Source organism: Pelobates fuscus, chromosome 2, assembly GCF_036172605.1.
Source record: "Pelobates fuscus isolate aPelFus1 chromosome 2, aPelFus1.pri, whole genome shotgun sequence".
NCBI lineage: Eukaryota > Metazoa > Chordata > Amphibia > Anura > Pelobatidae > Pelobates > Pelobates fuscus.
Genome location: NC_086318.1, coordinates 180,862,955 through 181,003,851, shown reverse-complemented (window position 1 = coordinate 181,003,851; position 140,897 = coordinate 180,862,955). Strand labels below are relative to the sequence as shown.

The 140,897-nt window shown below is 45.2% G+C and overlaps 1 protein-coding gene across 1 annotated transcript; it reads right to left on the bottom strand.

Moving 5' to 3' along the window:
* Positions 1-50,853: 50,853 nt before the first annotated feature.
* Positions 50,854-140,060, bottom strand: LOC134586243 (cyclic GMP-AMP synthase-like). The gene is made up of 5 exons (XM_063441736.1): positions 139,398-140,060; positions 73,756-73,975; positions 56,200-56,448; positions 55,199-55,301; positions 50,854-51,309 (listed from the first exon to the last, which is right to left on the bottom strand). Exons 1-5 carry the CDS (start codon positions 140,058-140,060, stop codon positions 50,955-50,957), a joined length of 1,590 nt encoding a protein of 529 aa, XP_063297806.1. The 3' UTR covers positions 50,854-50,954.
* Positions 140,061-140,897: the final 837 nt, after the last annotated feature.

Sequence of the window (140,897 nt, the reverse complement as noted above, 5' to 3'; positions counted from 1 at the left end):
TAAATGATCTAAGTATATTTTATTTGTAACTTTAATTTTTTTTTTTTTTTAACTTTAAGGGGTTGAGAGGGGCAGAGACAGTGTCAGCCAGTGATTTTACATCACTGGCTGACACACAGGATCAGTGATCACAGTGACAGGCTGTCACTGTGATCACCTCCTGCAGATCACGGTAATTGGCCACAGGGGGAGTGCCTGGGTGGCCAGGCATGCCCCCCACCGTGATCTGCAGGGGGATCCTGCCTGAAGTTACTATGGGTCAGCCAATAGGCTGACACATAGTAACTCTGATCGCAGTGACAGGCTGTCACTGCGATCAGATCGCAGGGAGAGGCTGTCTCTGCATTCAGATCGCAGAGACAGCCTCTCCCTGCGATCAGACTCTGCAGATCGCGGTCACTGACCGCAGGGGGACTGCCTGGGGGGCCAGGCATGTCCCCCGACCGCGATCTGCAGATTTAAAATGCGGCCGGCTCCATGTGTCAGCCGATTTTAAAATCGGCTGACACATGGTAAATACCGATCGCAGTGACAGCCTGTCACTGCGATCGGAAGCTGCAGACCGCGGTCCCCAGGCACAGGGGGGCTGCCTGGGGGGCCAGGCATGCCCCCCAACCGCGATCTGCAGCGGCCATGTGCCGCCGGCCACGTGGGGGGTAAGACCGCCCAGGACGTACTATGCCGTCCTGCGGCGTTTAGAGCCGCCCAAATAAGGACGGCATAGTACGTCCTGCGGTCTTAAGGGGTTAAGAAAAGGAAAAGCTTGGTGGCACAAGCGGTTGTTGCTGCAATAGGGGGTTTGGCAAGCATGGTACTCGAATTGCAGCAAGCTAATTTAGTAACCACTAATAAAATGGAAGATGCTCTTGATGAAAGAGATTGTTTTAAAATAGCTGCCCTAAGAACAAACAAAATGATTGAGGGGTTGGAGAAGGAATTAAAGGAAATAGAACAACAGAGAGATGCATATAGTGCTAAGATCACTGAGCTCCAAGACCTAGTCATGGAATATAAAATGAAAATTAAAGAAAACACAAATAAATGGGATAAGGAGATTCCTAGAGTATGCCCAGGCCAGTCTTATTTTATTAAAGAACCAGTAGTGGGAACAAAACACAATGCAAATGTGCCAATTGTGAATTGTGTCCCACAAGCCCCTATAATAATAACTGAACATTTTAATGTAAGAGAAATGCCTACTAGCTTCTCTAGACAGACAAGGACTATGTCAATCACAGACAAAGATAATTTCCAGAAATGGTGGGGAAGTATGCCAACTGACGACTTTAACACCTTTACACATTGGTTTATGAGGGGAGCAAATAGAGCGAAAAAAGGAGGTCTTAACTTAGAAGAATGGACAGAACTGTTAGAATATGCTATGGGTCCTTTGGCTAGCAGACTATTTGGATTTAATAACAGTATGTCTGATCAGGCAGGAAGAATTGCTGCAACAAATTTCTATTTACTCAGCATTGAGAAAGAAATAGCTAATATTAAGATGAGGTCAGCAGATGGTCCTAGAGAGGTAGCTCAAAGGATATTGTTCTGGTATACGCTACGCCAACCTCAACAGCCTCTGGTCTTGGGCTCACCAGAACACATTGCTAAAGTAATGGAAGCCCTTCCCTGGGAGTGTCAAGAATTTGTCAGGCTTTTTGATCCAACATTAGCAGACTTAGAAATGGTACTAACTAGAGCTGACAATTGGTGGATCAAGCATCCTTCCTCAGAACAGGCCTTCTCTATTTCAGCCATAAGAACATTCAAGGTTGACTCTGGTAGAGATATAAATGGTAAATGGAGAAGCCAGAGGTGGGATGTACCCCAGAACAAGAGGGATAATGAGAACTGGAGACCAAAACAGGACTTTGACAAAAGATGGAGAGATCCACAGAGGGACCATAGGAATAGGGACAGTGCTAAAGGAAGTAATGTAATGGGAGAGAATTGGAGAAATAGATGGGAGGGGCCTAAGGTAATCAATAATAATTGGAATAATAAACATACCTGGGAGAGGCTAAAAAGGACAGATAATCACAATTGGGGAGAAAAAAGGAGAAACAACAGGAACAGTTATTGGGAGAATAATTGGAGAAGGAACCATAGATGGGATGAGCATCAGACCAATAGACGGGACTGGGATAATTGGAGGAATAAAGAAGGGAATAGAGACTACTGGGACCTAAAGAGACAGACTGAAAGATTGGAGGCAGATGTGAAAGCACTGAGGGAACAGATGAGAGAGGAGGAAAAGATTGATCAATTGGGGGGTCCCAGCAATCAATAACTCTCATAATTTTTGTATCTCTCTACATCTGTATGCATGTATGTTTGTTTTTCTTTTGTTTTGATTCTTTCTCTGAGTTTTCCAGTCTCCCATATAGCTATACATTTCTTATGATGAGATCTAGTGTTCCCACAGAGCAAGGCAAAGCTGCATTAGGATGATGATGTGTGTCAACAGAAGATTGTGGTGGATCCTTGTTACAGGATGGATAAGTATAGGCTGTATCACAGTAGGGATGGGACACAGGCAATGTGGGCAGAAGATACTCCAAATAAGGGAGTCAGTTTAAAAAGATTAGTCTACATTTTAATAATCCTTCTATTCTTCCAAGGTGTCCGGAACAACGGCGGCAGTGGTTTAGGCAAAGCAGGAAAAACTGGACATATTTGCAGCCCTTCTGGGAGGAGTCGGAACTGGATTAAGAATATGGAATTCCGCAAATATCACATCCAGTCCTACACACTCTACAAACTCTGCCACTAGTACATTGCACATACATACATATTTAACACACACACACACATTCACCTACATTTCTGTTGTTTTTTTTTGTGTGACAAACTTGTATAAAATGTGAATTGACAGCCATAGGAAAGTACAGGAGAACTTATGTCGCTGAGGGAACTATTCCGGAGGGACGGTGGGTTGAATTTCTCCTGTATATCAGGTTTTTGCTCCCACTAGGTTCTCTTGTACTAGAGGGATAACTAGATAACGGAGCAACATAGATGAAGAAAATCAAAAAGAGGATCCTCAGATGTCAAAGGTAGCTGGACAGAAGAAAGAATTCAACTTCCAACACACATTTAACTAGAGGTGTGCCCATATAGGGAGGTATATAGCTCAATAGTCATGATTATACCGTATGGAGAAATAAAATAAAAAAACCTTTATTAAAGAAATACGTAAAAATCTACAGAAAAAACAGGGACAGACAGTGCTACCCTCAGAGGGTCTAGGTCGTAGCTAGAGTCTAATTATTGCAAGTATAAAATTAAGGTCAAATGTCTAATGACAGATAGGTATCGCGATAGGTATAGTATAGACAGTACACAATGTCTATGTATGAGAGGTTTACATCTGTTATACCCAGGTACTACTAGTAGTAGGAGCAACCCTGAAGGTATACATAGTTAGCAATGTACATCCCTCTCAATATGAAGGTAATCGTAAGCCTATAAACTAAGCTGTTTGCTTGTAAGCAATAGTCTGTATGGTAGAATCAGGTAAAGGAGACAACCCCAGATCAATAAGTATGTTGATGAATGAATTAAATCTTAAAAGCCTGAAGTGTCACATATCTTATACCTGAGGTACATGTATCTGTGGCCACCATAACAGTGGGTCTAAAGACACTAAGAAAACTATGTTTAGTTTATAGACTTTAGACCATATGCTGGACTCAGGTAAAGGAGGCAACTCCAGGTGAATATGATATTAGTAGAGGAATTGACTCACAATTTAGAAGTGCCAAATATCTTATACCTGAGACAAAGATAAAGGTTCTATATACTAACCACAGTAACAAACTAAATTGCAGCTTAGGAGAACCTAATAACGGTGGTTGTAGGCAAGTAGACTTATTAAACAGTCCCTAGATCACCTGTCTCATAAACATTGTAAAGTACTGTTAGGGCAATAGACCACCCTAAAGTCCTAAATCACCTATCTAGCGAACCAAAAAAAAATTGCTGAGCGTTACTAAATGCCGGTTTCCCAACATGAGAGCTAATCAGATAGTCCAGCACGACCCACAACCCGTGAGACCAAACCCATAGTGATTAAAAAAGCTAACTAGGAGCTCAAAACAGGCATGGTAGTCGCCTATAAGCCTAGCTAAAGCGTCCTTGCTGACGTGCGTTTCGGCGCTATGTGGCGCCTTTATCAGAAGCCAGGGGGGGAATGTGGGGTGATGCAACCCCTATTTGACTGTTTTCTTTTACCTTACTCATCTCACTCACACTAATTCCTGTGCTCCCCTTTCCTACTTCAGATCTCATAGTTTACATAGATAAGAGGGATATATTATTATTTTTAAATGTGCTCAACATAAGAGAAGAAAAAGTGAGGGAATGTGGTGACATTCTGTCATCAAACTAGCATGGTGACCAGGGGTCATGTGATCAAGTTCATGTAGATCTTTCTTACAGGGGGATAAGCTTTACTTTGATATGGTAATTGATATGGTAATTTACAAGTCAGGAAAGAGATAGCCACTCCCCCCTCTATCCTCATTCCTCTCTGTTCCTTCTTGGCTGTGCTACTAAGCAGATGTGCAGACGCCATGTGCTATCTTGATGAACCATGTTATATTCTGTTGCTTCCTTTTCTTCCTTGGTGGATGTGATGTTGGACTTGCAGCAGTGAGCCATTACTAGATGTGAAGGCCTAACCGTGGGTGAGATCAAACGTGTGGGGAAGGGGATTACTATATAGATAGATAGATTTAAAAGGGTTGTTGCTCCGTGGGTCTGGGCTGTGTGTTTGTGATATATTTATAGTATTGTGTTGTTGCCTTCTAATGTAGACGAACCTTGTTTAATATTTATATTAATTTGGTGATACACCACACCTGCAACCCCAGAAAAGGGAGGAGAATGAGGGACCAGTCGCACAAACATTACATGGATGGAAATCACTGAGGGAAAAGTCGTACATCTCACCCACACCTAGCACAATGCTCCCGATTACGCACAATAGTAAAATAGGTGAGGGCTTGCCAGCCAGAGCCTGTAGCTTCCTGGGAGAAGGGGAATATATCCCCATAAGCAGAGCTCTATGAGCTGGTGGAATGCGAGACTTAGAATTGCTACTGGAGGGTAGACCAAAGACCATCATGACTACCCTCAGATATATACAATTGAAACAATATTTTACCACGCTCGCACATAAGGAGCGCCTACACAGGGAATTAACATGGTTTGAGGGACTATGTGAACAAGTAACCAGACTGAACCATACGGTTTCAACGCTATACCAACATCCATGGAGAAAGAGTCAAACCATGGATCTTGCATGTGTGGACTGTGGCTCTGCCAAGAGCTGCACATTGCTTAGTTCACTAAACTAAATGTGTGTACTGATAGCAGCCTCAGTATGGTATGGTACCACCTTCCGGAGACAATGGGAGGAATCCCTGGGTAAGACATTTCCTACGCCACAATGGGATAAAGCTCTGATTTGGCAACACAAAAGTTCCATGAGCTCCTACTACCAGGAGTTAAATTACAAGCTGCTATCCCTCTAGTATAGAACACCGACCGTAATACATCGGATTTTCCCGGCAGTGCCACCAACGTGTTGGAGATGCCAGGAGGACAGAGGCACACTACTACATATATGGTGGAAATGTCGCGACATACTCCCATATTGGGACATGGTAAAAACTGAGGTGACTCGAGTGCTGGGGGATGTCCCAGACTGGTCTGCAGAACTGGCCCTCCTACATATCTCTCTCGAGCTATAAAAAAATCAATACTTCGACACCTCTTGAATGCGGCTAAAGTGTCAATACCGGCCTACTGGAAAACAACCAACATCCCAACGAAAAAGGAATGGATCCAGCGAGTTGAAGACATACAGAGCACGGAGGCACTTCATGCCTCCCTAACAGGCAGAGAAACGAAACACGTGGAAATGTGGTAACTGTGGTTTGTATATATCTCCCGACACTAACAGGGCGGGGATGCTCGCGGCACCGGGCTGGATGTGCGGACGGGCCCGGGTCCCCCGTAACACGGAACTCTCACAACCAACCCCCCCTACCTATCCTTTCCTTCCCCCCCCTAACACAACCATTAATCAGGAGCAGAGAGAGTACACCACAATGGAAAATAGACAACACTTTGTCAACACTCAACCATCACAATGCTCACAAGAGAAAAAGGAGATACAACCAAGGACACCTGCCCACTCAACAAGCTCATTGGCACCCCACAAGACATGCAATACACATGGCTGTACTCCATAACACATTGAACACGGAAGTGATAATGATCATAAACACAGCCACAACACTACTGATCACACACAACACCACTCACACACCACTTCACCTCACCTTACCTAAAATGAAGACGACAATCATACCCCAACCAGAGCCAACGGTCGGACACAACCGACAAGACAGAATAGGATCACACCTTAACGGGGTTGACGCAGCTCCAAATATATATGTGAGAGGCCTTAGGCACAAAACATGGGCAACTACATAAAATCAGTCCAGTGAAAAGGTGACAAACTGCATAACACCTACGGGAATGGAAAGAGGTGATGTGGGAATCTACATGCAGAGACCTCAGGCTAAAACATTCAGAGAGATACACAAATGTAATGCTCATGATCTTGCTATGATGGTGACCTGCGTGTCCCACCTGATATACCCTACTGTTATATGTTTCTATTGTCAAAATCTTCAATAAAAACTGATTTACAAAAAAAAAGGAGAGAATAAATCTGAAAAAGAGGGGGTAGACCATTAGTTTAAAAAAAATTAATTGAATAGATTAAAAAAAAAATCAAAATACAATTAATTTTAAATAACAATTTTTTTTTGGTTTAAGGGAGATTTTTATTTACAATGTAGAAGCACAGCTATGGGGACCAGGTTCGCTCCCAGTTATGCTAATTGATGTATGGCCCACTGGGAAGACAAGTTCATCTTTTCCCAGCATGACTGGGTGGCCATAGGCATGTGCATGTAGAAAACTTTCGGTTCGGTTCGGCATTTCGAAATTCGGGACTTTTGCAATTCGGGACTTCCGCAATTCGGCACTTTAACACTTTGGAAATTCGGCAACTTCGGAACTCCGACACTTCGGAAATTCGGCAACTTCGGCACTTCGACAGTTCGGAATTTCGGGACTTCGGCACCTCTTTTGCAGCCGCTTAGTAGATAACTCCCTAATTCCCACGGTATTAGGGAGTTATCTACCAAAAGGCTGAAAGACCTAAATTGGTCTTTCAGCCAAATTTACTAATACTAAGTAAAAATTACTTATTATTAGTAAATTTTGCCACTACTCGCTATACCGCGAGTAGGGGCATGTTTAGTAAACAGTGAGCAGCCGTCTTGGTGTTCCCAAGCCAGCACGGGCTGACATGAACACAGGGTTAGGGGTAAAGGGATCTGTAGCTATCTAACCAGTGTTAGAACCTGACTGGAGTCTAGTGCTCAAGAGTAGAATCTTTTTTTCTTCCACAGCAACAACGGTCTCCCTCCTCATTCAAGGGGAAAGTATTCCTGCATCATCTGAGATTAGAGATTTGCAAGCACTGCACAACCAGCAGGATTTTTACAGACTAGATCCAGCGGTTCATTTTGCAACTCATTATCTAGTTGAAGTGTATGGGATACTTTGATCTCCCCTGTTTGCATTTTCAGGGGGGGTGCTACTTTTGTTGCCACATAGAATCATTTTCTATCACTTGTTGCCTTGGGTGGATCCTGCAACTATCACAGTGAGCCTTTAGATTTAGGACAATCACTGTTTCCAGTTAGCAGGTCCATTTTCCCCCTGGCACCACTAGCACTAAGTCCACTCCAGTCCCTAGCCTAAGTCCTCGGACTTTCACGATCCCTACCCAGGGCCGTTTGAAGGAATTTGGGGGCCCCAAGCAAAACAGACATGGAGGCCCCCCCAAACTCCAACCCTACCCCCCACATGCACGCTCAAGGTCTGGGCCCCCCGGCGCCTGCACCCGGGTCCTCCCCCCCCCCCGAGTCCGCCCACAGGGATGCAGTGTCTGCAGGGCCAGTGCAAGGATTTTTGCCGCCCTAGGCAAAAGTAAAGTTTGCCGCCCCCCATGTGACATCACAGTGCCCCACCCATATGATCTGCCATGTTAACTAACACAGTGCTGCAGTGCCGCCGTGTTTACAATAAAAGGCCTGCAGGGACAGGCTATAGACACCAGAACCACTACATTAAGCTGCAGTGGTTCTGGGGACTATAGTGTCCCTTTAATGTGAGGTAAATTAGAGATTAGTGCCACGAATAATATACTAGATTGCCTACTTACAACCAGATGAGGATGATGATGGGCTTCAGCTGCCGTCTGGCTCCACTGGTCTGGTGTAGAACAGGCTCTCTGGAGGCGGTTTGTAACTGTGGTCACAAAAATCAATGTTCTGGGAGAACGGGAAGCAGCTCCATTTTTTGAGGGCCATTTACACAGCTCAAGGTCTGGGTCCCAGGGTCCACCTTCATGTTCCACCAATGAGTTTGTTCACAGGGGTGTGTGTGTGTGGGGGGGGGGGGGATGTCCTGATGTGTGTAAGGAATGCATTGTGTGAATCTGTGTTTGTATGTGTAAGGGCTGCAAGGTGAGTTTGTGTATGTATGGGATGCAGTGTGTGTGTCTGTAAGGCAGTGTTTCCCAACCCAGTCCTCAAGGCACACCTACCAGTCCAGGATTTAAGGATTACCCAGTTTTGTCTAAGGTGTTTTTAGAAAAAAAAGAAAAAAACACCTTAGACACAACTGGGTCACCCCTAAATCCTGGACTGGTAGGCGTGCCTTGAGGACTGGGTTGGGAAACACTGCTGTAAGGGATGCACTGAGTGTGTGGAAGGGGTGCATTGTGTGTTGCTGTGTGTAAGGGATGCATTGCTTGTGTATGTGTGTCTGTGTGTAATGCATTGTGTGTTTTTCTGTGTGCAAGGGGTGCATTGTGTGTGTGTGATGGATGTCAATCTCTCCCCCTACCCCCGTCAATTTTCTTCTTCTCCCCCCCTCTCCAATTTCCTTCTTCTCCCCCTCCCTCTCATTGCCTTCTCCCCCCTCCAATTTCCTTCTTCTCCCCCCCCTCTCATTTCCTTCCTTCTCCCCCCTCCAATTTCCTTCCTCCCCCTCCAATTTCCTTCCTCTCCCCCCTCAAATTTCCCCCCTTCCTCTCCCCCCTCAAATTTCTCCCCTTCCTCTCCCCCCTCCCTCAAATGTCCTCCCTTCCTCTCCCCCCTCCCTCCCTCAAATTTCCTCACTTCCTCTCCCCCCTCAAATTCCTACCTCTCCCTCCCCTCCCTCAAATTTCCTTCCTCTCGCCCTTCAAATTCTTTCCCTTCCTCCCCCCCCAAATTTCCTTCCTCTCCCCCCTTCAAATTTCCTTCCTCTCCCCCCTTCAAATTTCCTCCCTTCCTCTCCCCCCCAAATTTCCTCCCTCCCTCTCCCCCCCACTCCCTCAAATTTCCTCCCTCCCTCCCTCTCCCCCCACGCCCTCAAATTTCCTCCCTCCCTCTCCCCCCCACCCACTCAAATTTCCTCCCTCCCCCCCACTTCTCAAATTTCCTCCTTCCCTCCCTCTCCCCCCCACCCACTCAAATTTCCTCCCTCTCCCCCCCCCACCCACTCAAATTTCCTCCCTCTCCAATGTCCTCCCTCTCCCCCCACTCACTCAAATTTTCTCCCTCCCCCCACCCACTCAAATTTTCTCCCTCCCCCCACCCACTCACTCAAATTTTCTCCCTCCCTTCCCCCCACCCCCACTCACTTAAATTTTCTCCCTCCCTCCCCCGCACCCCCACTCACTTAAATTTTCTCCCTCCCTCCACCCACCCCCACTCACTTAAATGTTCTCCCTCCCTCCCCCCACCCCCACTCACTTAAATTTTCTCCCTCCCTCCCTCCCCCCCACCCCCACTCACTTAAATTTTCTCCCTCCCCCCACCCCCACTCACTTAAATTTTCTCCCTCCCTCCCCCCCACCCCCACTCACTTAAATTTTCTCCCTCCCCCCCACCCCCACTCACTTAAATTTTCTCCCTCCCTCCACCTCACTTAAATGTTCTTCCTCCCTCCCCCCACCCCCACTCACTTAAATTTTCTCTCTGTCCCTGGACCCTGACACCCGGCGGGCGCGCGAGGGAGCACTCTCTCTGGCTGAGTGCTTCCTCTTCAGCTCTCTCGCGCGCCGCGTACTGATGCCGGAGCCGGAAGATGACGTCATCTTCCGGCTCCGGCATCAGTACGGTGCGCGAGGGAGCTGAAGAGGAAGCACTCAGAGGAGAGTGCTCCCTCGCGCGCCCGCCGGGTGTCAGCAGGGCCAGCCTCTGGGGGGCCCTGAAGTGACCGGCTGCTGGGCCCTCCAGGAGAAGAGGCTGGCCCAGTGGGTACAAACCGGGGTCGCAGGGCCCCCTGCGACCCGGTATGTACCCACTGAATGTGGGGCCCGGACGACCTGAGCAGTCCGGGCCCCCCAGGACCGCATGCCCTGATGGCGGCTCTGCTTGGGGCCCCGGGCCAGCTCGGGGCCCCAAGCAGTTGCTTGGTTTGCCTGTCGGGTAGCGACGGGCCTGTCCCTACCCCACCCCCCTCCCCCACTGCTCACTGTGGTGACGGGGTATATTATTTTTATTTATTTTTCATCCATATATTCTTTCTTTTTTAGGGATCTTATATTTTTCCATGATGCCCGTAATAAAGTTATTTTAGTTTGTTTTTTCAAGTAGAACTATACCTGCAGAACTACCCTCCAGTGCTCCTGAAGCCGTCTAAGCTTGGGATCACACCTTTTCAATTCGCGGTGGGTGGGGGCCCTAAATACTAATAGGGTGGGGAACCTAAGGTCCTCCCCCCTGGCACCCACCCCTGAGCAGAGGGTGGGGGCCCTAAAAAAATTACCTCCCCCCAGGTGACTAGGGGTCCCCAAGCCCCTAGTCACCCCCTCCCCTCATAAAAATAATATCCCCCTACCTACCCCACTCACCCTAAAAATGAGGGGGGACCTTTAACTAAGTACCTGTAAAAAAAAAAACTTACCATTCAATGTTTTATTTTTTCTAAAATCTTCTTTTTTCAGCCCCAAAAAAGGCCAAATAAAAATCCATAAGAACCGACGCAATTAAAAAAAAAAAAAAGAGTGCAAAATAAAAAAATCCATCTTCACCCATGGAGGGCTCCGCGCAGACTGAGCTCTGCAGGGCGGGGGAAGGCTTATAAAGCCTTCCCCCGCCCTGCAATTAGGCTCAGAGCACTCTGATTGGTGGGTTTAAGCCATCCAATCGGAGTGCTCTGACAGGTAAATGAAGAGACTGACAGGTAAGTCTCTACATTTACCTGTCACAGCACTCTGATTGGTTGGTTTGAAATACACCAATCAGAATGCTCTGTGTCATTTTACACAGTGTGGGAAAGTTCTTTGGAATTTTCCCACGCTGTGTAATTTCACTCATAACTCTCTGATTGGTGGATTAAGTAACCAATCAGAGAGTTATGAGTCAAATTACACAGACTTACCTGTCAGTCTCTTCATTTACCTGTCAGAGCACTCTGATTGGATGGCTTAAACCCACCAATCAGAGTGCTCTGAGCCTAATTTCAGGGCGAGGCAAGGCTTTATAAGCCTTCCCCGCCCTGCAGAGCTCAGTCTGCGCAGAGCCCTCCATGGGTGAAGATGGATTATTATTTTTTTGCGCTTGTTTTTTTTTTTTTATTGCATCGGTTCTTATGGATTTTTATTTGGCCTTTTTTGGGCCTGAAAAAATAAGATTTTAGAAGAAAGAAAACATTGAATGGTAAGTTTTATTTTTTTTACAGGTACTTAGTTAAAGGTCCCCCCCCTCATTATTTTTAGGGTGAGGGGGGTAAGTAGGTGGATATTTTTTTTTACGGGGGGAGGGGGTGACTAGGGGTTTGGGGACCCTTAGTCACCTGGGGGGAGGTCATTTTTTTTAGGGCCCCCACCCGCCGCTCAGGGGTGGGAGCCAGGGGGAGGACCTTAAATCCCCCTATTAGTATTTAGGGCCCCCACCCACCGCTCAGGGGCGGGGGCCAGGGGGGAGGACATTAGGTCCCCCCCCTTATTAGTATTTAGGGCCCCCACCCACCGCTCAGGGGTGGGGGCCAGAGGGGAGGACGTTAGGGAACCCCTTTTTACTGTAGGGCCCCCACCCACCGCTCAGGGGTGGGGGTCAGGGGGAGGACATTAGCTCCCCCCTTATTATAATTTAGGGCCCCCACCCACCGCTCAGGGGTGGGTGCCAGGGGGGAGGACATTAGGTCCCCCCCTATATTTGTATTTAGGGCCCCCACCCACCGTTCAGGGGTGGGGGCCAGGGGGGAGGACATTAGTTCCCCCCTTATTATAATTTAGGGCCCCCACCCACCGCTCAAGGGTGGGGGCCAGGGGGAGGACACTAGGTCCCCCCCTTATTTTACTGTAGGGCCCCCACCCGTTGCTCAGGGTTGGGGGCAGGGGGGGCAATAGGTGGGGGCTCGGGAGGGGGACCTTTTTTTACTTAGTATTAGTAAATTTGGCTGAAAGACCAATTCAGGTCTTTCAGTCTTTTAGTAGATAGCTCCCTAATACCGTGGGAATTAGTGAGTTATCTACTTATTCATCCCTGTCATTACATTAACAGGCTCAGTAACTTACATTTTATATGAATGTGTGTTACTTGATTGTTGTAAGTGTTGCAAATACTTACAGCTGAATGCTGGCTATGTTTGTATACTTTTTATTTAAAATTGTATACAATGTAACATTCTTCTTCTTTCGCTGGGTAAGTATATTAGTACTTAGGCAATACTGTGCTTCGGAACTTCGGCACTTTGACACTTCGGCACTTCAGCACTTCGGAACTTCGGCACTTCGAGACTTCGGAAATTTGGTCATTTCGGAACTTCGGGACCTCGGCAACTTCGGCACTTTGGCAATTCGGACATCGGAAGTACCCGAATGTCCGAATTGCCTAAAATTCGTCCGAATTCATATTCGGACCGAAACGAATTGCACATGTCTAGGTGGCGAGCCTGGTCCTCTATAGAAGATATATTGATGACATTTTTTTTTATCTAGAGAGGGAGTGAAGCATCAGTTTTAGATATTTTAATTTATCTCAATGCCAACCAGTGGAAAATTAAACTCACTCATGAAATAAATAGCGAGAACATTTTTTAGATCTTAATATTTATATTAAGGATGATAGGATAGAGACATGTACGTTTTTTAAAAAAAGTTGATGTGAATAGTTTTATTGAAAAAGAAAGTTGTCACTTTCATCCCTGGTTAGATAATATTCCAAGAGGACAGTTCCTAAGACTTAGGAGGAACTGTTCAGAAATGGATAAATACAGCTTTCAGGCTACCTCACTCAAGAAACAATTTCTAGAAAAGGGTTATGAGGAGCAGGCCTTAAATAGTAATATTGAGGAAGTTGGAGAAATAAATAGAGGGGAATTACTAAAATATCAACAAAAGAAAGGAGAAAAGGATGGAGACACGATTCCATTAATTTTTAACTTTAATAAGAATCACTCCCAATTGAGACGTGTATTTAATAAAGATTGGCACTTACTGAAACAGGATGAAGATATTGCACCTTATATAGGAGATAACCCTAAGATTATATTCAGGGGAGCCCAAAACCTTAAACAAATTTTAACATCCAGTTTTATTGAAAAAACAGATACAATTTTTATAACTAGCCAAAAAAGTATATTTAAAGGTTTTAACTATTGTGGAAATTGCATGGGATGCAAAACCTCACAAATAAAAGAAAAAAGGATTCTGTCCTTTCATTCTAATTCCAACTTAAAATAATATAAAATAGATAAATTAATTACCTGTAAGACTAAGAATGTTGTGTATGTGCTCAAGTGCCCTTGTGGCCTACAATATGTGGGCAAAACAACTAGATGTGTGGCCACGAGGGTATGAGAGCATATATACAATATTAGGAGAGGTTTTAAAAATCATAGTGTCTCTCTACATTTTTTAGAACAACATAATAAAGATCCCAGTGGAATTACATTTTATGGGATCCAGGCTGTAACTAGGCATTGGAGAGGCGGGGACATCAATTCAACCCTGAGCAAATGTGAAATGGGCTGGATTTTTGATATAGATACACTATCCCCCAATGGACTCAATATGGAATTTGAGATGAGTGTATTAATTTAACCAAGTGGTCTAATATGGTTTTAATCATTTTTAATTTTAATAAAATGTATTAGTAGTTTTTACATGGTAGTGCTTTTTTAAACTAATGGTCTCACCCTCTTTTTCAGATTTATTCTCTCCTTTTTTAAACAATTTTAGGTACATCTATATGGGAGGTATTGTGTACTTTTTATTTTATTTTGTTATTAGACAAATGCTGGGTAATATAGAAAATAATGAAATCTGTAGTGATTATAATATGGTAATTATGGTTGTTAAGCTGTTATGTATACATGTATTTTATATTACAAATAATGTGGAATGAGTTTCTAATGAGATTGCCAGGACCTTTTAAATGTTATATTAAGTCTGGGACTTCCAATATGGCGACCTTGACCTCACAAGGACCGCTTACATTACTTCCGGTACCGGAGGAAGACGTCTGACGTCAGACGCAACGTGACGCAAAAGTAGGCGGAGACAAGGAAGTACGTCCGGCGGGAATAGGAAGTAGCAGGACGGCAACAAAATGAAGAAAAAAAGGCGCCAATTTGAAACGAGGGATGGGTATTTAAGTTGGACAGATAATTTATGCACTTTGAGAAAGACTGTCATAGTCGAAACGCGTCAGTGCTGCTATTGTTTATTTTTCAATCTAATTTACTTTTTATCCCTGTTTTTATATTTCTTATGTCATTAAATTTAATTATTTGACTCATAACTCTCTGATTGGTGGATTAAGTAACCAATCAGAAAGTTATGAGTCAAATTACACAGCGTGGGAAAATTCCAAAGAACTTTCCCACGCTGTGTAAAATGACACAGAGCTCTCTGATAGGTGAATTTCAAAACAACCAATCAGAGTGCTGTGACAGGTAACTGTAGAGACTTACCTGTCAGTCTCTCTTAATTTACCTGTCAGATCACTCTGATTGGATAGCTTAAACCCACCAATCAGAGTTCTCTGAGCCTAATTGCAGGGCGGGGCAAGGCTTTATAAGCCTTCCCCCTCCATGCAGAGCTCAGTCTGCGCGGAGCCCTGCATGGGTTCAGATGGATTTTTTTTTTGTGCTCGTTTTTTTTTTTTTTTGTGCGTCGGTTATTATGGATTTTTTTATTTTGCCTTTTTTGGGGCTGAAAAAGAAGAAAGAAAACATTGAATTGTAAGTTTTATTTTTTTTACAGGTACTTAGTTAAAGGTCCCCCCTCATTATTTTTAGGGTGAGGGTGGTAGGTAGGGGTTAATTTGTTTTTTGGGGGGTGATTAGGGGTTTGGGGACCCCTAGTCAACTGGGGGGGGTGACATTTTTATTTAGGGCCACCACCCGCTGCTCAGGGGTGGGGGCCAGGGGGGAGGACATTAGGTGCCCCCCCTTTTTTCAATTTAGGGCCCCCACCCACCGCTCAGGAGTGGGGGCCAGTGGGGAGGACATTAGGTCCCCCCTTATTAGTATTTAGGGAACTCACCCGCTGCTCAGGGGTGGGGACCAAGGGGGAGGACATTAGGTCCTCCCCCCTTATTCCAATTTAGGGCCCCCACCCACCGCTCAGGGGTGGGGGCCAGGGGGAAGGACATTAGGTCTCCCCCTTATTAGTATTTGGGGGCCCCACCCGCCATTCAGGGGTGGGGGCCAGGTGGGTGGACATTAGGTCCCCCCCTTATTCCAATTTAGGGCCCCCACCCGCCGCTCATGGGTGGGGGCCAGGGGGAGGACATTAGGTCCCCCCTTATTCCAACTTAGGGCCCCCACCCAATGCACAGGGGTGGGGTTCAGGGGGAGGACATTAGGTCCCCCCCCTTATTAGTATTTAGGGCCCCCACCTGCCACTCAGGGGTGGGGACCAGGGGGAGGACATTAGGCCCCCCCGTTATTAGTATTTAGGGCCCCCACACACCGCCCAGGGGTGGGGGCCAGGGGGAGGACATTAGGTCCCCCCCTTTTTTTCCTGTAGGGCCCCCACCCACCAATCAGGGGTGGGGGCCAGGGGAGAGGACATTAGGTCCTGCCTTATTAGTATTTAGGGCCCCCACCCGCCGCTCAGGGGTGGGGGCCAGGGGGGAGGATATTAGGTCCCCCCCTTATTAGTATTTAGTGCCTCCACCCAGCACTCAGGGGTGGGGGCCGGGGGCAGGACAATAGTTCCCCCCCATCATTTTACTTTAGGGCCCCCACCCGCCACTCAGGGGTGGGGGGGCAATAGGGGGGACCCTATTTTTATTTTATTTATTTTTTAACAGTGAGCAGCCACAAGCTGCTCATGTTTAAAAGACATGCCCCTACTTGCAGTATAGCGAGTAGGGGCAAAATCTACTAAAACTAAGTAATTTTTACTTAGTATTAGTAAATTTGTCTGAAAGACCAATTTAGTTCTTTCAGCCTTTTGGTAGATAACTCCCTAATACCGTGGGAATTAGGGAGTTATCTACTAAGCGGCTGCAAGAGAAGTGACGAATTGACGAAATCCCGAATTGCGGAAGTCCCGAATTTCGGAATGCCGAACCGAACCGAAAATTGTCCCCATGCACATGCCTATTAAAATTCAGTCTGATGCATCCAAGTTTTAATTTAAAAGAGCCCTATTAGGCATTTATTTTTTTCCTTAAAGTATTAGGGGGGGTGGGGGAGAGTCTGTTTTTAACCCCTTAGTGACAGACTTCTCTGAAACATATCAGACTGGTCCCACCCATACCTGCCTAGGGAGATATCAGCTATGCCTCACTGATGATGCCTAACAAGGCTGAAACGATCGTCTGGGGTTGCTGTGTCTCTCGTGCAGAGGGAACTTGCTGGCATTTCGGATCTGGACTGCCCGTATGGGTGGGACCAGTCTGATATGTTTCAGAGAAGTTCTCTCTGTAATGGCACAACATGAGCAAAAAACAGCTCGAGAACTGAGCGGGGACCGACCGAAGGGCAGGCTATTTCAGCTGCTGCCCGTTCTCAGTATTCTCTTGCGACCCATTTTTTACTCTCCACAAGTTTAAAGGGATAATCCAGACGTGGACCCCTTGCTCACGGTGCCTAGGGAGATATCAGCTATGCCTCACTGATGAAACATATCAGACTGGTCCCACCCATACCTGCCTAGGGAGATATCAGCTATGCCTCACTGATGATGCCTAACAAGGCTGAAACGATCGTCTGGGGTTGCTGTGTCTCTCGTGCAGAGGGAACTTGCTGGCATTTCGGATCTGGACTGCCCGTATGGGTGGGACCAGTCTGATATGTTTCAGAGAAGTTCTCTCTGTAATGGCACAACATGAGCAAAAAACAGCTCGAGAACTGAGCGGGGACCGACCGAAGGGCAGGCTATTTCAGCTGCTGCCCGTTCTCAGTATTCTCTTGCGACCCATTTTTTACTCTCCACAAGTTTAAAGGGATAATCCAGACGTGGACCCCTTGCTCACGGTGCCTAGGGAGATATCAGCTATGCCTCACTGATGATGCCTAACAAGGCTGAAACGATCATCTGGGGTTGCTGTGTCTCTCGTGCAGAGGGAACTTGCTGGCATTTCGGATCTGGACTGCCCGTATGGGTGGGACCAGGCTGATATGTTTCAGAGAAGTTCTCTCTGTAATGGCACAAGATGAGCAAAAAACAGCTTGAGAACTGAGCGGGGACCGACCGAAGGGCAGGCTTTTTCAGCTGCTGCCCGTTCTCAGTATTCTTTTGCGACCCATTTTTTACTCTCCACAAGTTTAAAGGGATAATCCAGACGTGGACCCCTTGCTCACGGTGCCTAGGGAGATATCAGCTATGCCTCACTGATGATGCCTAACAAGGCTGAAACGATCGTCTGGGGTTGCTGTGTCTCTCGTGCAAAGGGAACTTGCTGGCATTTCGGATCTGGACTGCCCGTATGGGTGGGACCAGTCTGATATGTTTCAGAGAAGTTCTCTCTGTAATGGCACAAGATGAGCAAAAAACAGCTTGAGAACTGAGCGGGGACCGACCGAAGGGCAGGCTATTTCAGCTGCTGCCCGTTTTCAGTATTCTCTTGTGACCCATTTTTTACTCTCCACAAGTTTAAAGGGATAATCCAGACGTGGACCCCTTGCTCACGGTGCCTAGGGAGATATCAGCTATGCCTCACTGATGATGCCTAACAAGGCTGAAACGATCGTCTGGGGTTGCTGTGTCTCTCGTGCAGAGGGAACTTGCTGGCATTTCGGATCTGGACTGCCCGTATGGGTGGGACCAGTCTGATATGTTTCAGAGAAGTTCTCTCTGTAATGGCACAAGATGAGCAAAAAACAGCTTGAGAACTGAGCGGGGACCGACCGAAGGGCAGGCTATTTCAGCTGCTGCCCGTTCTCAGTATTCTCTTGCGACCCATTTTTTACTATATATATATATATACACACACACACACTTTTATTTCCTATATATGTATAATATATTATAATTAAAGCTTTTTATAATATATTATACATATATAATGCATATATATGAATTCATTATAAGTGTATTTTGAGATATATGTGTATATATCTCAAAGTACACTTATATTGAAATCATATATATGCATTATATATGTATAATATATTATAAAATGCTTTCATTATTTTATAATGTATTATACATATATAATACAGACACTTCCGTTTCCCCGAACATGGATATGCGCACCAGAGCAGGGAATCCCCACGACGGCTCACACTTATGCCTGGTCGTAAGTGCGAGATGTTGTAAAACAGGTAGGTCGCTAAATTAGACCACCTGTATATGTATAATATATATATATATATATATATACACACTGTTCCAAATTATTGTGCAAATTCTATTTAAGTGTCACAAAGATTAAATATTTTGTTCTTCAGTTTAACTCATGGATGGCATTGTGTCTCAGGGCTCTTTTAATCACTGAAAACAATCTCGGACACCTGTGTAAATTAGATTGCCAGGTGAGCCCAATTTAACCATTTAAGGACCAAACTTCTGGAACAAAAGGGAATCATGACATGTCACACATGTCATGTGTCCTTAAGGGGTTAAGGAAAAACTACTAAAGGAGGGTGTTCCACATTATTAAGCAGAGCACCATTTTCATGCAATATGGGGAAGAAAAAGGATCTCTCTGCTGCCGAAAACAGTGAAATAGTTCAATGCCTTGGACGAGGTATGAAAACATTAAATATTTCACTAAAACTTAAGCGTGATCCATAGGCGTGCGCATGGGGTGTGCCGGGTGTGCCTGGGCACACCCTAATCCCCGCGGCACGCCTATGGATTGAGTCCTGCAGGAACGGAGTTGCTGCACTTTTTTTGTGCAGGAACGCCGTTCCTGCAGGCACTCAGCGCCCTCCAATGCCCCCTTTCCTCCCCCCATTTCCCCCCTGTCATGGATGGGAGGGGGGGGGCAAGAGGGGATGGACCCCCGGTCCCCCGGTCGGGCGGCTCTCTCCATATCAGTCGCGGCGAGGGAGCTGTGTGCTGTCTGCTCCCTCTCGCCGCGCGCCGCTTGCTGATGCTGGGAGCCGGAATATGACGTCATATTCCGGCTCCCAGCTACAGCAGACAGCCCGCGCGGCGAGAGGGAGCAGACAGCACACAGCTCCCTCGCCGCGGCTGATATGGAGAGAGCCGCCCGACCCACTGGACCCCAGGGACAAGTCCACGCCAGCACTCCAGGTAGGGAGGCTGGGTGGACATTTTTTTAATTAAAAAAATTATAATTTGTGTGTGTGTGAATGTGTGTGTCTGTGACTGTGTGTGTCTGTGACTGTGTGTGTGTGTATGTGAATGTGTGTATGTGAATATGTGTGTGTCTGAATGTGTGTGTGTGTGTCTATGAATGTGTGTGTGTGAGTGTGTCTGTGAATGTGTATGTGTGTCAGTGTATGTGAATATGTGTGTCTGGGAATGTATGAGTGTGTCTGTGAATGTGTGTGTCTATGAATGTATGAGTGTGTGTGTGTGTGTGTGTGTGTGTATATATATATATATATATATACACACACACACACACACACACACATTGGAGTGTATATTATTTTTTTGGGGGGGTGGGAATCTTGGTTCCCACACTTTATTCCCCACGACTTTATTCTCCCCTGTCGGCTCACGCAGAACCGGCGCTGAGTGTCGGCTCTGCTCTAAGCCTCCATGGGCCGGCGGGGAGATCAAAGATCTACCTCACCGGCCCACAGCAGCATGAAGGGAGGCAGGAGAGGACCCGGGGAGCTCTAGACAGCAGCTCCGCCAGGTTCCTCTCGCGAGATCTGAGCGTTGCCGCGGCAACGCTCAGATCTCACGAGAGCTAACTCTAGCCCCGCAGGCTAGAGTTCACTCTCCACTGGACCACCAGGGATGGCACATGGCAGCAAGGATCCCCCCTCCCTACATAAGGTAAGAAGGGAGGGGGGATATTTACTAATCTGCCCCCACCTCCACAATCTGTCCAAACATACAGCACACACACACACATACAGCACCCACACACAAAAAGCACCTACAGACATACAGCACTCTCACACAAACAGCACACACACAGCACCCTCACACACACAGCACCCAAACAGCACCCACACACATACAGTACACATACAGCACCCTCACACACACAGTACACTAACCGCACCCTCACAAACACACACAGCACCTTTACAAACACACAACACCCTCACACACAGCACACTAACAACACCCTCGCAAACACACACACACAAACAGCACCCTCAGAAATACACGACACCCACACACATCACACAAACAGCACCCTCACACACACAGCACCATCACACACACATCACACAAACAGCACCCTCACACAGCACACTAACAGGACCCTAACACACACACACACACACAAACACCCTCACACACAAACAGCACCCTCACACACACAATCAGCCTCACCCACATAGCACACTACCAGCACCCTCACACATACACACATACAGCAGCACCCTTACACACACCACCCTCACACAGCACACTAACAGCACACACACACACACACACACAGCAGTGTATGTATATGTGTGTGTGTGTGTGTATATATATATATATATACATATACATGCGGCGTGTGTTTGTGCTTTAGGGTGCACACCCTAATGCAATAGGCTGCGCACGCCTATGGCGTGATCATCGCACTATTAAGTGATTTGTAGCTGATTAAGAGCACAGACGGGTTTGTGACGATAAAGGCACATTGAGGAAGATTTCTGCCAGATCCATGCATCAGATCAAGAGAGCAGCTGCTAAAATACCATTACATAGCAGCAAACAGATATTTGAAGCTGCTGGTGCCTCTGGAGTCCCACGGACATCAAGGTGTAGAGTCCTCCAGAGTCTTGCAACTGTGCATACACATTCTATTCGGCCACCACTAACCAATGCTCACAAGCAGAATTGGCTGCATTGGGCAGAAAAATACATGAAAACTAATTTTCAAACAGTCCTGTTCACTGATGAGTGCCGTGCAACCCTGGATAGTCCATGTGGCATAACCAGCCTCGCCACTGGGCATTGGAGAAGACTGATTGCCAGCCTCCTGCCCTGTGACTATGGCCCCATGTTGAAATGCTTGATTTTCCCCTGCAAAGACCCGAAACCCGGTCATTCTATACTTTCCCTATGTGAGCAGTGTTACCCCAGATAGCTATGCCATGGAGCCTATTTGTATAACGAAAGACTATGTGAAAGACTTTGGCTCCATGGCAATTGAACTGTATGTACGTGATCTGAGCACCATTCAGTCATAATGTGCGCTCAGATCTAAGCTATCTGGGGATATGTTGAATATACCTTGTAATGGCACCCCAGACATAAAAGGGTTGAACCGCCATTTAGTAGATCTTCCCTTCCAGAGACACAGGCACAGCTACTGTAGACACCAATACACCGAACCGGAGAAGCAAATGAATGCTCTCAAACATCCGAATGCTGTAAACAGCCAAATAGGAAAAACCATACGAAAGGTTTACACTCCTACCAGTCGAACTGGAACAGCATACAATAAATCCCCCCAAGAACAAGACAAGGCTCTGTGTTGAGGGTTAAAACAGGGACAGACAGAGCTGTGGGTTTATTGTTCTTATATAGACATTAGTACCAATAAACAACCAATAAACACGTACAATACACTCAGACACTCCCACACAAAATACTCCCCTCTGCCTGTGATACAATTACCTTACACACTGGGTAATGTAATTATCACAGGCAGAGAAATACATTGTTTCCACATTATTCATAACTTTAAAAGTATGCATCACATTAACATAAAACTTACATTTTCAGAATCAACATACTCCAAATACAAACATACGTCAAAAGCATACAAATTGGTCCAGTGGTTCAAAAGATAGATCGTAGTCCTTTGTGACCAAATGAAGCATGGCTTTTCTGCCCAAAATCAGTTCCACTGAGTATTTTATCCTGGAGATAATTGGGAAGTAATCCAATTATCTCCAAGGACAGATGCAAAACTCCATTGAACACATGGCAGCAAAAGACAAGAAAAAATACATAAAAATATATAACTGTGCAGCCATTGCATAAAACAGGTACATTTAACATATCCCCAGATAGCTCAGATCTGAGCGCACATTATTACTGAATGGCGCTCAGATCACACACATACAGTTCAATTGACATGGAGCCAAAGTCTTTCCCATAGTCTTTCATTATATGAATGGGCTCCATGGCATAGCTATCTGGGGTATCACCGCTCAAACAGGGCAAGCACTGAATGACCCGGCTTTCGTGTCTTTGCAGGGAAAATCAGGCGGTTCATAGTCCATAGTCTAAAGGCAGCAGGCTGGCAACCAGGCTCCTCCAATGCACAGTGGCGAGATTGGTCTCGTCGCATACCTGTTTTATGCAATAGCTGCACAGTTATATATTTTTATGTATTTTATTGTATTTTGCTACTATGTGGCTAATGGAGTTTTGCCTCTGTCATTGGAGATAATTGGATTACTTCCCAATTATCTCCAGGATAGAAGACTCTGTGGAACTGGTTTTGGGCAGAAAAGCCATGCTTCATTTGGTCAAATAGGACTTTCCCTTAACTTTTTAACCCCTGAACCGATTGCCCTGATTTTTGAGTATGTGTATATTTCAAGCATGCTAATTCTGAAAATGTATGTTTTATGTGAATGTAATGTATATTTTGGAAGTTATAAATATTTTGTAAAAACTGTATGTCTCTGCCTGTGATAATTATATTACCCATTGTGTTCAGTAATCATATCACAGGCAGAGGGGAGGATTTTGAGTGTCTGTGTGTATTGTATGGATTGATTGGTTGTATTTCAAAACCCTGTGGGCAGTACTATGTTTGTGGATTGTGAATAAAAGAGGCTGTATGTGCCAGTACAGTCAGTTCTGCTTGACCTCAAAATGAAGTGTCGTCTCGTTATTGGGGGAATTGGATTGTATGCTGATTGCCAGGAGTGTAAGCTGATTGTATGCTTTTCCTGTTTAGCTGTTTACAGCATTCAAATGCTTGAGAGCATTCATATGCTTCTCCGGTTCGGTGGTTGTGGTGTCTGCTGCAGTGCTTGGAGTCCTCAGGAAGCGCTAGGAGCATCCTTCAATGGAGGTACCCAGTCTGGGTGCCCGTCAATCCGTTACAGTCCAGATGGATGGAGTAGTGGATAGTTGGTGGACGGCCACCCTGTTCCAACATGGCTGCGACATCAGCAAGGTGGTGGTGGAGTCATGTTTTGGGCCGGAATCATGGGAAGAGAGCTGGTCGGCCCCTTTAGGGTCCCTGAAGGTGTAAAGATGACCTCTGCAAAGTATGTGAAGTTTCTAACTGACCACTTTCCTCCCAGGTACAGAAGGAAGAACTATGCTTTCCGTAAAAAAATCATTTTCATGCTGCAAAGAATACCTCTGCATCAATGGCTGCTATGGGGATAAAAGTACATAAAGTCATAGTGTGGCCTCCATCCTCCCCTGACCTCAATCCTATTGAGAAACTTTGGAGCATTCTCAAGCAAAATATCTATGAGGGTGGGAGGCAGTTTACATCCAAACAGCAGCTCAGGGAGGCTATTCTGACATCTTGCAAACAAATTCAAGCAGAAACTGTCCAAAAACTCACAAGTTCAATAGATGCAAGATGCTATCAAATAAGTGGTCTGTGGCAAAACTAACCTCGCCACTGGGCACTGGAGAAGACTAATTGCTGGCCTCTTGCCATGTGACTATGGCCCCTGGGAGACTTTGCCAGTTAAAAACACTATTTGGACTTATTTGTGTTTAAAAGACTGTTCTGGCCCTTTAATTGGAACTGGCACAATTATGCACCTTTGATTCCATGGAAGAATGGGCCTTCTCCTGTCCCATTGTTCTCCAGCAGGGCGTTGTCACAGGGACACTGCCAGACCAGTTTTACTGGCTGCTTAGTCCCTCCTCAATCTCTATATCAGCCCTTGCTAAACTTAAACCCCATGGCGATTTGACTGTGTTCGTGGGATCTGAGCGCTGTTCGGATATATTGAGCGCTCAGATCCAAGCTATCTGGGGATAGGATAGAATGTGGGGGTTCTGTTCAGTATGATAGGAATTATGTATGTTTGTGTATTTTTGCTGTTGTTGTGAATAGAGATATTTTCTGTACCTGGAGATAATTGGTTTACCACACCCAAGCCATGCTTGCAGTCGGTCAAAAAGGACTTCCAGATAACTTTTTAACCACTGAAGGGAATTGTATGATTTTTGAGTATGTTTGTATTTGGAGTATGCTGATTCTGAAAATGTAAGTTATGTGAATGTGATGTATACTTTTTGAGTTATGAATATTGAGTAAAACTGTGTATTTTCCTGGCTGTGATAATTACTTTAGCCCATTGTGTTCAGTAATTATATCACAGGCAGAGGGAAGGATTTTGCTGTAATGAATGGGAGTGTCAGACATTGTTGTATCGTTTTGATTGGTTTGTGTCCTTTGTATGCCTGTGTACCATCATATGCCTCTGGCCTGGGGAATTGTATAAATTGTGAGTGCTTGCTTCCTTAAAACTGATTCCTGATTGACCCTCAATACGGAGCCTCGTCTCGTACTTGGGGGGATTATTCGTATGGCTGTTTGGAGTGTAAACCTTTCGTATAGTTTTTCCTGTTCGGCAGTTTGGAGTGTAAACCTTTCGTATGAATTTTCCTGTTCGGTGGGTTGGTGTATTAGGTAGCTGCCTTTGTATCTGGAAAGGGAATATCTCCTAAACGGCTTTAACCCCTTTTATGCCCGGGGTGCCGTTACAATTGGTGACAAGCGGCAGGATGATTCCCACAGTCCAGAAGGACAGCTACAAGGCAACACCATTTCCTGGATTTATAAATTGAGGGCAACGCTTGTCTCAGTACAGCGACCCTGGCTGCAGCAAGGATGGAACCAGCGTATACCCAGACAGCGGTTCTATACGAGTAGGGTGACATGGATGATCGGGATGCAATCCGTAAAGGCATTTGGTACAATGCACTTTGGGAGGTACAACACCAGCAGGGCGAGGGACTCCCGAGCGAGGAGCAGCGACAGCAGATGCGACTGGCACTGCGGATGCCCCTCCTGGGAGAGCAGCCCCTGGAGGAGTGGGTAAAGGACCTGGCAGTCAGCCCAGATTCCCAGTGGCAGTGTGAATTGCAGGACATGGAGAGCATCGTCTCCCTTCCCCAGCGGCAGTGTGAATTGCAGGGAGAGGATAGCATCGTCTCCCTTCCCCAGTGGCAGTATCCCTTGCAGGGAACTGAGAGCATTGTCTCCCTTCCCCAGCGGCAGTATCCCTTGCAGGGAACTGAGAGCATCGTCTCCCTTCCCCAGCGGCAGTATCCCTTGCAGGGAACAGAGAGCATCGTCAGCCTTCCCCAGCGGCAGAGTGAATTGCAGGGAGTGGAGAACATCGTCCCCCCTCCCCAGCAGCAGTGTGTCCTACAGGGAGCAGAGACAATCGGTCTCCCTCCCCAGCGGCAGGGTGAGTTGAAGGGAGAGCAGCATCCTTCCTCCCCAGCGGCAGCTTATTCAGCAAAGGGGAGACCTTATTCTCCCAGATGGGGTAGATGGGACCGCGGTCTCTGCACCCGGTCTACAGGGATGCAGGTCAGCCTGTCCAGATGCCCAGCAGCAGGACCGGTTATTGAAAGGGGAGACATTCGGGCTCCCCCTCCAGCAGCAGCATCGGTTCCAGGGAGAGGAGCCTACTACCCCCTCTTCCCAGTTAAGCTCCAAGCAGGCTACTCCAGCTGAAGCGCTCTTCGGCAGTTTGGAGTGTAAACCTTTCGTATGGTTTTTCCTGTTCGGCGGATTGGTGTATTTGGTAGCTGCCTTTGTATCTGGAAAGGGAATATCTCCTAAACGGCTTTAACCCCTTTTATGCTCGGGGTGCCGTTACAGGGTCCTATGTTAAAATGTAACGTGACCTGTTAAAATGTTTAAAAAGTTAAAGTGTTATTATAAGTTTGATTGAAATAGCTTTTGATTTTAGTAAATATGCTGCAAACACAACAAATGACAATTTTCAGTTCTTTACAACCTATAAAGTGTTTTAAAACTTACTGTGCATTATAATTTGGAACAGTGCATTGTAAGTTTTTAATGTTTAAAAAAATACTGTTATCATAGGTGGTTTGTTCAATGAAATTTGAATTGTACTCTTAATAGTTGATAACATGAGAATTATGCTGACTGTTATTTACATCAATTATTTAGGTAAATTAGAAAAATATCATTTGCATAATAATTTGGAACAGGGTGTATGAACAGAAAGTGGGATGTAGCATACGTTGGGAAAACTCCTGCACCGAAGAACCTTAAGGAGACAGGTCTTAGGTGTGATGGATACGTTCTCTGGGAATAACAAAAATAGGTTACTCCTCGATATTATGATCAAATGTAACAAGAACGTTTCATGCAAGGCCCCGATGGACTGGTGCAGCAGGAAATTTCATTGATGTTAATTTTGTAAAAAAAAATGCTATACCTATCAAGGAGAGACTATCACCTCTGGCCATTGAGGCTATTGATGGGAGACCACTCACTCAACCCGTAACTACGCACGAATCCTTGCCTATTAACATTTCCATTGGTGCCTTACATAAGGAAGACCTAACATTCCAAGTTATTGCGTCTCCTTCTTGCCCAATCATATTAGGCTTTTCTTGGCTAAGTAAGCACAATCCTCATATTGACTGTGCTAATGGGAAAATATTGGAATGGGGTAAGGATTGTACTGAGAGGTCTATGTTACACATTACCAAGAGAGTGGGCACAATTACATTACCCACTACTACGCCTCAAACCCCCGAAGTTCCTATACATTACTGGAAGGTTAAGGAGGTATTCAGAAAAAACAAAATTCTACCTCCCCACAGACCATATGACTGTTCCATAAACCTACTATCCGGCGCTATGCCACCTAAGGGAGCAGTATATGCTTTATCTCCACAGGAGAGTAAAATAATGGAGGAGTATATCAAAGACTCCCTAAGTAAGGGCCCTATACGTAAATCATCCTCGCCTGCTGATGCAGGGTTCTTTTTTATGTCTACGTCTGTGTTAGATGCAAAAGGGTAATAAGCGCTCTCTTCTCAAGGGTGAGCAGCAGTTCACCAACAAGGTGTTCCCTCTACCTTGTGATAAATGGACAGATAAAATAGAAAGGTGAACAGCGCTAAAGATCAGAAATTGTACATACGTTTAGTAGAAATACTGGCCGGCGGAGTAACTTAAAAAAAAGGAGAAACAAAGATACAAATAATGGTACAGTATGTATGAACGATATAATTCCACAAGAACAAAGGTGTTATATTCACACTCACACTTTGAGGAGCTATATCAGCTCGGTGTTAAGAGCTTGGACGGAATAATCCCCGTCTATGGATTTCTCGAGGTTCCAGATCGTTGGTGAGTTTATAGGTGTAAGTATTCGTTATATGAAAAACAACAGTAAAATACGCCACATGGTCTAGTACGTAAATATAAAGTATTGTAGTAAGAGTAGATGATCCTACTTACAAATACTAGAGCAACGACCTGCTCTAGTTTGGAGAATTTCAGGTGGAATAATCCCCACCTCGGGATATAGTGGACCCAGGTATAGCAGCAAAGCAGTATTAAATAGGAAGGAGGACAAAAAAAAAATGACTGGATGGTTTAAAAATTATATATACTTTAATACAATATATAAAAAGTGAATAATACACTATAAAACCAGTCCTGTATAAAAGTCCAAAATTCTTCCTCACTTGACGCGTTTCGCCGAAGCTTTAAGCTTCGGCGAAACTCGTCAAGTGAGGAAGAATTTTGGACTTTTATACAGGACTGGTTTTATAGTGTATTATTCACTTTTTAGCTTTAAGCTTCGGCGAAACGCGTCAAGTGAGGAAGAATTTTGGACTTTTATACAGGACTGCTTTTATAGTGTATTATTCACTTTTTATATATTGTATTAAAGTATATATAATTTTTAAACCATCCAGTCATTTTTTTTTTGTCCTCCTTCCTATTTAATACTGCTTTGCTGCTATACCTGGGTCCACTATATCCCGAGGTGGGGATTATTCCACCTGAAATTCTCCAAACTAGAGCAGGTCGTTGCTCTAGTATTTGTAAGTAGGATCATCTACTCTTACTACAATACTTTATATTTACGCACTAGACCATGTGGCGTATTTTACTCTTGTTTTTCATATAACGAATACTTAAACCTAAACTCACCAACGATCTGGAACCTCGAGAAATCCATAGACGGGGATTATTCCGTCCAAGCTCTTAACACCGAGCTGATATAGCTCCTCAAAGTGTGAGTGTGAATATAACACCTTTGTTCTTGTGGAATTATATCGTTCATACATACTGTACCATTATTTGTATCTTTGTTTCTCCTTTTTTTTAAGTTACTCCGCTGGCCAGTATTTCTACTAAACGTATGTACAATTTCTGATCTTTAGCGCTGTTCACCTTTCTATTTTATACGTCTGTGTTAGGTCTGTGCATTGACTACAGGGCATTGAACAAAATCACCATTACAAACGCCTACCCCATTCCCCTCATTTCCGAATTGTTTGACAGACTCCAGGGTGCTAAAGTCTTTACTAAACTTGACCTTAGGAGTGCGTTCAATTTAGTGAGGATTAAGGAAAACCAGGAGTGGAAAACGGCATTTAATACCATAAGTGGGCACTATGAGTACCTTGTGATGCCCTTCGGGCTGTGTAATCCTGTTTTCCAGGAGTTTATTAATTACGTACTCAGGGATTATATTTATTAATTTGTCCTAGTCTATCCGGATGATTTCCCTTTATATTCCCCTGAACTTCAGACTCACCACGAACATGTTAAACAATTATTGCAAACCTTACTGAAAAATCAACTCTATTGTAAACTGGAAAAGTACATCTTTTATCAGACAGAAGTACAGTTTTTGGGATATAACATTTCTGCCTCTGGGTTTCAGATGGATCCTTATAAACTAGACTCTGTTCTACATTGTCCATTACCCAATGGATTAAAAGCCATTCAAAGGTTTATTGTGTTTGTCAATACTACAGGAGATTTATCAAAGGGTTTTCTTCTGTGATAGCCCACATCAGCAATATGACACGCAAGGGGGCTAACAGTACGATATGGTCTAAGGAGGAAAGAGAAGCTTTTGATCTTCTCAAACAAAGGTTTGCCTCTGCCATCATATTGATAGATCTCGAAACCAGCAAACCCTTCATACTGGAGGTTGATGCTTCTGAGACTGGGGTGGGGGCTGTTCTCTCCCATCCATGTGTTTACTTCTCTAGAAAGTTGTCCCCTGCTGAGCGCAATTATGATTGGCAATAGAGAATTGTTGGCCATTATACTAGCACTCAGAGTGGCGACATCATTTAGAGGGTTTCAAGGACCCCCTTTTGAACATTACTGACCATAAAAACTTGGCTTATATAGGGGATGCTAACAGTAGTGTCTCTAGGATTCATTTTTAGGGGGGTGTTAAGAAACTCCCAGCATAAAAGAGTGAAACCGCCGTTTAGTTGATCTTCCCCCATTTGAGACACAGGCGCTGTTGCTGTAGACCGCCAAACTCCTGAACAGAATATAAGGGAAAGCTCCAAACTCCCGAACGGAGAATCAGCCGAAATCCTTCTTTCCTGGAACAGGCAAAAGAATACTCCAAAGTAGCAATCCCTCCAAACACGAGACTAAGCTCCGTCTTGAGGTTAAACAGGATTCTGGTTTATTGAGGGCTACCTGCCCGGTATTTATACAGGTCTCCCACCTGGTGGACACTCCCCTAGGGGACCAGATGGAAGACTGGGACACATAACGTACAGTAGCCAATCACAGTGGCTCAGGTGTAAACACTCCCCTTGGTACAAGTAAACCCCTCCTCCCTATCCTGGAGATAATTGGGAAGAAATCCAATTATCTCCAGGGATAGAGGCAAATCGCCATTTTACATGGTACATTAAAAATACATATAAATCTATAAAGGCGAGGTCCCGCTGTCCATTGACCAACCTAAAAACATGTCCGCCATCAGGGGTTCACAACCAAAGTACCGAACAAGACTTTCTATAGCTGAAACCTCCCGTTCTGTTCGTGTGATCGAGGCGCAATTCGTACACTTGGTGTACCCCGATCTGAACTACCGAATGAATAGCGGGATGAACTATATTGTATACAAAATGCCAAAGTTATATAGTTTTTATGCTGTTTTCTAGGGCACAATAAAGCATGGTCTTTTAGGCGATTGGAGATAATTAGATTGTATAACCGTTGACCTCATTATCTCCAAGATGGGCGGGTACTAGTTTGATACAGTGTATTATGATTATGATGATATGGTTGAATCACTGTACTGTACCTGTATCCTATCAGGTCCACAGGGGGCTGTCCCTGAACCTGGGGACTTGCATAAATTGCCATGCTTGTGTGCCATTAAAGCCAGTTCGTTTTACCCTCAACTCGCAGCCTCGACTCATGTTGTAGGGATCCGGGCGTCCTAGCTTTACTATGGCTAGTGGGATATTCTACACTTGCAGGTTTCTACCGAATGGAACATCGTTCGACTCTCTGACTTCAGGAACCAGGACATCCAAGCGACCCAACCTCCTGCTAGACCGGAGGGAAAACTTAACAATTGGTGGCAGAAGTGGGATTATCCTGGGATCCCTAAGAGAGGTACAGCATGGATGGAGAGCAACTACGATAAGTTAAAGCGCACCACACTAAAGGATTTACTCGAAAGCCGAGGTGGGAACGCGAGCAACCGGTGAAGGAGAGAGTTGATTGCTGACCTAACTGAGCTGGATCAGAGTTTCACCATGGCAGAACGCACGGTAATACCCAGCGACGAGAAGACAAGAATTGTCAGAGAAAGGCTTCCCCTATACAGGCTGAACCCTTCCGTAGAATTGGTGCAACAATTGATGGCGGAAGCAGAGGCGGATATCCAAAGAACCAGAGCTCACGAGCTTAGCATGTAGATCGCAGCCCATCCACACAGCAGCTCCACGGAACTTGTGGAGCAACCGAAAATCCAGTTTGCGGCATTCAAGCCATTCGTGGAGAAATCCTGGCAGGGAAATTAGCCGGGCGAGCGATGGAGGCATTCAGGACTCTCAGCACTGAAGAGGTGGTCCAATACCCAATTGTAAAGGCACGCTGTTGAAACGGTATGCGGTGACTCCTGACACTTACCACAGGCAGTTCCGCGACACCAAAAAGAAAACGAATGATACCCATGCCGAGTGGGCGCACTGAATGCGGAGGGCTGCTACCCATTGGATTAACGGGTGCCAGGCAGTCACTGCAGCAGAAATCCTAGAATGATTTTTGTTGGAGCATTTTTATGAGGGACTAGAACAAAAAGACAGAGAGTGGTTGAAAGACCGACGACCCAGCGACCTCAACGAAGCAACGAGACTGGCTGATGAACACCGAGACGCTCAGGTTCAGGAATCCAACAACTCCCGAACGGTAACCCATACCGAACCTAGAGACACGTACCGAACCAGCCCATGAACAGAGTTCCGTACGCCCGTGCCGACATACTCGGTACACCGGACCACCCAGCCACTACAACCAAGAAAGCTCCCGCCCCACCTGCTTCAAATGCAAGCAGCCGGGACATCTTATTGCTAACTGACCCCTCAACAACAACTACCCCTCACGGAATTACAATTAATTCCCTTCGGGAAATACCCGCCCAGCTCGCGCTTTCTGTATTGAAAGGGAAAGCCCCCTGGAAGAATATCTGGGTCCCCTACATGAAGCCAACCCCATATATGCTGCGAACGACAACTGACAGCACCACAGACAATGTTCTCCCAAGAACCAGGGTACACCAACTTAGCCATTCACCAAGTAGACACCCCAGGGCAGCAACCCTTAAGACAGGCCCCCTACCGGATCCTTGAGGCGGTTCGGGCGGGGATAAAGAAAGAGATAAATGAGATGCTCAGGCTAGGGGTTATTGAATCTTCCGATAGTCCCTGGGCGTCCCCGGTGGTACTGGTACCCAAGAAAGATGGTACCACCAGATTCTGTGTGGACTATCGGAAACTCAATGATAACTGTAACCGACGCCTACCCAATGCCCAGGGTAGATGAGCTGCTGGACCGCATAGCCCGGGGAAACTACCTAACTACCATTGACCTCTGTAAAGGTTATTGATAAATTCCCCTGGCCAGGGAAGCTATCCCCAAGTCGGCATTCGTCACCCTGTCCGGCTTATACCGCTTTAAGGTTATGCCATTCGGGATGAAGAATGCCCCCGCCACATTCCAGCGCTTGGTGGATAGACTCCTCGATGGCTTCCAGGATTTTGCCTGCACATACCTGGATGACATAGTGATCCATAGTGAGTCCTGGGAGGAACACTTAGCCCATGTAGGAATGGTCCTGGATCAGATTCGGGCCGCCGACCTGACCCTGAAGCCAGAAAAATGTCAATTTGGAATGGCTGAGGTACAGTACCTGGGCCACCGAGTGGGGTGTGGGAAGCAGCGACCGGAGCAAGCTAAGGTAGAGGCGGTCGCAAATTGGCCCACACCTCACACTAAGACCCAGGCACTAGCCTGTCAGGATCGGGACAGGGATCCAACACGCAGAGTACAAAGTGTAGTAGGTACGTATACCGGACCTTAGAATGGCCGGACTTAACGTAAGGAGTAAGTAGAGAATGGTCAGAGACAAGCCGAGGTCGAGGGAACGAGAAGACAGGTAAGCGAGAGACAAGCCGGGTCAAAGGATAACAGAGATAAGCAGAGTAATACAAACAAGCCGGGTCAGAACCAAAGAGACAATAGACATACAAGAGCACTGAGAGACTAGACTGGCTAGAACCACGACAGGGCAATGAGCAAATGCGGGAAGCTCTATTAAATACCCCGGTTCTAGGAGGTAATCACACCCCCGACGAGTCCTGGTTCGTGTTCAGGGTTTGAGTGACAGGTCGAGCAGGCTTGGCGTCATAACGTCGGCTACTGAGCGTCACGTCATAAAAGGGCGTGGATCCCTCGCGGCCGGCGTGTAACCGACCGGAGGAACCGCGAGGAACCGCGAGGAACGGAGGAAACAGCCCTTCTGAACGGGAAAACGTCTAAGTCTCTCCTCTTATCAGAGGTAGAGACTACAGGTACCCTGACAGTACCCCCCCTCTCAGAAACGCCCACCGGGCGGAAGCAACCGGGACGAGATGGAAAGTGGGAGTGAAAAGCCCTGCGGAGGCGAGGAGCATGTACATCCTCCTGAGGTACCCAAGTCCTCTCCTCAGGACCATATCCCTTCCAGTCGACAAGATACTGTAACCTCCCTCGAGAAATTCGAGAATCGATGATGGAGTTGATCTCGTATTCCTCCTGACCCTCAACCTGAACAGAGCGAGGGGAGGAAACAGTGGAGGAAAATCTGTTGCAAATTAACGGTTTCAGCAAGGAAACATGAAAAGAATTAGGGATGCGTAAGGCAGATGGAAGTACTAGGCGATACGCAATCGGGTTAATACGAGTCAGGACCCTGTAAGGACCAATGTAACGAGGAGCGAATTTCATAGAAGGAACCTTTAAACGAATGTTTTTTGTACTCAACCATACCCTATCACCAGGAACAAAAACAGGAGCCGCCCTTCTGCGTTTATCAGCGTGTTTCTTGAACAACATGGAATTATGTAGGAGAATTTGTCGAATCTGATCCCACAACTTCCTCAGATTGGCAACATGAACATCAACCGACGGTACCCCTTGGGAAGGAGAGACCGAGGGAAGAATGGAAGGATGAAAGCCATAATTCATGAAAAAGGGGCTAGAGCGAGTGGAATCACAAACAAGATTATTGTGTGCGAACTCTGCCCAAGGAATCAAACCGACCCAATCGTCCTGATGTTCGGAAACAAAACAACGCAAATATTGTTAAATTTTTTGATTGGTACGTTCAGCAGCTCCGTTAGACTGAGGGTGATAAGCAGAAGAAAAATTCAATTTGATGCCTAATTGAGAACAGAAGGATCTCCAGAAACGTGAAACAAATTGGGAACCTCTATCGGAAATAATTTCGGAAGGTATCCCATGTAAACAAAAAATTTCTTTAGCGAATATTTCCGCCAATTCAGGAGAAGTCGGAAGTTTAGGTAAAGGCACAAAATGAGCCATCTTAGTAAACCTATCGACTACAGTGAGAATAACAGTCTGTCTTTTAGAAATAGGCAAATCAACAATAAAGTCCATGGCCAAACAGGACCATGGTCTCTCTGGAATGCCCAAGGGCTGTAATAGACCACATGGAAGAGTATGAGGTTGCTTAGTTTTAGTACAGATCTCACACACTGCAATGAAATCCTTAATATCCTTTCGTAAAGAAGGCCACCAGAAATCTTTAGAGATTAAGGAATATGTCTTGCGAATGCCAGGATGCCCCGCCACCTTACTCTCGTGAAAACACTGTAAGAGCTCCCGTTGGAGTTCAGGAGGAACGAAGTGTCTTGCCACAGGAGTCTGCCCAGGTGCCAGATGTTGCAACTTCATGATTTGGTCAAGCAGTGGAGAATGAATTTTAAGACTTCTGTTGGCGATAATATTGCACTTGGGAACTATAGAGGATAACACTGGCTCAGATACAGTAGAAGGTTCATATTGGCGAGACAAAGCATCGGCTTTAGAATTCTTAGAACCAGGTCTATAAGTGAGTACGTAATTGAAATGGGTGAGAAATAAAGACCAACGAGCTTGCCTGGAGGACAATCGCTTGGCCTCCCCAATATAGGACAAGTTCTTGTGGTCCGTCAAAATAGTAACAGGATGCAAGGTCCCCTCCAACAAATGTCTCCACTCCTTTAAAGCCATGATAACTGCCAGCAGTTCCCTGTCGCCAATGTCATATCTGCTCTCCGGGCCAGATAGCTTCTTGGAAAAAAAAACACATGGATGTAATGGTTTATCCACACCTAACCTTTGGGACAGGATAGCGCCTACACCCGTCTCTGAGGCGTCTACTTCGAGTAGGAAAGGCAGAGTAGTATCAGGGTGAACTAAAATTGGTGCGGAAGCAAAAAGTTCTTTGAGAGTTTTGAAAGCAAGAAGTGCTTCAGTAGACCAATTCTTAGTGTCAGCCCCCTGTCTGGTCATATTGGTGATAGGAGCAATAATTGACGAGTAACCCTTAATGAAGCGCCTATAATAATTGGAGAATCCAATAAACCTCTGAATGGCCTTGAGACCCTTAGGTAAGGGCCAGTCTAAAATGGACTGGAGTTTATCCGGATCCATCTTAAACCCTTCCCCAGAAATCACATAACCAAGAAAGTTTGTCTGAGACTGATCAAAACTACATTTCTCCAGTTTGCAGTACAAGCCATGTTGAAGATGTTTGCGCAAAACCCTTCTGACTTGTCTGTGGTGAGTCTCAATGTCCCTAGAATGTATAAGTATATCATCCAGGTATACAATAACACAGTCATGTTGAAATTCCCTAAGAACTTCATTGATCAAGTCCTGAAATACTGCCGGCGCATTGCAGAGACCAAAAGGCATTACGGTATACTCGTAGTGCCCATATCGAGTGTTGAACGCCGTCATCCACTCGTGACCCTGCTGAATCCTCACCAAGTTATATGCCCCTCTGAGATCTAACTTGGTGAAAATCTTGGAACCCTTTAAACGATCAAAGAGCTCGGTAATCAAAGGAATCGGGTAGGCATTTCTAACGGTTATTTTGTTCAAACCTCGGTAGTCTATGCAAGGTCTCAGCGTACCAGCCTTCTTTTTAACAAAAAAAAACCCAGCCCCGGCAGGGGAGGAAGATCTCCTAATGAATCCTTTGTCTAGATTTTCACGAATATACTCCTCTAGGACTAAGTTCTCTTTAGTAGACAAAGGGTATACATTGCCCCTGGGAGGCATAGTACCAGGGAGTAGATTAATCTTACAATCAAAGGTCCTGTGTGGAGGTAAAGTATCGGCCTTCTTTTTTCAAATACCGCCTTTAAGTCCAGGTACAGTGGCGGTATTTGTACTTCTGTAAAGTCGGTATACTGAGTGGATGTATTAACTATGCAAAGCGGTGAGACTTTCTGTAAACACTTCTCCTGACAATTCTGACCCCATGAGATTATCTCCCCTAATTCCCAATCAATAATAGGGTTATGTCTCTTTAACCAAGAATACCCCAGGACTATGGGAACAGAAGGAGATGAAATGAGTAACAGAGATATGTCTTCCTCGTGTAAAATACCAACAGTTAAGTTAACGGGTATGGTTTCACGAAAAATCACAGGCTCAACTAAAGGTCTACCATCTATGGCCTCAACGGCCAAGGGCGTCTCCCTTAACTGAGATGGAATAGTGTGTTTAGTGACAAAAACTTGGTCGATAAAGCTCTCAGCAGCTCCGGAATCTATCAATGCCACAGTCTCTACTACTCCCCTCTCCCAAGTTAAGGAAACGGGTAGCAGAAGCCTATGATCTTTATAATTATGAGTAGAGGACAAAATAGAAACACCCAAGGCCTGTCCTCTAGAGAAACTTAGGTGCGAGCGTTTCCCGATCGATTAGGGGGTTCTGTCCAGTAAGTGACCTCTGACTACACAGTACATACACAGCCCCTCCCTTCTCCTGTACTGTCTCTCCTCTTCTGAGAGATGAGTATTGCCTATCTGCATAGGTTCTGGAAAAGGTAAGGTTTTGGTCTCAGGACTTAGAAATGAGGGAGCTAGTTTGAAGGAAGGTCTACAGGTTCTATCTCGAGTGTTCTGCCTCTCTCTTAAGCGTTCATCAATGCGAGAGATAAAAGAAATTAAATCCTCCAAATTCTCAGGAAGCTCTCTAGTAGCAACCTCATCAAGTATTACATCTGATAATCCGTTTAAAAATACGTCTATATAAGCCTGTTCATTCCACTTAACTTCTGCCGCCAAGGATCTGAACTCTAGTGCATAATCCACAAGTGTTCGGTTATCTTGTCTAAGGCGCAACAGTAATCTGGCTGCATTGACCTTTCTACCAGGGGGGTCAAAAGTTCTTCTAAAAGCAGCTACAAAGGCATTATAATTATATACTAACGGGTTATCGTTTTCCCACAACGGATTGGCCCATCTCAGAGCTCTCTCAACGAGTAAGGTGATAATAAATCCGACCTTCGCCCTATCTGTAGGATAGGAACGGGGTTGTAATTCGAAGTGGATACTGATTTGGTTTAAAAAACCTCGACACTTCTCAGGAGAACCACCATAACGTACAGGTGGGGTAATACGGGAGGAGGCACCTACAGTGGCTACCTCTAAACCTGAACTTACAGGAGAGATAGAATTATTACGCATCTCTTCTGGTGGATTATTAGGACGAGATAATAACGCCTGTAGCGCTAAGGCCATCTGATCCATTCTATGTTCCATGGCGTCAAACCTAGGATCGGAAGGACCAAGCTGACTTCTTGTACCTGCAGGATCCATTGGCCCTGTCGTAATGTCAGGATCGGGACAGGGATCCAACACGCAGAGTACAAAGTGTAGTAGGTACGTATACCGGACCTTAGAATGGCCGGACTTAACGTAAGGAGTAAGTAGAGAATGGTCAGAGACAAGCCGAGGTCGAGGGAACGAGAAGACAGGTAAGCGAGAGACAAGCCGGGTCAAAGGATAACAGAGATAAGCAGAGTAATACAAACAAGCCGGGTCAGAACCAAAGAGACAATAGACATACAAGAGCACTGAGAGACTAGACTGGCTAGAACCACGATAGGGCAATGAGCAAATGCGGGAAGCTCTATTAAATACCCCGGTTCTAGGAGGTAATCACACCCCCGACGAGTCCTGGTTCGTGTTCAGGGTTTGAGTGACAGGTCGAGCAGGCTTGGCGTCATGACGTCGGCTACTGAGCGTCACGTCATAAAAGGGCGTGGATCCCTCGCGGCCGGCGTGTAACCGACCGGAGGAACCGCGAGGAACGGAGGAAACAGCCCTTCTGAACGGGAAAACGTCTAAGTCTCTCCTCTTATCAGAGGTAGAGACTACAGGTACCCTGACATAGCCTTCCTGGGCACAGCTTGGTACTACAGACGGTTCGTACCAGATTATAGTGCTATTGCTAAACCCCTGACTGACTTGACGAAGAAAAACCTTCCCCGACAGGTCCTGTGGTCTCCCCACTGTGAAACAGCTTTTCAGACACTCAAAAATGCTTTAAGTAATGCTCCTGTCTTGGCTGACCCAACCCCTAATCGGCGTTTTATCGTTCATACAGACGCTTCCATGTTTGGGCTGGGAGCTCTCCTCAGCCAAGTAGGAGATGATGGAAAAGAGCACCCGATTGCCTACATCAGTCGAAAGCTACTGCCACGCGAAGTTAGCTATGCCGAAGTGGAAAAGGAGTGTTTGGCTCTGGTGTGGGCACTAAAGAAATTGACTCCCTACTTGTATGGACAAGAGTTCACTCTGGTTACAGACCATAACCCATTGGTAAGGCTCAACCGGGTCGCTGGGGATAATCGCCGACTTTTATGCTGGACCTTATCGTTACAACCGTTTAATTTTACTATCACCTACCGACCCGGGAAAGAAAATGGCAATGCCGACGGGTTATCATGCCAAACCGACCTCAGTCCAGCATAATGCCTCAGTCTGGACAGCCTTAGTCTGCCCCGAAAAGGAGTCAGACAGTGTCTGCCAGAGTGTTCCACAAGGAGGGAGCATTGTTACAAGAACTCTAGATATTGTTGCAACCTAACCTCTTCCATTTAAAAACCCTATTCTACCAGTATTCAGACCATACGAATACATTGCATGAACAATTATAAAGACACATTTGTCTGTACGAACGAGGGACCACCCAGCCTTTCGCATGTGCCGCCACTTAACCCCGTCAACTCTAAAAGTACCGAATGACCGACCACCCTACGAGCGGAGTGTGCCGCTCATTAACCACCCAAGGCGCTGCGGTCTTCGGTTAACCACCAACTAATTGACGGTCCCAGGGAACCCACATTCGTATACGATTTCCAGAAGGTAATCTGCCAAAAGACCTCACAAATGGAGACCACCTACGTTCCGGCGTGTGGCAGCAATTAGAATGTTGCTCTTGCGGTAAACCGCAGGTCAAGTACCCCCTTCCAGGCGGTCTCCGTTCGTGTCCCGAACGGTCGGGACAACCAAGCTGATAACGGGCATTCGTGTAAATGTGTATCCGATTACACAACCAAAGTGCCGAACAAGACTTTCTATAGCTGGAACCTCCCGTTCTGTATGTGGGATCGAGGCGCAATTCGTACACTTGGTGTACCCCGATCTGAGCTACCGAATGAATAAGGGGATGAACTATATTGTATACAAAATGCCAAAGTTATATATTTGCATGCTGTTTTCCAGGGCACAATAAAGCGTGGTCTTTTAGGCGCTTGGAGATAATTAGATTGTATAACCGTTGGCCTCATTATCTCCAAGCTGGGCGGGTACTAGTTTGAATGATACATTGTATATGATTGGTTGAATCACTGTACTGTACCTGTATCCCATCAGGTCCATAGGGGGCTGTCCCTGGACCTGGGGACTTGCATAAATTGCCATGCTTGTGTGCCATTAAAGCCAGTTTGTTTTACCCTCAACTCGAAGCCTCTACTCGTGTTGTAGGGATCCGGGAGTCCTAGCTTTACTATAGCTAGTGGGATATTCTACACTTGCAGGTTTCTACCGAATGGAACATCGTTCGACTCTCTGACTTCGGGAACCAGGACATCCAACGATCCAACCTCCTGCTAGACCAGAGGCAATCGCAACAACTTCTTTAGTGCCCAGACCAGGGATAAGCACCCCTTCTCCACTGCCGCATAACTCACTTCCCGAGGTAGTAACTTTCTGCTGAGATATGCGACAGGGTGCTCTCCTCCATCTTCCCCGACCTGGCTCAGCACAGCCCCCAGTCCATACATGGAAGCATCTGTGTGAACGAGAAAGAGTTTGTTAGGGACTGGGGCAGCCAAGACAGGGGCATTCACAAGAGCGTGCTTCAGGGCTTGAAACACGGCTTCACAAGCTGGAGACCACAGGACCTGCTTAGGTAAATTCTTCTTCGTCAGGTCAGTCAGGGACTTGGCGATAGTACTGTAGTCGGGGACGAAACGTTGGTAGTACCCTGCCGTCCCCAAGAAGGCTAACACCTGGGTCTTAGTGATAGGTGTGGGCCAGTTAGCCACGGCCTCTACCTTGGCTGGCTCTGGTCTCTGGCTCCCACACCCCACTCTGTGACCCAGGTACTGTACTTCAGCCATCCCTAGATGGCACTTGTCTGGTTTCAAGGTCAGGCCAGCGGCCCGAATCTTGTCCAGAACTACCCCTACATGGACCAGGTGTTCCTCCTATGACTCACTGTAAACCGCAATGTTGTCCAGGTATGCACAAGCAAATTCCTGGAAGCCATCAAGGAGTCTATCCACCATACGCTGGAAGGTAGCTGGAGCATTCTTCATCCCGAATGGCATGACCTTAAACTGATCCAGGCCAAATGGGGTGATGAATGCCGACTTGGGGATAGCATCCTCGGCCAGGGGGATCTGCCAATAGCCCTTACACAGGTCTGTGGTGGTCAGATAGCATCCCCTGGCAATACGGTCTAATAATTCTAATAAGCGTCAGTGGTGGTCCTCACGTTGAGCCGCCTGTAGTCCACACAGAACCGGTTGGTCCGATCTTTCTTAGGCACCAGGACGACAGGCGCAGCCCAAGGGCTATCGGAGTGTTCGATGACTCCAAGCCGAGTCATCTCCCGTATGTCCTTCCTCATTCCTTTTCGGACTGCTTCAGGGATACGGTAGGGGGGCTGTCGCAGGGGGTTCTGTCCAGTGCTCTCTACCTTATGTACAGCTAGGGTTGTGTAGCCGGGCTTTTGGGAGAACGTTGCCTGCTTCTCCCACAGAAGCTGCTTTGCCTGTACCTTCTCTGTGGGGCTCAACCGGTCCCCTAGCTGCACAAGACTAGTGAGGTCAGTCTGTGGGTCCCTCTCTAATAAATCGGGCAAGGGTAAAATCTCCGGGTCGTCTGATGCAGGGGCACACACTGCAGCGATATCCTCTGGTCTCTCCTGATACTCCTTCAGCATGTTCACATGGAAGGATCATTGAATCCTCCCATCTGCACAGCTGGCTATAAGGTAGGTAGTATCACACACCTGAGCTAATACCTTATATGGGCCCTGCCAAGATGCTTGCATCTTGTTTGTTTTCACAGGTTTGAGCACCAACACTTTCTGCTCAACCTGGAAGACCCGCTGCTGGGCACCCCGATCGTACCACCTCTTCTGTCTCCCCTGGGCCGCCTGGAGATTCTCCCTTACCATCAGGGACAGCTTCTCCATGCGGTCCCAGAGTTCCAGGACATATGGCACTATGGGGGTCCCCTACTGCTCTGTCTCTCCCTCCCAGTGTCCTCTAATGAGATCCAGGGGTCCTCCATAGAGTAACTCAAAGGGAGAGAACCCAGCAGATTCCCGGGGCACCTCTCTGTACGCAAATAGCAGCTGAGGCAGGAATCGCTCCCAGTCTCTGCAAGTGTCAGTAAAGGTCCTCAGCATCTGCTTGAGGGTGCCATTAAAGCACTCGTAGAGACCATTAGTCTGTGGGTGATAAGGTGAACTAAGCAGCGGTTTAATGCCGCACACCTTCCACAGCTGCTGAGTGAGCACAGCGGTAAACTGGGTTCCCTGGTCGGAGAGAATCTCCTTAGGGATCCCTACCCTAGCAAAAATCTTAGCCAGGGCATCAGCTACTGTCTCTGCCTCTATATTAGACAGCACTACTGCCTCTGGATAACGCGTGGCATAGTCCACCACGGTGAGAATATACTTCTTACCTGATGGACTAGCCCTGGCCAGTGGACCCACAATGTCAACGGCTATGCGGGAAAAGGTTTCCCCAATGATAAGCATAGATATAAGCTTAGCTTTTGGGTGGTCCCCCCGCTTACCTACCCGTTGACAGGTGTCACAAGTACTACAATATACCCGCACATCTCGGTTAAAATTGGCCAGAAGAAATTTTGGGTGATCCTATGAGCTGTGCGGCGGGACCCTAGATGTCCAGCTAATGGCACATCATGCCCAATCCGCAGAATCTCTTGCTGGTATTTCGCAGGCACCAACAGCTGCCTATTCTGCGAAGAGGTAGCCCTTTTCTGGGAAGGTTTAGGGATCCTATACCCACTCATAATGTTCCCCATCTACCCCCTCTTCCCCAGCATCTGCCCTAGCCCTATACTTCTGAAGGGTCGGATCCTCCTGGGTTTCCCTCCCATACGCCTCTGGGGTATCCCAGCCTAAGGGGCCCTGATTTAGGGTACAAGTCGGGGAGAGCGCCTTACCTGGGTCTCAGCAGCAGACGAGCCGGTCTCGGCGGCACAGGTCTGGGTATGGGTCATCACAGCGTTAACCTCAACGGGACCCATCAGAGCGTATGCAGAAACAAGGGAGACCAAATAATTTCCAAGGAGAACGTCAGCTGGCAAATCCCTCATGACCCCCACATTCACATGCCTAGCGCCCACTCCCCAATCCAAATGTACCCGGGCAACAGGCAGACGGAACACAGCGCCCCCTGCTACTCTCACAGCCACAGTGTATCCAGTGTGCTGGTTCTCGGACACCAAGTTCTTTTGGAGTAAGGTCATGGTTGCACCGGTATCTCGCAGACCACTGACCTCCTTGCCATTCACTTTAACCAGTTGCCGGTGCTTCTGTCTATTGTCCCGGTGGGCAGCTTGCACGGGGTCTGCTTCGTGCAGGATGCCCCAACATGCCTCCTCCTCTATGCAGTGGGCAGCAGGCTAAGGGTTGCACTGGTTTCCGCCGGTGGGCCTCCTCCAGGACTGGGCTTGGTTGGCGGTATTTAGTGGACACTCTGGCCTTTTGTGTCCTAGCTGCTTGCATCCGAAACACCGGATGGGCTGGGAGTGGTCCCGTGAGTTAAACCGGGGTGGCTGAGGGTAGTTAGTAGCTGGAGGTGGTGCTGGAGTGCGGTGTGCTGGGGTTTGGTAGGCGGTAGCAGCTGGGGTTGCTGCTGGTCAGTACTCCACTCTGGCAGGAGTCTTGGTGGTAACATTGTCCAGTTTACGGGCATCCGTATACTCATCTGCCAGGCGGGCTGCTTCATGCAGGGTGGAGGGTTTACGGTCCCAGACCCACTTTCTGACTCCTGTGGATAATTTATAAAAGCAATGTTCCAGCAGGAACATCTGTAGCACCTCTTCCCCGGATACGGCTTGGCACCCCGCCATCCAGTGACCTGCTGTGCGGTGTACCCTAAATGCCCATTCGACATAGGAATCCCCGGCTAGTTTAGCAGTGTCTCTGAACCGCCTCCGGTATGCCTCCGGTGTAACGGCATACCTGGAGAGCAGAGCTTCTTTCACGGCATTATAATCCCCGATTTCCTCATCAGGAATGGCCCGAAAAGCCTCACTGACCCGGCCGCATAACTTTCCGGACAATATAGTGACCCAGTCTTCTGCGGGTACCTTGTGTAGAGCACATTGCCGCTCGAAATCAGCAAGGTACCCATCAATCTCCCCTTCTGTTTCAATGAAAGGTTTAAATGCTGCAAACTGTTCCTTTTTCTTTTCCACCGGGGCTACTGTGACTTGGGCTGCTGCAGCTCCGCTTTGGCGAAGTAGGTTGGCCTCCGCAGCTGCTATGACCCGGTCAATAATTTCTATAGTCGGGTTGGGATCATAATGTGCCAGTCTGATTTTAACCGCCCGGTCAAAGCTTGCCTCTTCCGGGGTTCTATCTGATATGATGGGCCCATTTACTCCTTCAGCCCCTGATACTCCATCCATTTCGGTCAGTGTGGCATTAATCTCCCTCTTCCTGAGGTTACTGGCTTGTCGGCCTCGTTGTTCTAGCAGGTCTTTAAGGGTAGCTCTTTTCAGCCTTTCATACGGTACTTCCATTAGTTCCGATTGTGTAGTTGTCTCTCTGGGCGATTAGGATCATCCCGTCGCTTGCCACCAGTTGTTAAGACACTCCCGGCATAAATGAGTGAAACTGCCGTTTAGTAGATCTTCCCCCTTTTAGAGAAACAGGCACCATTGCTGTAGACCGCCAAACTCCCGAACGGAATACAAGGGAATGCTCCAAACTCCCGTACGGAATATAAGGGAATGCTCCAAACTCCCGAACAGAGAATAATACGAACTCCTCCTCTCCTGGAACAGGCGAAAGAATACTCCAAAGTAGCAATCCCCCCAAACACGAGACCAAACTCCGTCTTGGGTAAAACAGGAATCTGATTTATTGAGGGCTACCTGCCTGGTATTTATGCAGGTCTCCCACCTGGTGGACACTCCCCTAGGGGACCAGATGGAAGACTGGGACAAGTATGACACATTAGCCAATCACAGTGGCTAAGGCATAAACCCTCACCTTGGTACAAGCAAACCTCTCCTCTCTATCCTGGAGATAATTGGGAAGAAATCCAATTATCTCAATGGATAGAGGCAAAACGCCATTTTAAATGATACAGTAAAAATACATAAAATTCCATAACTGTAAAATTACTGAATGTATTCAGTACATATAACGTACCCCAGATAGCCTAGATCTGAGCGCACATTATTACCAAATGGCACTTAGATCCAATACACACAGTTCAATCGCCATGGAGCCAAAGTCTTTCACACTGTTCTTTCAGTATACGAAGGGCTCCATGGGATGGCTATCTGGGTTAAGTCCATTTGTGAAATAAAAGTCCCGAATGGACCAGTGTTCGTATGCCGGATGACAAAGAATGGATTTAGGCAGTTTCAACGGTGTTCGGGAGAAAAAGTGTCCGTTTTGAGTTCCATAAGTTTGTCGACGAACACCGCTGTGTATTCGTGCATCTAAGATGGCCGCCGCCTCGTGGTCAGCATACGAACGATGACCACCCAGCATACGGTTTCAATTAAGAGGTGTCAGCGGTTAACCACAACGTTCGAATTGGGGCCAATAGGTTAACCAGCAGCACACTCCTCTTCTGGGTGGCCGGCCGTTCGGCAGTTTTTTTCGGTAGATTAACAAATAAACGAATGGGGAAGTACGGACAGGCAATTACACAAATCCACCGGGAAAGCACTACAGTTCCAAGACAGAGGGATCTGTCACATATGTATATACAAAGCCAGGAGTCCTTGCACTCAGGCTAAACCAAGTATTCTCTTTAAATTGCTGGGTGCCTGACCTTTGGGATTCTTTTGTCCAAGAAAAATAAAAAACAAAAAGGTCCTAGAGAGGACTGAAACGTTGATCTATGGATTTTATGCATTTTGAATACAGGTACGAAATTGATAAAAGACCTTGAGTGCAGCCCAACTTCTGTTTTACGCGCATATATATATATAAATATATATATATATAACTATTGGTGGAACTACCGCATATTAAGGTAGACCATCGGATGGCCTATGCACTTAGTGCCACCCAGTAGGCATGTGTCAGCAGGGGCTGGTCTTTAACAGCGCTCCTGGGCCCTTTGCTTATCGGCAGCCTGGGAGGAAGGGACAGCCTTTCACTTCCTCCCAGAGGAAATGGAGTCCAGCACCCAAAAGGTAGGAAACTGCAGACAAAGATGCAACCCCCCCCAAAAAAACACCTTGTGTTTCTTACCACCCCTTTGTGTATCTTTTATTTCCTCCCAACCTCTATGTGTGTCTCTTTTTTACCCTTCTCGAGCCCCTCGGTATGTCTGTTCCCCCCCCGCCCCTTTTGTGTGTCTTTTAGTCTGAGCCCCTTTGTCTTTTCTCCCCTTCCCCAGCTATCTGTGTGTCACGAGTGGCTGTCTGAAGACCGGGACCCCAGTGTGCCTGATGTGGATGATAGGAGTCTCAGTGTGGACATGGACAATCAGGGTCTGGTGCGGGGTAACCACACACCCCCTGGTGTTGAGCACCAGGGTGTGTGCGATCACATGCCAGAGCCCTGATGCAGCTTGGCGGATGCCAGGAGCTGATATTAAACAGATATGTATCCAGTACTAGAAACAAGGTAAGACTAGAATAGGCACCAAACAAGATAAGACAAGACTAAAAGAACCCAGAACCGGAGCAGGACAGAAAGCAGAACCCAGAACATGTACACAATTCAGGAGGGAAACATTAACAGGACAGGACAGGACTGTACATGAACTAGGAATACAAGACAAAATAAAACGAGACAAGAGATACAAGGCAAAACAAGAGGAGACATAACTAAGTACTATATATGTAATAAACATTGAAGATTTCGACATTCATAAATGGGCAAGATGTATGCAGCCCACCACTGCGCCAAAGTACTCCGATTACAGTTGTGACAAGACCAATCTCACCACGGTACATTGGAGGAGCAGGGTTGCCTGCCTGCTCCCTTGTGACTATGGACCGGCAGTTAAACAAGTTAAACAATTTTACTGTGCAGGAAGGTCTATTCATGCCTTTCTGCACAGCCGTTCGGTAGATTTAGTCTACCGCACAAACAGCCTTCTATCAGCCTCCCCAGAGCCACGGGGAGCCGGCAGGTGCTGTTAATTGGCCGCCCAGAAGCTGGCGTGCGCCGCCAATTAACCTCTCAGAAGCCGCGGTTAATTGCAGCTTAACGAGCGTGTGCAGTCAATTTACCACCCAGTAGCTGCGGTTAACCGCAGCTTAATTGACTATTACTGGGTGGCCTCGGTTACACTTAGCGGCCACTAGGTGGAGGTGTTATGTAACTCCCCGGATGGCCAGCAGTGCTCAGCCTGGAATCAGTGCACTAAAAGCGGACACTTTTACATGCAGGCACCGCTGAGCCTCCAGCCTTCCCTGCTTCTATTCGTGGCTATTTAACCGAACACCTGATCATTAGGGACTTTGTTTTATGTGAATGCTTTCACCCAGACAGCACAGCCATGGAGCCTATTCGTGTAATTAAAGACTTTGGCTCCATGGCAATTGAACTGTGTGTATAGGATCTGAGCGCTATTCGGTACAATTGTGCGCTCAGATCACAGCTATCTGGGGATGGGTTACATGTATATATTTTATGTGATAAATGTAACATTATGTATTTTATTGTATTTCAGTGTTTTATTGTAACCATGTGTGTAATGGCGATTTGCCTCTGTCCTGGGAGATAATTGGATTACTTCCCAATTATCTCCAGGATAGAGGGTAGGGAATTAGGATGCATTGTGGGGATGTTTTACTTCTGTGTGTCTGTCATTGGTGCATGTCTGTCCCTTGTCACAGTCTCCCATTTGGTCCCCTACGGGAGTGTCCACAAGGTGGGAGACCTGAATAAATACTGGGCAGGTAGCCCTAAATAAACCTGATCACTGCTTGACCCCCAACACGGAGCCTTGTCTCGTTTTTGGGTGGGATTTACTGTATGCTGTTAGAGACTGATTGCCAGGAGTGTAAGACGCTTGGGTGCTTTTCCTGTTCGTCTGCTAGCAGCTATTCGTATGGTTCCCATTCTGGAGTTTGGTGCATTCCCTTGTATCCAATTCGGGTGTTTGGTGTTCTACAGTAGCTGTGCCTGTGTCTCTGGAAGGGAAGATCTACTAAACGGCTTTTAACCCCTTTTATGCCTGGGGGTGCTGTTACAACGGTGGGTCCTAACTGCCTAGATATCCACACTAAAAACAACAATAAAACACACATTTATCTGCAAAGAAAGATGCAGAGGAAATTAGACTACTGCAAGCAGGAACAGACTGAAACAAAAAGGATTAATGGCAAAGGAATGGGTGTGGCAACAAAAAACAAACATTTAAAGAAATCCAGGAAACTGGGAATTCCAGGAACGTAATAAAGTAATGGAAACCCAGCAAAAAGAAAACCAGAAAATCCAAGAAAAACTAAACAAAAATTGTAAAAGAATACTGGATACCAGAAGCCAAGTCCAGACATCTGTGCAGAATGGAACAGGATGTGACACTGTGTTTCTCTTTTCCCTCTTCCCCAGTCCTTCTGTGTGCCTCTTTCTTCCACCTCAGCATCACATCTCTGTGTGTCTCTTTCCCCACAGAACCTCTTTGTGTCTCATTATCCCCTTCCCCAGCCCCTCTGTGGGTCTCTTGTTACCCTTCCCCAGCCCTTCTGTGTGTCTTGTTTCCCTTTTGCAGCCCCTGTGTGTGTTCTTTTCTCCCCACAGCCCCTCTGTGTCACTCTTTCTCTGCCAGTGCATTCTTATGGTTTCACCATCCCTGAAGATATGCAGGCCCACCGATAAATTTCACGGTATCCCGGTGGGCAAGTCCAGCCCTGGTTGTAGATTATGTTCTTGAAATTAGGTACTGTTTTGGGAGATAGCTAACAATTCTTGTCTCCCCAGCAACAATCAAAACTGTCTAAAATGAAGTATTCATTTTAATCTTTGGTGTTTTGGTAGTGGACACTGGTGTAGAGCCACTGTAAGTGAAGATTTAAGAACTTGTGCACTAGTACAACTATTCTATCAAGGTTATTGTTATTAATTCAACTAATTGACTACTAGACCAATATTCTGTAATTAATTTAAGCTGAATTAACCAATTCCTCAATTGGAAAATTAGTTAATTGACTCATTATTCAGAAAACAAGTTGACCATAATTCCCAGTGTCAAAGCTTTTTTTAGAATTTTTATTACAAATTGTAACAATTTTTACTACAGTAAACAACATATGAATATCAGGTCTCTGTCATGACCACTGAGCACTGACTTTAAAAAGGACATGGGGCTCCTATACTGATCATTGGTTCCTGTGAATGCTCTCCAGCTTATTATTTTCTATCCTGACATATACTCAAACATTTATCAAGCTGATTTTGATTCACCGCTTTCACGGCAACCAGACATGGATCACAGTGTACTCTGAGTTAGCCAGCTCGATATTCTTCCTAACGCTAGACAGGTGCCCTCGAAGGCACAGATTAGGGACTTACTAGCTGGCATCTCAGCCAATATTCTGCACGGTTAGTCCCAGCATTACAATATATAGACAGCTTAGATTTATCTTGCTTTGGACAGGTGCCCTTGAAGGCACAGAATAGCTGTCAGGATTCTTTTGACTTCCGTGTGTTTTTAATTCACTTGTTATTCTCTACATCAGCACTTCTCCTATTTGCCCTCCGTCCTGTCAAGCCTCATATATACTGTGTGTTTTTTTTTTTTTTTTTTTTTATACCATACATTTGAAGGTATCCCACTCCACAGTTAGATTTTACCATTTGGTTAGGACGTCCTATTTAATATCGGACTTGACAGATACGGGTGTTAATTTAACCCATACTGGAGTATATGGCATGGAGTTTCAGCAACCATGTCTCTGTGACCCAGGGTTATTAACCTAAGAACATCCATTGGGGAATTGAGTACTGCTTGATGTTTTCTGGGTGTTGACTTGCTCTTATAGCTGCTATACTGTCTGCTCTCTAGTTTCAGTTTATACTACTATCGTACCGAGAGCAGCTATCAGGCATTCAAGGTGCCAAGCTATTACATTTTTTTTCTTAGATACTAGATATTGTAACAATGTGGAATTACATAGCATCACCGCATTTAATGGACACATATTAGGGTGTTAACCATTGTATCATTGTGGTATTGATTTTGCTACTAATCACATTCCTGGTGTCAACATATCTAGCTTTCTTCAGCTATTCCACTGGGGTGTATTTATAGACCCCAGAGCTTTTGTCTCTCAACCAGTATTTTATATTTTTGTCTTATTTGTCTTTCTTTTTGCACATTACCTTTACCCATGTCCAGTAGTATACTAGAGTATTTTTGCCACATTATACCTTTGTATGTGGTATACTGTAGTATTTATACTGACATATATGTTTGTTCTGTGTAGTTTAGTATTTGTTTAATAAAGTATATTTTATTTATTTTTTTGATCTTTACATTTCATTGGGACAGATTCTCTCTCCTGTTTCTATTATCCACTTAGGGTTATCCCCTCATCTGTGCCCATTTCATTATAATTGCATTATTGTGGGACCACCCTTCTTCAATCTGACTAAAAAAGCACATGAAATGCCATAGTTGAAAAAAGCTAATACCCATATTTAATTTAATAGCAGATCGCATGATTAAACCAGATAAATGTACAAAAATGTAGTTTTAACATATACTATTCAGCACTCCAGACAATCATGTAAAATTTCTATTTAAATATAATTTTATATTTCTGCAATTACTCTAAAAGACAATGTAAACAGTAGATGCTTCCTATGGCTCTTTGATACGCGATCATTTGTTTGTGTAAACAATCAGGATATTTATTTAAAAAACAAAAACATTTGCATAGGTGAGCTGGGCAAAGAGTTAATCATGGGGAAAATACGTCAGTTATTAAAATCATAAATCACTTTGAAATTGTTTAATCAATTAAGAACATTTTCATAAAAGATTGGATATCCTTGATTTTTCTCACGTTCTATTTCATTATGAAGAAGAGTAAAGCATGTTTTTTTAATTCCGCTGTCAAACAGATTGTGACGAGGTATAAAAAAGTTAGGGAGTCTCACATCTTTAAGGCATGTTAGAAAGTATCCAACAAAATCATCAAAACATTTTTGCAGATCTTCTGTTAACCATTGTGTATCTAATGGGTTCATTGCACAGTAATGTAAGAAGGCAGTCTTAGCGTGGTATGAACAGAACACATCCAGGTTCTTTTTATTGGAATTATTTTTTATGAGTTCCAAAAGGCATTTCAAAAGTTTAAGGCATGCTTTCCTGTTAAGAAGAAAAAAAATATGTAAACAGAAAAAACATGTGTTTTGTTAATTTCTATGTATATGTAAATCCTTATCGAAAACATGCAAGGCTAAAACACTTTATTTACTGATCAGTAATTGAAAATAAGATTTCACAGTACTGTCTGACCATCCAAATATTAGATGCATTAATGCTGAGCTGAGAGCATTAGGACCATCTTCTGGACGGGCCCATTCATTGCAGGTATCAATATGGGCATCATTAGGGTTGCAAGTTGTGTCCTTGGTGACGCCTCCTGAAGGACCCACATACATTCAATTGTTGGGAGGTATTACCCTGTCAGTCAGTCACTCACAAGCAGGCAGCAGATAAAGTACAGCTCAGGACATAGAAGTTCCACAAAATACTATTCAAAGCAATTCCTCCAGAAGCAAAGAGATAAACCTCAATCGCCAGTTCCACAGTTGTACAGGTAAAAATTCCGCCTTCTTCATCAACAGAACACAAGTAGCATGAAATGGGACGGCTCCCAGATCACCTCTAACCCCTTTGTGTATTAGCTGAATCAAGCTTTGCTCCAAATTAGGAAATCGCCATTCAAGCTCTTTATTCTAACTGTATTTTTATATTAATATATATATATATATATATATATATATATATATATATATATATATATATATATATATATCAAAAAACACTTAGAATGAATTTATTTATATATCCATGGATATATAAATAAAAATAATATGAAATATACATATGTCCATATACATACTTACATAAATAATTTCATAAATATACACCTGGACTTTAAATATATAGATATGTGCATATTTATGTAATATGTTTACATAATTAAGACATTTTATTGATTGCAATTTGGGGGACCTGCCTGACAACACAGGCCAAAAGTCCAGAGAATTTAATTTGCTAGCACTATATTTGACCCTGTAACTTTCCAAGATACCCTAAAACCTGTACATGGGGGGTACTGTTTTACTCTGGAAACTTCGCTGAAAACAAATATTAGTGTTTCAAAACAGTAAAACATATCACAGTATTGATATTGTCAGTGAAAGTGAAGTTTTATGCATTTTTCACACACAAATGGCAATTTCATTGATAACATCATTGTTGTGGTACGTTTTACTGTTTTGAAACACTAATATTTGTGTTCAGCGAAGTCTCCTGGGTATAACAATACCCCCCATGTACAGGTTTTAGAGTGTTTTTTAAAGTTACAAGGTCGAATATAAGGCCGTTTTTTCACATTGAAATTTTTCAGATTGGTTAGGTTGCCTTTGAGAGCGTATTGTAGCCCAGGAATAAGAATTACCCCCATGATGGCATACCATTTGCAAAAAGAAGACAACCCAAGGTATTGCAAATGGGGTATGTTCAATCTTTTTAGTAGCTACTTAGTCACAAACACTGGCCAAAGTTAGCGTTCATAATAGTTTTGGGCATTTTTAACAAACAAACAAATATAAATGCTAACTTTGGCCAGTGTTTGTGACGAAATGGCTACTAAAAAGACTGGACATATCCATATTGAATACCCTGGGTTGCCTACTTTAAAAAAAATATGTACATGTGAGGTGTGATTCAGAGATTTAAGACAGATAACAGTGTTACAATGTCACTATTGATACATTTTTTTTAATCTATATAGTTTGAAACCGCAATGTCCTACTTGTACTTATGGCCCTATAACTTAAAAAAAAAAAAGCTTAGAACATGTTAACATTAAGTATTTCGAAACTCAGGACAAAATGAAGAAACTATTTAGCATGGGTGTTTTTTGGCGGTTGTAGATGCGTAACAGATTTTGGGGGTCAAAGTTTGAAAAAGTGTGTTTTAAAAAAAAAAAAATCATATTTTATACATTTTTTTATAGTAAATGATGCAATGATGAAAATAATGGTATCTTTAGAAAGACCATTTAATGGCAAGAAAAACGGCATATAATATGTGTGGGTACAGTAAATGAGTAAGAGAAAAATTACAGTTAAACACAAACACTGCAGAAATGTAAAAACAGCCCTGGTCCCAAACGGTAAGAAAATTGAAAAGCAGTCAGGTCACTAAGGGGTTAAATTGCAATACTCTTTTTTTTGGATTTAAATGACTACAAACATTGTTTTTATTTTTATCTAATTCTCAAGATCCTGAACTGCTCAAACATATCTATTGTTCTGTAGGATCTTGGATAAAAAATAGATTTTTTTTTTTCATTTAAGTATATTTACATACGTTTTCATTTTCTAAATTATTGTCTACTTACGCCATTTCTATCAAAAAACTATATTTAAAGTTCCTGTTCTCGAAAATTTTAAAACATACACTGAGAAAGAATTAGACATCCTGATGGGATGAATTTAAGACCTTTGTTTAAAATACTAATAATAATCTGTTAATTTATAGTTCCAAAACATTAATGAGTGCATATGGTGGAAAATATTGTCATTATTATGATCATCATGTTAATTAGCCAAAGCCTCAAAGTGATTGGTTAGCGAAATCCCTCAATCCTTCTGTGCATGACAAAGACTGCAATTTCTTTTCATTCTCCCATTGTCATGCCCAGATGGCGTTCTCATTTTTGTCCACCCGGCATGATATCCACTTTCAGGGGATTTTAAATTTCCTTCTGCATTTTCACTATACTTTATCACCTTACTTTTTATTTTTTTCTTATTATCATTACTCTGGTTATGCTGTTGTTACTCCGAGCATAAAATCCAGACTTTCTTCGACAATTGTGTGAGCGAGTGCATTATAAGGGCAGTATGTGAGTCAATATGCATTGGGATCTAAAGAAGCTGATCCCACAACACGTCATCGAGTAGGAAATCAGTGTCCTGTCTCTCGGAAAGTGGTTCAAGGTGTTTGCTGTAAACAAGACATTTGGCATTCAAACTCTTCAAAGATAGATTCAGCTTATATATGGTGCTCATCCTTTGGGAGGATGTATGAAGTTATTTGGGGGATGTCCTATTGCATGTTATTTGTAACCACTAACCACTGCATACCATGAACACCCTATGAGAAATGCCATTTTGGAAATGCTCTGGCCCAGTCGTCTAGCCATCACTATTTGTCAAATTCACTCAGATCTTTTCACTTGTCAATTTTTCCTGCTTCCAGCTCATGAAATTCAAGAACTGAATGATCACTTGCTGCCTAAGATATCCCACCCATTGACAGGTGCCATTGTAACAATATAGTCAATGTTATTCACTTCACCTGTCAGTGGTTTTAATGCTGTGATTGATCAGTGTATAAGCAATTTGGATTGTTCCTGCACCAAAATATCTGACTTTCTACTTTCATGGGATGAATATTCCACATCTATTATGTAAAACATGCTTCTTAATCTTGTTCATGATCTGATCTCATACATTGCCATGCTGCCAACTTATTTTAAGAGAGTTTAGAGTAAAGGGTCCTCCTTAATAGAAATAAAACATACAATACATACAGTCTTGCTCTGCACAATACTTCTGAGTAGCTGTAGCATGGGATATTTAGCAGTGGCAATCCAAATATAATTCAGGAAAGTTCAATTATGGAAACTCATGCATCAGGTTAAAGGGACACTGTAGGGATCACTTCAGCTCATTGAGGGAGGGAGGCAGAGGGAGCTATAGTGCCAGGAATACAGTTTTGTATTCGTGGCGCTATAGTATCCCTTTAAACTTGCAAAACAAAAATGTGTTAAACAACTGCAAAGTTATACACTAAAGTGAGATTTGTGGCGAATGGAAGGTGAATTTAAAACAGATTTCACATTTAGGGCCAAAGTGGAAAAAATTACTGTAGCACGCACCAGTGGTTATGGTGTTTGGAGTGTTCCTTTAATGAATAGCTTTATTACAATACAGGAACTTCAAATTACACTCACCTGCAGCATGTTTGTCCTTCACGTTCACAACAAGTTTTTGCATTACCATGGTTCTTAATTATTTCCTTTTCGATGTGTGAAAATGAAAGGCGCCAGGCTTCCACTAAATATGTAAACAATGGAAACAAAACATAAACTCTTGACAAACAAATATAAACTCTACTCATACATTTTATTAAAGGGAGAGTATTCCTTAGATAACGGCAGACATATTTTTTTTCTTTGAGCCCTGCCGGGTGCATGCAGCAGCACTGATGAAGGGTCAGGGCAAGGAATTCATTGTCTCTTTGTGTTCTGACATTCGCTAATTACCACAATAAGAAGGAGACAAGTAAGGAGAGATGAGAGAAAGGCACAGAGTGGAACAGGATGAAATAAAAAATAAAATTGTTTTACACATGCCATACACTGTGTGTGTGAGAGTGAGTATGGGCTTGTGTGTGTCAATAGTACAGTGTGGCATACAGCGTGTCGTTTAGGGAGGAGCTTGAGTGAACATATGTGAGAGGAGCCATACATTTTATCCTTTGGCTAAAAAAGAAAAAAAAAACATTCTAAGCTTCAGAGTGAGGTAAACCGATTTGATTGTTAGTGTCTCACCAACTGCCTAATAATGAGGGTTAAAGGGTGACCATTTGGCACCACCAGACTTTCACAGACAAGTTTACAACTGAACTGCAACTCCACTAAGCACATACATGCCTATAACCTCCATGGTCCTATAACAATTTATGGGAGCAATAGAATAGTTTGAACCACTATGTGGTCTGGTGAGTGCTCACCGTGGAAGCTGCATAAAGTTTACATTTAATACCTTTCACTATAATACTATAAAATGTGGCAGTTAACTCAAGTTAGGGTTGTTTAATTAGCACGGAGCATGTTTTTTAAACAGCATTCTCCATACAAAATGTAAGCAGTTCACATCCACATTACCTGCATTGCATATCCTTTAGCACAAACATTGCATGCAGACTAAACAGACAATTAATCAAGTTTACCTTTGTCTTTACTTTTATCAGGTTGCTTGGCTACCAAGCAGACGTGCTCGTACTTGTACCCCCTTTTCTTTTTTTTCCCTAACCAACGATCAATATTCATTCCACCTCTAGTTGCTAAAGGCCAGCTCCCTGTTACTTCCAAAGCAAGAACAAGGTCCACTGATATCTTCTCAGGTGTGTTTTTAATCTTAATCTCAATAGTAATAGCAGGACAGTTGGGAGTTTTCCTTGTAAGAGTAATTGTTTCATCTATGGAGAAGATATATTTAATGTTATTGCTAAATATGACATAAAAAACACTAAATAGTAAAAACATGTGTAGAACAGTTTTGACAATACCTGTGACGGAGCTCCAGTACTCCGACTGAGTACTTCCGTCAAGTCTGCTTCCTCGTAGCTATCAGGGACCCTGGAGCACTACAGACCCAGTCGCCAAGGCTTGACTGGGATCACTGAGGGCCTTTTCCACCCTGAACCAGGCTACTGTGTATATAGCCCTGGACACATTTTCCATCAGCAAATTTCCCTAAACACCAGACACCCCTTGGTGAAGGTAAAAATAGCAACTAATTTACTAGACATAGCACACATATTTTAAGCCCCAACAGCCTCATTTACATACAATAGGGTGCATAGAGTACTATAGTACAAGGAAGGGTGGGGTCACACAATAGCAAGGGCTGATGGGAGATTGGGGAGGGACAAAGCAGCTAGTTTAAACTGGTCTGGCAGTGTTCCTGGAACAACACCCTGCTGGGAAAACAATGGGACAGGAAAAGGGGGGAGAGGCACAGACAAGCAATGCATTAAGCCCTTTCCGACCGCGGACGTACCAGGTACGTCCGACAAAAAAACAGCCCTTAAGGACCTCGGATGTACCTGGTACATCCGCGGCTATTTTGAGCGCTGGAAGCGATTGTGATCGTTTCCAAACGCTCTTAGGGTATTGCACAATGCCTCGATATCGAGGCATCGTGTAATACCCCCCTACACTGCCGGGGACCCGTGTGATCGCCCCCCCGGAGCCATCACTTCAGGGTTTGCCGCATGTGGCGGCCGGAAGTGTAGGGAGAGCATCTGAGCCATTCGCAGGCTTCAGATGCTCTAACGTTTACTGAGTGCCTCGAGGGGTTGAGGCACTCAGTAACAGTTGTAAAAATTAAAGGGAAACTCCAGTGCCAGGAAAACAATCAGTTTTCCTGGCACTGCAGGTTCCCTCTCCCTCCCAATCCCCGGTTGCTGAAGGGGTGAAAACCCCTTCAGGTAACTTACCTGAGACCCGGCCGATGTCCCTCGGCGGTGGTTTCTTCTCGCTGCCGCTCCTCCCAGTCTTTACGTCGGCCGGTGGGCGAGACTGATCCCGCCCACCGGCCGGGGAGACCTAATGCGCATGCGCATTAGAGCTCCCCATAGGAAAGCATTGAAAATGCTTTTCAATGCTTTCATATGGGGAATTGATGGACACTGGAGGTCTTCACACAGCGTGAGGACATCCAGCGACGCTCTAGCACAGGTTTTCTGTGCTATAGAGCAGGAAGTGCCCTCTAGTGGCTGTCTAGTAGACAGCCACTAGAGGTGGAGTTAACCCTGCAAGGTAATTATTGCAGTTTATAAAAACCTGCAATAATTACACTTGCAGGATTAAGGGTAGTGGGAGTTGGCACCCAGACCACTCCATTGGGCAGAAGTGGTCTGGGTGCCTGGAGTGTCCCTTTAAGAAATAAAAAAAAAATGTAATAAAAAAAAAATTAACCCCTACCCTCCCCCATGTACTTACCGATCGCCGCGTTCCCCCGCCGGCGATCGGTCTTCTTCTCTTATGGGGACTGTCTGGACCGAGCCCAGAGAGTCCCCCCCTCTCCAATTTAGGACCTCCAGGGGCCATGTGACCGCTCAGAATGGTCACATGGCCCCCATAGGTGTCCACAGTACTGCCAGCAGGGGGACTGCCTGAATTGACAGGCAGTTACCCTGCTGGTGGAAAAGTTAAAATTAAGTTAATAAAAGTTAAAAAAAATGTGTATATATATATATAAAAAAATAGTGATTTAGGCACTCACCCCTGAATGAACTCGGATATATCCTGCCTTTGGTGCATCTGCCGTCCAAATATCAAGCGATAAACTGGAGCACTCAAAAGGACTTTTCTATAGTGGGTTTATTTGTACAAAAAAAGCTTACATCGAAGTGTAAATCATCTGTATCGACGTTTCGACCCCTCAGGGTCTTTTTCAAGATCCTGAAAAAGACCCTGAGGGGTCGAAACTTCGATACAGATGATTTACACTTCGATGTAAGCTTTTTTTGTACAAATAAACCCACTATAGAAAAGTCCTTTTGAGTATATATATATATCTTATATATAACGTCATAACACGTAAAATTACACACGTGTGTATATATATATAATATATAATTTTATATATTGTGTATAGTGTTGTCGCGAACCCGAAATTTTTGGTTCGCGAACGGCGAACGCAAACTTCCACACATGTTCGCGAACCGGCGAACCGCGCGAACCGCCATTGACTTCAATGGGCAGGCGAATTTTAAAACCAACAGGGACTCTTTCTGGCCACAAAAGTGATGGAAAAGTTGTTTCAAGGGGACTAACACCTGGACTGTGGCATGCCGGAGGGGGATCCATGGCAAAACTCCCATGGAAAATTGCACAGTTGATGCAGAGTCTGCTTTTAATCCATAAAGGGCAGAAATCACCTAACATTGACACCTGTCCTCAAAGCCCCTGATACACACTGACACAGAGCAGAATAGAGACTGTTCCCCGTCCTCAGAGACCATGATACACACTGACACATAGCAGAATAGAGACTGTTCCCTGTCCACAGAGTCCATGATACACACTGACACAGAGCAGAATAGAGACTGTTCCCTGTCCACAGAGTCCATGATACACACTGACACAGAGCAGAATAGAGACTGTTCCCTGTCCACAGAGTCCATGATACACACTGACACAGAGCAGAATAGAGACTGTTCCCCGTCCACAGAGACCATGATACACACTGACACAGAGCAGAATAGAGACTGTTCACCGTCCACAGAGACCATGATACACACTGACACAGAGCAGAATAGAGACTGTTCCCCGTCCACAGAGACCATGATACACACTGACACAGAGCAGAATAGGGACTGTTACCCCTACATAGGGTCACTTGGCAGGTATGGATTGACACCTGTCCTCAAAGCCCATGATACACACTGGGGGGAGCTACTATCCTCCCCAACCCCTGCGCGGTGGGTGGGGGCCATAAATCACAATGGGGGGACCTACTGTCCTCCCCCCCTCGGCCACCACCCCTTCGCGGTGGGTGGGGGCCATAAATCACAATGGGGGGGCCTACTTTCTTCCCCCCTGGCCCCCATCCCTGCGCGGTGGGTGGGGGGCATAAATCACAATGGGACGGACCTACTGATAGGAGTGGAGTATTGTTCATATCAGTTTAATACCTTCCGCGTCTCCTATCAGTGGACGTGTATATGGCAGCCATTTTAGGAACCGCACACCTGGGACCCGAGCAAGGTCACCTCTTTCAACAGGCGACATGATTTGAGCCGCTTGAAGGACACTGACTGGCTGCTATTAGCTTACACTAGAAACCTTTTTTCTTTGTAAAAGCAAGCTATAGAGACACCAGATATGATTGGCAACTGTCAAAGCACGCTGGCACAGGTCTGCAGAGCACACGCTGAAGGAAGGACTGACAGAGCCGCTTGAAGGACACTGACTGGCTGCTATTAGCTTACACTAGAAACCTTTTTTCTTTGTAAAAGCACGCTATAGAGACACCAGATATGATTGGCAATGTGCACTTGAACAGTTCTGCAGAGCACACACTGTAGGCCTGACACACCCGCTTGAAGACAAGTAACTGCTATTCAATCTATAACAATGAAAAAAAAAATTCGTTTTTAAAAGCACGCTATAGAGACACCAGATATGATTGGCAATGTGCACTGGCACAGGTCTGCAGAGCACACGCTGAAGGAAGGACACCAGATATGAGTGGCAACTGTCAAAGTACGCTGGCAGGGTTGTGCAGGGCACACGCTGAAGGAAGGCCTGACAGAGCCGCTTGAAGGACACTGAGTGGCTGCTATTAGCTTACACTGGAAACCTTTTTTCTTTGTAAAAGCACGCTAAAGAGACACCAGATATGATTGGCAACTGTCAAAGCACGCTGGCACAGGTCTGCAGAGCACACGTTGAAGTAGGCCTGACACCCAGACGCTTGCAGACAACTAACTGCTCTTCTATTACAGTGAAAAAAAAATATTTCTTTTAAATGTAAAGCTTAACCTATTGTTAAAACAGATATGAGTGGTGGCACTGACTGTGCAAATGGGCAAGGCATCCAACCTGACACAAAAGCTGGCAGGCAGGCAACTGCTCTTCTATTACAGTGGAAAAAAAATATTTCTTTTAAATGTAAAGCTTAACCTATTGTTAAAACAGATATGAGCGGTGGCACTGACTGTGCAAATGGGCAAGGCATCCAACCTGACACAGAAGCTGGCAGGCAGGCAACTGCTCTTCTATTACAGTGAAAAAAAATTATTTATTTTAAATGTAAAGCTTAACCTATTGTAAAAACAGATATGAGTGGTGGCACTGGGCAAGTAGGCACAGTATCCAATGTGAACCTCACACAGAAGCTGACAGGCAGGCACCTGCAATTACATTACACAGGGAAAAAAAAAAAAAAGCAGCCTGATGTTCTAGCCCTAAAAAGGGCTTTTTGGGGTGCTGTCCTTACAGCAGAGATCAGATGAGTCCTTCAGGATTGTAGTGGACACTGAATACCCTAGCCTAGCTATCAATTTCCCTATCTAATCAGCAGCAGCTAAACTTTCCCTCCTCTCACTAAGCATGCAGCTTCAGAATGAATCGAAAATGGATGCTGGGAGGGAGGTTGGAGGGTGTGGAAGGGAGGGAGTGCTGCTGATTGGCTGGAATGTGTCTGCTGACCGAGAGGCACAGGGTCAAAGTTTGCCCAATGATGACGAATAGGGGGCGCATCGAACTGCGCATGTGTCCGCCCGCCGCGGCAAACGCGAACACGCTAAGTTCGCCGGGAACTGTTCGCCGGCGGACAGTTCGGTACATCACTAATTGTGTGTTTATTTTATGACAAATAAATATTTTTTTTAAAAAATACGGTGACATTTTTTTTAATTATGTATATAAATATGTCATTTTATACTTACTGTATTTTGATATGAATATATATATATAGAAAACAGAGAAAATTCTAAGACCATGGGTGTATACCCGTACAGACTACCCCAAAAAATGGGATAGTGACGTGTACACCCCACTGACTTATGTACCGCGGAGAGACTCCAGGTATCTCAAAGGGGCTTAACCCCAGAAATAGACCAAAGCCAAAACACAAAGAAACAATGTAACTAGTCTCAGTGTGTAAACAATCCTGAGACCAGCTACATCACCTGGAAATATGTATAGCAATGTAGTGGTGATGATAAACTGGCTAAAACATATATGATAAAGACTAATAGAGACCAAATATAGAACTAATAATAATAATCAAACAAAAGTATATACAGGCATACTCCTATGCCAACCACAGAGATAAGTAAGTTAGGGATATAGTCCAAAATTCATGTGGATATAATCTATACCCAAGCCTAGATTACAGCTTTATTGAAAATTACTAAATAGGCTAATTGGAATTCCTTTTTTAAGTGAAGGGGGGTGGTAACTTGTCCAGTTCAACAGGTTATTAGTCGCAGTAGGTTTGCGAAAGAGTGTAGATGTAAGATCTCCTTCGTCTGTCAGTGTTATGGTGATGTCTAGAAAATTGATTTTCTTCCCACCAATTTCGCTAGCCAGTCTCTGTCACAGTGATTATAAATATATCTATGTGTATATAGTTATGCATGTATCCATGTCTATAACAATCAGTAGACCCCCATATTGTGTATTCATATCAAGTTGGATTTAGAGATATAAAGAAAAATATATAAAAAATTCTAATACAAGATAATAACTAATAAACAAACAACTACAAATACTATATTACAAAATTTACAAGTGTATCAGGCATATTAAACAGATTTACAAGATATATACATATACACATGATGTGTATAGTGTATTGAGATGCTTGGATTGTGGTTATTATAGCCAGACTACAGTCATACTGTGATACATTAATCTGATATAAAGGGTGTATATGAGAAACCCTCATTGATACCTAGAGGTGAGAGAGTTTTGAGCTTATAAATCCCAAAACTCTCCCTCTGTAGCAGTCTTTTGTCTAGATCACCACCCCTTGGTCCCAGTGTAACTTTTTCAATGCCACAGAATCTGATCCCTTCTGATGAACCCCCATGATGTATTTTTAAGTGTTTAGAAACTGGGGTGTCTATCAGTCTTTTGGGATTAACTGAGTTAACATGTTCCCCTATTCTCAATTTAAACTTGCGAGAAGTTTTTCCCACATAGAGTTTATTACATTAACATGTAAGTAGATATACAAGGCCTTTGGATTGACAATTAAAAAAGTTTTTAACCTTAAAATCCTGAGTCCCTGACGAGTCTGGGAACGTTTTAGATGGTCGGCGTATAAATTTACACGCCTTACACTTTTTTCAGCCATGTTGTTTTCTGAGGTACATTTTTAAGGTGGCTAGGGACCAAAATATCCTTGATATTGCGTCCCCTTCTTGCTGTCACCGATGCCCTGGGAGTAATCACCCTATGTAGATGTGGGTCTTGGTGTACAAGGGGCCAAAATCTATCCAAGATCTTCATAATTTGATGCCAGCCGGCATCGAAATTCCCTATACACCTGATAATCTCTTGTGATGATTTTGAATTGGTCTCTTCAACTAAAAGGTCTTTGCGGTCTACAAGTAGTGCACGTTTATATGCACTTTTTAGGCATCTATTCGGATATCCCTTTTGTTTAAACTGATGCTGTAGGACCTTGGCCTTAAGTTTAAAGTCATCTAGAGTAGAGCAATTGCATCGAAGACGCAAGTACTGACCAATTGGAATTCCTTTTTTAAGTGAAGAGGGGTGGTAACTTGGCCAGTTCAACAGGTTATTAGTCGCTGTAGGTTTGCGAAAGAGTGTAGATGTAAGATCTCCTTCGTCTGTCAGTGTTATGGTGATGTCTAGAAAATTGTTTTTCTTTCCACCAATTTCGCTAGTCAGTCTCAAATTGATGTCATTGAGATTTAAGAGACTAACAAATTCTAGGAAGAGATCAGAGGTATCCGTCCAGATAATCAATACATCATCGATGTATCTTTTCCATAATTTAATGTGTCTTGTGTACTTCTCCATGTTATCATTAAACAACATGGTACTTTCCCACCAACCCAGGTGGAGGTTAGCATATGAGGGGGCACACGCCGTCCCCATAGCTGTCCCTCTCACATGGTGGTTGTATTTTTCTTGGAAAATAAAATGATTATGTGTCAAGATAAACTGCATTAAGTCTTGAACAAATTCATTGTGTCTTATCGAAACAACCGGGTTTCTATCCAGGAGTGCTCTAAGGTGTTGCAATCCCACCTTGTGTGGTATTGAGCTATAAAGGCTCTCGACATCAAGACTACATAGAATGGCATCACCGTTAATTTTAATTCCTTCTATGATATTCAGTGTATGCTTAGTATCTTTTAAGTATGAAGGAAGCTCAAAAAACAATTTCCTCAGGATCTGGTCTACATACAGGCTAGCATTTTGAGTCAAATTGCCTCTGCCAGAAACAATAGGCCTTCCACTTAGTATTGGTTGCTGTTTATGCACTTTTGGAAGAGCATAGAATGTGGCAGTGACAGGATTTTTTACGAATATAAAGTTATATTCCTCCTTTGAGATAAAAAAATAGGGACAGCGCGGTGTCTAGAATTATTTTTAATTCTGCTAGATATTTCTTGGTAGGATCGCCCTTAAGTACTTCATATGTATCGCTATCCTCAATTAGTCTGTGCACCATCGAAACATAGTCTGGTTTGTTTAAGATGACAGTGTTATCCCCTTTATCAGAAGGTTTAAATATCACCTCGTTCATTTCTTTAAGATGTTTAAGGGATGTATTTTCCTGTGGGGAGATGTTGCTATTGGGCTGAATCAAGAGATCTTTATGGTTAATTTTGTCAATTTCATTGCATGTTAACTCCACAAATAGGTCTATATATTTAAACTTAACCAAGTGTGGAGTGAACAGACTTTTTTTCTTCAAATTTGTAAACGGTGGTTGTAATTTTATAGAGCTATCGCTACAGATGAGTAGATCCACTAAAGTGTCTAATGCGCCGATGTCTGAGGCTTGTAGACCTAGGTTCTTTGCTCTTTTTTCATCTCTAAAGCGGTGAAATTTGTGCAGAGGCAATTTTCTTGTCCAGCTAAACTTATCAAAGTTAGAAACTGGAACAAAGGACATATCTCGTTGTAGGAGTTGTAGTTCTGTTTGAGTGGGGGCATATGAAGATAGATTGATGATTTGATTAGGGTCAGGGGCCTTATCTAATATATTTTCCTTCTGCACTGTTGGGGAGGTCTGCCTCTGTTCCGTGTCCGTGGAACTAGATTTTCTTCCATACTCGGTTGTCCTAAAAAAGACAGCCCTGTTTTTAATATACTTCTAGTATTTCGTTCAAAAAAATGCCTAAAAAGTGCATTTGATTAGGGTCAGGGGCCTTATCTAATATCTCCATTTGAACGAAATACTAGAAGTATATTAAAAAGAGGGGTGTCTTTTTTAGGACAACCGAGTATGGAAGAAAATCTAGTTCCGCGGACATGGAACAGAGGCAGACCTCCCCAACAGTTCAGAAGGAAAACATATTAGATAAGGCCCCTGACCCTAATCAAATGCACTTTTTAGGCATCTTTTTGAACGAAATACTAGAAGTATATTAAAAAGAGGGGTGTCTTTACAAGACACATTAAATTATGGAAAAGATACATCGATGATGTATTGATTATCTGGACGGATACCTCTGATCTCTTCCTAGAATTTGTTAGTCTCTTAAATCTCAATGACATCATTTTGAGACTATTGGTGGGAAGAAAATCAATTTTCTAGACATCACCATAACACTGACAGACGAAGGAGATCTTACATCTACACTCTTTCGCAAACCTACAGCGACTAATACCTCTTGAACTGGACAAGTTACCACCCCCCTTCACTTAAAAAAGGAATTCCAATTGGTCATTACTTGCGTCTTTGACGCAATTGCTCTACTCTAGATGACTTTAAACTTAAGGTCAAGGTCCTACAGCATCAGTTTAAACAAAAGGGATATCCGAATAGATGCCTAAAAAGTGCATATAAACGTGCACTACTTGTAGACCGCAAAGACCTTTTAGTTGAAGAGATCAATTCAAAATCATCACAAGAGATTATCAGGTGTATAGGGAATTTCGATGCCGGCTGGCATCAAATTATGAAGATCCTGGATAGATTTTGGCCCCTTCTACACCAAGACCCACATCTACATAGGTTGATTACACCCAGGGCATCGGTGACAGCAAGAAGGGGACGCAATATCAAGGATATTTTGGTCCCTAGCCACCTTAAAAATGTACCTCAGAAAACAACATGGCTGAAAAAAGTGTAAGGCGTGTAAATTTATACGCCGACCATCTAAAACGTTCCCAGACTCGTCAGGGACTCAGGATTTTAAGGTTAAAAACTTTTTTAATTGTCAATCCAAAGGCCTTGTATATCTACTTACATGTTCATGTAATAAACTCTATGTGGGAAAAACTTCTCGCAAGTTTAAATTGAGAATAGGGGAACATGTTAACTCAGTTAATCCCAAAAGACTGATAGACACCCCAGTTTCTAAACACTTAAAAATACATCATGGGGGTTCATCAGAAGGGATCAGATTCTGTGGCATTGAAAAAGTTACACTGGGACCAAGGGGTGGTGATCTAGACAAAAGACTGCTACAGAGGGAGAGTTTTGGGATTTATAAGCTCAAAACTCTCTCACCTCTAGGTATCAATGAGGGTTTCTCATATACACCCTTTATATCAGATTAATGTATCACAGAATGACTTTAGTCTGGCTATAATAACCACAATCCAAGCATCTCAATACACTATACACATCATGTGTGTATATATATATATATATGTATATATCTTGTAAATCTGTTTAATATGCCTGATACACTTGTAAATTTTGTAATATAGTATTTGTAGTTGTTTGTTTATTAGTTATTATCTTGTATTAGTATTTTTTTTTATATATTTTTCTTTATATCTCTAAATCCATCTTGACATGAATACACAATATGGGGGTCTACTGATGGTTATAGACATGGATACATGCATAACTATATACACATAAATATATTTATAATCACTGTGACAGAGTCCTCTGCAGTAAATTCTGCCTATATTTATAGATCCTATTACTAATGCAGAGTGGATCTATATATATTATCTGTACATATATATAAAAAATAATAAAAACATGAGTTTCACTCAGTTAAGTGATCATATAGTCTTTTTCATTTTATATATACAGTGGAATCTGTTCATAGATCTTGCATAACTACATATAGCCACTTTTTGGTGGCATAGATTTATCACACAGATATTTATGAGGACATCTATTTATCTATTCATAGATCCAGTCCGGAATCCAAAACTGTCAGTCCGATACGTTTTTTCGGACCCGCCCACATGAGTTTGATTGGCGGGTGAATATGTAGATTACGTAGACAAGCCCTTGTCTTCCTGGCTCCGCCTACTCTAAGCTTATTGGCAGTGAGCAGCCGGGACATCCACCCACCCTGCAATACTCTGTACGTTGGAATATTCATTACGTCATGTGGCCCCTCCTCCACGTATAACACATGGACTGGGCCCATACACGATACATTGATTCACCGATCGCAATCAGGCACACATGTGGGACACTCCCCCAGACCCCATTGGATACAGGTATGCGTGTCTTCTGGCACATAAAGTATTTAAGAGACTCCTTTTCAGTCTTATGTTGTACCCTGACGAAGGTGCATCTCCTAAGGCACCGAAACGCGCGTTGGGCGTTTTTCTCATATTATATGAGCACTGGGCACTGGTGGTTTTTAGCACCATGATCTGCACTTAAATTATGGAATTTTTGCTTTTTTGATTTTCACTTACTTACTTTCTACTTCTATGCCTGTCTAGCTAGTTTACCAGGGAGATAGGCTCTATAATTTAACATTGTCAGTCTGCTATAGACTGACTCTCTCATTTTATTTTATACTCCATTTCTCTCTGGTGTTCCTTTTAGGAACATTTTCCTGTTTGTTATCTATCTCTTTCAAGATGCTGATTGCTTGGATCTGTGCCCAACTTAAAGTACACCCTAAATCATGTTCCACCAATGAGTTTGTTCACAGGGGGTGGAGTGTGTAGGGGATGTCCTGATATGTGTGTAAGGAATGCATTGTGTGAATCTGTGTTTGTATGTGTAAGGGCTGCAAGGTGTGATTCTGTGTATGTACGGGATGCAGTGTGTGTACGGGGTGCATTGAGTGTGTGTAAGGAATGCATTGTGTGTTGCTGTGTGTGTAAGGGTTGCATGATTGTGTGATTGCGTGTGTGTGTGTGCACGGGGTGCATTGAGTGTGTGTAAGGATGAATTGTGTGTTTCTGTGTGTGTAAGGGTGGCATGATTGTGTGATTGTGTGTGTGTGTGGTGGATGTCAATCTCTCTCCCTCCCTTGTCACTCTCTTTCTCCCCCTCCCTCCCTCCCTCCCTCCCTTGTCACTCTCTTTCTCCCCCTCCCTCCCTTGTCACTCTCTTTCTCCCCCTCTGTCCCCCCCCTTGTCACTCACTTTCTCCATCCCTTGTCACTCTCTTTCTCCCCCTCCCTCCCTTGTCACTCTCTTTCTCCCTCCCTTGTCACGCTCTTTCTCCCCCTCTCTCCCTCGTCACTCTTTCTCCCCCTCCCTCCCTCCCTTGTCACTCTCTTTCTCCCCCTCTCCCCCTCTCTCCCTCGTCACTCTTTCTCCCCCTCCCTCCCTTGTCACTCTTTCTCCCCCTCCCTCCCTTCCTCCCTCCTCACTCTCTTTTTTCTCCCCCTCCCTCCCTTGCCATTCTTTCCCCCCGTCAGTTTCTTTCTTCCCCTCCCTCCCCTGTCAGTTTCTTTCTCCCCCTCCCTGTTTCTTTCCTCCCCCTCCCTGTTTCTTTCCTCCCCCCTCCCTGTTTCTTTCTCCCCCCTCCCTCCCTGTTTCTTTCTCCCCCTCCCTCCCTGTTTCTTTCTCCCCCCCGTTTCTTTCTCCCCCCTCCCTGTTTATTTCTCCCCCTCGCTATTTATTTCTCCCCCCTCCCTGTTTATTTCTCCCCCCCCTCCCTCCCTGTATCTTTCTACCCCTCCCTCCCTCCCTGTATCTTTCTACCCCTCCCTCCCTCCATGTTTCTTTCTCCCTCCCCTCCCTCCCTCCCTGTTTCTTTCTTTCCCCTCCCTCTCTGTTTCTTTCTTCCCCCCTCCCTCCCTGTTTCTTTCTTTCCCCTCCCTCTCTGTTTCTTTCTTCCCCCCTCCCTCCCTGTTTCTTTCTTCCCCCCCCTCCCTCCCTCCCTGTTTCTTTCTTTCCCCTCCCTCCCTCCCTCCCTCCCTCAGTTTCTTTTTTTCTCCCCCCCTCCCCTACCTGTGTTGTAGCGTGGCCGAGTCCTGTATGGTCCGCGGTACAGGGAGCTTTTGTTTCCTGTACCCGGCGGACTAACAGGAAGTGCACAGATGCTCCCTGTACCGGCGGACTATATACAGGGCTCGGCCACACTACAGTGAGGGAGTGACAGGAGGGAGCGCTGAGCGCTTCCCTCCTGTCAGCCCCTCTCCTCATGCTGCGCCCGGGCGGTGCGCCCTCATGGACGCACTAGCCCGGGCAAAGCAGCAGCCGCCTGAGGCTCTCTGCAGAGCACTTGGGCGGCTGCAGCATCAGGGGGGCCGGCGGAGCTGGGGGGGATTTCCCCATACCTGTCCCCCCCGCATGATTTGCTGGGGGGGATGCGTCCCCCCCATCCCCCCCCGGTTCCTACGCCCATGCCCTAAATATATACAGAGGGGGTTTTATTTTCTGCATATAAGCGCAGTCCCTACTCTTTTGATTAAGAAACAGGAATTGGTAGACACTTCCCAGAGATAACCTAGTATTAAGGTATTAGTATCATGATGGACCCACTCCTATTTATTAATTTTCAATAAAGCTGTAATCTAGGCTTGGGTATAGATTATATCCACATGAATTTTGGACTATATCCCTAACTTACTTATCTCTGTGGTTGGCATAGGAGTATTAGTACCACCTGTATATACTTTTGTTTTATTATTATTAGTTCTATATGTGGTCTCTATTAGTCTTTATCATATATGTTTTAGCCAGTTTATTATCATCACTACATTGCTATACATATTTCCATGTGATGTAGCTGGTCTCAGGATTGTTTACACACTGAGACTAGTTACATCTTTTCTTTGTTTTTTGCTATATATATATATACTGAAAAAAGGCTTGCACTCACGGTCTGTTTCTTTCATAAAAGTTTTCTTCTTTATTCCAAAGCTTGTTAAAACATAATCTTAGTCATCAACGTTTCAGACATCTCTTGTGGCTTTCATCAGGATCAGTTCAGCACACTCAAAGGAATATATATATATATATATATATATATATATATATCAAAATACACTTAGAATTAAATTTTATATACATATATATCTATGTATAATTTCCCATTGACCACCGTGAACAAACTAGGTACGTCCAACAAAACACGGTCGTTCAGGACGTCCGTGACAGGACCTCGATCACGGTCGGGGAGGACTGTCAGAGACCCCAGCAGTTCCCCTACAGCAGCTCCGGCCACCCCGGCCCTCCATGGCTATGTGATCACCATGATCACATCACCACAATAGGACTTTAGGAGCTGCCAGCAGGGGGACTTTCTGAGCTGTCAGGCAGTCCCCCAGGCTGCTAAAAAAAATAATAAAATAAATATATTATACATATACAGGTGGCCATCATTTAGCGACCTACCTGTTTTACCATGGCTCGCACTTACGACCAGGCGTTTGTGCAAGCCGTCATGGGGATTCTCTGCTCTGGTGTGTATGTATATGTTCGGAAAGACTTCCCCGAACATAGACGAACGCACCAGAGCAGGGAATCCCTCAAATCTATTTTGGGGAAATTTACCGACTGATCTGTTCCACGACCAGGTCATAGGAAGGGAACCCGGTCGATAAGTGAGGAGTGTCTATATTATATATGTGTAATATATTAAAAAATAATTAAATCATTTTATAATATATTATACATATATAATGCAGAGGAGCTTCTGTATCCTCTACCCGGTCTGACAGGAAGTGCTCACTGAGAGCAAAAAACTCTTTCCTGTCATACCGATTATGGGGGAGGGGTCATAAGAAGGGCACACGAAGGAAGGGGGGGATAAAAGAAGGGCACTGGAGGGGTGGGGGGGACAAAGACAGGACGCAGGAGGGGAGGGGGACAAAGACACAGGGGGTGTGGGGCATAAAGAGACACACAGAGGGGCTGAGAGGGGACAAAGAGACAAACAGAGCGGCTGGGGGAATCAATGAGACATAGAGGGGCTAGGAGACACAAAGAAGGGCTGGGGGCCCAAAGAGAGACACAGAGGGGCTGGGAAGCAGAGTGTCAGGGTACCTGTAGTCTCTACCCCTGAGACGGGTAGAGACTTAGACGTTTTTCCATCCAGACGGCATGATTCTCCCGTTCCTCGCGGTCCCCTCGCGCATGTAAACGCCGGCCGCGAGAGAACTATGCCTTTTTGTAACGTGACGCTCAATAGTCGACGTCATGACGCTATTCTAGCCCGACCTGTCAGTCAAATCCCGGACACGAATCAGGTCTCGGCGGAGGCGTGATTTGTCTCTAGAACCAGGGTATTTAAGGGAGCTCTCAGCATTTGCTCATTGCCCTGTCGTGGTTCTAGCCTGCCTAGTCACACAGTGCTCTTGTATTCTCTTGTCTTTTGGTTCTGACCCGGCTTTGTTATTACTTACCTGTCTTCTCTGTTATCCTTGACCCGGCTTGTCTCTCGCTTACCTGTCTTCTCGTTCCCTCGACCTCGGCTTGTCCCTGACCATTCTATACGTAGTTTTACGTTAAGTCCGGCCATTCTAAGGTCCGGTATACGTATCTGCTACTCTTTGTACTCTGCGTGTTGGATCCCTGTCCCGATCCTGACACAGAGGAGGCAAACAGTGCGGCTTGGGGGAACAACGAGACAAACAGAAAGGCTGGGAGGCACAAAGAGACATACTGAGAGGCACAAAGAGATGCAAATAGAGGCTTCAGAGACAAAAGAAGGTCACAGGAGAGGGGACAAAGAAAGGACACAGGAGGGGGGCAAAAGAAGGACACAAGAGGGGATGTTGACAAACAGACACACAGAAGGGCTCAGTGGACAAATTCACACAGAGGGGTTGGAGGCTCAATGAGACCCACAAATGGCTGGGAGATACAAAGAGGTACACAGAGAGGTTAAGGGGGACAAGGAGACCCACAGAAGGGCTGTGGGGACAAAGAGACACACAAAGGGGCAAAGGGGAAAACATTTGCACAACAGGGCTGAGAGAAGAAAGAGACAATGGGGCTGGGGGGGTCAAAGAGGCACAAAGAAAGGCTTGGGGGGAGAGACACACGAAGGGGAAGGGGGAAAAGATACACACAAAGGGGGAGAAACAGATGCATAAAGTGGCTGGGAGAAGAAGAAGGTCTGCCAACCAGTTATAGCACCCAGCAACAGTAATTAAGGTGAGAACAGAACACTTTGGCTGGGTATCAGAGAGCTATGTTATATTACTATATTGCGAATAGGGACCAGAATGTTAGAGAGATATCTTTCCAGTGCCCATTAGACTCTATTGTAGTCTATACAGGGGCCTTGAGGGGACTATTTCGAACATGCAGCTTACAAATTTGTGCAATATATATTCTTGAAAACATTAAAAAGGATTGGGGGGTGAGGTGCCAAATACAAGATCTGCTCGTTTGCCAAATGCTCTAGGTACGCCCCAGGTATAAAAAGAAATGTGATTTAGGCACTCAAGGTACATACGTTGCAGATTTAGTTGGAGAACCAGAACATAAACAGCAACGTTTGACATTTAGTTAGGTCTTTAGCAAACTTGAAAGAAAAATCTGAAAGTCTGACCTATCCAATGGAATTTTAAGTGATTTGATGGTTGCTTGGTGAGAATTCATTAAGTGTCTTATAATATGTATTTGCTGAAAATATAGTAATTATGCTTACACCATGGTGGATGGGAAGTGCTAATATGATCATCTCCAGTCAAACGCAATATGAAGATTTATGATAAGTACAGAAGGATAGAAAAAACAGGAGAAATCTCCCCTAGGGGAGATCTGCTGCTGGCAAGTTAACGAATTAAAAAACTTGTATAGAAACTACCCACCAGTCCTAGAACGTGTGGCAAATATAGAGGAGGGAGAAAATAATAAGAAGCAGGAGTGTATGCTTCCTATTAGCTTAGCAAGTGTCCTTTGTAAAAAAAAAAAAAATATATATATATATATATATCTTTATTAAGTCCTTTTAAAATAAAACAGACAAAGGAACACTATCTTGGATCTCCCCCAATTATGGCTACTGATATGAAAAAAATGATGATGCTTCACCTATTGTATTTTAGAGCCAGGGGCAGAGAAACATCCCTCTAAATCTATAGGTTTAGGCAGGGCTTCAGCTCGCTCTCTCTTCACGTATTTCTTCACCAAGGGATACCTTTATTTCACTATGGGAATTTAGACCCACTTTCAATCTTACACTGTGTGCTCGTTCCTAGATAGCACGGCAATGGGGGCTTAGGCAGTGGATTTAACCGCACAAGTTAGGCTTAGCACAGAACACCCTCGAAGGTGTTACAGGAGAACCAGGGATTAGTTCAGAGGATTTCTTTTCAAGAACCGTTTCTCTGTCCCGTTCCTTTTACGCTATTATAGCTCACCTCTCCTGGTTAGAAGCCAATACTCAAGGGTAGATGCTGATGTATGTGATACATATTCCTATATCATTATCTGATTCATGTGAAACATATCTTTATATCTATATATTAGATTCAACTACAACATCACTCTATCCTGTGCAGTTTCTTGCCTAGTATTGCTAAGCTAATAGGAAGCATACACTCCTGCTTCTTATTATTTTCTCCCTCCTCTATATTTGCCACACGTTCTAGGACTGGTAGGTAGTTTCTATACAAGTTGTTTAATTCGTTAACTTGCCAGCAGCAGATCTCCCCTAGGGGAGATTTCTCCTGTTTTTTCTATAATTCATTAGTGGGTACAAGCCCCTGGTGGAGCTGGCACCACCATCTGACCATACTTTCCTTGCCTCCACCTCCCACACCCTTCTTTCTACTTCTTTGAAGGGTGATAGGCGAGACAGGAAAAATAACTGTTTACTTATAAGTACAGAAGGATATTTAAAGAAGAGATCAGTTGTATCCAAAAAGAAAAAATTAATATCTTACCTGACTTTATAATTGTTTTAATAATATTTCGTAATTCAGTCATTATTTCGTTAGGAGAAATAAACCCTGATTCCTCATCTGCATACCTGTTCCACGGATTATTTTTTGGTAGTCTTTTAAATATAAATTTATAAAAAGCACCACTTTCATTTTCGTTTTTCAAATGAACTCGTTCCACTGGTATCTTCAGCATGATGTCAAATTCATTTGCTTTTGAAATCTAAAAAATACAGAACAATACCATTATCAAAGGAACACTCTAAGCACCATAACCTTTAAAGTGTTTTGTGGGATTATGGTTCCAGGCATTCCCTGATTATCCCTAATGTAAGCAGTCAACCTTTGCTTAATTACTTTTTTTTTAATACAAAACAGTACAGGCATAGAATACAAATATGACATTGCGTTTTTAAACATACAAGGGTATCACGTGGTATTGCATAAGTTACATTTGCAACATGAGTGGAGACAGCCATCATATCCGCATGACATCATCCAATCAATCTAGTATAATACGATAGTGTCACTCGACAGCCCCTACAGCTACATCTGTTACCAGGCATTTTGCATCAACACATGTACATGTACAATTTAACATACTGAAGGAAGAAAGAAACAAAAAATGAACAAAAGAAAATGAAGTGAGAAATAAAAGAAGAGCCGACAAGGTTCTCCATATACATCACTGTTCAGTTTCTACACTGCAACTTACAAGGGCAAGCGTACAGCTAGGCGCTGGCGCATCCCTTCAAGGCCCCCCAGCTTATTCAAGTGAATTCTGTTCAAACACTCATCCACCCCACTCTGTCTCAAATCTGGAACTGAGCCCTGCAAGCCTGTAGGACAAGCATTGTAAACTTAAAAGGCTAACACGAGCCAAATATTTAAGGTCTAAGTTCATGGTGGCTGCAAGAAACCAAAAACTTAAGTTTTCATAGAAAGGTAGGTTTATTTCGAAAAGTACAGTGTAACAAAAGTTGCCTAACTGACACTGGACGTCCTCACGCTCGTAGTGTTTCAAAGTAAACAAAAAAGTACATTTATTTTAAGGAGACATGCATTTGCATATAACCAATGTTTCAGTCAAACTACCTGACTTATTTAGAAAAGTTTGGTAATGGAACTGAAATTGTGACTGTATGCTGTTACACAGCTGTAAAAAAACAAACAAGTTATGTTATCTTGTTGATTTTGAAGTCCTATGAGTGTGTTCTTCACTTTGGTTAAAAACATCAAACGTGATGATCTCAGCCAATTCAAATTTTTGCCATAGGAAAGCCTTGGGAGGCTACTGTGCATGTGTGACAAAAAGCTGCGCAGACAGGCGGCATCTCCATGGGGAGCGTTCAAAGCCTCTATGCATACCCAATTTAATACACGGTCCCCTCCCCCCATTCTAGTACACTGCCCCATCTAATACACTGCTCCCAAATCCAATACACTGCCCACAAATCCAATATACTGCCCCCAAATCTAATACACTGCCCATCCTCTCTTATATTCTGCCCCGCACCCCCACTCTAAAACACTGTCCTTCCATCCAATACACTGCCCCCCTCTAATACACAGCCACCCCAATCTAATCCCCCTCCATCAGCTCTAATACACTGACCCCTCCCCCAATCTAATACACTGACCCCACTCCCAACACTCTAATTTAATACACTGCCCTCCCTCCCCTAATTTAACACACTACTCCCCCTCCCACCACTCTAATACACTGCCCCTTCCCCTCCCCTCCCAATTTAATACACTGCCCCCATCCCTCCTGCAATTTAATACCCTCCCCTCCTCCACAATTTAAAATACTACACAGAAAGATCCCCCAAGCCCCTCTTCCCCTACCTTAAGATGAGCCACCTGTCCTCCAGTTCCAGCCCTGCCCTTCTCTGCTCAAACACGTTATACACTCCTCTGGCACTGCAAGCAGGAGGGAAGGAGGAGTGGCTGGCCTGCTCTGCAGACAGAAAGCCACTCTGCTCACTGCAGCTGCCAGATATGACTTCACACACTGTATGTGTATATCTGGTGGCCGGCGTGGACTAAGGCTCAGCGCTCTTGCGGTCGCCGGAGCATGCGATCGACCGTGGCTGTGCAGACAGGAAAGATATTTCCTGTCTTGCAGCTGGTCACAGCCACAGCACAAAGTTGCTCCAGGGCAGGCACGCAGCAAAGATAGTTATTGTGGGCAGCATGCGGCCAGTGGGCCGCAAGTTTGACATGCTTGCTGTAGGACATTTCCTTGTAGAATTTCATGTTAGATACCATTTGTTCTCCATCTACCGTGGGCGTCTGTGCACTCTTCCAGAGGGTAGTTATCATGTTTTTTTCTGCTAAAAGAATATAGGTAATTAGTATTGATTCTTGTGTTTTTTTTTAGGGATACACCCATCACCTCTTGTATCAGTAAATAAATTTGAGCCCAGAAGTCATCGAGGCCTTTATATTGCCAGAAAATATGACTCAGGGACCCCCTGTATTTTTTGCACCTCCAGCATGTTGGCGACGTGCCCGGGTATATATGTGCCAGTTTTACCGGGTTCAGGAACCACCTGAGCCAAATTTTATGAATTGCTTCTATATGGGATATGCAGTGCATTGAACGTTTTAACGTATGCATTGCCTTGTGCCATTGTGGCACCTCTAATGTACAATTTAATTCCTCTTCCCATTGGCGCATATATGATAATGTATCTGGTAGGGAAACGCACATCAGCTTCTTTCAACAGACTGAAAGGGTTTTACCTCTCCCTGGTTTACCTATACACAGCTTCTCAAAGTCCTGTAGCTGGGTCATTTGTAATGTTGTTGGCTTAAAAGGAGACACAATATGCCTCATATATATGTACTTGAAAAAGGTCATTGCCAGGGAGTGCAAACCTAGTCTGTAACTCTGGCAAGTAGCACATTCTCCCCCACAATCAAAACATGCTGAACTCTAAGTATCCCTGCACTGTGTCTAATGCTAAGTTTTCTGTGTGGAAACCCCAGGTGTCAAAAGGTCCTCCATGTTTGCAGTGAAAGACATTTGGTAGATAGAGGGTTGATGCTGCATGGCTATTCGCCATTGTGTACCCATATAAGGTCCAACATAGATAATAGCTAAATAGTGGCAGGGTGGATGTTCCACTCAGTGCTGCAGTTTGGGCTAGTATTGCAGCTATCTATTTGTATATGTTGGGCACCCCAGCCCTCCCTCAATCATTGCACAACTCATAACTTGGAGCGACACCCTTGGTGGTCTGCATCTCCAAATGTGAGCATTAAATAATTTTGAACATTTACCAGTATTGTTTTTGGAATCCCTATTGGAAGTGTTCTAAAAAAGTATATAATATCAGTGGCAGTATATACATTTTAACCAAGGAGTGGATCCGTCCAACCCAAGAGGTAAAGGTCCCCTCCCATTTTTCCAGTTTGGATCATATTGTTTGTATCAGCTTACAAAGGGAATTAGGTTTTTAAACTTGTTAAATGACACGTTCATGTCACAACATGTACAAGCACCAACTAGAATGGACGCTTGTCTGGACCTGGTTTTAACAAACAACGTTGATCTTTTGACCAACATTCAAGTAGGTGAGCACTTGGGAAATAGTGATCACAATATAGTGTCCTTTGAAATAAACTCAAAAAAACTAAAGCACATGGGTATACTAAAACATATAATTTTAAAAAGGCCAATTTCAATAAGTTAAGGGCCGCTTTACAATATATTGACTGGCATAAACACTTTAGTGAAAAGAACACTGAGATAAATGGATCATCTTACAACAAATATTAGAAAGGTACATTTCTCAGTATGTACCATTGGGAAATAAATATAAAAGAAACAAATTAAAACCAATGTGGCTTAGTAGAGAAGTAAAACAAGAGATTAAAAATAAGAAAAGGGCATTTAAAGCATTTAAATCGGACAAACCAGATGCATCTTATAAAAGATATAAGGAAGCAAATAATGTGTGCAAAAAGGCAATTAGACTTGCTAAACTTCAAAATGAAAAAATGATAGCTAAAGAGAGAAAAAACAACCTCAAAGCATTTTTTAAGTACGTAAATTCTAAAAAAAACAAAAATGAAAGTGTAGGTACACTAAAAACTGAAACGGGGATGTTAATTAATGACTAGGAAAAGGCAGGAATTTTAAATAACTATTTATCCTCCGTATATATTGAGGAAGAACCCCTGGCAATAGATGTGCAAATGATTGCTACTAAAAACTTGCAGAATAATTGTAATTGGTTAACTCAAGACAAGGTGCTGCAGCAACTAAAGAAAGTTAATATAAACAAAGCTCCAGGGCCTGACGGTATTCATCCACGTGTACTTAAGGAACTAAGTATAGAAATAAGTGAACCTCTGTTTTTAATCTTTCAAGATTCTTTTCTTTCAGGAAGTGTTCCGGAGGATTGGAGGAAGGCAGATATGGTTCCTATATTCAAAAGGGGTTCAAAATCCTTGCCTGGAAATTATAGACCTGTGAGCTTAACTTCTGTGGCTGGGAAAATATTTGAAAGGTTATTAAGGGATAATATTCCTTGAGAAGAACATGGTTATCAGCAAAAAATCAGCACTGTTTTATGAAGCACAGGTCATGTCAAACTAACTTGATTCTGTTCTACGAAGAAGTAAGTAGAAGTATAGATCAGGGTGTTGCAGTGGATGTGATCTATTTGGATTTTGCCAAGGCATTTGATCCAGTTCCACACAATAGATTAGTGTTCAAACTCAAGGAAATCGGTCTAGATGAAAATGCTTGTTCTTGGGTAGAACATTGGCTTAAAAACAGAGTACCAAGAGTTGTCATTAATGGTAAATTTTCAAGCTGGACAGAGGTGGCAAGTGGTGTCCCTCAGGGGTCTGTTCTGGGACCCCTTCTATTTAACATGTTTATAAATGATCTTGAAGACAGCTTTGAAAGTCATGTTTCAGTGTTTGCAGATGACACAAACCTTTGTAAAATAATACAATGTGAGCAAGATATTACTTTGCTGCAGAGGGATTTAGATAGACTGGGGGGCTGGGCACTCAAATGGCAGATGAAATTTAATGTTGAAAAATGCAAAATTATGCACTTCGGCGTAAAGAATACACAAGCAACGTATACCCTTCATGGAAGCGAATTAGGGATAACAACACACGAAAAGGACTTGGGAATTGTTATAGACAACAAACTATGCAACAATGTGCAATGTCAATCAGCAGTGGCCAAGGCCAGTAAGGTATTGTCATGCATGAAAAAGGGCATTCATTCTCGGGACGAGAATATCATTTTGCCTCTTTATAAATCACTGGTAAGACCACATATTGAATATGCTGTGCAATTTTGGGCACCTGTTCTAAAGAAGAATATTATGGCACTAGAAAAAGTGCAGAGGCAGGCTACAAAATTAATAAAAGGAATGGAACATATCAGCTATGAAGAAAGGTTAACAAATTTAAACCTATTTAGTTTAGAAAAATGTCGCCTGAGAGGGGATATGATAACATTATACAAATATATTCGGGGCCAATACAAACCATTGTGTGGAAACCTATTCACAAACCGGACTTTACATAGGACATAAGGCCATGCGTTTAGACTGGAAGAAAGAAGATTTCGTCTAAGGCAAAGGAAAGGTTTTTTTACTGTAAAAACAATTGTAACGGACCGTTTCAGCAGACAAGGGGTTTTAAAGCGTTTAGGCGATAATCCCCTTTTCAAAGACAGGCACAGCTACTGTAGAATCACCAAAACTCACGAATTGGATATAAGTGAATGCACCAAACTCCCTAACTGCATACAAGAGAATAAGGTAGCACTCCAAACTCCCGAACTGGAACCTCACGAATAGCTGCTAGCAGACGAACAGGAAAAGCTCCCAAGCAGCTTACACTCCTGGCAGTCAGTCCCTATCAGCATACAGTGAATCCCCCCAAGAATCCCCCCAAGGCTCCGTGTTGAGGGTCAAGCAGTGGTCTGTTTATTGAGGGCTACCTGCCCCTGTATTTATGCAGGTCTCCCACCTGGTGGACACTCCCCTAGGGGACCAGATGGAAGACTGTAACAAAAGACAGACAAGTACCAATTACAGACATACAGAAGTAAAACATCCCCACAATGCATCCTGGCTTCCTCCCCTCTGCCCTGGAGAAGTAATTCAATTATCTCCCAGGACAAAGGCAAAACTCCATTACACACGTGGGGAGACAAAGACAGACTATCACTTTAAAATACATAATGGGACAAATGGTACAGTAAATATATACATGTAACATATCCCCAGATAGCTCAGGTCAGAGTGCACATTATAAGGTGAATGGCACTCAGACCACACGAATACAGTTTAATTGCCATGGAGCCAAAGTCTTTAATTACACTAATATGCTCCATGGCATGGCTATCTGGGTTAAAACATTCCTCCAACATAAAATACCGAATTTACATGCATTTGTTAAATCCGTACGAATTAGAACCAGGGGCTGGAGGTTCAGCGGTGTCTGCACGTAAAAGTGTCCGGGTTTGGTGCAGGAAAGCCGGGCAGAAAAGCGCTGGCTGCCCGGGGAGCTCCAGTACACCGCCATCGTGTGGCGGCTAAGTGTAACCGCGACCACCCAGTAACAATCAATTAAGCTGCGGTTAGCCGCAGCTACTGGGTGGTCAATTGCCGGCACACGCTCGTTAAGCCGCGGTTAACCGCGGCTTCAGGGAGGTAAATGGAGGGCGCACTCCAGCTTCTGGGTGGCCAATTAAGGTCGCCGGCCGGCTTCCCACGGCTCTGGGGAGGCTGAAAAGAAGCTGTTTGTTCGGTAGATAGAATCTACCGAACAGCTGTGCAGAAAGGGAGAAATAAATCCTTCTGCACAGTAAAATTAACCCTTTAGCTGCCGGTCCATAATCCAAAGGCAACAGGCGGGCAACCAGGCTCCTCCAATGCAATGTGGCGAGATTGGTCTTGTCACAACAATCAGGATGTGGAACAATCTGCCTGAAGAAGTGGTTTTATCAGAGTCCATACAGATGTTCAAACAGCTACTAGATGCATACTTGCAAAAACAGAATATTCAAGGATATAATCTTTCAATGTAGGGTAATAACTGCTTGGATAAATCTGACTGCCATTCTGCGGTCAAGAAGGATTTTTTTTCCTAGCTTGTTGCAAAATTGTGCTTCAAACTGTTTTTTTTTTTGCCTTCTTTTGGATCAACAGCAAAAAACAAATGTGAGGAAGGCTGAACTTGATGGACACAAGTCATCACTCTATTCAGCTATGTAACTATGTAACAATGGTTATCTTTTAATAAAATCTGTTTAGAGGCGGCTATCTGCATACCCAAGTATGTTATTAACTCCTTTCTCCACTCGAAGGGATACTTGTGTTGCAAAAAATCTATAGTAGCTCTGTTTAAGTTTATTGGTAATACCTGTGTATTTGCAATGTTATCTTTATAAAACTGTACTTTGCCATACTTGGACAAATGAATCAGAAGGGGTTCTAACAATGCATGTGGCTGAGTGAGCAGCAAAAGGACACTCTCTGCAAAGTAGGCCAACTTCAGAGTCCCCACCTGCATGGTCAGTCTAGTTATGTCTGGGTACCTTTTGATTTTATGCACCAGGAGTTACAGTGCCAATATAAAAATTAAATGGGACAACCCTGATTAGTTCCATTGGCTATACTATAGGTCCGAGAGAAAAAAAACTAAATTCACGATCCTAGCTGTAGGTGTAGTGCATAGGGTAAGGATACTACACAAACATTTTTAAGGAAAGCCGAATCTCTTCAGCACAGTTGGCATGTATCCCCAACGTAGGGAATCAAAGGCATTTTCCACGTCTAATGCTACTACTAGGCTTTCCTCCCCTTTTCTGCTCAGTAGTTCTAGGAAGTCAAGGAACTGTCAGGTATTGTCACCCACCTGCCTCCCAGCCTGTTTAGCTGCAATTAAGTTTGGAAAAGTGTTTCAATTGGTGCGCAATCGCATTTGCAAATATTTGAGTGTCTGCATTCAACTGGGAAATGGGCCTGCGATTTGCACTTCTGTTTCATGGGTTTTGGGAAGGTGATAATTTTTGCCTCTAACATAGCTGGGTGCAGGGGCGGGCTGGGCCGGGGGGCAGGGGGGCAATTGCCCCCCAGGCCGCCCGAAATTATTTTAGGACCGGCCGCGGCGGGCCGGCCCTTTAAATGCTGCAGCCGCCGAGCGCTCTGTAAAGAGCGCTCAGACGGCTGCAGCTGCTTTTCCCTCCCTCCCCTCCCCTGTAGGTGGCCGAGCTGCACTCCGGTCCGCGGTCCCGGCTGGAGTGATGGGAAGGTGCACACTGAGTGTGCACTTCCTGTCAGTCCGGCCGGGTACAGGAAACCGAAACTCCTGTTCCGCGCGGAACAGGAGTTTCTGTTTCCTGTACCCGGCCGGACTGACAGGAAGTGCACACTGAGCACCTTCCTATCACTCCGGCCGGGACCGCGGACCGGAGTGCAGCTCGGCCACCTACAGGGGAGGGGGTAAGAAGGAGGGGAGGGGGTAAGAAGAAGGGGAGGGGAGGGGGTAAGAAGAAGGGGGGGAGGGGGTAAGAAGAAGGGGGGGGAGGGGGTAAGAAGAAGGGGGGAGGGGGTAAGAAGAAGGGGGCAGGGGGTAAGAAGAAGGGGGGGGAGGGGGTAAGAAGAAGGTGGGGAGGGGGTAAGAAGAAGGGGGGGAGGGGGTAAGAAGGGGGGAGGGGGTAAGAAGAAGGGGGGGGGAGGGGGTAAGAAGAAGGGGGGGAGGGGGTAAGAAGAAGGGGGGGTAAGAAGAAGTGGGGGTAAGAAGAAGGGGGGGAGTAAGAAGAAGGGGGGGAAGTAAGAAGGGGGGGAAGTAAGAAGAAGGGGGGGAAGTAAGAAGAAGGGGGGGAGTAAGAAGAAGGGGGGGAAGTAAGAAGAAGGGGGGGGAGTAAGAAGAGGGGAGGGGGGAGAGTAAAAAGAGGGGAGGGGGGAGAGTAAGAAGAGGGGAGGGAGGGGAGGGGGGGAGTGAGAAGAGGGGAGGGGGGGAGAGTAAGAAGAGGGGAGGGGGGAGAGTAAGAAGAGGGGAGGGGGGAGTAAAAATAGGGGAGGGGGGAGTAAAAAGAGGTGAGGGGGGGAGTAAAAAGAGGGGAGAGGGGGAGAGTAAGAAGAGGGGAGGGGGGAGTAAGAAGAGGGGAGGGGGGGAGAAGAAGGGGGGGAGGGGGTAAGAAGAAGGGGGGGAGGGGGTAAGAAGAAGGGGGGGAGGGGGTAAGAAGAAGGGGGGAGGGGGTAAGAAGAAGGGGGGGAGGGGGTAAGAAGAAGGTGGGGAGGGGGTAAGAAGAAGGGGGGGAGGGGGTAAGAAGGGGGGAGGGGGTAAGAAGAAGGGGGGAGGGGGTAAGAAGAAGGGGGGGAGGGGGTAAGAAGAAGGGGGAGGGGGTAAGAAGAAGGGGGAGGGGGTAAGAAGAAGGGGGGTAAGAAGAAGGGGGGGTAAGAAGAAGGGGGGAGTAAGAAGAAGGGGGGGTAGTAAGAAGGGGGGAAGTAAGAAGGGGGGGAAGTAAGAAGAAGGGGGGGAAGTAAGAAGAAGGGGGGGAGTAAGAAGAAGGGGGGAAGTAAGAAGAAGGGGGGGGAGTAAGAAGAGGGGAGGGGGGGAGTAAGAAGAGGGGAGGGGGGGAGTAAAAAGAGGGGAGGGGGAGAGTAAGAAGAGGGGAGGGAGGGGAGGGGGGGAGTAAGAAGAGGGGAGGGGGGGAGAGTAAGAAGAGGGGAGGGGGGAGAGTAAGAAGAGGGGAGGGGGGGGAGTAAAAATAGGGGAGGGGGGAGTAAAAAGAGGGGGGGAGTAAAAAGAGGTGAGGGGGGGAGTAAAAAGAGGGGAGAGGGGGAGAGTAAGAAGAGGGGAGGGAGGGGAGGGGGGAGTAAGAAGAGGGGAGGGGGGGAGAGTAAGAAGAGGGGAGGGGGGGAGAGTAAGAAGAGGGGAGGGGGGAGAGTAAGAAGAGGGGAGGGGGGGTAAAAAGAGGGGAGGGGGGAGTAAAAAGAGGGGAGGGGGGAGTAAGAAGAGGGGAGGGGGGAGAGTAAGAAGAAGGGGAGGGGGGAGTAAGAAGAAGGGGAGGGGGGAGTAAGAAGAGGGGAGGGGGGAGTAAGAAGAGGGGGGAGTAAGAAGAGGGAAGAGAGGGAGTAAGAAGAGGGGAGGGGGGATAATAAGAGGGGGGAGTAAGAAGAAGGGGGAAGTAAGAAGGAGGGGAGATAAGAAAAAGAGGGGGGTACGAAGAAGAAGGGGGGAGTAAGAACAAGAGTGGGGAGTAATTAGAAGAAGGGGGGTAAGAAGAAGAGGGGGTAAGAAGAAGGGGAGGAAGAAGAGGGGGGAGTAAGAAGAAAAAGGGGGAGTAAGAAGAAAAAGGGGGTAAGAAGAAGAAGGAAGGGGTAAGAAGAAGAAGGAAGGGGTAAGAAGAAGAAGGAGGGGGTAAGAAGAAGAAGAGGGGGTAAGAAGAAGTAGGAGGGTTAAGAAGAAGAAGGGGGTAAGAAGAAGGGGGGAGTAATACGAAGAAGGGGAAAGAAGAACAAGGGGGGGAGTAAGAAGAACACAGGGAGGAGGGGGGTAAGAAGAACACAGGGGGGGTGAGAACACACAGAGGGAGGAGTGAGAAGAACACAGGGAGGGTGGAGGGGGGTGAGAAGAGCACAGGGAGGGTGGGTGAGTGTGAGAAGAGACCGCTAGGGGAGGGTGGGGGAGAGGAGAGACCACTAAGGGGCAGGGGAGAGCTCTAAGGGACAGAAGGGACAGCTCTATAGGACAGGGGGCAAGACAGGGAGCTCTTTAACACTACGCGCACACACACACACAATGCATCCCTATACATACACAGAAACACACAATGCACCCCTATACATACACAGAAACACACAATGCACCCCTATACATACACAGAAACACACAATGCATCCCTATACATACACAGAAACAGAACATGCTTCCCTTACACACAGAGAAACACACGATGCATCCATTACACACACACACAATGCAACCCTTACACACAAAGACAATGCATCATTTGCACACATACACAGAAACATACAATGCAAACCCTTACACACACATGCAAACACACACACTGTTTTTCTTACATACACACAGAAACACAATGCATCTCTTACACTCAATGCACACACATACAGACACACACCTTGCATCCCTTATGCATACAAACACAGATTCACACAATGCATCCCTCACACACAACCAGAAACACATAATACATCCCTTATACACAAATACACACTGCTTCCACTACACACAAACACACTGCATCACCTGCACAAACTGGTATCCCTATACACTACATACCATAACCACACATATTAGATAACACATAACACATCCCCTACACACTCCACTCCCTGTGAGCGAGCTCATGGGTGGGTGGAACATATAAGTGGACTTATGAGTGGGCCTTATGGGCATACCCACCGTCAGGCCCTGGGGCCCAGACCTTGAGCTGTGTAAGAGGCCCCCAAAAAATGGAGCTGCTTCCAATTCTCCCAGAACGTTGAATTTTGTGACCACAGTTGCAAACAGCCTCCAGAGGTCCTGTTCTACACCAGACCAGTGGAGCCAAACTGCAGCCCATCATCATCCTCATCTAATTGTAAGTAAGCAATCTAGTATATTATTAGTGACACTAATCTATAATTTACCTCACATTAAAGGGACACTATAGCTTAATGAAGTGGTTCTGGTGTCTATAGCTGGTCCCTGCAGGCTTTTTAATGTAAACACACACTGTGTGCAGCACTGGCGTTAGTTCATATGGCAGATCATATGGGTGGGGCATTGTGATGTCACATGGGGGGGGGATTTATATTTTGTCTAGGGCGGCAAAAATCCTTGCACCGGCTCTGATCCTGGGCAGGTGCACCAGTCTACTGGTGACCCACAGGAGGGGAGTGCACTGATTGCACTGCACTCTCCTCCTGCCCAGACCCGTCTTGACCGCAGTGCAAGTGCCCTCTGCCCCTAATTTACAGTGGCTCACACTCACAACAAGCAGTGCCTGGAGCCCTTTGCAGAGACGGAAACAAAGAGGTTCTGCGGCAGCTGGCCGTCCTGCAAGCATTACATTAAACAGCTGTTCCCCATGCAGCCACAGGTGGCGTTGTGCTGGGAGACTGTGATTACTCTTCACTTCCTCCCAGCCTACAGAGCAGCGCATGGGGGAGAGAGGAGGAGGCATGATTTAATCTTGAATAAATCCTCTAAGCAAACCTTTATAAATTTGGGGGGATCAGCTCTGTTTCCACAGTTTATTGGTGTTTACTCTCATCTCTGTATTAATATTGAGGGATGTCTAAGTAGTAACATCAGTGTGTGTCAGCAGGGCCAGCCGTTGGGGTGGGCAAGCTGTGCGGTCACGCAGGGTGCCATGACAACAGAGGCGCCCGGCGGCCAACACAGCTCACAAGTTGGGTACACCAGCATATTTAATTTAAAAGATTCGCTGGTGGTCCACTGGTGCGCACCAGCAGTAGGTGCAGTCAGATCATATCCTCTCCCCTCCTGTTTCCGGCGCTCAGTTAGTGAGTCAGCATAGGCTCAGAGATTCTCAGCCTGTGCTCTGACAACATTGAAAGTCAGAGCCGTGAAGGAGCTACTGATTAGCATAACATCAATATCCGTTATAAAACCAGGAAAAGGTGGGCATGGATGGTGAACTGATTTGGTGGCGCAATGGGCCACTTGACTGGTTTTGCCCCCCAGGCCTAAGGCTGCCAGCCCTCCCCTGGCTGGGTGTATAGTGCCTGCAAAGCACCCTAAATCTAGTTGCCGGCTGCGGCACGGCTCGCAGATCCCACTGGACCTACACCCCACACTGAATGGAGTCTCGACATCTGAGGTGACCACCCCAGGCCTGCCTTACTCCTATGACATTGCCACATGTCCACACTCAGGTGGGCTATTAGACCTGATTCGGGACACTCATTACTAGACTTTGTGTTGCCTCAGCGGGGCTTTGTCTGAAATTAACTCATGCAGTTGTCGTCTCCGGCATAGTATTTAGTTACCACTACATCTCTTATCATTTTTCAGCCCTGTGGTTTTCCATATCGTTTCTCCTTTTGAGTCACTGTGGTTCTCGCAACTAGCTGGCCTGGGGGCCTCTGGAGGTTTTCTTTCCTTTACAGCCACTCTTGCAAAAAGCCCACACTTTTGCAAAACTAACATGCTGTCTAACCTGCACCATGTTTATCTTGTTTGTATTTATTACATTTAAAATGTGTGCTGATTTCTCAATACACTATATCTAGTGAGACGTGACCTAATATTGCTGTTCTAACAGTGTATACTGTGTAATCTCTTGATAGTCTATGTCTCTATGCTTTGACTAGCTTGTTTCATATTGCCCCCAACCAGTAACTACAGCTGCGACCAGGCCCGTCACTCCAGGGGGCCCTGCTGCCACTGCGACCGTGGGCCGCCAGCAGAACAAAACTATTTAAGTAGTCTCTAAGTACATAGTTTATGAGATCTTGGAAGACGGCCAGAGCATTACATAAGCCAAAAGGCATGACGGTATATTCATAATGCCCGCTTCTGATGTTAAAGGCCATCTTCCATTCATCACCATGGCGGATTCTGACCAGATTATAAGCCCCCCTGAGATCCAGTTTGGTGAATACAGTAGAACCCTGTACTTTGTCAAACAGCTCAGTAACCAGAGGAATCGGATATGCATTTTTAACTGTTATACGCTTTAACCCTTGCTAGTTGATACAAGGTCTAAGGTCCCCCTCTTTTTTAGAGACAAAAAAGAAACCTGATCCAGCAGGAGAGGATGACCTTCATGCAAAACCTTTGGCCAGAGAGAATTGGGTTCCTCATTTTCTTGAGGAGATAGAGTATAGATCTAGGTGGCATATAACCTGGAAGGAGCTTAATGGTACAATCATATGACCTGTAAGAGGCAGCTTCTCAACTTCCTTCTTGTTAAATACCTCTTTAAGGTCTGCATATTGATCTGGTACACTGGTAGATAAAGGTTGAGCTGTGGGCACGTTAAGGGTATGAACAGGTAAGATGTCCTGAAGGCAAAGGTTCCTGCATGTAGAGCCACAAGAAATAATATCCCTTCTCTGCCAATCAATGGTAGGGTTATGTGTGTACAACCATGAAAATCCTAACACTATAGAAGCAGAAGGTGAAGTAATGACCTGTAACACTATTATCTAGTGGTGTAAGAGTCCAACTGTCAGAGATGAGATCTCTGTCTCATAAGTGATTGTAAGCTCTAGAATTGGGCTACTTACCTTCTATGGCCTCAACGGCCAAGGGTGTGTCTCTTTCTTTAAGGGGTAAGTTTAGCTTGGTGGCGAAAGCTAAATTAATGAAACTCTCAGCAGCACCAGAGTCTAATAATGCCTGTGTCTGAGTAGTGTAAGAACCCAATTTTTAAGGTTATAGGTAGAAGGAAGCAAGTATGAGGTGTTATTGGGGACAAAGTGTTAACACCCAAGGCCAGTCCCCTACTAGGACTTGGGTGTGCAAGTTTTGCGGCCTAGAAGGGCAAACTTTTCAAAGGTGTCTTTTTTTTCCCCAGTAAAGACATAACCACTCTCTATGTCGATATGATTTTTACTCCTCTGATAACCTAGCAGAACCTAATTACATAGGTTCTGGTGTATGTACCACAGGGTTTATAAATGTAGGTGCTAGTCTGGTAGCGTTCCTAGTTTGTCTCCTCTCCCTGCTTCTCCTGTCTATATGAGGTGTGTAAGAAACCAACTCCTCTGACTGATCAAGTAGATCCCTAGCTGCTAACTCATGCAGCAAGGTATCAAACAGACCCTCTGTAAAGGCAGTAACGAGTGAGTTGTTATTCCACGATACCTCCGAAGATAACATACGGAATTCAATAGCATAATCAGTGACTGACCTATTACCCTGCTTAATTGTCATGAGAGCTATCCCGGATCTTATTTCTCTCCCTATATATATATATTCGGAATAGTTAAATACCAAGGGGTCATCATTTTTTCTACAAAGGGTTAATCCAAGCAAGTGCCTTATCGGTCAGAAGGTTCATGATGAATGCAATCTTAGCCCTGTCTGAAGAAAACATTCTGGGCAACAATTTGAAATTAGCCCCTACCTGAGTAGGAATCTCTGCAATGTGCTGGATCACCCCCATATCTAGGTGGAGGTGTGAGAAATATAGAAGGGCCAGGTCCTGCTGCATGAGCAGATTCTGGAGAAGTTTGGTTACTTGCGGAACCGGTTTGTGGATCCTGCTGGAGAAATGCTGTTCTAGTCAGTATGGGTTGCAACGCTTGTGCAAATTGGTTCATCCTATGATCCATTTGTTCCATACGTGCTTCATTATTGGTTAGCTGCTGTCCTAACCCTGTAGGGTCCATGGCCCTGTCGTAATGTCAGGATTGGGATAACCCTTACATACAGGGAGAAGGATATTTTGCCAAAATAGAAGGAAGAACAGGATTCTATACCAGACCTTAGACTGGCCGGACTTAACGTATGCCTAAAAAGGTGTGAAATCGTAGTAAGAAAGGTATAGCTCAAAGAATACAGAGGTACACAAGAATGAGAAAACAGGCCAAGGTCAAAAGGATACAGATAGTCAGAATAGTCAGAATAGTAAAAATATGAAACCGGGTCAGCAACAGGAAAAACAGAATAATATAATGAAGTGATATAGTGATATTGAAGAGATAAGGGGTAAGGAAAAGGGATATGCTGTATTGGGACATTTCTCATTATTGCTGCACAGAGATACAATTTGTCTGTGGGGATATTTACTCCAAAATTAAGCTTTGAATATTTTGTGAGGACATTGTGAGAGGGTAAGCAATTACATTCAGTGATATTAGCTGCTACTTCATAGAATATCCTAAAACATCTGCCCTTCATGTTTAGAATCAAACTTATGTGATGTATTTTATTGTTAAAGCTATATAATGTATCTGAATTTCTAACACTTATGGTATAAATCAGAAGTTGGGAAACCAATTAAATAACTGATTTTAGCTGCCATCTCAATGTTGTTCCATAAATTCAGCTCTCTATGGTGTGTACTGGATCTATCTGACATACTTTACTGTTAAAACAACAGAGTGAATCTGAATTTCTAACGCTATATGGTTTAAACTAGAAGTTATTTGTACGTTCTATATAAGCAAGAAGGAACTTTAAAGAACAGTATAAGTAGTGTGCTATTTCAGAAACTACTATTGTACAATTTCAACAGCAACGGAAATTAGCTGGTGTTTATTTTTATTTTTTTTGTGTGTGAATGCCACTACAGGAGTCATACTCATAGCTGAATGACACATACATCAGAAGAAACCAGCATTTGAAGAATGGCTTCAAAGACGCAATAAAAAACTACCTCTAAAGCTGATAAAGGAACCACAATTTTTTCCCCCAGTTAATAAGCCTCAAAAAGAAAAAAAAATGGAGGAATCTTCATTGTCGTTGTCCTGCTTAGAAGATTCACCAATTAACACACATTACCACTGACTTCCTGAAAAACTGCTTGGAAGAACAATTAAAGGCTAAAACTAACCAAAAAAAAAATAAAAACATAAAAGAAACAAAGCATCAGATTAGTTGTCTGTCAGAAGGAGTCAAGTCAATGGAAGAAAGACTAGTGAATCTAGAATTCCGTCTGGTGAGCAAAATTTCTCAAAGGGATCAGGCTACGCATAAAAGTCTATAACATTAGTTTCAACCACGGTGATAACTACAAAAGGTAGGATAGACATTTTGATTAATATCAGGAACGTATGAAGGTTAATGATTAGTAAGTATAATGTGCCTAAGCAAATTACTGTATATAGATAGTCGACAGATAGTGTTTGCAACAAAACCCCTGTATGGATCTTTAAAAACATTAGTTGGTCTTATGGACTTTTATTTGGACTAGTGCTGGCCCTTTAAAAACAGTGTATGGACATATTGAAACTTTTGAGACACTTTTTCTGCCCCTTTGAATTCATGGGAAGGTGTGCCTCTTCCCCTCCCCCTGTTCTATTGTTCTCCAGCAGGGCGTTGTCCCAGGGACACTGCCAAACCAGTTGGAACTGGCTGCTTTGTTCCTCCTCGGTCAAAATATGACTTCCACCTATCTCTTGAACCACTTAACCGGTCAAGTGAATTTTGGATATGTTTGTCCCCATATTATGCTGGTTATAAAAATATAAGTTTTATTGATATTGTAAACTCACAATGTTACAAAAATGGCATAAAAGTATGTTTTTTAGTTTGGAGATAATTGAGTTGATACAGTAATTAACTCAATTATCTCCCAAGCAGAGGGGAGGATTCTCATTGTAAAAAGTGGGTGTGCTTATCCATGTGCCTTTATTTTATTGGTTGTTAAATTTATAGTTCCAGTGCCCCACAAGGTCCACGTGGGTGGTAACCTTGCTGGGAAAGTTGTATATAAGCAGGAATAAACGCTCATTGGAGTCAGTTCTTCTTCACCCTCAATCTAGAGTTGTGTTTCTTATTGGGGGTAACCAGCTATACAGCTAATCACACTAGCTCTTTTAAGAGCTCTCTCACCTGGAAGACTACTGGATGCTGAGAATACCCCCTTACCCATCGGGAGAAGGACACCCTCCGGCGGTTAGAACCCCTCTACTCTCCGGGGTAACCGCTACAATTGTTTGGCAGCGGCGGGATGGTCCTATCTTCCTAGAGGAGGTATTACATCCATGGAGAATCAATATGAGAAACTGAAAAGGCTAACTTTGAAGGATCTACTGGAGAGCCGTGGACGTCCAGCTAGTAACAAACCACGATGGGAACTGATAGCCGAACTGGTTGAATTGGATCAGAGCAACACAATGGCCAACTCCACCCCACCAAACAGAGAAGAAGACGAAATCCAGAGAGTGGTGCAAGGGAGGCTGGCCCTCTATGGACCAAACCCACCTGTGGAACTGGTAACACAGCTTCTCAACGCAGCTATGGAGGAGGCGAGGGAGAAAAGAGCCCATCACCTAAAGGTACTAGCCGCACAAAGACCGGAAAGCAAAACGGTACTACCGAATGTAAACACCAGCGAGCCGAAAAAGATACCATTCGCAGTGTTTAAAGCGTACCAGGGGACAGATGGAGAGATCGATGGATATTTGGCCGATTTTGAACGGCAATGTGCACTGCATCAAGTAACTCCCGAGGAATGGGTTACAATTTTGTCCGGCAAATTGTCGGGAAAAGCCAATTAAGCTTTTCATGCCATCCCAACCGAGGATATTGCAAATTATGCCACTGTCAAGGAAGCTTTACTGTTCCGGTATGCAGTAACACCCGAAGCATACTGGTGACGGTTTAGGGAATCCAAGTGGAAAAATGGGGATTCCTACTCGGAATGGGCCTGTACACTACATCGTACCGCGTCCCATTGGATACAAGGATGTCAAGCCAAGACAGGCGAGGAAGTCCTGCAACTATTTTTGCTGGAACATTTCATAGGAGCTGTAACGGCACCCCAGGCATAAAAGTGTTAAACCGCCATTTAGTAGATCTTCCCCTTCCAGAGACAAAGGCACAGCTACTGTAGACACCAATGCACCGTACCGGAGAAGAATACAAATGCTCTAAAACATATGAATGCTGTAAACAGTCGAATAGGAAAAAACATACAAAAGGTTTACACTCCTAGCAGTCGAACTGGAACAGCATACAATAAATCCCCCCAAGAATGAGACAAGGCTCCGTGTTGAGGATCAAAACAGGAACAGACAGAGCTGTGGGTTTATTGTTTTTATATACACATTCTTACACATTAGTACCACCCACAGGGTTTTGTAAAACAACCAATAAACACGAACAATACACTCAGACACTCCCACACAAAATCCTCCCCTCTGCCTGTGATACAATTACCTTACACAATGGGTTAGTGTAATTATCACAGGCAGAGAAATACAGATTTTCCACATTATTCATTATTCAACTTTAAAAGTATGCATCACATTCACATAAAACTTACATTTTCAGAATCAGCATACTCCAAATACAAACATATGTCATACAAATTGGTCCAGTGGGTCAAAAGTTAGATCAAAGTCCTTTGTGACCAAATGAAGCATGGCTTTTCTGCCCAAAACCAGTTCCACAGAGTCTTCTATCCTGGAGATAATTGAGAAGTAATCCAATTATCTCCAAGGACAAAGGCAAAACTCCATTAGCCACATGGAAGCAAAAGACAGTAAAATACAATAAAATACACAAGGTTATATTTATTACATAAAATACAGACATGCAACATATCCCCAGATAGCTTAGGTCTGAGCGCACATTATTACTGAATGGCGCTCAGACCACACACATACAGTTCAATTGCCATGGAGCCAAAGTCTTTTATTACACGAATAGGCTCCATGGCATAGCTATCTGGGTTAAATGAGTTAATTCAGTAAATCCGAGAATCTACTGAACACCAGGGCAGAAATACATGAATAGACCTTTCTGCATAGGAAAATAAAGTATTTAAATGCCGGTTCATAGTCAAAAGGCAGCAGGCAGGCAACCAGGCTCCTCCAATGCACAGTGGCAAGATTGGTCTCGTCACAGGAGCATTGCAACCGGGCCTGAAGGAATGGGTCCAGGACCGGCGACCACTCACGTTACAGGACGCAGCACACCTGGCGGATGAATACACCGATTCCCGACGCCCAGAACCAACCACTGTATGTCCTCGCCCCGAGCCGGTCGCTGCTAAACCACCTCAGAGGGCAGAGTTCCGGGCTCCGGTTCCCCCAGCTCCTGCTCGTTATTCTGGACCCCCGAGGTCACAACAGAATTTGGTCAAGGTACGGTGCCATGGGTGCCAACAGATGGGGCACCTCTGAATCAACTGCCCCCTGGAACAATCCAGGTCCGCCTGGGGAAGACCCTCCAACCGACCTCAACCTACACCAGTTGCCCACTGCTTGGAAGCTGAACCCGAGGCGGAGGAATATCTGGGGGTATTGTATGAGGTGGATCCCATTCAAGCCGCCACTCAGGATAATCGTCAACAACATCGCCAGGAGGTACTCGTCAATGGTCAATCAGCGCAGGGCCTACAAGACACCGGGGCCAAATTAACTCTTGTCCAGCGACACCTGGTCCGCAACAATGATCGTACTGGAAAGACTGTCGCTGTTCGCGTTGCCGGAGGAGCTATTTATCGCCTTCCCACTGCCCGAGTTCATCTCAACTGGGGAGCCGGATCGGGTACAGTTCAAGTGGGAATTAGGGACAACCTTCCAGCTGAAGTATTGCTGGGCAATGACCTTGGGCCCCTCACTTCAGCCTATGCGCCTACCGCAGCTGCTCATCTGGTCTCCCGTGCCCAAACACGCAACGCTGAGAACAATCCACCGGTCGGGGAGACCCAGGTAAGACATACTGACCCCTTGACAAAAACCCTAGCCATGACGACCCTAGCCTGGGATACGCCAAAGGAATTTGGTAGAGAGACTAGGACTGACCCCTCCCTCAATAAGTATCGTCTTTTGGCAGAGACAGGTCAGCCAGGCTCAGAAGGGGAAGCTTTGTATGGAAACAGGACAGGCTATACCGAGTGTCCGACTCGTCACCCGGGAGTCCGCCCTTTGCAGAAGCGCCAGTTGGTAGTTCCAAGAAAATACAGACGGAAGCTTCTCCGAATTGGGCATGACATCCCATTAGCAGGACATTTGGGGATGACTCGCACATCTGCCCGAGTAACCCAGCACTTCTTTTGGCTGAGGGTCCCTACGGATGTGCCACATTATTGCCAGACCTGTGATGTTTGCCAGTGCGTTGGGAAGCGAGGAGATCATCCCAAGGCAAAGCTACTGCCCATGCCCATTATAGAGGAATCTTTCAGCCGGATAGCGGTAGACTTAATAGGTCCCCTCAAACGGCCTAGTCCATCCAGTAAACAATTCATCCTTACGGTGGTGGACTATGCCACTCACTATCCCGAAGCTGTTGCCCTGTCCAATATACAGGCAGACACTGTTGCCAATGCCTTGGTTGGAATATTCGACCGGGGTGGGCTTCCCTAAAGAAATTCTCTCCGACCAAGGGACTCAGTTCATTGCTGAACTGACTCACCAATTATGGAAGGTCTGCCAGATTAAATCCCTCCTCAGTTCCCCGTACCACCCCCAGACAAACGGCCTCTGTGAACGTTTCAACGACACCCTCAAACAAATATTGAAGACGTTCACAGACGAATACCGGGACTGGGAACGGTTCCTGCCTCACCTCCTGTTTGCATACAGAGAGGTGCCCCAGGAATCCACAGGGTTTTCCCCCTTCGAGCTTGTATATGGGCGAAGGGTGCGAGGCCCCCTAGACCTCATTAGGGAGCACTGGGAGGGGAGCACCGAACAAGAGGGAGCCCCCGTCGTATCATACGTAGTACTGCTCTGGAACTGCATGGAACTGTTGGCTATGATGGTTAAGGAAAACCTCCAGGCGGCCCAGGGATGACAGAAAGTGTGGTACGACCAGGGTGCTCACCAGCGTACGTTCCAGGTAGGACAGAAAGTCCTAGTGTTAACACCCACGAAGCACGACAAGTTGCAAGCAGACCAACTTTCCACGTTAACATGCTCAAAGAATATCAGGAAAGACCAGAGGACATAGCTGCCGTCTGCTCCCCAGCCACTGACGATCCAGACAGCCTACCTTTACCTGACCTTTTGAGCAGACAGCCCCAAAGCAATCCCCTCAGTCAGAGAAAGTAAGGGGACCGACTGAGAGGAAGCAGATGACCTGCTTATTAGCTAGTAGGAGCCAAACCTTCTCCCAAGAGCCAGGGTTCACCATGTTAGCCACCCATAGGGTGGAAACCCCAGGACAGGCTCCGATTAGAAAACCCCCATACCGGATACCTGATGCCGTCAGGGCCGGTATGAGGGAAGAGATACAGGAGATATTGAGGTTAGGGGTCATTGAGCCCCTGGGCATCCCCAGTAGTCCTGGTGCCAAAGAAGGATGGGACTACCCGGTTCTGCGTGGACTATCGGCGGCTAAATGACAAAACCGTGACGGATGCCTACCCCATGCCCTGTGTGGACGAGTTATTGGATCGCATTGCCAGGGGACGCTATCTGACCACTATTGGCTTCTGTAAGGGGTACTGGCTGATTCCCCTGGCCGAGGAGGCTATCCCCAAGTCAGCCTTTGTCACCCCGTTTGGCCTGTACCAATTTAAGGTCATGCCATTTGGGATGAAAAATGCCCCACATTCCAACGCTTGGTGGATAGACTCCTTGATGGCTTCCAGGATTTCGCCAGTGCGTACCTGGACAACAATGCAATCTATAGCGCGTCCTGGGAAGAACATCTGAGGCATGTGGGGATAGTGCTAGATCAAAAGACTTTAGAACCAGACAAATGTAATATCGGCATGGCGGAAGTCCAGTATCTGGGAAACCGGGTCGGGTGTGGGCGGCAGCGACCAGAGCCTGCCAATATAGAAGCTGTCACTAACTGGCCCGCACTCCGGACCAAGACCCCTTCCTGGGGACAGTGGGGTATTATAGATGCTTTGTACCCGACTACAGCACCATAGCTAAGCCCCTGACTGAACTCCCGAAAAAGAACCTTCCCCGAAAGGTCCTGTGGTCTCCCGCCTGTGAAACCACTTTTCAAACCCTAAAAGATGCTCTTGTAAATGCTCCTGTGTTGGCTGCCCCAGTCCCTAACAAACGCTTTATAGTCCACACAGACGCTTCCTTGTTCGGACTGGGGGCAGTTTTAAGCTTAGTGGGAGAAGACGGAGGAGAACACCCGGTCGCTTACATCAGCCGCACACTATTGCCATGGGAAGTGAGTTACGCCGCCGTTGAAAAAGAGTGCTTGGCTTTGGTGTGGGCACTGAAGAAGCTCACCCCTTCTTGTATGGACGGAAATTCACATTGGTGAACAGGGTGGCTGAACAGGGTGGCCGGGGACAACGGACGCTTATTAAGATGGAGCTCAGCGCTACAGCCCTACAATTTTAACATACAATACCGCCCTGGTAAACAAAATGTCAACGCCGATGGGCTATTCCGCCAGACCGAACTCAGCCCATAACCTGATGACCAGACATCCTCCAGTGGACCCGAAAAGGATCCAACCGAGTCTGCTGGAGTGTTCCACAAAGGGGGAGCAATGTAACAAAACCCCTGTATGGATCTTTAAAAACATTAGTTGGTGGGGACTTTTATTTGGACTAGTGCTGGCCCTTTAAAAACAGTGTATGGACATATTGAAACTTTTGAGACACTTTTTCTGCCCCTTTGAATTCATGGGAAGGTGTGCCTCTTCCCCTCCCCCTGTTCCATTGTTCTCCAGCAGGGCGTTGTCCCAGGGACACTGCCAAACCAGTTGGAACTGGCTGCTTTGTTCCTCCTCGGTCAAAATATGACTTCCACCTATCTCTTGAACCACTTAACCGATTCAAGTGAATTTTGGATATGTTTCTCCCCAACTTATGCTGGTTATAAAAATATATAAATATAAGTTTTATTGATATTGCATGTAAAAATCACAATGATACAAAAAAGGCATAAAAGTATGTTTTTTTAGCTTGGGAGATAATTGAGTTTATACAGTAATTAACTCAATTATCTCCCAAGCAGAGGGGAGGATTCTCATTGTAAAAAGTGGGTGTGCTTATCCATGTTCCTTTATTTTATTGGTTGTTACATTTACAGTTCCAGTGCCCCACAAGGTCCATGTGGGTGGTAACCTTGCTGGGAAAGTTGTATATAAGAAGGAATAAACGCTCATTGGAGTCAGATCTTCTTCACCCTCAATCTAGAGTTTTGTCTCTTATTGGGGGTAACCAGCTATACAGCTAATCACACTAGCTCTTTTAAGAGCTCTCTTTTAAGAGCACCCATCGGGAGAAGGACACCCTCCGGCGGTTGAAACCCCTCTACTCTCCGGGGTAACCGCTACAGTGTTACTAAGACACAGATATTCTTAAGGTTAAAGATAGAGACAGGCATATATCAACATGAATTTTTAACAGGAAATTTTCCCAGGGAGGCCCCCGACTGGTTGCATGTGGTAAAGAGTGTGACAGGGGCGATACCAGAGATTAGGGAAAGGATGCTGGAGATTAGTGTCACAAGAGTTTTGTGGCGAAACCAACTTCGCCACTGTGAACTGGAGAAGCCTGGTTGCTAGCCTCCTGCCCTGCGACTATGGCCCCTGGACATATTGCACTGTAAAAACTATATTTGGGCATGTAATAGTTTATATTACTGCTACCGGGCCTTTAAGGGCCATCCGTGGACATATTGGGACTTTTGGGACTACTGTCCCTTTAAGACTGTGGAGCATATTCCAGTATACTGCCTTTAATATTACATATGTATTTATGTGTTGAGTTTAACCTGGGATATGTATGCAGCATTCACCTGATTGTTCGGTAGAATCACTCCCTTCAGTATATTGAGTGAAACTACCGAACAACCAGACCACCCAGGAATAAGTGTGCCTCCAATTACCGGTTGCAACAATGTTGCAAACGGGTAATTGGCAATCAGTGTAATATATTCTTTGTCCTCTGGGTGGCCGCCATTCGGGAAAATAACACGTGGCGGCGGCCATCTTAAACTACCGAACAGCGGTGTTTTGCCGTCGAGTGTCTGGAACTAAAATCGGACACTCGACTAGGCAAACACTGCTGAGACCTCCATACTTCCAGAAATTCGTATAGAAACTACCGAATGGCCCGCCGTTCGGTAGAAAGAACCCCACAAACAAGGGAATTCATTCAAACCCTCTCCAGGCTCTATAACACAGGCAATTTGCCTGTTTCTATTCCCTTGTTTGTGACCGACCGCAGGGCCAAAATGCATGGAACTGTTTTCGGATACTTTACCCATGAGGTCGGTCAATACTTTAAAGTCCCATAACTCCCGAACCGTTTATCCGAATGGGCTGATTTTAACGTATGTTGTTCCTCCAGACTAGGGCTATCTGGAGATATTGGATTTGTGGATGTACCCCAAGTATTTAGGGTACATCCAAAACTTGGGTAAAACTATGTCCCTGTTAATTGTGTTAACCATTGTCTCTGGGATAGACTCGGTTTTATCTGCACTCTCTCAATATATCGATCATCATCTACAACCTTTGGTCAAGAAGACTCCAGCATTTTTACAAGACTCTATGAGTCTATTGAATATCCTAAAAAATTTTAGTTGGCAAGAAGACTATTTACTCGCAACTTGCGATGTATCTAGCCTCTATACCATCATCCAACATGATATAGGGTGCAAAGCCGTCGAATTTTATCTCGAGGCCACTGAGGCATATGGAGACCCCCAAAAGTCGTTTATTCTGGAGGGAATTCGCATGATCCTACAGAACAACTATTTTTGGTTTGAGGAGGAGTTCTTTATGCAAATTAAAGGTACGGCTATGGGGACCAAGTTTGCGCCAAGTTATGCGAATTTATTCAAGTCTTTTTGGGAACGTTCTTTCGTCTTTGGGGGACATGGCTTTGGCGCAAACTTGGTCCTCTACAAGAGATATATTGATGATATTTTTATTATTTGGAAGGGGCCGGAGAAGACTCTTTTAGAATTTTTTACTCACCTTAACGATAATGAGTGGGGAATCTCCCTCACACAAAATGTGAGCAATAATAATGTTGATTTTCTGGATCTGAATGTTTTTATCCAGGACCAAGTTTTAATGACTAAAACTTTTTTTAAAAAGGTAGATGTTAACAGCTTCATCGAATTGGATAGCTGCCACCATCGTCCTTGGCTAAACAACATACCCAAAGGACAGTTCCTGCGGATACGAAGGAACTGTACCAAAAAAGAGGACTATACTAGTCAGGCTATGTCCCTTAAAAATCAGCTTATACAAAAAGGGTATGAGAGTGACGACTTACAGGAAAAAATAGATCAAGTCGGGGACATGGACAGATCTCCCCTGTTACAATATAAAAGTAAAAAAGATTTAGGCGAACAAAAACAGATCCCCTTTATTTTTAATTTTTCTAGCAATATAGGTGCCATCAAGAAAATTATTAATAAAAATTGGCACATTTTACAACACGAGGAGGACATTAAACAATTTGTAGGAAAAAAGCCCAAATTTATATTCAGGGGTGCAAGAAACCTTAAACAGATGGTAACTTCCAGTTTTATTAAAACCGAAGTACCAAGAAACTTTTTGAGTGACTGGACACAAGAACAGAAAGGTTTTTTCTACTGTGGGTCGTGCAGAGCCTGCTGCAATACCCTAAAACGGAATAATAAGAAGGTAGAGAAGTTCCATTCTACAGTGACTAAAAAAGAATATCATATTAAAACTTTAATCACTTGTCACTCTACTTATGTCATCTATCTTTTACAATGTAGTTGCGGATATCAATATGTGGGGAAAACGTCTCGCCAACTCAAAATTAGGCTTGGTGAACATCTGAGAAATATCCAAAAAGGGTTTCCGAACCACAGTGTATCGAGACACTTTTTACAACATCATGGCTCGGACCCTAAGTTCCTTAGCTTTTTTGCTATTGAAAAAGTAGTGGGACACTGGAGAGGCGGAGATATATCGAAAGCCCTGAGTTTAAAAGAATCCAAGTGGATTTTCGAATTACGCTCCCTGGCCCCAAAAGGTCTCAACATTGATTTTGAGATCAATAAATTGTTATAATTGATGGTATCTGAGGACTCACTTACGAGGATTTTTTTAGTATACATTTTTTCTATTTTTTGGTCCTTTTTAGGATTTTTTATTTAAATTTTACTATTTATAAACATTTTATCTTTTAACTCTTTTCTGGTCTAGTTGGTTGAGATCGGGTTATTCTTGGACAGCTATTTTTTATATTTTAGTTCTCTTTGTATAGGATTTTTTATATAAGGTTTATCTAATATTGTTAGATTAATGCACCCTTATAAATGCAGTATATCTATTATCTGTATCTATGAGTTATAGAAAGGGTTGCATTTATATTTGTATAGTGGTTGTTGTTATTAATTATGTATATTTTGTGTTTTCTTTTACTTATATGCAATATGTGCCTTACGTATGGAAACACTCATAAGAGGACTGATTGCCCACTCTTAAGATGGCCACCTTGCCCTCAATTTCAAACGGACACTCCTATACTCTCAGGAGAACGAAGAGAGAGGTCCTGCCCCCTCATTATGTAACCGGAAGTAATATCGATGGTTTTGGAGGATATACACGTCACCGGAAGTGACGCGACGGGCGGACTCCATTTTCGGACATGTGACCGGAAATGACGAAACGGAATACCGAGAGGACCTTGGATATACCTATTTTCACAGTCACACATGATTTTGTTGTACCATGGTGGTTGACTGTGATGGGGATAGGAGATATTGATTGCTTATACTGCTCATTTTCTGTATATTGTATATTGATTTATTTATATGCCCTTCCGAACCGGATGTGTAGCCATATTGGAGGTGGCAGACGACATCCGGTCCGGACCATATTAGGCTAATTACATATACAAGTGTTGTGAATTGTTTAATTAAGTAGGTAATGATCCCCCTATAAAAACTGTGGTATATCCATTGTAATTTAGAAGAGCACCTGAGGAAGACCATATTCAGTTGGTTGAAACGCGTTGTGTGTGCAATATTGCTTTTTGTATCTTATCTTTTAACTATTTGTTAAAATAAACTACTATCCTGATACTCCTGGCTCCTGGCTCCTGGCTCCTGACTCCTGACTCCAAACTTGATGATCATAGAGACCTAAGGGGAACTGGCCTGAGGATCCAAACAAATGTGCATGTCCCATTTAAGTGACATGAAAGCTGTATAAGTCCTGAGCCTACTTTGAAACGGCTCAAAAAAGTGTGAGTGATTCCATCTCAAATCTTTACTTTAAAGTATATATATTATACAGGTTGCACTATGTTCTTCTCTGTATTTATATTTTTTATATAGGGATTTTTCCATTTGTCAAATCCTATCATTGTGTACTAAGAAGGAGATACCTATATTGCTATACCCCAGGTAACCACTCCTGTTTGGTGTGTGTGTGCGCTTAAACTTTTTTGGTTGTACATGTTTCTATAAGTATATATAGTGGTGATATACTTGGTTTCGGCTGCACCACCCATCGATTTGACCCTTTAGCGCCACTTCTATACTTTTTTCTGTTACTTGTATACTGTTTACCACTGTATAGATGTCAGGGTACCTGAGGCCTCTACCTCTAAGGGAGGTAGAGACTTGGTGGTTTATCCGTCCAGGCGAGCTGTTTCCTCCGTTCCTCGCGGTTCATCCAGTCACTTAAACACCGGCCGCGAGGAATCCACGTCCTTTTCTAGCAGGACGCTCAATACGTGACGTCATGACGCTATCACGAGCGACCTGTCACTCAAGTGTCCGATATCCAATCGGTACTTGTCAGAGGCGTGATTACCATCCAGAGCCAGGGTATTTAAGCTTACTTCTCACTTCAGCTCATTGCCCTGTCGTGGTTCTAGCTTGTCTAGTCACTCAGCGCTCTGGTATTCTTGTTTGCTCTATTGGTTTTGACTCGGCTCGTTGTACTACCCTGCTTCTCTGTTATCCCTTGACCCGGCTTGTCTCTCGCTTATCTGTCTTCTCGTTCCCTCGACCTCGGCTTGTCTCTGACTATTCTCTATTACTCTCGGTACGTTAGTCCGGCCATTCTAAGGCCCGGTATACGTACCTTTCCTCTCTTTGTACTCTGCGTGTTGGATCCCTGTCCCGATCCTGACATTACGACAGGGCCAATGGATCCTGCAGGTACAAACAGTCAGCTTGGTTCTTCGGATCCCAGGTTTGACGCCATGGAGCATAGGATGGATCAGATGGCTTTGGCACTACAGGCACTTTTGTCTCGTGCTAGTAATCCACCTGAGGAGACACGTACTCCTTCTATTTCTCCTGCAGTCTCAGGTCTAGAGGTAGCCACTGTAGGTGCTTCTTCCCGTATTACCCCACCAGTACGTTATGGCGGGTCACCGGAAAAGTGTCGTGGCTTTCTAAACCAGATTAGCATCCATTTCGAATTACAACCCCGCTCTTACCCTACTGATAGAGCGAAGGTTGGATTTATTATCACTCTACTCATTGAAAAAGCTTTGAGATGGGCCAATCCTTTATGGGAGAATGATAACCCACTAGTCTATAATTATAATGCCTTTGTAGCTGCGTTTAGAAGAACTTTTGACCCCCCTGGTAGGAAGGTCAATGCAGCTAGATTACTGTTGCGCCTTAGACAAGACAATCAAACACTTGTGGATTATGCACTAGAGTTCAGGTCCTTGGCGGCAGAAGTTAAGTGGAACGAACAGGCTTATATAGATGTGTTTCTGAATGGGTTATCAGATGTAATCCTTGACGAGGTCGCTACTAGAGAACTCCCTGAAAATTTGGAGGATTTAATTTCTTTTATATCTCGTATTGATGAACGCTTAAGAGAGAGGCTGAACACTCGAGATAGGACCCGTAGACCCTCCTTTAAACTAGCGCCTACTTTTCAAATTTCTGAGTTCGAGGACTTACGTATTCCTGAACCTATGCAGATAGGCAGTACTCATCTCACAGAGAGTGAGAGACAGTACAGGAGAAGGGAGGGCTTATGTATGTATTGTGGAGTCAGGGGTCATTTACGCCTAAACTGTCCCAATCGTTCGGGAAACGCTCGCACCTAAGTTCCTCTAGAGGACAGGCCTTGGGTGTTTCTACTTTGTCCTCTATTCACAACTACAAAGAGCTCAGGCTTCTGTTACCCGTTTCTTTAAAGTGGGAGAAGGGAGTAGTTAAGACTATGGCACTAATCGATTCTGGAGCTGCTGAGAGCTTTATAGATCAGGGTTTTGCTGCCAAGCATGCTATTCCATCCCAGTTAAAGGAGACACCACTGGCCGTTGAGGCCATCGATGGTAGACCGTTACTTGAGCCTGTTATTTTCCATGAGACCATACCGATTAACTTAACTGTTGGCATCCTACATAGAGAAGACATATCCTTACTGCTCATTTCTTCTCCGTCTATTCCCATAGTGCTGGGGTACTCCTGGTTGAGGAGACATAACCCTATTATTAATTGGGAGTCAGGGGAGATAGTTTCGTGGGGACAGAATTGTCAAGAGAAATGCTTGCGGAAAGTCTCACCTCTCGGCTTAACCAATACAGCGGCTAACTCTGATAATCCTACAGAGACACAAATTCCGTCTCAGTATCTAGATTTAAAGGCTGTATTTGACAAAAAGAAAGCCGATACCTTACCCCCACACAGGTCCTTTGATTGCAAAATTAACCTACTCCCTGGTACCATGCCGCCCAGAGGTCATGTATACCCGTTATCTACGAAAGAGAACTCAGTTCTAGAGGAGTATATTCACGAAAATTTAGACAAGGGATTCATTAGAAGGTCCTCCTCCCCTGCCGGGGCTGGATTTTTTTTTGTTAAAAAGAAGGATGGTTCTTTGAGACCTTGTATTGATTATCGAGGCCTAAATAAGATAACCATTAAAAATGCCTACCCAATCCCCTTGATTACCGAACTCTTCGATCGTTTGAAGGGCTCTACAATTTTCACCAAGTTAGACCTCAGAGGGGCATATAACTTGGTGAGAATCCAGCAGGGACATGAGTGGATGACGGCATTCAATACTCGATATGGTCACTATGAATATACTGTTATGCCTTTTGGGTTATGCAATGCACCAGCTGTATTCCAGGATCTGATAAATGAGGTTCTTAGGGAATTTCAGCAAGATTGCGTCATTGTATACCTAGATGATATACTCATTCATTCTAGTGACATTGAGATTCATCACAAGCAAGTCAGGAGGGTTTTGCACAAGCTTCTCCAGCATGGCTTGTACTGCAAGTTGGAGAAATGTAGCTTTGATCAAACCCAGGTAACCTTTCTCGGCTATGTGATCTCGGGGGAGGGATTTAAGATGGATCCGGATAAGCTCCAATCCATTCTAGAGTGGCCTTTACTCAAAGGTCTTAAAGCCGTACAGAGATTTATTGGTTTTTCTAATTATTATAGGCGCTTTATTAAGGGCTATTCTTCCATTATCGCACCTATCACTAACATGACCAAACAGGGGGCTGATACTAAGAATTGGACTACTGAAGCTCTTCTAGCGTTCAAAACTCTCAAGGAGCTTTTCGCTTCCGCTCCAATTTTAGTTCACCCCGACACTTCTCTGCCTTTTCTACTTGAGGTAGACGCATCAGAGACTGGTTTAGGTGCTGTCCTATCTCAAAGGTTGGGTGTTGATAAACCATTACATCCATGTGGATTTTTCTCTAAAAAATTGACCGGTACTGAGAGCAGGTATGACATTGGTGACAGAGAATTACTAGCGGTTATCAAGGCTTTGAAAGAGTGGAGACATTTATTGGAAGGTACTTTACATCCTGTTACCATTCTGACAGACCACAAAAACTTGTCTTATATCGGAGAGGCCAAGCGTCTGTCCTCCAGGCAGGCTCGTTGGTCATTGTTTCTTACCCATTTCAATTACGTTCTGACTTACAGACCTGGGTCAAAGAATTCTAAAGCCGATGCGCTATCTCGCCAATATGAGCCCTCTGCCTCAGTTGAACCACTGTTGTCCTCCATTGTACCCAAATGCAATATTATTGCTAATACCAGTCTCAAAATTCATTCTCCGCTACTTGACCAGATCTTGAAGTCACAACATCTAGCTCCTGGAAACACTCCTGAGGGAAGAAACTTTGTTCCTCCTGAATTTCAACTGGAGCTCTTACAATGCTTTCACGAAAGTAAATTAGCTGGTCATCCTGGTATTCGCAAGACATACTCTCTGATATCCAAGGATTTCTGGTGGCCTTCACTTCGAAAAGATATTGAGGAGTTCGTCGCAGCTTGTGAGACTTGTGCCACGACTAAACTACCTCATGCATCTCCATGTGGCCTGTTACACCCCTTGGACATTCCTGTGAAACCTTGGTCCTGTTTGTCCATAGACTTTATCGTTGATTTGCCTGCTTCCAAGAGACAGACTGTTATTCTCACGGTGGTGGATAGATTTACTAAGATGGCCCATTTCGTGCCATTACCTAAACTTCCGACTTCTCCTGAATTGGCGGAGATTTTTGCGAGAGAGGTTTTTCGCCTACATGGGATTCCTTCAGAGATTGTTTCTGATAGAGGTTCTCAATTTGTCTCACGTTTCTGGAGATCCTTTTGTTCTCAAATGGGCATCAAATTGAACTTCTCCTCTGCCTATCACCCTCAGTCTAACGGAGCTGCTGAACGTACTAATCAAAAGATCGAACAGTATCTACGTTGCTTTGTTTCCGAACACCAGGACGATTGGGTCGGTCTGATTCCTTGGGCAGAGTTCGCACACAATAACCTTGTTTGCGATTCAACTCGCTCTAGCCCTTTCTTCATGAACTATGGCTTTCATCCTTCGATTTTTCCTTCGGTTTCCTCTTCTCAGGGGATACCGTCGGTTGATGATCATGTCGCCAACCTGAAGAAATTATGGGATCAGACTCGGCAAATTCTATTACATAGTTCCTCGCTGTTCAAGAAACACGCTGACAAGCATAGAAGAGCGGCTCCTGTTTTTGTTCCTGGGGATAGGGTATGGTTGAGTACCAAGAATATTCGCCTAAAAGTTCCATCTATGAAATTTGCTCCTCGCTACATAGGCCCTTACAGGGTTCTTACTCGTATCAATCCGGTTGCGTATCGCCTTGCTCTGCCACCTGCCTTACGCATTCCTAACTCCTTTCATGTCTCCTTGTTGAAACCTCTTATTTGCAACAAATTCTCCTCTAAGGTCTCCTCACCTCGTCCTGTTCAGGTGGAGGGTCGGGAGGAGTACGAGGTCAGCTCCATCATTGACTCCAGAATTTCAAGGGGAAAATTGCAATATCTGGTCAACTGGAGGGGATATGGTCCTGAGGAGAGGAGTTGGGTACCTCAGGAGGACGTTCATGCTTCTCGCCTTCGCAGAGCATTTCACCTCCGCTTCCCATCTCGCCCCGGTTCATTCCGCCCGGTGGGCGTATCTGAGAGGGGGGGTACTGTCAGGGTACCTGAGGCCTCTACCTCTAAGGGAGGTAGAGACTTGGTGGTTTATCCGTCCAGGCGAGCTGTTTCCTCCGTTCCTCGCGGTTCATCCAGTCACTTAAACACCGGCCGCGAGGAATCCACGTCCTTTTCTAGCAGGACGCTCAATACGTGACGTCATGACGCTATCACGAGCGACCTGTCACTCAAGTGTCCGATATCCAATCGGTACTTGTCAGAGGCGTGATTACCATCCAGAGCCAGGGTATTTAAGCTTACTTCTCACTTCAGCTCATTGCCCTGTCGTGGTTCTAGCTTGTCTAGTCACTCAGCGCTCTGGTATTCTTGTTTGCTCTATTGGTTTTGACTCGGCTCGTTGTACTACCCTGCTTCTCTGTTATCCCTTGACCCGGCTTGTCTCTCGCTTATCTGTCTTCTCGTTCCCTCGACCTCGGCTTGTCTCTGACTATTCTCTATTACTCTCGGTACGTTAGTCCGGCCATTCTAAGGCCCGGTATACGTACCTTTCCTCTCTTTGTACTCTGCGTGTTGGATCCCTGTCCCGATCCTGACAATAGATAAGGCTGCTTAGGAAAATGTCTATATTTGAGTTAAGACAAAATTGGTGCAATTTGGCACATGAAAAGTTTGGTGTTGATACTCAGATTGACGAACCTACAATTACTCTGAGTGACAACCTAGACGAAAGTATGTTTCAATTAGAGAAACTACTTATTCGTGAGTTAAAAATTAAATGGGAGATATTTACTTTGGAGAAATATCTTGAGAGAGAAATCACCCCTAGGGGGCTGAGGTTTACTAAGTTCCCCACATTTAATAGAGAAAAGGAGAGTTTTATCAAAATTTGGACTACTGCTTTGGAATCATTTTCAATTACCATGATTAACATCATTATCACTGAAAGAAGAGATAATTTACGAGAAATTGATGAGTTAATTAAGGGAATTAAAGTCAGACTAGAACCCTTTGTAGGGACAAGGGATTTTGAGAGTCTCTCAGAAAGAATTACGGCTAAAATAAATAAAATTGAGAAAAGTCTTATCTTTAACAAAAAAAAGAAATTTAATAGGGATCTTGATGATTATGCTAATAATGAGGTTAGGGTGTTACCAAAGCCCAGAAAAGACAATAATCATCAGAGACAAAAAGAGAGACTGAGGACCCCAGGAGTTAAGGGGAAACCCTCTTTTCAATACCGAAATAGTGACACTCACCAGTACTCTGTGCCTTATAACAACCACAGAGGTGGGAAAGGAGTTCCTCGATCTCCAATCGAGGATACTCGTAGGCCCTATAACCATAAACCCTATTTTCGGGAGAATACACCTTTGAAATCTGGGAAGACCTTCCAAACCGAAAGATTGAGATCTGACTACCCTGGACCTGCGCCACTTCCTCAGAGATGGAGCAGGTTCAGAGAAAGAAAGACCTCTCATAATAGGAGGAGAAGCCCAATTAGGGGTAATTCCCCATATATACCCCTTAAAAATCGGTTTGAGGCTCTTAGAACTGAACCTAGGGAGGATGTTTTTTTAGGGAACCGAATGGGGAGGAAAACCCCGATAAAAGAAACCCTAAGGAAAAGGACCAGAAAATCAGAAGAGGAAAGAGAGGAGGGAGAGGAGGGGGAGATTATGCCGGGAAAAAGGAGACAGAGGGAAGTGAGATAAGAATTTTTAATTTATCCAATAGAGTCCTTTCTAAAGCAGAAGAAGGGATTCTATCGAAAAGTTTTAAATTTGTACCTAGCTGTCCAGTAAATAAATTTGAAGTTTTTCTTGATCTCAACCGCTATACCAGGAAGCTATGTTTAAAGAAATTTTTTAATAAACAAGATCCTATCATACCAGATACATTGGTTAATTTAGCTCCAGTGAGTGGCAATTTGGGAGTTATTCACACTGATTTAAAGAAAAAATCAGATTTTTTTCCCACTTTTCTGAAAACAGATAATATTAAGGTCTTTGAAAATTCTTGTTTGACTGACATACATAATATAAAGCCCCTTACTAAGTTTGAACATAATATCTCTTTTCAAGAGAGAAAAGCTATAGACTCAATTAAAAAGGATATATCTATAGTTGTTAAACCAGCAGACAAGGGGGGAGGAATAGTTGTCCTTGATAAAAGTTGGTATATACGGGAAATATACAGACAACTGAATGACATAACTACATATGTAAAACTTAAGAATAATCCCCTAGAAGGAATTAGAAAAAATTTAAAAATATTTTTGGAGAAAGGTTTGGAGGATAATATTTTAGATAAGAAAGAATTTTCCTTCCTACTCCCTGAACATCCGAGAGTTCCTGTCATATATATATTGCCCAAAATCCATAAGGACGTAACCAACCCCCCAGGGCGCCCCATTGTCTCTGGGATAGACTCGGTTTTATCTGCACTCTCTCAATATATCGATCATCATCTACAACCTTTGGTCAAGAAGACTCCAGCATTTTTACAAGACTCTATGAGTCTATTGAATATCCTAAAAAATTTTAGTTGGCAAGAAGACTATTTACTCGCAACTTGCGATGTATCTAGCCTCTATACCATCATCCAACATGATATAGGGTGCAAAGCCGTCGAATTTTATCTCGAGGCCACTGAGGCATATGGAGACCCCCAAAAGTCGTTTATTCTGGAGGGAATTCGCATGATCCTACAGAACAACTATTTTTGGTTTGAGGAGGAGTTCTTTATGCAAATTAAAGGTACGGCTATGGGGACCAAGTTTGCGCCAAGTTATGCGAATTTATTCATGTCCTTTTGGGAACGTTCTTTCGTCTTTGGGGGACATGGCTTTGGCGCAAACTTGGTCCTCTACAAGAGATATATTGATGATATTTTTATTATTTGGAAGGGGCCGGAGAAGACTCTTTTAGAATTTTTTACTCACCTTAACGATAATGAGTGGGGAATCTCCCTCACACAAAATGTGAGCAATAATAATGTTGATTTTCTGGATCTGAATGTTTTTATCCAGGACCAAGTTTTAATGACTAAAACTTTTTTTAAAAAGGTAGATGTTAACAGCTTCATCGAATTGGATAGCTGCCACCATCGTCCTTGGCTAAACAACATACCCAAAGGACAGTTCCTGCGGATACGAAGGAACTGTACCAAAAAAGAGGACTATACTAGTCAGGCTATGTCCCTTAAAAATCAGCTTATACAAAAAGGGTATGAGAGTGACGACTTACAGGAAAAAATAGATCAAGTCGGGGACATGGACAGATCTCCCCTGTTACAATATAAAAGTAAAAAAGATTTAGGCGAACAAAAACAGATCCCCTTTATTTTTAATTTTTCTAGCAATATAGGTGCCATCAAGAAAATTATTAATAAAAATTGGCACATTTTACAACACGAGGAGGACATTAAACAATTTGTAGGAAAAAAGCCCAAATTTATATTCAGGGGTGCAAGAAACCTTAAACAGATGGTAACTTCCAGTTTTATTAAAACCGAAGTACCAAGAAACTTTTTGAGTGACTGGACACAAGAACAGAAAGGTTTTTTCTACTGTGGGTCGTGCAGAGCCTGCTGCAATACCCTAAAACGGAATAATAAGAAGGTAGAGAAGTTCCATTCTACAGTGACTAAAAAAGAATATCATATTAAAACTTTAATCACTTGTCACTCTACTTATGTCATCTATCTTTTACAATGTAGTTGCGGATATCAATATGTGGGGAAAACGTCTCGCCAACTCAAAATTAGGCTTGGTGAACATCTGAGAAATATCCAAAAAGGGTTTCCGAACCACAGTGTATCGAGACACTTTTTACAACATCATGGCTCGGACCCTAAGTTCCTTAGCTTTTTTGCTATTGAAAAAGTAGTGGGACACTGGAGAGGCGGAGATATATCGAAAGCCCTGAGTTTAAAAGAATCCAAGTGGATTTTCGAATTACGCTCCCTGGCCCCAAAAGGTCTCAACATTGATTTTGAGATCAATAAATTGTTATAATTGATGGTATCTGAGGACTCACTTACGAGGATTTTTTTAGTATACATTTTTTCTATTTTTTGGTCCTTTTTAGGATTTTTTATTTAAATTTTACTATTTATAAACATTTTATCTTTTAACTCTTTTCTGGTCTAGTTGGTTGAGATCGGGTTATTCTTGGACAGCTATTTTTTATATTTTAGTTCTCTTTGTATAGGATTTTTTATATAAGGTTTATCTAATATTGTTAGATTAATGCACCCTTATAAATGCAGTATATCTATTATCTGTATCTATGAGTTATAGAAAGGGTTGCATTTATATTTGTATAGTGGTTGTTGTTATTAATTATGTATATTTTGTGTTTTCTTTTACTTATATGCAATATGTGCCTTACGTATGGAAACACTCATAAGAGGACTGATTGCCCACTCTTAAGATGGCCACCTTGCCCTCAATTTCAAACGGACACTCCTATACTCTCAGGAGAACGAAGAGAGAGGTCCTGCCCCCTCATTATGTAACCGGAAGTAATATCGATGGTTTCGGAGGATATACACGTCACCGGAAGTGACGCGACGGGCGGACTCCATTTTCGGACATGTGACCGGAAATGACGAAACGGAATACCGAGAGGACCTTGGATATACCTATTTTCACAGTCACACATGATTTTGTTGTACCATGGTGGTTGACTGTGATGGGGATAGGAGATATTGATTGCTTATACTGCTCATTTTCTGTATATTGTATATTGATTTATTTATATGCCCTTCCGAACCGGATGTGTAGCCATATTGGAGGTGGCAGACGACATCCGGTCCGGACCATATTAGGCTAATTACATATACAAGTGTTGTGAATTGTTTAATTAAGTAGGTAATGATCCCCCTATAAAAACTGTGGTATATCCATTGTAATTTAGAAGAGCACCTGAGGAAGACCATATTCAGTTGGTTGAAACGCGTTGTGTGTGCAATATTGCTTTTTGTATCTTATCTTTTAACTATTTGTTAAAATAAACTACTATCCTGATACTCCTGGCTCCTGGCTCCTGGCTCCTGACTCCTGACTCCAAACTTGATGATCATAGAGACCTAAGGGGAACTGGCCTGAGGATCCAAACAAATGTGCATGTCCCATTTAAGTGACATGAAAGCTGTATAAGTCCTGAGCCTACTTTGAAACGGCTCAAAAAAGTGTGAGTGATTCCATCTCAAATCTTTACTTTAAAGTATATATATTATACAGGTTGCACTATGTTCTTCTCTGTATTTATATTTTTTATATAGGGATTTTTCCATTTGTCAAATCCTATCATTGTGTACTAAGAAGGAGATACCTATATTGCTATACCCCAGGTAACCACTCCTGTTTGGTGTGTGTGTGCGCTTAAACTTTTTTGGTTGTACATGTTTCTATAAGTATATATAGTGGTGATATACTTGGTTTCGGCTGCACCACCCATCGATTTGACCCTTTAGCGCCACTTCTATACTTTTTTCTGTTACTTGTTAACAGATATGTTGGAGGGAGGAGATGTGTGGGTTGTACCTTAAACTGGATTGGTGTACTGTAAACCCCTCCCTTGCATGGGAGAATCTCATATAAGCCTGTGTGTGAATAAATCAGTGTTGTTGCTGTTTAACCCTGAAGCTGGAGTGTGTCTCTTTCTTGGGGGGAAAGGGGACTGTATGCCGACTGCCAGGAGTGTAAGCTGTTCGTATTGCTTACCTGTTCGGCTGCTTCCAGGGTTCGTGTGTCTGCTGTTCGAGAGTTGGTGAATCCGTGCAGTTTGGGAGTTCGGGAACTTGGTGCTTATAGTAGCTGCTGGTCTATCTAAAGGGGATTATCGCCTAAACTGGGTTTTATCCTCTTGTAAGTGAAATGGTCCGTTACAAGTTTCAAGGGTGTATGAGAGCTTTGTCACAGAAGGGCAACAGCTCCTCTGTATCAGCCTATGTCACCCACCAACTAGGGGCATCGCAATGTCCTGCGGCTTTAAGAGCAACGACGGTCCTCCGAGACTCTGTGTGTGCCCGCAGGTTGTTCAACGTGACCAGACCGGGGTTATTTCCGGCACCGCAGGTCGTTGAGGAGTCTCCGTGATGGACCACGGCGCGACCCTCTTGTTTGCTTTCCTGCGCTGGATCGATGAGCTCTTCGTGGTTCGCCACCATGTTCGGGACCTGCGTGCTGCTGGAGCCACAGGCTGCTTCAAAAATTCTGTCCAGGCTGGACAGGACATCTTGCCTATCTCCCATGTTGCTGGAGATCTTCGCAGCAGCCGCCATCTTAGGTAAGTCGTCGGGTTGTGTATGAGCCAACATGGCTTCACCCCATGGTTCTGTGCTATAAGGGTAGCCTCACAGGGATGGACCGGGATCACCCCCACCGGTCCAGAGGGGGGGAAACGGCGCATCTTTTTTCCATTATTGGCGTCGTGTAGCCCCAGTCCTGGAGATCGGCCGCTTCTCCCGCCCCGGTGCAACCTAGGCCGCATGTTCTGAGATGTGCCACAGATGAGCTCACATTGAATCTTCGAGCCCTGCAGTGATTCTCATCTGGGTCAGGAAGTAAGTGAAGCCCTGGATTCGACCCAAATCAAGCTGGGTTAGGCAAAAGTCTGCTTATTAGTCAGTATAGGAGAGGAGCTCCTTCGATACACGTCTCTCCTCCATGCCTGTCAAGCCCCGCCCCCCCACCACCGAGTCTTTACATAAAAAAATGGCTCCAGTTGACTTGCCAAGGGACATAATTATCAATTTCCAGTCCTTTCAATTCAAAGAGGGTATTTTACGAACAAGCAGATCAAAGCCTCTCAAAGAACATGAATTTAAAAATATCATATTCCTACAAGATCAATCCTTCTTTACTAGATCTTAAAGAAAAAGATTCTCCTCTGTGACTAGCATCCTACAATTCAACAATGTCAAATATTCTTGGGGATTCACGACGGCAATAAGGATCTTCTTGGATGGCCAATCAGTTTAATTGAACTCTGTAGAATAAGCCAATGCCTGGCTTCACAAAAAAAATAAGAACTTTATAAGTCTCCTTTGATAAGATGTTGTGGGGGGTTGGGGGGGGTTGTTATGGGCTGTTTTTTTTTTTTATATTTCTTGCCCTATACAGGAAAAGTGATGAAAATATTAGATAACAAATGCCCAAATCTAGACATAATCATATGGAATTGTCAAAGATATAACACAAGTTAGGAAGCAATTCATTCCAATACTCTAATAGATAGGACATTTTTCACTAGGGTTGATATATATATTAAAGATGATTCATAGCGGAGTACTACTATGAGGTGTTTTAGAATGTACAATTGACTAGGTACACATGTGTTGTGGGGTTATTCAGGGGTCAAGGTGCGGCGCGCATCGTTATTAGTTGTGAGGACATCAGTAACGGCTGTTGAAATGCGCTCGTGAACTTTCCATGCAGGGGTCCTTGTAGACAGTGCTCTGACTGGAGCGCTTTTCCGCGAGGGCGCTCTGGAGCGGGGAAAAACGCGATATATTAAACGCCCTGAGATGATATTTGGCGCCAGAAGAAAAAAGAAAAAGTTAACTGTAGAGCTGTTTTTCTTTCATAGCAAGTCTTTGTATTTTATTGTGAGAATAGCTATGGAGCATTTGATTGAGGAAGTTAAGTGGAGGGCATTCAGCAGTGCTGAATGGCTCATGCATTGTCTGTTGACTGCCCCTTCCTCTCAAATGGATTCACGCCCACAGGATTCTTTATTGGATATTAGAGAGCCTGAGGAGGAGGAAGCTGCTAAAGGAGGAGCATCAGATGTCTTTATGTTTGAGTGACAGTAGTATACTTTAGGGTAGGAAGAAGAGAATTTGTAAATCAAGAGTGATTTATTCTCCGTCGTCCACCAGCGAGTGCAAGAAATCTAAAGCTGCAGGAAAAAGGAAGAAGAAATATTGTCAGGTTGCTGAAATGGGGCAAATACCGGTCATTGAAGTCGGTGAGCAAGCTGGAACCTTGTATACTGCGCCTTCGGAGAGAATGGACACTTTGACAGAGTGAATTTGTCAAATTCACATGCATTGGTTAGTTTGGTTAATCGTTCTGACAAGAGCAGTATGCCTGTTAGTAAGTCTTGTTTGAAGAAAGCTTTGGCGTGAGAAGCTTCACCTCTTGGTTTTCATTTAACTAATTGAATTAAAGAAAAAATATGGAATGATGAATATATAGATATTCTTTCCATATTGCCAGCCACTAAGGAATTTTTGTTAAGGCAAGAAAGAGATGAGGACAGGAAATGACCGGAACCCCGTTCCTTTAATAATTGGCTTCAGGCATTTCGTATTTTTGCTAGTGTTTATTGTGAACGTCATGCAGATAAAGCTAGTGGTCTTTTTCATCATATAGTTGCTATATTAGAGGCTTTCTAATATATACAATTTTGGTGGATTGGCTTGGTTCAATTATGATGAAATATTTAGTCAGAAATTATCAGTGCATAAGAATTTGAAATGGGGTATGAAGGATGTTGGTTCTTGGGTAAGCATTAAGCAAACCAAGCAGGATTCCTCAGAATCAATATAGACTGCAGACTTAAAGGACCACTCTAGGCACCCAGACAACTTCAGCTTAATGAAGTGGTCTGGGTGCCAGGTCCAGCTAGGGTTAACCCATTTTTTTTTATAGCAGTTTCAGAGAAACTGCTATGTTTATCAATGGGTTAAGCCTTCCCCCAAATCCTCTAGAGGCTGTTTCATTGACAGCCGCTAGAGGCGCTTGCGTGATTCTCACTGTGAAAATCACAGTGAGAGCACGCAAGCGTCCATAGGAAAGCATTGATAATGCGTTCCTATGCGACAGGCTGAATGCGCGCGCAGCTAGCCGACGGGGCGGAACGGAGGAGGATCGGAGGCAGAGAGCTCCCCGCCCAGCGCTGGAAAAAGGTAAGTTTTACCCCTTTTCCCCTTTTCAGAGCCGGGCGGGAGGGGGACCCTGAGGGTGGGGGCACCCTCAGGGCACTATAGTGCCAGGAAAACACTATAGTGGTCCTTTAAGCGAGTGGGTTGCAAATACGCCCAAAAGGTGTTTGTTGGTCTTTTAATGAATCACAATGTAAATGGACGAATTCTTGCAGGTTCAGACATGAATGCTTTAATTCTGCGGGGAGTTATCCGTCCTTTGGGTGCTTTAAGAGGCAGGGTGCTACCGCCAGGGAGCAGATTTCTAAGAGCATGGACCCCAGTGAAAGTACAAAAGCTGCTCCCTTATTTAAAATGCTATTCAAACCAGCAGATAGTGCAGCTAATTAAAGAAGGTTTTTATTTCTTTTGGTTTTAGAAATCGCTTTTGTAGTTCATCAGTTCAGTTTATTGAAAAGCTTAGTTCAGTCAAGTTGAATACTAGTATAGTTAGAGATGAGATTGATAGAGAAATAGCTTTAGGGAGAGTGGAAGGTCCGTTTTCAGTTACACCTTTTTCATATTTTAGGGTGTCTCCACTTGGTTTAGTTCCCAAGAAGGAGAAAGGTACATATAGATTAATTCACCATCTGTCTCACCTGAAAGGTACATAGTTGAATGATGAGGTGGATACCTCCATTATTTCTGTGTCTTACACTTCCTTTGAAGATGCGCTGAAATGGGTAACGAAGTGTGGTCAGAATGATCTTATCTCAAAAATCGACATTGTATCAGCTTTCAGGTTACTTCCTATACATCCCAACAGTTTTGGTTCAGTGGGGTTTTAATTTGAAGGAGAATTTTATTTTGAAAGTTTATCAAGTTTTTTGGAATGGGTTCTTAACAGGTTTCAGGTTTACATTCAGTTATTCATTATTTGGATGATTTTCTTTTTAATGAGAAAGCTGAATCTTTGGATTGCTTTAATTTACTACAAATGTTCATGTCCATTGCTCAACAATTTGGCATTCCGTTGGCAAAAGACAGTTTGGCCTGGTACATGTTTACAATTTTTAGGTATAATTATTAATTCTGAGCGTATGGAGTTTTGTTTGCCTGAAGATAAAATTGTCAAAATGAAGTGCAAAATTTCTCATTTATTTGATTTTCATAAAATGACAGGAAATAAATTGCAGTCTGTGTTAGGTTTACTAAATTTTGCTTCAAGAGTAATGCCGATGGCTAGGGCTTTTTCCAGATATATGTCAAGAGCTATAGCTGGTTTTAAAAATCCGCATCACCATGTTAGAATTTTTAGACAGATTAAAGAAGATTTACATGTTTGGAATGCTTTTTTTATGCAACTTTAATGGTTCCACAATTTGGCAAAGTGATTTTGTATCCAATTGAGATTTGGATATTTTCACGGATGCAGCTGGTTCTCAAGGTATGAAAAGTATATACTTTCATGGTAGATGGGCAGCAGCTGGTTGGCTCCGGACGTGGGTTGAGTATGATTGGACAAGAATGAAAACCCTTTTGGAGCTATTTTCGATAGTCGGATTAATTTTCATTGTGACAATGTAGGGGCTGTTTGGGTAATCAATTCTCTTAGGGCAAAATGTAACCCGGTGATCAATTTATTGAGAAAATAGTTTTTATTTGTTTGGTAAATAATATATGGCTAAAAGCAGGGCCAGACTGGCCCACCGGGATACCGGGAAATTTCCCGGTGGGCCGCAGCAAGCTGGGGCTGGGCAGATAGCCCTAATGATTATTATGATTAATCCTCCCCTTGGACTGTGCCAGCCTGCCAGTCTGAGGGGAGTAAGGAGGGAGGAGGGAGGAGTTGGGGGCTGGTGTGGCTGCCAGCGACCGCAGGGAGACCTGTCAGTTTCCATGCACAGTCTCAAATCATTTCGGCAGCATGCCCCGCCCCCAAACAGAAGCTCCGCCTCCTGCCCACAAGCTCCGCCACACACACATGCTGGAAAGCAGCCCACCGAACCAAGAGGGAACTAAAAGGTATTTACTTTTTTAGAGCAAAAAACAAGTCGCAAGAGTACACTGAGGACGGACAGCAGCTGAAATAGCCTGCCCTTCGGTGGGTCCCCGCTCAGGACTCAAGCTGGTTTTAGCTCATCTTGTGCCATTACAGAGAGAACATCTCTGAAGCATATCAGACTGATCCCACCCATACGGGCAGTCCAGATCCGAAATGCCAGCAAGTTCTCTCTGCACGAGAGATACAGCAACCCCAGACGATCGTTTCAACCTTGTTAGGCATTATCAGTGAGGCATAGCTGATATCTCTCTAGGCACCGTGAGCAAGGGGTCCACGTCTGGATTACCCTTTAAAATTGTGGAGAGCAAAAAACTATTTATTTACTTTTTTACAGCCCCTACCCACCATTCAGACCCCCCACCTCACAGACAGTCCCCTTACCCACTATACAGCCCCCTACCTAACATTCAGACGCCCACCTCACAGACAGCCCCCTAACCACTATACTGCCCCCTACCCACATCACAGCCCCCCTACCCACTATACTGCCCCCCTACCCACATCACAGCCCCCCTACCCACTATGCAGCCCCTCTACCCACATCACAGCCCCCCTACCCACTATACTGCCCCTCTACCCACATCACACCCCCCTACCCACTATTCTGCCCCCCTACCCACATCACAGCCCCCCTACCCACTATACTGCCCCCCACCCACTATACGGCCCCCTACTCACTATACAGCCCACCTGCCCACCTCACAGTCCCCTTACCCACTATACAGACCCCTACTCACTATAGAGCCCCCCTACTCACTATACAGCCCACCTACCCACTATACAGCCCTCCTACCCACCTCACAGCCCACCTACTCACTATACAGTCCCCCTACCCTTTATACAGCCCCCTACCCACATCAGAGCCCCCCTACCCACTATACTGCCCCCTACCCACATCACAGCCCCCCTACCCACATCATAGCCCCTCTACCCACTATACTGCCCCCCTACCCACATCACAGCCCCTCTACCCACTATACGGCCCCTACTCACTATACAGCCCCCTTACCCACTATACAGCCCCCCTACTCACTATACGCCCCCCTAACCACTATACGGCCCCCTACTCACTATACTGCCCCCTTACCCACTACACTGCCCCCTACCCACTATACTGCCCCCCTACCCAGATAACAGCCCCTCTACCCACTATACGGCCCCCTACTCACTATACAGCCCCCTTACCCACTATACAGCCCCCCTACTCACTATACAGCCCCCCTACCCACTATACGGCCCCCTACTCACTATACAGCCCCCCTACCCACTACACTGCCCCCTACCCAGATAACAGCCCCTCTACCCACTATAAGACCCCCTACTCACTATACAGCCCCCTTACCCACTATACAGCCCCCCTACTCACTATACAGCCCCCTACCCACTATAAATCTCCCTACTCACTATACAGCCCCCTACTCACTATACAGCCCCCCTACCCACTACACTGCCCCCTACCCACTATACTGCCCCCCTACCCACATAACAGCCCCTCTACCCACTATACGGCCCCCTACTCACTATACAGCCCCCTTACCGACTATACAGCCCCCCTACTCACTATACAGCCCCCTACCCACTATAAATCTACCTACTCACTATACAGCCCCCTACTCACTATACAGGCCCCCTACCCACATCACAGCCCCCTTACCCACTATACAGCCCCTCTACCCACTATACGGCCCCTACTCACTATACAGCCCCCTTACCCACTATACAGCCCCCCTACTCACTATACGCCCCCCTAACCACTATACGGCCCCCTACTCACTATACTGCCCCCTTACCCACTACACTGCCCCCTACCCACTATACTGCCCCCCTACCCAGATAACAGCCCCTCTACCCACTATACGGCCCCCTACTCACTATACAGCCCCCTTACCCACTATACAGCTCCCCCTACTCACTATACAGCCCCCCTACCCACTATACGGCCCCCTACTCACTATACAGCCCCCCTACCCACTACACTGCCCCCTACCCACTATACTGCCCCCCTACCCAGATAACAGCCCCTCTACCCACTATATGGCCCCCTACTCACTATACAGCCCCCTTACCCACTATACAGCCCCCCTACTCACTATACAGCCCCCTACCCACTATAAATCCCCCTACTCACTATACAGCCCCCTACTCACTATACAGCCCCCCTACCCACATCACAGCCCCCTTACCCACTATACAGCCCCCTACTCACTATACCGCCCCCCTACCCACTATACAGCCCCCATACTCACTATACAGCCCCTCTACCCACTATACAGCCCCCCTACCCATAATAGATCCCCCTACTCACTATACAGCCCCTACTCACTATACAGCCCCCCTACCCACATCACAGCCCCCTTACCCACTATACAGCCCCCACTCACTATACAGCACCTCTACCCACTATACAGCCTCCTACCCACCATACATCCCCTACTCACTATACAGCCCCCCTACCCACTATACTGCCCCCTACTCATTATACATCCCCCCTACCCACTATACAGCCCCCCTGCTCACTATACAGCCCCCTACCCACTATACAGCCCCTTACTCACTATACAGCCCCCTACCCACTATACATCCCCCTACTCACTATACAGTCCCCTACTTACTATACAGCCCCCTACCCACTATACTGCCCCCCTACCCACTATACAGCCCCCTTACCCACTATACAGCCCCCCTACTCACTATACAGCCCCCTACCCACTATAAATCCCCCTACTCACTATACAGCCCCCTACCCACATCACAGCCCCCCTACCCACTATACAGCCCCCTACTCACTATACAGCCCCCCTACCCACTATACTGCCCCCTACTCACTATACAGCCCCCTACACATTATACATCCCCCCTATCCACTATACAGCCCCCCTGCTCACTATACAGCCCCCTACCCACTATACAGCCCCTTACTCACTATACAGCCCCCTACCCACTATACATCCCCCTACTCACTATACAGTCCCCTACTTACTATACAGCCCCCTACCCACTATACTGCCCCCCTACCCAGATAACAGCCCCTCTACCCACTATACGGCCCCCCTACTCACTATACAGTCCCCTACCCACTATAAATCCCCCTACTCACTATAAAGCCCCCTACTCACTATACAGCCCCCCTACCCACATCACAGCCCCCTTACCCACTATACAGCCCCCTACTCACTATACTGCCCCCCTACCCAGATAACAGCCCCTCTACCCACTATACGGCCCCCTACTCACTATACAGCCCCTTTACCCACTATACAGCCCCCCTACCCACTATACAGCCCCTTACTCACTATACAGCCCCCTACCCACTATACATCCCCCTACTCACTATACAGTCCCCTACTTACTATACAGCCCCCTACCCACTATACTGCCCCCTACCCACTATACTGCCCCCCTACCCAGATAACAGCCCCTCTACCCACTATACGGCCCCCCTACTCATTATACAGCCCCCTACCCACTATAAATCCCCCTACTCACTATACAGCCCCCTACTCACTATACAGCCCCCCTACCCACATCACAGCCCCCTTACCCACTATACAGCCCCCTACTCACTATACTGCCCCCCTACCCAGATAACAGCCCCTCTACCCACTATACGGCCCCCTACTCACTATACAGCCCCCTTACCCACTATACAGCCCCCTACTCACTATACAGCCCCCTACCCACTATAAATCCCCCTACTCACTATACAGCCCCCTACCCACATCACAGCCTCCTTACCCACTATACAGCCCCCTACTCACTATACAGCCCCCTACCCACTATACAGCCCCCATACTCACTATACAGCCCCCATACTCACTATACAGACCCTCTACCCACTATACAGCCCCCCTACCCACTATAGATCCCCCTACTCACTATACAGCCCCCTACTCACTATACAGCCCCCTTACCCACTATACATCCCCCTTACCCACTATACAGCCCCCTACTCACTATACAGCCCCTCTACCCACTATACAGCCCCCTAACCACTATACATCCCCCTACTCACTATACAGCCCCCCTACCCACTATACTGCCCCCTACTCACTATACAGCCCCCTACTCATTATACATCCCCCCTACCCACTATACAGCCTCCCTGCTCACTATACAGCCCCCTACCCACTATACAGCCCCTTACTCACTATACAGCCCCCTATCCACTATACATCCCCCTACTCACTATACAGTCCCCTACCCACTATACAGCCCCCACCCACATCACAGCCCCCTACCCACTATACAGCCCCCTTACCCACTATACATCCCCCTACTCACTATACAGCCCCCTACCCACTATACTGCCCCTACTCACTATACAGCCCCCCTACTCACTATACAGCCCCCCTACCCACTATACAGCGCCCTACCCACTATACAGCCCCCCTACTCACTATACAGCCCCCTACTCACTATACAGCCCCCTTATCCACATCACAGCCCCCTTACCCACTATACAGCCCCCTACTCACTATACAGCCCCCCTACCCACTAAACATCACCCTACTCACTATACAGCCCCCTACCCACTATACAGCCCCCTACTCACTATGCAGCCCCCTACCCACCTCACAGTCCCCTTACCCACTATACAGCCCCCTACTCACTATACAGCCTCACCCCCCCACTATACAGCCTGCCTACTCACTATACAGCCCCCCTACCCACTATATAGCCCCCTACTCACTATACAGCCCCCCTACCCATTATACATCCCCCTACCCTCTATACAGCACCCCTCTCCACCTCACAGTCCCCCTACCCACCTCACAGCCCTCATACCCACTCACAGTTTCCCTACCCACCATACAGCCCCCATACCCATCTTACAACCCCCCCCCCACCCACCATATTAGATTTATATATATATATACATACCAATAAAGGCATATATGTATATGTATGCATGTCTTGCCACCCCAGATGATTGAGTAATATACAAACTATATATATATATATATATATATATAATGTGTTTATATATATTACTCAATCATCTCGGGTGGCAACACATAGCCATATGTATTACATGTGACAATACATGGCGTAGTGACTTATGGGGCTGGCATTGATTTTTTTCCAGGGCTGCTTTGTATCCCCAGTCCGGCCCTGGCTAAAAGCAAAGCATGTAAGTGGGAAAAGTAATTGTATAGATTGTGGCGAAACCAACCTCGCCACTGGGCCCTGGAGAAGCCTGTGTGCTAGCCTCCTACCTGCTGACTATGGCCCCTGGGTTATTTGGGGCATATTGTACTGTATATTGCTGCTACTGGCCCTTTTAACAGCATCTTGGGACTTTTGGGACTACTGTCCCTTTAAGACTGTGATACATATTCTAGTGTACTGCCTGTAATATTATATGTGTATTTGTGTGTTAAGTTTATCCTGGTTGATTTGTATGCAGCATTCATCTGATTGTTCGGTAGAATCCCTCCATTCATTATATTGAGGGAAACTACCGAACAACCAGACCACCCAGGACTAAGTGTGCCTCCAATTACCGTTTGCAACAATGTTGCAAACGGGTAATTGGCAATCCGTGCAGTGTGGTCTTTGTCCTCTGGGTGGCCGCCATTCGGGAGCCGAACACGTGGCGGCGGCCATCTTAAACTACCGAACAGCGGTGTTTTGCCGTCGAGTGTCTGGAACTAAAATCGGACACTTGACTAGGCAAACACCGCTAAGACCTCCATACTTCCAGAAATTCGTATAGAAACTACCGAATGACCCGCCGTTCGGTAGAAAGAAACGCACGAACTAGGGGATTCATGCGAATTCCCCTTAGTCTCTATAACCCAGGCAATTCATCTGTTTCATTCCCTTTTCTGTGACCGACCGCAGGGCCAAAATGCATGGAACTGTTTTCGGATACTTTACCCATGCGGTCGGTCAAATCTTTGGAACCCCATATCTCACGAACCGTTCATCCGAATGACTTGAATTTTGAATATGTTGTCCCCCTGAATAAGGGCTATCCAGCGATGCTAGATTTAAAGGTGTACCCCCTGGTTTTGGGGTACATCCAGAACTTGGCTGGAAAAGTGTACCGGATAATTGGGTTTAATGTTATCTGAGGGGAGGGGATGTGTGGGCTGAACCATGTATGTGATTGGTTATTTTATGCCTCCCCCTGGGTGTGGCCTGTATGTGTATTATTGTAATAAAAGCCAGGCTGGATGAGACAGTCCAGAGTTCCTGTTTTACCCTCAAAGTGATGTGTCGTCTCATTATTGGGGGAAGGATTTATTACATGCTGTTCCAGTTGACTGCTAGGAGTACAAGCCTATTTGTATGGTTCCTATTCAATGGTCTACAGCATTCATATGCTTGGGAGAATTTAAAGGTTTCTCGGATTCGGTGATTGTGGTGTCTGCCAGAGTGCTTGGAGTCCTCAGGAAGCAATAGGAGCATCCATTAACGGAGGTACCAAGTCGGGGTGCCAGGCGATCCGTTACATAGATGATGCTTTGTTTTGACTTCAAGTCTTTCAGATCCCTTGCACCTCTAGTGGACGAAGTTGGAACGAGGCTACTAGAACACATCATGAGCTAACTTCACCCAGTTACGCCAATTGTTGGGTTTATCGTTATCTACAACCACCTGGGGAGTATACTTGAAGGCGTGGGAAGAATGGCAGCAGTTTATGGTTAATTTAAATAGGGACACTACTGATCCCAATATACAGGATGCAATTCAATATGTTGTTACAAAAATTCAGGCTGGTGTATCCGAGTTTTCATTTAAAAGAGCCCTATTACACATTTCTTTTTTTCTTAAAGTATTGGGGAAAAGTCTGTTGTTAAAGAATTCATTATTCAGCAAATGTTAAAAGGGGCTTGGTTAGAGAAAGCACCAGTCCAAGATGACAGGTCCCCTCTCTCTTTTCAATTATTGGGTGATTTGGTAAATAATTTAAGCTCCGTTTGTAGAGATACATTTGAGACCCAGGTTTTTACCACTGCTTTTATTTTTGCATTTTTTGGGGCCTTTAGAATCAGCGAATTAGTTTCTGCTAACAAGTCTTGCCATTCAGGTATCCAATTTAAGGACATATATTTACAATATGGGCTTTTAAATTTTTTATTAAGAATATCAAAAACTGACCAGCAAGGGAAAGGTCAATGGGTTTAGTTACGAGCTATACATCATTTATTATGCCCAATTAAGGCAGTCAGGGTTTATTTAAGTATTCGTCTAAAAGGTCAAGGTAGTCTTTTAATACACCGGTCAGGGGTCCCTCTTTCTAAATTTCAATTTCTAAAAGTTCAGTTATTATGTAAAGGGTTGGGTATTGATGACAAAGGGATTACATCTAATTTGTTTGATATAGGTGCTGCAACAGAGGCTGTATCACAGAGGCTGTGTCGGTTAAGAAAGTGGGTCGATGGTCATCAAGCAGATTTAACATTTATGTTTAATAAAATGACTTGATTCTTTCTATTTCAGATACGAGACCTGTGATTATATGGATAGTAGGCCATTCTTTCATCCACTGGGCACATAGAAGAGCTGTGGAATGGTGAGAACTTGAGTTTTGATAATGAGACCGCTTTAATTTATTGGGTTGGTGTAATGGGTCTATTAAGGGATGATGTTTTTAAAGATTTACAAAGCTGTTTTGGCCAAATTCCTTGGCCACATGTTATTATTTTTCATTATGGTGGGATTGATGTGGGCAGAGTTAAGGGACACTATACTCACCTGAACAACTTCAGCTTAATGAGGTTGTTCAGGTGAGAACTGTTACGGTTACCTCCGGGCTAGCTGAAGGCTGGACCGCTTGGATGTCCTGGTTCCCAAATGTGGAGAGAGAGAAGCGCTGTTCCATTCAGCAACCATCAGAGTCCTGTGAATATAAAGCAATCCCACTAGCTCTAGTCTAGCTAGGATATCCTGGTTCCCACAAAACGAGTCGAGGCTGCGATTTGAAGGTCAAACACGAACTGGCTTTAATGGCACAGGGACAGCGTTATTTATGCAAAATCCCAGGTCCAGGGACAGCCCCCTCTGGACCTGATGGGATACAGGGACAATACATACAGTTGACCAATGACAATACACTGCATCGTTTGAAATAGTCCCCGCCCCGCTTGGAGATAATGATTCCAACGGTTATGGCAATTCAATTATCTCCAAGTGCCCAGAGTCCCACGTTTATTTCCAACATGTAAAAACAGCATAAAAATATATATTAATAACAGTTTACTTAATACCCCTTACATTCTACCATTCATTAGAAAGCTCAGTTTTGAGCGTATCAAATAGACGAATAGCGCTCAGACCTCATGAACGGTATAGCCAGTCTCTAGTATATGTCTTTTCGTGTCCCTTTGTCCCGAACACGAGATGGCGGCCATCTTTTCTACTCATGAATAGGCAAGCGGGTATTGGTTTCAAAACTCCTGGAACGAAACACGGGTAGCATGCTGTACGAATACCGATCTCTGGCTGGTTGTCCCAACCCTTCGTGAACCGAACGCAGACCGCCCTGAAGTGGCCAATTAGCCGGCGGTTAACTGCAGCCTCAACGTTCTAATTGTCGACACACGCCGTGGTGTAGGTGGTCCTCGTTCGGGAGTTTGAATACGGTGAAAATAGTCGACGAACGAGGCCACCCTGAGGCAGTCAATTAAGGTTGTGGTTAACCGCAAACCGCAACCTCTTGGTGGTCGTCCGTTCAGTTGTTTTGCGGCACACGCCAGGGGCCGGGTGGTCTGAGTTCGTATGCACGAATATATAATCCAAGTTGTTCGTGTAAATGGAGTATAGGTAACAATAATACCGAAAGAACCGACTTCGGTTATTTAACATACTATAATCCAATATGGGTCGGTGGAGTGTCCGTAACAAGAACTATAGCTCCCTACAGCCTTTCTCATGTAAACACTGTATTTTCTGTGAAAATACAGTGTTTACATTGAAAGCTAGGAACACCTCTAGTTGCAGTCACTCAGACTGCCATCAGAGGGACTTCCGAGTTGATGGATGCGTAATTCGCATCCATCCACTCAGATATGATGTCAGCAGAGCACAGGGCAGCACTGTGCACAAGCTTCCTGTCTCCCAGAGGCTGTCAGCAGCAGCGCGTGGGAGTCGGCTGGAGCTGACAGGCTGAAGGCAGGAGGATGCAGAGATCTCCTGACTTCAAACTGTAAGTACACTTATTTTAAAAATCTAGATTGAGTGTGAGAGAGCGTGTGAGTGAGAGACAGTGAGTGTGAGAGACTGTAAGTGTGGGAGAAACTGGGTGTGTGCGAGAGACTGAGTGTGTGAGAGAGACTGAGTGAGAGAGACTGTGAGTGTGGGTTAGTGACTGAGTGTGTGTGTTAGTGAGTGATTGTGAGTGTGGGCTGGTGAGTGAGTGATTGAGTGTGGGCGGGTGACTGAGTGATTGTGAGTTGGGGTGAGTGTGGGTTGGCGAGTGAGTGTGGGTTAGTGAGTGAGTGATTGTGAGTGTGGGCGGGTGACTGAGTGTGGGTTAGTGAGTGATTGTGAGTGTGGGTTAGTGAGTGAGTGTGGGTTAGTGAGTGAGTGTGGGGTGAAGGGGTTCTTGGAAACAGAAATTAGGACATGAGTGTGACACAATGAAGGAGAGTGAGTGTGACATGGTTTGAAGAGAGAGTGTTACAGGGTGAGAGATATGCATTACATAATTAAGGGATTAATGTGATATGGTGAATGTAGCATGCTTGGGGCGTGAGTATCACAGGGTTGGGGTGAATGTGGCATGGTTTGAGAAGTGAGTGCTACAGGGCAAGGGGGGATGAATGTGACATGATTAAGGGGGGTTAATTGAGAGGGCAAGTGTGACAGAATTAGAGGCGTTATTGTGACAGGTTGAGTGTGGAAAGGTTAGGGGACTGTGACAGGTTTAGAGGTGCTAATGTGACAGAGTGAGTGTGGAAAGGTTGGGGGTGAGAGAGCTGGGGATGAGTGTGGCACGGTTAGAGGAGGGAGTGTGTCAGGATGAGGGGAGGTAGGCGTGACAGGATTGGAGTTTTTTTTGACAGGGTGATTGTGACAGGGTGAATGTCAATGAGTAGAGTGTTATAGGGCTGGGAGGTGAATGTGACAGTGCGAGAAAAGGTGAGTGTGACAGGATTAGGGGAATTCTTGTTACAGGGTAAGTGCTGCATGATTGGTTGGGGTGAGTGTGACTGAATCAGATGGAGTTAATATAAGTGTGTGAGGGTGACAGTATGTGTGGGTATGGTAGCAGTGTCTGGGGGGGGGTCAGTGTGTCTTAGGGGTAACAGAGTGTTAGGAGGGGGGTGCCATAATGTGTGGGGGGTAACAATGTGTACGGAGTGGGGTGCCAGAGTGTAGAGGGGTGACCTTGTGTATGGAGGGGGGTGTCAGAGTGCAGAGGAGAGTGACAGGGTGTATGGAGGGTGGTGCTAGAGTGTATCGAGAAGACTGCCAGAGTGTGGAGGGGTGACAGTGTGTATAGAGGGGGGTGCCCGTGTGTGCAGAGAGTGGTGCCCGTTATGACAAACTGCCATTTGCCACTGGGCATTGGAGAGGATGCGACTATGGCCCTGGGATGTATTGCCCTTTGAGAACTACATTTGGGCATAATAGATTTTTGTATGCTGTTCCTGGCCCTTTAAATGCTTTGGAGCAGGGTTACAACTTTAAAAACTGGCACTTCGAATGCAGTCAAAGGGACGAAGATGTTGAAGTGGCCGCCATTCGACAAACAAACACGTGGCGGTGTCCATTTTAACTTATTCGAACGCGGTCAGCGGTGTGTGCAGCCAAATCTATGGAACTGTTTCCAGCTACCCAACTGCACGAACACCGCTGACCCGTACCTACTTTGACACCGCGGCTGGAGACTAAGTCCCGTTCGAAGATTCGAACGCTCGTTCGAATGGGACTTAAGTCATTTTCTTGTTGTAAAATAGACCGACCGCACAGCCCAAATCCATGGAACTGTTTTGGGCATGAAAATGTGTTTGCGGTCGGTCATAAAGGACTTCCAGCTAACTCTTTAACCCCTGTATGGAATTGGCTGAATTTTGGATATGTGTGTAAGTAAAGTATGCTGATTATTAATATGTGTTTTTTTATGAAGATTGAATGTATAGTTTTAAAGTTAGAAAAATGTATAAAAATGTATAAGTTTTAGCTTGGAGATAATTGAATAGATACAGTAAGAAACTCAATTATCTCCCAAGCAGAGGAAAGGGAATATGTGGGATGTAACCGATATGTGATTGGTTAATGCCTAATTGCCTGTGGGCGTCTCCCTTGCAGGGGAGCACTGCATAAAAGCAGAGTACCTGCCATTAAACATCAGTTCTACTTTACCCTCAATCTAGAGTCCTGTCTCTTATTGGGGGAATCGCTATATCACTACAAGGGATTGCTATGCTCCGCCCCAGGGAGACGAAGGTGGCGTCCTTCCTCCACAATGGCAGTGTGAGTTACAGGGAGCCGAAGGTGCCGTCCTTCCTCCCCAGCGGCAGTGTGTGGTACAGGGAGTCTAAGGTGCCGTCCTTCCTCCCCAGCGGAGGTGTGTGGTACAGGGAGCCGAAGGTGCTGTCCTTCCTCCCCAGCGGCAGTGTGAAGTCCAGGGGGCCGAAGGTGTCATCCTTCCCCCCCCCCAGCAGCAGTGTGTCCTACAGGGAGCAGAGACAGTTGGTCTCTCTCTCCAGCAGCAGGACAATGTTATGAGAGTGGAGACAGGCGGTCTCCCTCTCTAGCGGCAGCCTGTGTTTCAGGGAGAGGAGCACAGCACCCTCCCTCCCCAGCGGCAGCTTACCCTAACAAGGGGAGACACCAATCTCCCAGACGGTGCAGATGGGACCGTGGTCTCTGTGCCTGACCTACAGGGATGCTGGACAGCCTGTCTAGATCCCCAACTACCCTCACAGGGACAACAGGAGGAGGGGGTAAGTACGAATTCCCCTCCCTCGCTAACTCCTAACTTGGCCCCAGGGTTAACAGAGGAGATGTTAACCCCCACTGACTCCCATGTTCCCCTGGCTACTGAGCTGGACTATGTTCCCAGCACCCCAGCAGAAGAGCTGGCAGCTGGGCAGAGTGCAGTCGGCCTCTGCCCTACCAACCCCCTTGTTACAGGACTGGCTTGCACTCCCTTCACCCCAGCAGAAGCGCTGCCATCAGGGCAGAGCGCCGCTGGCCTCTGCCCCTCAAGTCCCCACAGCGTGTTTGTTACGGTTACTCCCAGGCTAGCTGGAAGCTGGACCGCTTGGATAGTCTGGATCCCAGCTTGGAGAGAGAGAGAAGCCGCTTTAGCTCGATATCCAGACGGATCCTGCAAGTATAGAACAATCCCACTAGCTATTTTACAGCTAGGATACTCTTTCCCCCACAAAACAAGTCGAGGCTGCGATTTGAAGGTCAAACAAGAACTGGGTTTAATGGCACACAGGGATCGATATTTATGCAAAACTCAGGTCCAGGGACAGCCCCCTCTGGACCTGATGGGATACAGGGATAACACAATAGATCAATAGACCAATGAGAATGCAATGTATCATTTGAATTTGCTACTGCCCAGCTTGAAGATAATGAATCCAACGGTTAGGGGAATACAATTCTCTCCAAGCGCCTAAAACCCACGTTTATTTTACACATAGAAAACAGATTAAAAATACATAACTCTAACATTTTAATATATACTTCGGTACTTTCACCATTCATTTTGTAACTCTGGTCCGGGTTTACTAGTTCACCGAATAGCGCCCCAAATTCACGAACCATATACTGGATTTCGTCGTGGTAAAGTCTGTTCGTATATTTGGTCGCAGGCTTGAGATGGCGGCCATGTTTTTGGGTGCAACAATAGGCAGCGAGACCTCGGCGTCAACTCATGGAACTAATAACGGCCAGAGTTGTGCACGAATCACCGGTCTCTGCCTGGATGTCGTCGCTGTTCGGGATACGAATTTAGCCCGCCGTGAAGGGGGCACTTAACCTGCAGTTAACCGCAACATTCCACATTCTAATTGAGGCCACACGCCGGGTTGAAGGTTGACCTCGTTCGTGACCCTTTCGGTAGTTTAACCATCGGGAGATAAGGCACGAACGGATATATCCTGGGGCCGTCAATTAGCCTGCGGTTAACCGCAACTCCCTGGGTGATCAATTGGTGGCACACTCTCCCAGCAAGGTGGTTGACCGTTCGGTAGTTTGAGAGGTGACCGGGGTTAAGTGGCGGCACACGCCAGGAGCCGGGTGGTCTGTTGTTTGTTTAACGAACCGGGGTATATAATCCATTCGGGAGAGGGTGCAGAATTCAAGTCCCGAAACCATAGCATCACAAAAGAGCCAACATAATCTGTGTTTGTAACAGTATTGTAACAGTGCTCCCTTTTTGTGGAACACTCTGGCAGACACCGTCTGACCCCTTTTCGGGGCAGACTAAGGCTGTCCAGACCGCTGGTTATGCTGGGCTGAGGTCTGTTTGTCTGGACAACCCGTCGGCGTTGCCATTCTGTTTCCCAGGTCAGTAGGTAATGGTGAAGTTAAAAGGTTGTAGCGACAGACTCCACCGTAACAGTCTGCCATTGTCCCCAGAGACCCGGTTTAGCCACACCAACGGGTTATGGTCTGTAACCAGAGTGAACTCTTGTCCATACAAATAGGGAGTCAATTTCTTTAGTGCCCACACCAGAGCCAAACACTCCTTTTCTACCGCGGCATAGCTGACTTCGCATGGCAGGAGCTTACGACTGATGTAGGCAACTGGGTGCTCCCCTCCGTCTTCACCTACTTGGCTGAGGACAGCTCCCAGCCCGAACATGGAAGCGTCTGTATGGACGATAAAATGTTTGTTAAGGGCTGGGGCTGCCAAGACAGGAGCGTTAACAAGAGCATCTTTGAGAGCCTGAAAAGCCATTTCACAGTGGGGAGACCACAGGACCTGTCGGGGTAAGTTTTTCTTGGTCTGGTCAGTCAAGGGTTTGGCAAGTGTGCTGTAGTCGGGCACGAACCGTCTGTAGTACCCTGCAGTGCCCAGGAAGGCTAGGACCTGGGTCTTAGTGATGGGGTGGGCCAATTGGCAACGGCTTCTATCTTCCCACACCCCACCCGGTGACCCAGGTACTATACCTCGGCCATCCCGAAGTGGCATTTTTCTGGCTTCAGAGTCAGGCCGCCGGCCCGGAACTGATCCAGAACCATTCCTACATGAGCTAAGTGGTCCTCCCAGGACTCACTGTGAATCACTATGTCATCCAGATATGCGCAAGCAAAACTCTGGAAGCCATCCAGGAGCCTATCCACCAAGCGCTGGAAGGTAGCTGGGGCATTCTTCATACCGAACGGCATTACCTTAAAATGGTATAAGCCGAATGGGGTGACGAATGCCGACTTGGGGATAGCCTCCTGGGCCAGAGGAATCTGCCAGTAACCCTTGCAGAGGTCAATGGTGGTTAAATAATTTCCCCTGGTTATTCGATCAAGTAGCTCATCTACCCTGGGCATAGGGTAAGCGTCCGTCACTGTCTTTTCATTGAGCCTCCGATAGTCCACACAAAACCGGGTAGTCCCATCTTTCTTGGGCACCAGGACCACTGGGGAGGCCCATGGACTATCGGAGGGCTCAATTACCCTGAGTTGGAGCATCTCATCGATCTCTTTCTTCATTTCTGCCCTAACTGCCTCGGGAATTCGGTAAGGAGCCTGGCGTAGGGGTGCTTGTCCCGGGGTATCCACCTGGTGGGTGGTTAAGGTAGTGTACCCCGGCTTCTGGGAAAAAGTGGGGCTTTTGGACTGCAGGAGCTGGTTAAGCTGCTCCCTTTCAGTGGGGCTAAGTCGGTCCCCTATCTTGACCTGAGTTGCTATGTCTGAGTGCATATGGCTGTCACATTCTCTGGTCGCTCAAAGTATTCCTTGAGCATATTTACATGGAACGTCTTTCTAAGATTGCTGTCATGGCAGCTAGCTATCACATAAGTGGTGTCTCCCCTCTTCTCTACTACTTGGTACGGACCCTGCCAAGACGCTTGTAGTTTGTCAGTATTAACTGGCTTAAGCCCTTTTGCCCTTTGGTAAAGATTCTCTTTCGTGCCCCCCGATCGTACCATACCTTCTGTCTTCTCTGGGCCGACTGCAGGTTAGCCTGCACGGATTTGGCTAAGTGCTCCATTCGGTCCCGGAGTTCCAGCATGTACGGTACAATGGGGACACCGTCAATCTTCATCTCTCCCTCCCAGTGCTCTCGGATCAGGTTTAGGGGTCCTCGCACCTTCCGTCCGTAGAGCAACTCGAAGGGAGAGAACCCTGTTGTTTCCTGGGGTACCTCCCGATAAGCAAATAGGAGGTGCGGCAGAAAACGTACCCAGTCTCTGTACTCCTGGGTAAACATTTTGAGCATTTGTTTGAGGGTCTCGTTGAACCTCTCACAAAGCCCGTTCGTCTGGGGGTGATATGGGGAGCTCAGGAGGGACTTAATTTTGCAGACCTGCTAGAGCTGCTGAGTCAATTCGGCAGTAAATTGGGTGCCTCGGTCGGACAGGATTTATTTTGGAAATCCTACCCGAGAGAACACCTGAACCAGCGCATTCGCTACCGTATCCGCTTCGATGTTGGATAGGGCTACGGCTTCCGGGTACCTGGTAGCGTAGTCCACTACGGTAAGAATGTAGCGCTTACCGGAGGGACTAGGGGTAGCCAGTGGCCCTACTAAGTCGATGGCAACCCTGCTGAAGGGTTCCTCTACAATGGGCATATTTACAAGGTGGGCTTTAGGGTGATCGCCTCTCCTCCCTAATCGCTGACACACATCGCATGTATTACAATGAGTTCGGACATCAGCGAGTACACCTGGCCAAAAGAACGTGTGGGTGATGCGGTGTAGTGTGCGGGTTACAGCTAGGTGACCTGCCAATGGGATGTCGTGTCCTATCTTGAGTATTTCTCGACGGTATTTGTGGGGTACTACCAGCTGTCGCCTATGTTGCCCTTTTTTCTCCGTCAAGCGATATAGCTTCCCTTTTTCCCATAAAAAGGTTTCATTGTCTAGCCCGCCCCCTCCGGTCTCTGCTCGTTCCCGGTATTTTTGTAATGTCGGGTCGGTCTTAGACTCTGTCTCAAAAGCATCTGGGGTGTCCCAGGGTATGGGACCTAAAGGGTCAGTCCAGGTCGGGGTATGTATTACCTGTGTCTCCCGCACTGGTGAGGGATCTCGCTCCGTCCGGGCTTGTGCTTGAGTAGTCACCGGATTCGCCTCATTGTTGTATACTGGAGCATAGGCAGAAGTCATGGGGCCCAAATCGTTGCCCAGTAGTACTTCTGCAGGCAAATTATCCATTATGCCCACGTTCACGGCCCCTTTCCCCGCTCCCCAATCGAGATGTACTTTAGCGGTCGGAATTTTGTACACATCCCCCCTCGCCACTCTAACGGCCACAGTCTGTCCTGATTGCTTGTGCTCCGGGACCAAATGGCTCTGGACCAGCGTAATGGTAGCCCCTGTGTTTCTTAGACCCTCAGTAGATCGACCCTCGAGCCATACCTTCTGCCGATGGTGCTGGCGGTTATCCAAAGCAGCATATACAGGATCTGCTTCGTGGAGTGGTCCCAAATATTCCTCCATAGGGGCCTCTTGGCAGGACGAGATGACCCAGGAGGGTAATTATAATTCCGGGTGGTCTGGTGTGCATTAAGAGGGCAGCTTGCCATGAGGTGTCCTGGCTGCTTGCATCGGTAGCACGTTGGTCTGGGACGGTCAGAGGGGTTGTTACTGGGTGGTCCTGAGTACCGTACAGGCCCCGCGGGTACCGGAGCTCGGAATTCGTTGTGGGGGGACGTAAGTGTCCTTGTGTTCGACTCGTGCCAGGGATCGGTAGTTTGCGGGTTCGTGTAGAGTCGTAATGCTCATCAGCCAATTTTGCTGCTTCTTCTAGGGTAGCAGGTCGTCTGTTTTGCAGCCATTCCTTTCCCTGTTGCTCCATGCCGTTATAAAAATGTTCTAGTAGGAATTGTAAAATTTCCTCACTGGTCACGGCTTTACTTCCGTTCATCCAGTGATTTGCCGCTCTCCGCATTTGGTACGCCCATTCCATATGCGTATCATTGGGCTTCTTCTTTGTGCTACGAAATTGTCGGCGATATGTGTCAGGAGTTACAGCGTACCGCCGCAATAGTGTGTCTTTGACCAGCGCATACTGGGTTACTTCCTCAGTGCTCAGAGTCCGGAACGCTTCCAGTGCTCGCCCGGATAGTTTCCCAGACAATATCGTGGGCCACTCTCTGTTGGGGATCTGGTGCAGTGCGCATTGCCTTTCGAAGTCCGCCAAATATTCGTCGATTCCTGTCTCGTTCTCCAGGAAGGGTCTAAAAGCCACATAGGGTATCTTTGGTCTCCCGGTGTTTTCTACAGGAACGATTACCTGAGGCGCTTCGGCGTTGCGGTGTGCGGTCACTAGGCTGAGCTCGTGGGCTCTAGCTTTCCGTATGTCCTCGTCCGCTTCTGCCATCAGTTGCTGCACCAGTTCCATAGAAGGGTTCGGCCCATATAGTGAGAGCCTCTCCCGAACAATCCTGGTCTTTTCGTCACTACTCGTGGTCGGGGTTTCTGCCATAGTGAAGCTCTGTTCAAGTTCGGTTAATTATGCGATCAGCTCCCTTCTCGGACGGTTGCTGGCGTTCCCCCCTCGGCTTTCGAGTAAATCCTTTAGGGTCGTACGTTTCAATTTGTCGTAAGCACTCTCCATCCATGCAGTATCTCTCCTAGGAATTCCAGGACAATCCCGCCGCTGCCACCAAATGTTACGGTTACTCCCAGGCTAGCTGGAAGCTGGACCACTTGGATAGTCTGGATCCCAGCTTGGAGAGAGAGAGAAGACGCTTTAGCTCAATATCCAGAAGGATCCTGCCAGTGTAGAACAATCCCACTAGCTATGTTATAGCTAGGATACTCTTTCCCCTACAAAACGAGTCGCGGCTGCGATTTGAGGGTCAAACAAGAACTGGGTTTAATGGCACACAGGGATCGATATTTATGCAAAATCTCAGGTCCAGGGACAGCCCCCTCTGGACCTGATGGGATACAGGGATAACACAATAGATCAACCAATGAGAATGCCATGTATCATTTGAATTTGCTACCGCCCAGCTTGGAGATAATGAATCCAACGGTTAGGGTAATACAATTATCTCCAAGCGCCTAAAACTTTTATTTTACACATAGAAAACAAATTAAAAATACATAACTCTAACATTTTAATATATACTTCTGTGCTTTCACCATTCATTTTGTAGCTCTGGTCCGGGTGTACTAATTCACCGAATAGCGCCCCAAACTCACGAACCATATGCTGGATTTCGTCATGGTAAAGTCTGTTCATATATTTGGTCGCAGGCTTGAGATGGCGGCCATGTTTTTGGGTGCAACAATAGGCAGCGAGACCTCGGCGTCAACTCATGGAACTAATAACGGCCAGAGTTGTGCACGAATCCCCGCTCTCTGCCTGGATGTCGCCGCTGTTTGGGATACGAATTTAGCCTGCCGTGAAGGGGGCACTTAACCTGCGGTTAACCGCAACATTCCACATTCTAATTGAAGCCATACGCCGGGTTGAAGGTGGTCCCCGTTCGTGACCCTTTCGGTAGTTTAACCATCGGGAGATAAGGCACAAACGGATATATCCTGGGGCCGTCAATTAGCCTGCGGTTAACCGCAAACCGCAACTCCCAGGGTGATCAATTGGTGGCGCACTCTCCCAGCCGGGTGGTTGACCGCTCGGTAGTTTGAGAGGTGACCGGGGTTAAGTGGGTTAAGTGGCGGCACACGCCAGGAGCTGGGTGGTCTGTTGTTCGTTTAACGAACCGGGGTATATAATCCATTCGGGAGAGGGTGCAGAATTCAAGTACCGAAGCCATAGCATCACAAAAGAGCCAACATAATCCGTGTTTGTAACAGTTTTGTAACAATGTTGCTTCATCACCACAGAGAAATACCCAGGTGCAGTAACTGTTTGTTGTGGGCGGGCTGCTCTTGCACTTTGTTGTTGTGGGGGGGCTGCTCTGGCACTGGTTTATTGTGGGTTGGTGGATCAACTAACATAGGCACTGACCGACAGAAGGTCAGGTGCCTGGTTAGTCTCCCCCCCAAAGGGGAGATATGTGACAAACTGCCATTTGCCACTGGGCATTGGAGAGGACTGATCACTAGCCTCCTGCCCTGCGACTATGGCCCTGGGATGTATTGCCCTTTGAGAACTACATTTGGGCATAATGGATTTTTGTATGCTGTTCCTGGCCCTTTAAATGCTTTGGAGCAGGGTTACAACTTTTAAACTGGCACTTCGAATGCAGTCAAAGTGCCGAAGTAGTCGAAGTGCCGAAGTTGTCGAAGTGGCCGCCATTCGACAAACGAACACGTGGCGGCGGCCATTTTAACTTATTCGAACGCGTTCAGCGGTGTGTGCAGCCAAATCTATGGAACTGTTTCCGGCTACCCACGAACACCGCTGACCCGTACCTACTTCGACACCGCTGCTGGAGACTAAGTCCTGTTCGAAGATTTGAAACGCTCGTTCGAATGGGACTTAGTCATTTTCTCGGTGTAAAATAGACCGACCGCACAGCCCAAATCCATGGAACTGTTTTGGGCAGGAAAATGTGCTTGCGGTCGGTAACTCTTTAACCCCTGGATGGAATTGGCTAAATTTTGGACATGTTTGTAAGTAAAGTGTGCTGATTAATAAAATGTGACTTTTATTAATATTGGATGTATAGTTTTGGAGTTATAAAAATGTATCAGTTTTAGCTTGGAAATAATTGAGTAGATACAGTAAGAAACTCAATTATCTCCCAAGCAGAGGGGAGGAAATATGTTGGATGTAACCGATATTTGATTGGTTAATACCTAATTGCCAGTGGGTGTCTCCCTTGCAGGGGAGCGCTGCACAAAAGCAGAATACCTGCCATTAAACATCAGTTCTACTTCACCCTCAATCTAGAGTCCTGTCTCTTATTGGGGGAATTGCTATATCACTACAAGAGATTGCTATGCTCTGCATACTCCCTTAGCTAATCACTACTAAGCTCTTTTAAGAGCTTGTTCCTGCTTCACTCCTTGGAGGAGAGGTTCACCCACTGGAACCTGGAGCCTTGTCGTAGGTCCAGGGTGGGTAGGAGACGGCGAGACCCTAACCAAGCTGCGGCGGTTCGTGGGGTCTGTGGTGGTTGTGGTGTCTGGCGGAGCGCTTGGAGCCCTCTGTAAGCGCTAGGAGCATCCTTCAACGGAGGTACCCAGACGAAAATAGTGTGAGAAGGGGTGACAGGGTGAGAGGTGGGTGACATAGATTGAGAGGGGGTGACAGGGAGAGGCGGTTGAAATTTACCTGGTGGTCCAGTGGGCTCCCTCTGTCCCTGGTGGTCAGGTGGGCTCTCCGGCATCCGGCAGAGCTGCAGACCACATGGCAAATGTGTCACAATCTCCAGTCAGAGCGTTGTCATGGTAACCCACGGCAAAGCTCTGATTGGCTGGAGATCGTGAGACACTTCAGTCTGCCGCTCACACCCGGCGGAGCTGCAGACTGAAGGCTGGTTCTCCCCCAGGGCAGACCAAGCGGAGGGGCCTCGCACCCTGCGGCATAAAGGGCAAGACGCCGGGCCCCCTCTTGTGTCGGGTCTTCAGTCATAGACCGAGAACCCAACAGTTCAGCCTGCCCTAAGGCAATTTAGGCAGCGGTGAGGCCCCTGACAGAGCGAGGCCTTAGGCAGCCGCCTCAATTGCCTAATTAGAGAGCCGCCTCTGTTTAGTAGATTTCTTAAATAATGCCTTACGATATGGTTAATGCCTACCACCAGCACACGACAGCAGCAACTCAGCACAGCTGCCATAACAAGACCCAAACGACAGCCAATATATTTGAAACTCTCCTCCCCCCATTCCCCCAGTCTGCCTTAAGCGCACACAGGACGAAGCTGAAAACAAACGGAGACACAGACGGGTATAACCCAATAGCTAAGTAAATACACTGACAGCCGAAGAGACTTACAAATCATAATAGCGACAGAGGAAGCAAGAGGCCAGCTCTTTGAGCTACGAAGCAGTCTAGCAGTCCACAGCCATACTTAAAGGACCACTATAGTGCCAGGAAAACATACTCGTTTTCCTGGCACTATAGTGCCCTGAGGGTGCCTCCACCCTCAGGGTCCCCCTCCCGCCTGGCTCTGGGGAGAGGAAAGGGGTTAAAACTTACCTTTCTCCAGCGCCGGGCGGGGAGCTCTTCTCCTCCGATCCTCCTCCTCTCCTCCCATTCGGCTGAATGCGCATGCGCGGCAAGAGCTGCTCGCGCATTCAGCCGGTCTCATAGGAAAGCATTATCAAGCTGAAGTGGTCTGGGTGCCTAGAGTGGTCCTTTAAGACATAGCACACACTAGACGTGCACACTAGACTGTGACACCCATCACGCATCAGAACCTACTCAATTGTATATCAATAACACATAAAATATTAGCTGACCTGATACACCAGCGATGTTACCTTAAGTTAAATACCAGAGTTAGCTGTTTAACCCTCTACTGTTTACTACTTAAACTAACCTTAAAAATTGTGCCAGACCTATCTGGTACCTATATGTCCAAATGTTTACAATACGGTGGAGGATTGCCTTTGGGGTACCTCACAACCATCTGTTATAAGCTTCTGCACTACAAAAAAATTAAATAAAATAAAAAAAGAAGTAAGTTACATATAAAAAGAATTGTAATTTTGTATCAAGAAGATTTTATTCTCTCACCTTAAGCCCTTCATAGTAGCTTCCAGTATTCATTTGTGAAATATTCTTAAATATAGGATGTTCTTTCAAACAGGCAGACTTGAGAATGTTATCTATAGTATTATTCACTATCTGAGCTGCAGCTGAAATTTCATCCATTTTTAGTTTCAGTTTCTCCACTACATCTTTTAGTCTTCTACGACTTTCACGAGATGGACTCGGTGTCTCTGGGCTCTTTCTCGGATTTGTTTGGGGTTGTGATGCCATGTCTGTAGATACCTTGCTACTCTTTCTTTGAGTGATGAATGGTTTTGCCCCACTATCTTCAAATTTAGGAGAATCAGTAGACTCCTTGGTGGTCTTCTTTCTGCTGTGTGTCAGTGGTATTGTTCCCACTGCCCTAGTTTCAGATGACGCTTTAGTGTCTTCCTTTTTATGTTTCCCTTGCTTCTTGTCACCTGATTCTGCTTTAGCACTGGGTTGTCTCTTTCCATTTACTGGTTTGCCCCGGTTTAAATGGATATCCCGAGGCTTGTCGTCTCCTTCTTCCTTGCTAATAGACTCATTCTTTTCTCTGCTTTGCTTGTCTGACCTGGTTGTACTTTTTTTTCCTGTCAAAGGTTTCTCTGGGTCAGTACTAGATGAACTGCCCTTCATTCCTCTTCCAGAATTCCCTTCTGCCATTTCGCGCCTGATTTGCCCTAAAACCTGAAAGATACATTTATAGCATTTCAGTCAGCAGAAATCCCTCCCCATATACAGTCAGAACAAGGAAGTTATAATGAAACGAAACTTAAATTCTACTGCATAAACACTTAACCACCTCCCTGCCTGGTTGTGATATATCTTGTTGAAGGATTCTAGCATGGGATAGAAAGTTTTCAAGTTTTGTTTAAATGTTAATTAGCATAGAGGAGAGTGAAATACTGCTGAAAAATACTACTATTGTGTTTTATCTGTATTTTAAGTCACCATAACTATTCTCAGTCTTCGACCACTGCCCGTACTGTTCCCTCACCCACCTTCACTACCCTCAACTACTAACCCCGCATACTATGCCATCACTCCACTAATCCCACTATCCTCAGCCATTCACCCTCAACTTCTGTCACTCCCCACTATCAACTGCCACCCCCACTATCCTTAGCCACTCTCACTGCTCTAATTATCCCTATACCCTCAGCCTAAAGCTAATGCCCCCGAAAAATAGTCAGTTGCCTAAATAAAATCTTACATGCTGATGACTTTATTGCAATCTTTTCATTTTTTTGTTCATCTTGAGTGAAGGAATATAACACCCACTAAGATGTATGTCCTTATACTGCATAGTGGCAAAGCATATATTAATTATTGCTCTTAAAGGACCACTCTAGGCACCCAGACCACTTCAGCTTAATGAGGTGGTCTGGGTGCCAGGTCCCTCTAGGATTAACTTTTTTTTTTTTTATAAACATAGCAGTTTCAGAGAAACTGCTATGTTTATACTGAGGGTTAATCCAGCCTCCAAAACATCTATTGGCT

What these genes read in the sequence shown, in the direction of transcription:
- LOC134586243 (XM_063441736.1), bottom strand. Translation starts at nt 140,060, where the DNA reads ATGGCAGAAGGGAATTCTGGAAGAGGAATGAAGGGCAGTTCATCTAGT. An exon ending in TAAAACAATTATAAAGTCAG is followed by an intron (nt 56,449 to 73,755) that starts GTAAGATATTAA and finishes TCTTCTCCATAG; the next exon opens with ATGAAACAATTACTCTTACA. An exon ending in TGATAAAAGTAAAGACAAAG is followed by an intron (nt 55,302 to 56,199) that starts GTAAACTTGATT and finishes TTACATATTTAG; the next exon opens with TGGAAGCCTGGCGCCTTTCA.